The sequence below is a fragment of the Ictidomys tridecemlineatus genome, chromosome 11, assembly GCF_052094955.1.
Source record: "Ictidomys tridecemlineatus isolate mIctTri1 chromosome 11, mIctTri1.hap1, whole genome shotgun sequence".
Taxonomy (NCBI): domain Eukaryota; kingdom Metazoa; phylum Chordata; class Mammalia; order Rodentia; family Sciuridae; genus Ictidomys; species Ictidomys tridecemlineatus.
The window spans coordinates 112,255,153-112,399,331 of NC_135487.1; the positions used below are offsets into that span (position 1 = coordinate 112,255,153).

The 144,179-nt window shown below is 39.9% G+C and overlaps 3 protein-coding genes, 1 long non-coding RNA gene and 4 pseudogenes across 7 annotated transcripts in view; 6 read left to right on the forward strand and 2 right to left on the reverse strand.

Moving 5' to 3' along the window:
• The first annotated feature begins 1,229 nt into the window (after positions 1-1,229).
• Positions 1,230-26,295, forward strand: LOC144368299 (uncharacterized). 3 transcript variants are annotated; one of them, XR_013428102.1, is made up of 6 exons: positions 1,230-12,815; positions 18,072-18,255; positions 18,398-18,584; positions 21,964-22,143; positions 23,226-23,290; positions 25,887-26,295. It is a non-coding gene; the product is annotated as an uncharacterized LOC144368299 (long non-coding RNA). The 3 variants fall into 3 exon arrangements; XR_013428101.1 differs by having other exon boundaries at positions 18,401-18,584; XR_013428100.1 differs by lacking the exons at positions 18,072-18,255; positions 18,398-18,584 and having other exon boundaries at positions 25,887-26,293.
• A 2,074-nt stretch (positions 26,296-28,369) lies between these two features.
• LOC144367765 (uncharacterized) lies at positions 28,370-31,977 on the forward strand. 2 transcript variants are annotated; one of them, XM_078024926.1, is made up of 4 exons: positions 28,370-28,516; positions 30,280-30,509; positions 30,987-31,038; positions 31,756-31,977. In XM_078024926.1, the coding sequence occupies exons 1-4, from the start codon at positions 28,377-28,379 to the stop codon at positions 31,958-31,960; spliced, it is 627 nt and encodes a 208-aa protein (XP_077881052.1). In that variant the 5' UTR covers positions 28,370-28,376; the 3' UTR covers positions 31,961-31,977. The 2 variants fall into 2 exon arrangements, with proteins under 2 accessions (XP_077881052.1, XP_077881053.1); XM_078024927.1 differs by lacking the exon at positions 31,756-31,977 and having other exon boundaries at positions 30,987-31,297.
• A 5,264-nt stretch (positions 31,978-37,241) lies between these two features.
• On the forward strand, positions 37,242-62,102 carry LOC144368645 (uncharacterized). Its single transcript, XM_078027810.1, has 12 exons — positions 37,242-37,416; positions 39,972-40,178; positions 40,944-40,992; positions 41,832-41,998; positions 43,311-43,421; positions 50,443-50,669; positions 51,612-51,755; positions 52,753-52,891; positions 53,179-53,296; positions 54,905-55,227; positions 55,453-55,525; positions 60,913-62,102. The coding sequence occupies exons 1-10, from the start codon at positions 37,242-37,244 to the stop codon at positions 54,906-54,908; spliced, it is 1,341 nt and encodes a 446-aa protein (XP_077883936.1). The 3' UTR covers positions 54,909-55,227; positions 55,453-55,525; positions 60,913-62,102.
• Positions 62,103-63,864: 1,762 nt separating this feature from the next.
• LOC144368646 (autophagy-related protein 16-1-like) lies at positions 63,865-79,878 on the forward strand (annotated as a pseudogene).
• Positions 79,879-90,829: 10,951 nt separating this feature from the next.
• On the reverse strand, positions 90,830-98,914 carry LOC110599080 (ras-related protein Ral-A-like; annotated as a pseudogene).
• LOC120891006 (U6 spliceosomal RNA) lies at positions 93,025-93,117 on the forward strand (annotated as a pseudogene).
• Positions 98,915-99,891: 977 nt separating the features above from the next.
• Positions 99,892-100,757, reverse strand: LOC101962032 (cardiolipin synthase (CMP-forming) pseudogene; annotated as a pseudogene).
• A 37,009-nt stretch (positions 100,758-137,766) lies between these two features.
• The window catches only part of LOC144367766 (regenerating islet-derived protein 4), a 15,375-nt gene continuing 8,962 nt past the window's right edge, over positions 137,767-144,179 (forward strand). Inside the window, exons 1-2 of the mRNA XM_078024928.1 lie at positions 137,767-137,921; positions 143,583-143,680. Coding sequence (XP_077881054.1) covers positions 137,855-137,921; positions 143,583-143,680 — 165 coding nt within the window. The 5' untranslated portion in view covers positions 137,767-137,854. The remainder of the gene's footprint in view (positions 137,922-143,582; positions 143,681-144,179) is intronic.

Genomic DNA, 144,179 nt, shown 5'->3' on the forward strand with positions numbered 1-144,179 from the left:
GGTGAGCAGTCTGGACACTCTAAGTCCAACAATCAGCGTTTAATTCTAGGTGGAAACTATTGTCTAGTTGGGGTAAAGCCCATTTTCTCTCACTCCTTAAGTGAGACTTGGTTTCCCCTCCAAGTTCTACTTGAAGGGACAGGCAGGATTCAGGACAGGGAAAGAGGCTGCTCAAGACAGTGGCAGCTCCTGAGTCCTCCATGGTACCCTGCTGCTTGTCCATTCAGCCCTGTCCCCCAGTGATGTCCCCAGGCTCCTCATTAATTCAGGTGCCTGAGGCCACAACCACTGGAAAACTGGATACATCAAATCTGGTTGTCCAAGCTTGGGACATCCTGTCCCCGGTGACTCTGAGGGCTCCATGCTTGCTGGCACTGGAGGTCTCCACCCCGTGGCCAATGGGCCCCATGACCCTGCAAGACCCCCTCTGTCCTCAGGTGACCCTAAGCCGCTGACCACCAAATCCTTCACCAGGACACCTGCTTCTATTTAGACCTATTGTCCTATTTCCATTCAAGTAGAAAATACTTGAAATAGGAAAAGGTGTTCCTAGGCTCAGAGGTGGGATGATCAGACTCAGTTTCTAGTCCTGGGTTCAAGCGGTTGGGAGCAGTTCAGTCAGTTACTTAGATTCTTAACTGTCACCCACGTTTGAACTGAAGAACCGCGCGCTGCCGAGTGTCTATTGAGGCCAGTAGGGGGCGCAGGTGCCAGGGTCTTGCGCCTCAGTGTAGGGCATCCCAGCAGAGTTCGTCCTGGGAGAAGGCGAGAGGAGCCTGAGCAGCTCAGGGGCGCCCCCAGCATCGCAGGGTTGCTCCTTGCTTCTGCCAGGCTCTGCTCTGTGGAGGCGCCTTGGAGACCATGAAAAGTTATGGCGATTTCCTCCTCTTCACGGAGAAAGTTAGAAGAGGACTTGAAAGGAGCTTCCTGTCTAGTTAAAATGTTCCCCGCCTGGCGCTAGACAGGCTTTTCTTTGATTTTTTTTTTTTTTAAATTTCCGTGGAAAATGGTTGCTTTTTTGAGGGACCCACTTGGGAGCATCTGAAAAGAAAGAGTTGGGAGCCTTGGACAGTCGTGTAGGGAGGGGATAGCAACAGAAAGGAGAAAGAAGAGGGTCTACCAGCAAGGAGCCAAGAGGGTAGTTTTCAGTTGCTGGGTTTGGTTTTTCTTTTTGGGGGGGAGGGAGGGGTGGGTGTAGGGGGTGAGTATCAGGGATTGAATTCAGGGGCACTCGACCACCAAGCCATGTCCTCAGCCGCATTTTGTATTTTATTTAGAGACAGGGTCTCACTCAGTTGCTGAGGCTGGCTTTGAACTCCTGATCCTTCTGTCTCAGCCTCCCCAGTTGCTGGGATTATAGGCAGGAGCCACCACTCCTGGCAGTTGCAGATTTGCCCAATATATATGTTTATCTTGTTTATGGAACATCAAAAAGCTTAAACTGAGCCATAAATGGAAAATGTACCCCCTCACACAGCTGTGAAGGTAGGAAGCCTGGAGTGTCCTTTTCTGCCAACCCAGAGGGTCTCTCCTCTCCATATTGCATCTATTAGTATCCTGTGAAGACAGTGCCCTTTGGTTTCATTGTCCAGCTGCCTCCACTATCCACTACCAGCTGCAGTTCCAGGTTTGGAGATTGATCCACAGTTTTCCACCCAGTTGTCTTGCTTGGCTAGGCTAAGTGGACACCCTTCCTGGAATCACATATCGAGTGTCCTTTGGGAGTAGTGGGCCAACCTCAGGACTACTGATTGATCATGACTTTTATAAAATAACAGGCAGGAATTAGCAGGCTCTTAAGCTTTTTACAAGAGTGGGACGATGCTGGCAAAGTTGCAAGGAATCGCATCCTCAACAATTTCATTCAAACCCACCAAGGCATGACTTCCCCTGAATTGAAGCAGGAGTTTTCCCAAGGATCGAGCTTGTTCCTTGTAAGCTTGATCCTGCCTTAGAAGCAGGTAGCCTTTGCTGAGTGGTGGAAACAATAGAAAATTTCAAAAGAAAAAGAGAACAGTTTTAAGGGAGCTTTTCTCTTGATATTCTCTAATATTTTTGAACAGGACATTTGATGATTAAAAAAAAAAAGCCATGTCCTCAGCCCCATTTTGCATTTTATTTAGAGACAGGGTCTCACTCAGTTGTTGAGGCTGGCTTTGAACTCCTGATCCTTCTGCCTCAGCCTCCCCAGTTGCTGGGATTACAGGCATATCCCCAAAGTCAAGGATTCCATCGACTTCCATGTTCCCAACTTGTAAGTGTGTCCACAGTCTGACCTCTATCTCTTTTTTCTCCTATCAGAGTGGAAGTTGCTATTCTTTCTTAGGAATAATTCTCATTTGTTCAACATTTAAATCCCTTCCCATCTCCTCAAGGACTTTATTTTTTCTCTCCTGTAGTGTTCCCCTTTGCCTCATTACCAGCTTTTTTCATCAGTATTTTGTATGCTGGAATCTCTTTTGCCTTAAAAATAAAATTAAATCCATGCCTCAAACGTAAGTTGCACCCAGATCCTGCCCTTCATAGTGAAGCTTGTTGAAAAGGCTAGTTACTCTCCCTGTCTCCACATGCTCTCCTGGTTCCTCCTCTGCCTACTGCAGTCTAATCCCTTTTGCCCCAACTCCACTGATGCTGGTCTGGTCAAGATTACCAATGGTTTTCTAATTGTGGAGCCCAGTGACTACATCCTCATTCCTTATACATGACCTGTGTGGCATTTTTCAATCAAACTTTCCCACTTCTCAAAACACTCTTCCCTAGGTTTCTGTGATGCCAAGACTCTTTGTTTCTCCCTTTTTTTCTTCTTTAAGGGAATACTTTCCCTTAAATGTAGTTGTTCCTTGAGACTCCATCTATTTTACCTCTTCTCTGCTCACACTATCAAATTCTCCCTAAGTGGTCTCATGCGTTTTCATGATAATTTCCTTCCGAAAGCTGGGCTCCATATTTATATACCCAGCTATTCTCTCCACTCATGCCTCAGGATGACTCTCATATTTCTGGCTTGGGAAACGAGGTGAATGGGAAGATAACATAAAAAAGAAGCAAGTTTAGGTGTACTTAAGTTTGATTTGGGACATGCTGAGTTTGAGGTTCCTGTGTTCAGGAGCCCTGTAGGCAGAGCAGGACTGAAAGCAGATTTGGACATCTTTGAGGTGGTTTGTATTATGGAAAGATCTGGGGATATTCTTGGTCTGTCTGCCTGTGGATTCATCTCAGACCATTTCATTTATTTTGTTTTGTTTGGCAGGACAAAGGATTGAACCCAGGGTTACCGTACTACTGAGATATAACCCGAGTCCTTTGTATTTTTTGTTTTGAAAAAGGATCTCATTAAATTGCCAGAGCTTGCCCTTGGACTGTAATCCTCCTTTCTCAGTCTTTCTGGTAACTGGCTTATAGGTGTACACCACTACACCCAACTCAGACCCTTTTATTATAGGGTTTTCCCCTAGCCTGAACCCCCTTTTCTTCTGAAACCCCCCTCCTTATTTAACTAATTCATACTTCTATATTCAGACCTCAATTTAAATATCAGTTTTTAGAAAGCCCTTCACTGAGGCCCAGACTACTTGAGAACCTGAGGTTCCCATTACCTGTACTCACAGCCCTCCCTGTGTCCTGATAGTCATAACATTTGATTGTTACTACCTGGTCAATATCTCTTTCACCCCCACTGAGAGACCAGGAGTTGCATCTGTCTCCTTCATTGTTCAGCTCTGCATTTCTCTTATCTAGGAGGGCTGGCACTTGTTTGCTGAATAAAGGAAAGAATGAACCAAAGAGTCTGCAGCTGGGCAGGACTAAAGATTTAATTAAACAGAGCTGTTTTTTCCTTCCATTTAAGTTACTGATAAAATTATTAAACAGCCTGGTGTGGCGGCACATGACTGTAAACCCAGCTATGGGTGTGCTGGGGTGGAAAGATCACAAATTCTGGGCCACCTGGGTGGCTTGGTGTGACCTTTTCTCAAAAGGGAAAGTAGGGGCTGCTGGAGATGTGGGGATGGAGCTCCGTGGTAGAATGCTTGCCTGGCATGCATGAGGCCCTGGATTTGATACCACCAAAATAAACTTTTTAAAAAGTAAAAAGGGCTGAGGATATAACTCAGTGAGAAAGGGCACCTACTTTTTTTTTTTTTTTTAATTATTGATCAGATTCAGACCTAGAACACAGACCAAAGGGAATATCATAATATGTCTCTAGGTTCACCCTAATGTCGTCCTTTGGTGTACATAAAAGAGTTGCCACAGTCTGGCTGGGCACAAAATCACAAGCCACTCAAGTAGGAACAAACTTTATTTCCAAAACTCCTTTGAACACCACACATGCAGCCTTCTCCTGGGACACACCACACCAACAGGAAAATCCCTCCTCTGGAAATCCCTCCTACCACACTTCCCCAAACAATGGGAACTCTCCAGGAGTCCCACAAGAGCTCCAAAATAACAGGCCTAGGAGGACAGCAGGGGTCCAATGTCCAATTTAATGCACATCTTAACATAATCATTATCTCAATGGCTTGCTGGCATCACCTTTCAACCAAAAATGCCATGCATCATTCCTACTTGGCTATGGCTCTTTGCAAAGAGGTTTAAAATAAAAGTTAAGGCTGGGGACATAGCTCCATGGTAGAGTGCTTACCTAACATCACAAAACCCTGGGTTTTAATCCAGCTCAGCAAAAAATTAAAAATAACATGTACAAATTACTAGTCTACCTCCCTACGCCCACCCCACCCCTAGGGTTCTGATTTAACAGATTAAGTATAGGGCCCTGACCTTTTTTTCTAACAAGTGCTCCCAATAACTCTGATGCTATGGTTCACAGATCATGCTTTGAGAAATGTCAGTACCTGTAATCTGGCTTCTAAACCCTCAAGTCATGAAACTAAGCTCACCGTGGTTACCAGCAACCTCTCTGCAGCCAAATTTAGATTTCCAGTTTTCTTTCCTTGTCTTACTTAACATTTTCCACTTGAACACAGGGTGAGGAAAGTGAGGCAGGATCTCAGGTGCAGAGTCAGATCCTGTTTTTATGTAAAATGTTGATATTTGATTCATCATGAATTTTATATTAATTACATTATTTTAAATATTGCACTGAAATATGATTTTATTGCTGAGGTGTTTTTTTTATTTTTATTTTGGTGCCCTTTACAGAGATGATTTACCACTGAGCTATATCCCCACCCCTTTTTGGGGGCGGGGGTGTCTTGCTGTGTTGCAAGGACAAGCCTCAGGTTTACAGTTCTCCTGTCTCAACTGCCCAAGTCACTGGGATCATAGGTGACTGCCATTGCACACAACTTTGGTGCCCCTTTAAATTCGAGATCCAAGGCAAGTGCTGTGCCTCCTTCACCTCATCTAGTCCAGCCTGATGGCCTCTGCCCCTTCTCAGGTCTCTTCTTCTTGTCCTTCTTCTATTGCTATTTCTCTGTCTCAGCTGCAGAATTTCCTCCCACTCCTAAATGTTAGTGTTTCCAAGGATTCTATGTCCAGCCCACTTCCTTTCTTACTCAGTCAATGCACTTGTGCTAGGCATCCTCATTCTTCCCCATACCTCAGGTGCTAGTAATAGTGCCTTACATTTAGTGGACATTCAGCTAATGCTTATGCAATGACTGGATGAACCAGGCCTTAAAGGTACAGCTGTATATTCACTTTCTATAGCCACAATTATGTATTATTTCCTAACTTTGGGAGGTGGGGGGAGTACTGAGGACTGACATTTATTATAGGTAAGAAAAAATGAACTTGGAAAGATTGAATAATTTACTAGTAAATAGGAATGGATCTGTCTGACCCAAAGCCCACAGGCCATCTATTGTACTCCAGGATCTCCCACTAGGTAGGCAGTGCAAACCCACAACTCCACCTGCAACACCATACAGGGAGACCACCCACATCAGCAGCCTCGCCCACTCCCTATGTCTACAGGTAGAAAGGCCTGGCAGGAAGAACCTGGGCTAGCCTGCTCAGGTTCAAACCCAGATCCACCAGTTACCTTTGGTAACTTCATGTTATACTCATGGAGTAAATGGAAATACTGACAGTGAGCACCGGAGAGCTGCGGTGAGGATTATATGAGACAATTCAAGCAAAGCAGTTAGCACACTGCCTAGTACTTGTTATCTACTGCTGATACTATGGCAACCTTCTAGAACTAAATAATGAAAATAATAGACCCAAAATATGTATAGCAAGTGACTATGAAAAGAAAACCAGTCTAGTACAGAGAGAAAAGATGGTGACAAAAGTTGGTTGGCCTAGCTGGTCACTGTAGAAAAGGAGAATGTACTGAGTCAGGAACAGGGCAGAGGATGGGGGAACAGGGAAGGGATAAGGTAGGGATAAAGAGACTTCCATGTGGCTGATAACCTGGCCCCCAGCTATGGTGGCAACATGCAGGGGAGCCTAGCTCTAGAGCAAATGATGTTTTTGCAGTAAAGAGCCTTTCCTAATGAACCAATCTGTATTTACTTCTATTGGCATCCTGGGAACCAGGGTGCAGCAGAGACAATTTGACTCATTCCCCCACCCTTCCCCCAACAAAGCATTATTACATCCAACCCATTACATTAGCTCTTATCAGTCTTGGAAGCTCTCAGTCATTCTCCAGGAGCTGTAATAATTTCAGCTAATATCTTAAAGTGTTCAAAGAGCCTGTGATATGTTATGAGCCTTGTAATTGTTGACTGGTTCCCTTTCTATTGTGGCTTGATTTTATACCTTGTATCCAAGCTGACACATGCTCTGGGTGCTATATTATGATGAGACTTTTTGCAAAGGCTGATTTTTAAAAATAAACATTAAATATTGAGGCTGTTTTAAATCAAAGTTTAATTTTTCTACCATCTCTTGTTATTCTTATTAGGAAGCCATACAATTCTTCATAAGGACAGTAACCTCTAGTGTAAAACTTTGAGCAAGTACACAATTGAGAATTAATTAGGAAGTTAAAATCTAGGATTGGGCCCAAAATAATGAACTATACTGAGATGAAAGAGTAAAATGATCATGGCTTAGAGAGACTTGAGAAATTGACCCTCAGCTTTTTCCATGCAAGCATCCTTGCTCCCTAGGGAACCTGTCAGAGCCAAGTGGCTAAACTATCATGGAGGAACTTCCTGGACAACAAGGAATGACCCAGCACCTATCCTCTGTGTGTTGCCCCTTCCCCTTTAGCTCCTCTCAGAGTAAAGGGTGCACTCCAGCTGCTTTGTTATCCTGGACCTGAAGGGTTACCCAGAATCAGGCACAGGATCTATTTCTCTAGGGAAAACTACCCTGAAAAGCATTCTTTGACTTGTGGTTCAGCTATATCACTTTACCTATGTTTAGAAAAGCTTTTCAGGTCAATTGGCATCTTATCAGCTGTGGGCAGGTAAGATCCACTCTAGAGAAATTCCAGTCTCTCGTGGTATCCTGGGCATTCATACCACATGGGATTCTAGGTATCTGTAGGTGCCCCCTAACCTTCAAGATGGGCCCAGATGTAGTGTCCCCCGGAAGTCTGCTCCAATTACTCCTCCATCCCATGTTCCTCATTGGCCCTTTACTAGTTAGTATCCTTTTGATTGAGAATTACAGAAAAGTAATTCCTGCTACACTCAGGAAGAAGAGATTTATTGGCTTGCTTAACTGAACCACCCAGAGGTGGAAATACATATTTCAGACCTGACTAGACCCAGGGGTTCAAACAATATCATCAGTATTTGGTCCCACCCTCCCTCTTTCCCCTTAAGGTCTCCATCTGTCCTCTATATTCAGAAGGCTCTGTGAGCTGAGGTTCCCAGGAGCTCCAGACACGCACCTTATAACCCAGCTATGCTGAAAAGAAACCAATCTTTCACATGGGTCCCAAGAACATTCTGGCTTTTGAGCCTCATTGGATCAGCTTAGGTCGCATGCCTGACCCCAGACCAATTTCTACAGCCAGAAGGATGACATACCTGTCACCTGTTTACCCCACTAAAATCACATGACCAAGAATGGAGGAAGCATGAGTCCCCAAGGGACAATCAAGGTGCTATTACCAGCAGAAGGGAAACAGAGGCTGGAAAGCCCCAAATAAAGAGATGTCCACTTCCTGCTAGAAGGAAGAATATCCAAAGTATCATACCACTTTACCTATGGACATTTCTGGGATAGGAGGCAAAATATGTGAGGAAAGGAACTTAGACTCCCTTAGGAGGTCAGTGTCAAGGAATTTGTCAAATGTTTTGTTTCAACTCTTCTACTCCCTGGACAGTAATTGGTTAGAATTTCTTGTGGTCAGAGGTGTCCTAAAATTCTTAGAAATACTTGGACCAGAGAAAATTAAGGAAAAGGGCAAGAAGGAATCCACCAGCTTCTTCAGCTTTTTTCAAACTCAGGAAGTTTGGAAAGTTATGGTGGGTACTGTGTGTGACGAGGTGTCCAGGGCTCCCTAGGAGCCTGGGTGGAATGGTGGCAGTACCTGCCACTCTATTTTGTGATTTCCAGCCTCTGTTTCCCCTTCTGCTGATAATAGCACCTTGATTGTCCCTTGGGGATTCATGCTTCCTCCACTCTTGGTCATGTGAATTTAGTGGGGTAAACAGGTGACAGGTTCATCATAGGACTGATGCACAAGCAAGCATTTCATACATGGCTCAATTAGCTTCTGTCCATATCACCACCAGAAGACCAGACAAGATTTTTTTTCTAGCTGGGCACAGTGGTGCACATCTGCAATCCCAGCAGCTCAGGAGGCTAAGACAGGAGGATCACAAGTTCAAAGTCAACCTCACCAACTAAGCAAAACCCTGTCTCTAAATAAAAATACAAAAAAGGAAAACAGAAAGAAAATGTATGTAACCACCAAAAACTATTTGTGTTTTTAGAGTTCTGGTTTTGAGAAACATAATAGGCAAATGATCACTGATGATGTTGGCAAATTATTATTAATGGTAGCATTTTTAGTATGAAATTAGTTTTTATGTTTAGCTCAAAATAAATGCATCACACATTGCCAGAATTAAAACTAAAGATGAACACTTAGAGAAAAGGGTGGAAACACATTGTTTTCATCTCTTGGGAAACCAATAAGGCAAGTGCTGTAATTTGGCTTTTTTTTTTTTTTTTTTAAAGGACTAGTCTAAGCAAACAAAACAAACCAAAAACCTCTCCTCCACTTTCCCTCTACTGTTAGATGTATCTGTCAGGACTGTGCCTGGCTAGATAGAACCCTCAAACCCTCCAATGCAAAATTAAACATAAAAAGGATTTGAAAATTTGAGAAAAACCTTTTAACCTGTTTATGTAAAAACCCTTTCCAAGAAGATTTAGTAAAGGTAACATCCATTGGCAGCTTATTTGAGGTTTCTGCTGGGTGTGTTGGTGCATGAGCACACAGTTAATTTAAATGAGAATCACCAGGGTGCAACTCATATTTCTGTTTACCACAGAGATGTGTTAAAGTTGAATTTCAGTTTCAGCAGATACTTCAGATTTACCTGAGCAATATCAAAAACAATGTATTCATTGTATAGTAGGCAGGTGTGGATAACACCTTATGAGATCCCAGTCCTTTATACTCTCCCGAGTAATACTAGTCGAAGAATCAGGGATAGTTTTGCCCAAATCTTTTGACACTGTGCTTGCCCTTGGGTAATTGGTTGATATGTGAAGCATGCTTCAGTTCATACATGTTCCCCAGGACAACTTCTCCCAACAGGATTTAGCCTATCTGGTCTCCCTGAGATGTGTGGAAGTAGTAGGTACTCTTTGAGACCATATCAGCAAAAAATATGCCTTTGCCAAACATGTAGCCTGTCACAGGTGCTTCAGGCAGGGCTATGCCTAGAAGGGGACCAGGATCCCAGCAAAGTTGGTGGTCCTGCACCTGTGCCACGCAACCTTCCATTGTGAAGCTACTTAAAGGGTTTGTAGTGTTGGCTCTCCCCTTTGCACTCTACCTTAGAGATATCCAAACTTCCAGGTCATAGGCATTGTGCGTGTGTGTTCCTAACATACTTCCTGATGATCTCTGCTTCTTCAGAGTCTTTGTCAACTACCTTAATGTCACTTTTGAGCTTCTTGTAGTTGACATCAATGGGGTCCTTGCTACTGTCATCAGATCCACCCCTAAGCCAACTGCAGGCCATCCCAATGTCCAGGAAGTTGTCCGGCATTTTTACTTTGGCCTGCACACTGTCTGCATTGTTCAGGAGCACGACTTTCTCATCCCATAGTCAAGGGACATCAGGGTGTAGAAGCAATTTGGTGGGGGGTCAGGAGGTGTATCTGGGATTGAATTCAGGGGCATTTGACCACTAAGCCACATCTTCAGCCCTATTTTGTATTTTATTTAGAGACAGGGTCTCACTGAGTTGCTTAGCACCTTGCCCTTGCTGAGGCTGGCTGGAACTCCCCATCCTCCTGCTTCAGCCTCTTGCACTGCTGGGACTACAGACATGTACCACCACATCCAGCCTGCACATATAAGCCAAAGAGTTTTAAATTTTCTTTTAAGTAGAGTCCTGTTTGGTGACAAGTTAACACTCCCACTAAATGCAATGAATAGATTTTAAATGGATATTAAAGAAAAGGCTATCCTGTCTTCAAGAAAGTATATAAACTTCTCCAAAAAACATACAATTTAAGACATGTCAAGTACAACCCACTGACAGTAAAATCTGATACTTTGTACACCTGCAGATTTACACATCTGAATGACAATAAGCCTCCAAAATTAAAAGGCTGATGCTTGCTGAGTATCCAAGAAGCCTTCCAACAACACAAAACAATTCCCACTAATACTGCACAGCAGTGCTTGTGAGCTGGGGCAGGATGTGGAGCCAGGTGCTGCAGGCCTGATGCCAAGACTGGCATGCCCAGGAGGCACAGGCACTTGCTGGAGAGACATCACTGATCATCTGGAGTGCAAGAGAGTGTCAAACAGAAGTGAGCACAGGAGAGGAAAGCACATACTTTTTTTGCATGAATCCCTCTGCTTGGTCATAGCTCTGAGTATCTAGTCCCCCAAGTTCACACTATCAGATTTCACTGATTTTTTTTTCATGTTTTACATGAACAATAGCAATCTTTTAATAAAAATTAGTAACATTTCCATAGGAAAGGTCTCTAATTGAATACAAACTATACAGATGATAAAACTGTCATAGATTGCATCATACACAAGTATTTCTACATACCCACATTTTGGCAAAGAAGATCAAGGACATAGATAGAAAACCCAAGAAGGCAAGTTCTATTTGTGCCTAATTCATGCAAAATAGGGGTACCATCTTGTGGGCTTTGCAAAAGACCAGGAAAGTGATTCCTATGACATCCATCCCAATCAATCTTTAAGAGGTTAGGGAGAGGCCTGTGTAATCATGTAATGTTCCTTATTTTTCTAAAAAGTGAAAAAGATAATCCATGAAACATAAAAATATCTGATTTTGTGTTCTTTGTTTTTCTAAGATAAGTATATATCCTTGAGTACCTTCAGGGAAGTCTCATCATGTTTGACATGACATATAAAAACACTGTTTTTCTCCCATATAAAAGAAGTGAATTTTGTAATCTTGACACTACACTGAGATAAAATAGTTTGGACATGACTTACATGTCCATTTAGTATCTATTTAATAAAATTGCAAACTTTTCAGTAGAAAGTTTTCTGACTATATGATTGGCACTTCAATTTTGTCTTTTTTGTATAAATACTCAGTTTACCCTGATTTGGTTAATTTCTCTTATACTGCTAAGCTGCTAGCCAAAAATTCTTGTCACTTGAAAAAAGAACTCTCTTAATACTTCATTTACCTTCCATTCTTTTATTATTTATTTAGAACTTACTATATCCCTGGCTACATATATGTAAATATGTATAAGGTATGTTTTCTCTTGCAAGAGATAAACCAGCAGTGGTGGTGGTGTGTGCAAAAGTTGAGTGAGTGAGAGAGAGAGAGAGAGAGAGAGAGAGAGAGAGAGAGAGAGAGAGAGAGAGAACAGATGCAAACCCCAGCTGTCATCCCCATGACAGCTCTGATTCTCCTTTCTGTGACAACCGGTGGTCCTTAGGCCTCAGAGGAAACATTATAAGTGAGAAATAGAAAAAGAAATTACTTTGCACCGAGCGGCCAGTGGAACCAAAGCAGAAGAGTGGAGCGCCCTTTTCATCTGCCTGAGGTGCAGGACGTGGGAACCTGCAGAGCTCTGGAGCCTTGGTCAGTAAGGACGTCTGGGCATGTGTCTTCCAAGGCACAGAGTTGGCATGGCATACCCCCTTCTCCTAGCTGACTCTCACTGGCCTTCACCGCCCAGAGCTCCAGAGAGCTGAGTGCAGACAGTGAACTGCATTCAACCAGCGCAAAGCGAGGCTGGACTCCCCAGATGCCCCCACCTGCGCTGGGTCCCTAAGGCGGGGGAAGGCGTAGGCAAAGCGAGGCTGGACTCCCCAGATGCCCCCACCTGCGCTGGGTCCCTAAGGCGGGGGAAGGCGTAGGCGGGGCGCCAGCTGCGCTCTTGGACTAGGGCGGAGCGCACAGCGTGGTCTCCTCCGGGATTCCGCTTTCCCCACTTTCGCTTCTGGACCCGCAGGGGGCGGGACTCCTTGTTAGACTCCCTTGCCACCTCCTCCCCTTCGCGCTGTCGGTCCCCCTTCCCTCCCACCTCTTCCCCAGTGAACCGCTCCTCCGCCGGCGGCAGCAGGCGGGCAGGCGGGCAGCACAGCGGCGGTGGAGAGGCTGGTGTGCGAGATGGACGGCTGCAGCAGCGAGACCAAGCTCCAGCGTCCCACGTGCATCAAGCTGGGCGTCCAGGTCACGGACTTCTGCTCGCAGGTAGATCTCGCTCCCCAGGAGCGCTGCCGCCTCTGCGGACCCTTCCTCCTCTTCATTGCGATATTTATACCTGCGCATAACACAATTTGGTCAATTTCATTCCCCAGTACTTGCACTTTCTCTCCCATCCTCCCGCCCCTTGACCCCATCCTTTACACTACTGTTCTCTCTTCTGTCTTTATGAGATGTTGCATTCCCCCCTCCTCCCTTTTCTCTCTACCTTCCACATATAATGGAGTCAGATGACCCTCACTCTCTGAGTCTGGCTTATTTCACGTTACACCATATTCTCTAGATTCATTTTCCTACTAATGACATAATTTTGTTTTGTTTTCCAGGGCTCAGTAAAACTCTGTTGTGTCTGTATGTATCACATTTTCTTTTGTCTTTTCATCTGGTGACAGACACCTAGGCTGCTTGTAGGACTTGGCTATAGTTAATTGTTTTACTATAAACATGAATTGTGCATGTTCTGCATGTTTATAAACATGATTATGTTTGCTTTATATGTGCTAACTAAGAGTTCTTCTGGATAAATACTGTGGAGTGGTGTAGCTGGGGCATATGGTGGTAATATGACTACACCATTGAAGAACCTTCATATTGATTTCCATAGTGGTTGATCAATTTAGGATTCCACTGAGGGTCCCTGTTCCAGTTTCCCTGCATCCTTGTCAGCATTTCTTACTATTTGTACTCTTGATGGTTGGCATTCAAACTGGAGCGAGATAAAACTCAGCGTAGTTTTGATAAATTATGTTTTAAAAGGAGAAAAAATCCTGAAAATTAAGAAAGGAACTTTCGGCCAGGCATGGGGGCGCCCTCCTGTAATCCCAGTGGCTCTGGAGGTGGAGGCAGGAGGGTCTCGAATTCAAAGCCAGCCTCAGCAATTTAGAGAGGCGCTAAGCAACTCAGTGAGACCCTGTGTCTAGTAAAATACAAAATAGGGCTGTGGATGTGGTTCACTGGTTGAGTGCCCCTGAGTTAAGTCCATTGGACGCCCCCCTCCCTCCCCACCAAAAAAAAAAAAAAAAGAAAGGCACTTTTGCATGACCATGTGATCCTAATATCATTCTGCATTGTTTTATGCAAATTTATGTCAAGAAATTGTTATTCCATAGTGAATTTTTCTTCAATTAATAAGCTTATGCTTTACATTAGTACTTAAGCAAACCAGAAAAAGTTTAAAATAATAATCTTTGTGATAGAACCACATTATTGAGAACAAAGCAATAACAGTTTTTTTTCCCCTTGTTTTAATTTGTCAAATGATGTTAAGTTTGGAATCTCATGATAGGTATTTCTATTGAAAAAGTGTCCTGTGTAACAAGGTTATTTTCATATTAATCATATGAGTCTGTAGTAAATGATCTTTGCTTGTATAGTTATATTGAATATTGAACATCAATTTCATTTTTGATATTTTTTGTGCTGATTTATGCTTAAATAATCTTTGTGTTCTTTTAGCTGTTAAATAATCACACCCTTTATCTATGCTCTTCTGCAGCCAAGCAGCCACTGAAATTCCATTCAACATTTAGCAACCTTAAAAATCTCTAACTAGACACACACAAGCTGCACAAAATGGTCATGAAGCAAGACCCACAGAAAATAGACACACACAATAAGGAACTGTGTATCTTGGAGCACATTTTCTTAAAAATAGTGATTCACTGTTTTGGGTTTTGTTTTTAAATTGCTACAGGGACCAATGTATCTAATCTTGTTCTTATAGGTATAAAATGATCTCCACTAATATAATCATCCTTGAAAGAATTACAAACTAACAAAATAATTTATTGTACTATAGCATAAATATAATAGTTTGTGTACTGTAATAAGACTGGTGACACTCTTATAGGTAACTGATTCACTGTTGACTAATTGTTGCCCTTATTAGCCACACAGTGAAAATAGCATATTGATTTTGTGCCTAGAATTGGAGGATAATTAATATGAGCTATATTATTCTATATTGTGTCTAAATGAACATCTTACTGTTAAAGATAATGATTTTGTGATTCCTTATAGTATACTTTGAACATATTTTCAAGATCTAAAAATTGGAGAATTAGAATTTCATCAAAATGAAATTAAGTATGTGTGAACATTTAGCATTTAAAATAAATATAAAATTATTTCAATTTCTAGTTTGTTACCATTAAATGTAATTTTACTTTTTTCCTAATTTACATGGCTATGGTATGAAGCTAATACTCTAAAAACAGTAGATCTTAAATTACTTTTTTCCTCTGCAGATTAGACATAAATTTTCAAACACAAGACTAGGTACATACTTTCCTCCTTCACCCTCTAGAGACATAGAGTGTTAGTTGTTGCAGCAGTGTAGACCTTGTGACATAATTGAAGGCTTCTGAGTTCTTATGGTCCATCAGGCCATTGTGATGTAGCTGATTAATAACTTCCACAGGATGGTAGTAATCCAGAAATTCCAACTTCACCTTAACAGTCTTTTGCTCTCCATTTAATAATAACATAAATGATTGCAATTCACTTAAATAATGTGCTTTTATCCTTAATCTTAATTCTACCTATAGGCAAGCAAGCAAAGGCATCATTAACCGAAAGGTGGGAAATGTAATAATTGATGAAAAGATGAGATAATTACTTGGGAGTGAAGTAATTATCAAGAAAGAAGGGAGAAATGGAAGCAGTTGTATTTTTGCAAAAAAACTGCTTAGAGAGAAAACATACTGGGTTAGAACTAAAAGCTTTTTCTGAACAAAAGCAACATTTTCCATGCAGTACTATGTTCTAAAACAGAAGATGCAGTTTTATTTTGGAATATTTTGTTTTCCATTAATTTGTTTTGTGCACATGCTTTATTTTAATATATTTAGTCTGTTTTGTAGACATTATTGGATTACATCAATTCAGATATGTAAATAGTTTTCCATTTTCATATTCCCTAAATTAAGGTGCATTTTTAAATTGGTAAATGTTTAATGTAGTTTTTCTTTTTTGAAAAACTTTTGTCGACTTGAAAGACAGTATTACAATAGATAGCGCCTTAGAAATGAAGATAGATAGACCTTTCAATAAACTCATTCATTTAACAAGTATTTACTGATGTTTCTCTTCTGTGAGAGATAAGAGTAGGCTGTAGGAAATCCAGTGCGAGGAGACAAGGTCTTAATCATTTTAAGAGTTCATGAAAGTAAAATAAATATGTAAAACCAAAACCTTAGTCTATAATCTAATAAATTATCACTGCAGAATAATGCGGATACTTTTAAAATGCTGTAGGGTGGGCTGGGGTTGTGGCTTATCTGGGTTTGATACTCAGTACCATATACAAATAAAATAAAGGTATTATGTCCAACTACAACTAAAACAAAATATTTGAAAGAGAAAGTACTATGGGGTATCCAAAGAGAGTGAGAATAATTCTGAATGTGGTTTTCAGAGGAGAAAGAGCTCATCAAGTGGAAGGACACCTGGCAGGGGAAGAACCTATGCAAAGGCAGGGAGGTGTGACATGTCAGGGTGAACTGGAATGAGGAGTGCTCTAGCAGAACACTAGTAAAGGGCAGGTTCTCTGAAACATGAATAATAAACAGAACGTTTTAAAAAGAAAAATCAATTTGAAAGATACATAAAAAGTTTATTTCAAAATAAATTCCAGAAAATATTAAAAAAACTCAAGTTGTTACATTGAAATACAGAAATGAGGTAACTCAAATTTGTTTCTTCCTGTTTATAATAATATAATGTCTGTGCTTATATTTAATCTATTGTGACTTTTCAATTTTACTTTATTGTGGTAAGAACACTTAACATAAGATGTATCCCCTAACAAACATTTAGGTATAGAAGACAGTGTGGTTAAGAAGAACAAATTTGTACAGCAGATGTCAAGAATTTATTCAGCTTGCATTATTGACACTGTATTCCCAGTGAGGAATAGCTCATGTAATCTGTAGTTTTATTGCAGGGATAGGTAGTATCACAGGGTCTGTGGATATGAACTCTGCCTGAAGTGAGTGCAGAGGATATCAAAACTTCATGACCACACTCTTGACTGTGTAATGAAGGTGGCTCAATTAACACCCATATTCCATACAGTTTTTTTTCCTCATCAATTTAAGGATCACTAGTGAAAACATGATAATCTGAAAATTGCAAGTATACTATTAAAATTGAACAATAGCCAAAGCAATTGTTTAGAGCTTTGACAAAGAATTTTTTAAAAGAGAAAGAGAGAGAGAGAGAGAGAGAGAGAGAGAGAGAGAGAGAGAGAGAGAGAGAATTTTTTAATATTTATTTTTTAGTTTTAGGTGGACACAACATATTTATTTTATTTTTATGTGGTGCTGAGGATCAAACCCAGTGCCCTGTGCATGCCAGGTGAGTGCGCTACCACTTGAGCCACATCCCCAGCCCCAACAAAGAATTTTTGAGAGGCAATATGATTTTCACTGACCTAGGTTAGAATTACCTGCATGCTGGTAGAGTATTTCCATTATTCAACCATTTGTAGGCCACTTAATTATGAGATAATAATAACAAATCTGAGGTAAATATACTTTATGTCCTAGAAATTTTTTGTAGTTACTTGTATTAGTCATGGTTTGCTTTACTGCACGTTCTTTTATGTATTATTTCCCAGTTTTTTAATACATGACAGGGATAAAAAAAGTGGGCCCACAGTTCAAATCTGACCTGTTATGAGTGTTTTGTAAATAAACTTTTGTTAGAATAACCATGATCATTCATGTACATATTGCCTGCTTTTAGGCTTCAAAGTAAGAATGTAGTAATTAATACAGATTAAGTGGACTGAAAAAACTAAAATTTAAGCTACTTTTTCCCTCAAAAACAAGTTTACAAATACTGTATCTGTTACGTGTACAAAATTTTGGATATGTTAAAGTTTACTTCATATTGAATTAATTTATTGTACTGTGTTAAAGAGAAACAGGAAAGCAGATAAAATTAATCTAGCTTGGCTAGGATGTACGTGCTGTCTGAGAAAAGCATTGCTAAGGCAGCAGTTGTTTTAACATGACTGAGAGGTCAACAGAGGAAATAGGTTTATATTTATTAATATTGGAACCAAAATAGCATTTGTAGAAGAAAAATGATTGATGCTTTAGCATCCATACAAGGTAGAGTAACAGGAAATAATTTTTCCCCAGATGATTTATAACTTTGTTATGCAGAGACAGATGTCTTTGTAGTAAAAATATTTCACATCTGGAAATGAGTGTTACAAATGCTATTTTTCCCCTTCAGCACAAGCTGCATGAACTGCTTCACAAGTTTGGTGGTACAAATACCGTTGAATATTGTACTTGCCCAATTAATGGCATGAGTTCTCTCCTTTTTGCCAAGAAGTCTAATATCAACTGTTTTGGACCTCACAAATTCCAGAATTCTATTAGTTTGGAGGTTTTTCCATTCTAAAGAATACACAAATGTAAGTTGATGAGCTCAAAGTATGCTGCACACAAGTTTCCATGTTCAAATGCTTCTGGGCCCTATTGCTGGAAGTAGCTCTGAAATTTAGTCTCTGTGGGCTCTGGATGTTGACTCCTGAACTCTGTTCCTTTTCTTCCCAGCAGGCTCCTTGTCCTTTTTCTACAATCATTTCTACACAGAAAGGGACTAGTGGTCAGGGAAGCTTCAGTCAGAACACTGAAGGTCAAGTATCTCTGTCCCCATTCACAGAAGCATGATTTTTCGTCACACTGTTGCATAATTGGGAGGACCACTCAGTTGACTTCCTAAAATAATACAATTTCTAAGGTAAAACTGGGCCCAGCTAGAGAAAGATGTGGGCGACAACTTTTTGTTTCTAATATAATACGTACTAACAACTTTACAAGTCATACATTTAAGTGTGGAATTAGTAAGAATTATAAGTAGTGTATGCTTTTAACTGTTTAATATCTTCCAAAGTGTTTTAAAGTTATTTTGAGTAATTTGAAGGGAAATACTGACATTGAGCTAAATTACCAAAATAAAGGAAACCATGTAAAGCTGAATAAGATGTATTTAATAATTTAGTCACAAATACCTTGTGTAGTCATGATTTTAAATTGCTTCTTCCGGGCTGGGAATGCGGCTCAAGCGGTAGCGCGCTCGCCTGGCATGCGTGCGGCCCGGGTTCGATTCTCAGGACCACATACCAACAAAGATGTTGTGTCCGCCAATAACTAAAAAATAAATATTACAATTCTCTCTCTCTCCCTCTCTCACTCTCTCTTTAAAAAAAAAATTTAAATAGCTTCTTCTGTCTGTTATGCTTGATACTCTATTTAATCTCTCATCCTTACGCTATATAAACTATAGTATTTTCATATCATAAATGAGCATAAAGACTATTTTGTCTCCATCTTTTCATCATAATATTAGATGTCACTCACTACTATTGGCTATTCGTCCTTTTCTCTTCCCCTTGACTTCTGTGTTTTGTTGAAGTGATATTCTTTTGGACATTCCTTTTTTAAAGTTTCTCAACATCCAGAATTGCTATGGATTTGGGAGCTTTGTTTGATCTATAGAACACAGAGATGTATTCTGGAAGTCCAGTAGGTAGAGAAAAGTTCCTGTATTAAGTGTCCCTGGCTTTTGTTGTTGCCTCATGTTCCAAGAGCTCTGATATCCAGTTTAGAATCCAGTTAGTCAAATAGAAAGACTCTCAAAGGGAAACTATGTCCTAACATCAATATTCATATTTTCAAATTTAAGTTTGAAATTCCATATATGAAATTTTTAATATTTTAGTATCTGGAGTTTATGGCACGCAATTGGCAAACATTTTTTGTGCTTTTCCTGTGACAAAGTGCTTGGAATTCAAACATACAAGATATAAGACCCTCAGGTGGTGTGTGGTATAGTTGCATAAAGTGGCAAGCAGAAAAAGAATTTGTGCACGTTCTGTATCTGTTGGATGGGAATTGACAGAGTGCCATAGAATCACCTAGAAAGAGCAACTGAGCGAACTGTAAGCACCAGTTCTCAGAACATCCCACTGATAGACTCACTTTAGAAAGCTAGGTAGGAATCAGTCAGGCAATGACATGGTATGAGGCAGGAATTATAAGTCATTGGAAATGCCATATTAAGGAGTAAGGGACTGAAGGTGCACAGAAATACTCAAGCTTGACCATCTAGAGAACCCAAAGTGGTTTGCAACACTAGAATTAGCATTTTTGTTTTAAAGTGCAAAGAAGCAGGTCCAATTAGTGAAAAGGATCCAAGTCATGAAACACCAATCCCCCCAAATAGAATTTTTCTAAAAACAAAGAGTGATATTGAATGATTTTAATGACAATAATGCAATCGGGTATACTTTCTGTGAAAATTGCATTGATAGAGTTATTAGAGTCCTTTATTGTATGTGTGTATATGTAGTTAAGTGAATTGAGGAGGAAATGAATAATAATTATACTATTATAATAATTGTTGAAGATCTGAGCTCTGGAAAGACAAATATGAATATAAAGGAAGAATACTATTTCAGAATTGTGATTAGAAGAATTTATTAATTTATGAGGGTTCTAAGCCTTTCATCTCTTCCTCACCATGAAAAAGGTTTTGAATTTGCCTTTACACAGTCCTCTGTGATTACTGGGGTAGTTTTTAGCTCCCATCTGGGTAGAAGCTGATTCAAAGCCAGTGAAGTCTCTAAGATGTCAAAAGAAATGAGGAAGACTGCTCATGGTCAATGGGAGATGAACTGAAAAAGAATGGACAGAAGATAAAGGTTGTTGCCTAGAGTAATTTCTGGAGCCAAGCATTTTGTTATTTTAGTGCTTCCTTTTGGCACTGAAGGCTGGGGGATGTTAAATGAGAATAGAAAGTCAATAAGAATGGACAAATCTGTGAATATATTTCGTGGGAAAGTCTGTTAATATATTTAATCTGTTAATGTATTTAAAGAAAGGTAGAAAGCAGAAGGGAATGCAGAAAGTGAATCAGTTTTATTAAATGAAGGAAAAGATCAATTTCAGTATCTTCTAAGAAATTCCTATTATCAGAGTTAGTCTTCAATTTTTTTTTTAACAATGAGCTGTCATTGATGTCATAAAATCAGTTTCTGAACTGAGAAATAAGTAGTCTTGCAGCACTTGTAGATTTGTTTACATTTTTTTGGTCTTTATTAGAACATTTGAACATTTTATCCAACATTATGCTCTTAACCCCCATCCTCACTATTTGTGAAAGTTTGAAATACAGTAAGCAAATAGCAATTTGTGTCTTCCCACTTTTAAAGAAAAAAAAAGGCCTTTTTACAAACAAAACACTTGTAGAAGTCACTCAACAATTAGGCAATAGTATTTAACTTAGAGATATACACAATCAACTCCTTTTCAGTCTAACGTTGACACTTGCCAAACACTACATTATTGGATAATATCAAGTCTGTCTTTTCATATTCAATATCATTTTCTAGGGTTGAATTGCATAACAACCATTATTCATAATTCTATTAATTACTCCCTTTGACTAAAACAACCTCATTGTAGTTACTAATGGATCTCTTCAGTGCTGATTAACACACTACCTTAAATACAACTCTCATGTCTGTTAGCACAATGCACTTTGACCTTCCTAGTACCTGATGTGCTCCTCAATAGTACCTTTAGCTAAAAAGTAAGAGGTGCTTGAACTGCTGTCTGTTTAATCATCAAAGTTTCCATAGAGCTCAATAATTTTTGTTCTTGTCCTTATCTCAATGAAACTGTCCTTTCCCAATATGTTTTTTAAGAGAAATATACCAAGTATTAAAGAATCAAAATGATGGGCTATATTGAAAATCAGTAGTAAGATATGAGAATTATTTTTAATCTTAAATTATATTGACAAATATGATTACATTTTAACCAATTAATCAGTCATATTTTGCAGGTGTTCAACTATTGAATCTCAGTACTGTGTTATATGTACTTCATTGTGATTTCGGAGCTCTGAAGGAAGGCAAAGACAGCCACAAGACATGTTCAGGGTCTAACTTTGTACTCCTGTGAATTGAGAGATTGCAAAACACATGCTCACTTATCAAAAGGAAAAAACAAAACAAAACTACTTTTCTCGATTTGAGATTTGAGGTGATTTTTTTTTAAAAAAAAAGAGAGAGGAGAGAATCTTTTTAATATTTATTTATTTATTTATTTTTTAGTTTTTTGGCGAACACAACATCTTGCTTGTATGTGGTGCTGAGGATCGAACCCGGGCCGCACACATGCCAGGCGAGCATGCTACCACTTGAGCCACATTCCCAGTCCTTGATGTGATTTTGAAGTAGTTTCTTTTGTACCAAATTCAGGACTACATGAGACAAGTATAAATTTATCATCATGTATGTAATACTTAAAACTACTTCTTATAAAACTGAAATATGAAAGCAGATTTTCAAAATGTTGCAAACGGCTGCTTTTCAGTGTCTTTTCCAGTGGCAGTGTTTATTCTAGAATCTTTTTTCGGATCTTTTACTTCATGACATCTAGCAAACTTTACTGATAATCAGGGGTGAATAACTTATAAATATCTACAATAAGTATGTAATCAAATCTGATGAAAAAACATTTATGCATGCTTATTACATTTCTCTATATATTTTTAAATGAACAATTTTAAGGATTGCTATTTAAAACTTTATTCTGAAGATGTTAAACTAGAAATGTTCTTTTTGTAATTAATACTCCAGTACAAATAGGAATAGTCAAAATTAATCTGGTATTAGTAGTGGCATTTAAAATCCAGTCTTTATATTTGATTTTGTTTTGTCCTTGTCTTCAGTCTGGTGCTAATTTCTATGTTAGTATGAACATTTTCAGGAAATAACTTTGTTCTTCAGAGTCACTTCTAAATACTTGGCATCTAAAATGTTATTAGATGAAAATTGATTGCATTTCATAAAAAAGGACATTTTACAAGACTGTATAATCATAATAAAATAATGACTGGACTACTAATGGGAATTAAATGTGATGCTGGGTGTTCTGACCTGTGACCTGGAAGCTAGATCTGCATATAAAAATGTTTCTATCCCTGCCTGTGAATGTTGAAACTCAAAATAATTAATTCCGTCAAATAATTAATTTTGTTGATAGGACTAAGTTCAGAATATACAACCTCACACGCATATATTACAATTATTCAGAATAACAAGATGATATAAGACAATAATCTTCGATTCTGGCTGTCAAACTTGCTCAGATCATTTCTTTTAGTACTTTTGTGTTTCATGTTACTAACTTTGAATGTAGCATATAAATCATTATCACTACTGCCATTCACGTAGAGTATATTTATTGTCATTGAAGGTTGCTTTTTGTGTGTAAGTATAGGAAAAACTAGTGTTTGTACAAAACACTGCAGTGATATACTCTTCTGAAACTAAGAAAATGCAGCCATGTAATTGTTTTGTATATCATACAGGTCTCTGCATGGAGCTGCAAGTGGAGGAGGATATGAATGAAGTGCTGATGGACTCAATGAAAGAGGTGCTTTTGGCTCATTCCAGCTGTCATGACTTGTCTCACTTTTGTGGCCTCCCAAGCAAGAGTCCAGCCTCCCTCTCTGAGGAACATGTGGTTTACTCTACTCTGGATGGGGCCAGTGAATACACTGCTTCCATGAAAAAGGTGGTGGAATGGGGCTGTAGCTTGGTGGCAGAGTGCTTGGCTATGTGTGTGAGGCACTGAGTTTGATCCTTAGCACTGCATAAAAAACTAAAGAGATTAGAGCATAAAAACAAAACAAATAAAACTGTCCATCTACAATTATTAAAAAAAATTAAAAAGAAAAAGGTGGCTCCTGGTGGGTTCCCAGGTAGCCTCCCTATTCTTCAATTTCAACCCTCTATGTGGGTAGAGAGATCTCCCTGCAGGCAGGTCCCATAATTACTCATTGGTATGAGTCAAACACTAGCACCAGGTCTGAAGTACAGGCATTGGGTGGGTCAGGTAGCTTGCACTCTTCCAACTTTTAGCCCCACCTGTCCCTCCTGGCACTCACTGGCAAATGCAAGTTATGGAACATTGCAGGCAGGGATGAGGAGAGTGAATGTATTCAAAGAATCTCATTTAGTTCTTTAGCATGCAGATGCCTAATCATCTATCCAAAAGACTCTTTTGCAGTGGGTCCTCTTATCTCTCCTCTACTTGTCCTGTTAAATATCAATTCTCCGCAGTGTTTTTTGAACATTTGTGGCTATCCAAGGAGGACAGCAAAATCGCTTATATGTTTAAAGATGGTACCATGTTTGCTTGGCTCTAAGCTCCAGTCCCAAATTCTCATTGCCTATGTATGGCATTTTCCCTGAAGATAAGGCTTTACCCTGTCACCTGCAAAATCCATTAATAGCCAAGGATACTGTGTCAATGGCACACCAATAAATGTTTCCTTTGTGAGAGTTTGCATATTCCATCTAAATCTATTTTCAGTGTCTTTTCTAATCTGAACCAACATGAAACAAAGTGTCTGCTGAGGGAACTTACCCATGTGTTTTAGAAGGCAGCTAGGCACTTTTACCAGAATCTCTTGGGGGGAAAAAGTGCATGCTTGACTTTTTTCCAGAGTTCAGAGACAGGATCTGGGTCAATAATTTATCAGAACAGGACTGCCTACTCACCTGGTCTCCAAAACAAGGCCAGTTTTTATGGTAAGTGCAGGGTACCTTCTTTTAAGTTCTCCTTCAGTATTCTTCTCAGGACATCCCAGTGTACCCAGAGAACATTTATATGCTCGTGTTTGCAATGTGTAAAGCAGGAGTAGTTTAATGTGGCTGGTCCAGTCTGGTTTTATTGGCAGGAAATAAATGACATGGTAAGGATGAAGGACAGGAGCCAAATGCCCCCAGGTAATTCTGATCATCCAGGGGTGCTGAGCTAACCAATGTGATATGTTGATTGTATATATTCTTCCCTCCAGATCCAGGGAAAAATTGGTCTTCTGTATGTTTGTACGTATTGCACAGAGTTTCAAAGTGTGTTTTTAAAGGATATTGCTTGCTTTCTTCAATATTTCCTGTAATAAATGTCAAATCTTATTATTTCTGAACTTACTGAAATAGAGTTCAAGTAAACTATGAATGCTCATGGGCTTCTGGCATTAAATGAGTCAGAATTGCACTGAAGGACTCCTCATGATACCTTCAGAAACACCTCTCTCAAATCCTTATCCCTTCTCAATACTGCATCCATTCTTATGCATTCCTTTCTACCTGCATCAGGAAATTCTTTGTTATAAGTCATGCTCAGGCTTGAGAGCTGTCACCCAGTTACCCCAGCAGTCCCCAGAAGGGAGAGATGCCTAATTGTTCCTCAGTCAGCATCTCAAGGACTTCCTCACATGGAAGACTCTGACAGTCCCCTGGGGAAGGTCCTCTGAGAGCAAATTGCTGATAGGAACAGGCTGGCACAGCACTTTGTCTCCAAGCTCAACCCAGGTGGAAGGACAGAGAGAAACACGACCCTGTACACACAAGCTGCTGATTACTACCAATTCCATTCACCCAAACAGCAATGTCATTCCCCACATAAGTTTGTTTTCCTTTTGGTACTTGTAGAGTCACTCTGAATGAATCAGTCTCGGGATTTCCTGTACCCAGGTCCCATCCACCTTCTCATGTAGAGTCTAAATGCAGGGTTAAATTCAGACTTCCTTCCACATACTTCATCTTTTGTAGTAGGGCTCTCAAAGCACGGAATGCAGTTAGATATATATCTGTACTTATGTATGTTTTTATCTATACATATGTATGTGTACATGTGTATACATATACATTTATATGCCTAAATGTATAAATATATACACATGTACAAATGTATTTTTTAATAGTATCAAAAGAAAAGTACCAAGTAAGTACATGAATTACCAGCATTGGGTGTGTAGTAGTCTGCAGGAGGTAAACTGGCAAGTGCAAGAATGTGTGAACAATTGCTCAAAATTACCAGAATATTGGTTTGAAGGCTTCAAAGGGATATTGTCATAGAAATCTGTGTCCAAATCCTACTATCCCATCATTCTTTGAGTTCTAGTTATAAATTTCCCCTTGTATCCTACCTTAGGGATTTTAATTTCCTGATTGAATTTCAGGCACCAGAATTGGCCCCCTGAAGCTGCAGGAAGATGAAGATGCTTCTTTCTTCCTCAGTAGGCATATCAAGGACCTCCTCATCCAGCATGACCCTGAGGGCCATCGAGAGGAACTGGCTGAAGAGCACAAGTTGGCAGAGCATTTTGTAAGGTGCCCAGAGGCCCTGCTCACAGAAAGATGTTCCAAGGTGCCCAGCTCATGAGAGATTCCATTAGGCAAGTGATATTTGTACCTGCTCTCCTGGTATCTGCATCTTGTGTGTGGTCTTGAATGATGGAGACTGCCTAAGTGGGAGGACAGTAGATTCACCCACTAGGCAGAGGTCATACTATCCCAAATGTTCCTTCCTGAACCAGGCATGTGCCTTTAAGATGGCAGGCAGCAAATACCTAGCATACTTTCAGGAAGGAGAGTGTGACAGGTGCAAGTTTGTGAAATTGAAAAGAGCATGGCCTAAGAAAGAAAACTTTTAAGGAATTTGCAGGCTGATTTAATTGTGGGCCAAGGGAGATTTATCTTTTCTGGTTATGTTTTCTCTTCTCAAAAATATCGCTTAAAATGCACATGGCATGATAGCTGTAGCATCTAAACAGGGAATGTTTATGAGTGTACTTTCTAAAGTCACTCTCAGGGTTTGTTTTAGGGAGTTGAAGTAGTAAAATCTGAGGGTGGGATGTAGGGTACACTTTAATACTTAAGAAGTGACATGGAGAGAATTTTCCCTGGTTAAGTGATAGGAGCAGGCATGGAGGGTCCTGTGTAGTTCCTAGATGTATGGAGTGTCATGGGACAGGGTTGTCTTTCTTCCCTGAAGAGGAATGAATATGTTTTCTATGAAAGGCGTATTGGGAAGTAAATCACTGTGCCTGGGAAGCAGCCATGTAATGGGAGGTAGGTATAGCTGAAATTTACCAGCATTCACCAGTTGTTTCCAGTTTCTGTTCATGTGGGGAAAAAAGGACATTTTCCCCTCTGCCCAGTTAAACAACTAGCATGCTGCTCGTGAGATCTACTTTATGGGGGCCACTTTGTTTCATGGATAAGAATACCTGGGCAGGCCATTTCTTTAAAGAAATGCATGAGATCTTTCTAAATTCATACCGATATTTTCTCTGTGCCATGAAAGGCTACAGTTTGTAATGGATGAGATAGAACTGCCTAATATCTAAAGGGAGTTTAATAAATTCAGTTGTAGGAAATAGTGAAGAGCATCATGATGAAGAAAAGCATCACTTGAATCACTGGCCCCCAGGGAATCATCATGGGAGGGTAATTATCAGACAAAAAGAGCACATAAACAGGCCAAAATAGCTGCAAAGGTAAAAACCATCTGCTGGTGTCACTGGTTTCCCTTGCTAAACCACTCTGAATTGCCTGTTTTCTGTTGAGCATTTTTATCATCTGTCTGAGGAGACTTGGGGACTTTCTCCGTTAAAAGAGTCACTTGTTCCTTTGAAAGAATTAAAATGAGAATGACATGAGTAACTTCTTTCTGAAGTGTTATTCCAAGATCCTGGACAGTTCTGCTATAGCAAAAACAGCAGCTACACACAAAGCAACAACATAGCAAAATATTGTGTAGGTAGAAGGCACAAGTTCTCTGGGACCTTCCACATGCAGGAAGCTATATTCACTTGATAGGAGAGTGTAAAATTCAACTTTGGTTATGCATAAGGTTGACTCACTCCTGTGGTTTTCACTCTGAACACTTTTCTGTATCCAAAGCTGCTGTCCTGCTCTTCTCTGTAACTGCCACACTGACGCAGAGTCAACTCAGTGTCCAAATACTATAAAAATTGTCCTTTAAACACATGGAGCTGTCCCTGAAATAACACTTTGTAGGCTGTTTTGCCTTCTCTTCCCAGCTCCCTCAGCTCCACTGCCTCTTTTTCCTGGAAGGCATGGTCTTCCTAAATCACTGGCACATGGATTCTTTTCTAACACCTATCTTTTAGAATAAGAGTAAGTCAACTGTAAGCCTTTTCTTCAGTCAACCTTTAACTTTCATACAAATTAAAAATTTAATAAAAAAATTTAAAACTGGCAAGAGCCCCAATTACAAACCCGAGTGCAATGTGGATTATAGGTGGGAAAGAAAGTGTTTTTAGGGTAGTTTTCTCTTCTTCACATGCAGAGTTATGTGCAAGACTCTGTATGTGGCACTTGTGGAATCATTGAAGGGGACACTAACTAGAAGGCTTTAGATGACACTGTAAAGGGACTTCATTGTAAAGACAGTGGTAGGCAACCACTTTTATGCACTCATTTAGTGTATCCTGCCAGGTGCCTCAGTGCTTGGTCTTCACTGGAAACTGTGAACACAGAGATGGGTAGAACATTATCTTAGCTTTAAAGAACTGTCAGTCTGGTGAACAGCAAGTGAAAGAATTGATAGTGGGCTAATTGATGAGTGTAGCCAGAGCTGTATCAAAAAATGTTGGTAGTCAGGTTGATCCCCCTACTGGTTGTTTCCAACAGGTCCCAGCATAATGATGTATGACTTCTCAGACCAACACCTGCTCTCCAGTTTGGCTCATAGAAATCCATATTCTCAAGATCTGAAGATGATTTTGATGACATCAACAGATACTGAGTATGTTCTGGCCAGCTGGAGAAAGAGGCAGGATAAGTAAGACACATAAGTTCTTCCTTGCGAAGATTATTGTGATGTTTTCTCTAGACCTCAGCATTTTCTATCCACTTCAAAACAAACTAATATTGTCATTCCTCAAAGTTCAACTCTTGTTTTTACTCAAACTTCATTTCAAATGCAGGTAAATAATTGAAGTAATTTTCAGGTTTGCAGTCCAAAGGGAGGAAGGTGGGGCTAAAAGCCAGGCTTTCTGACATTCAAGTGGATGAGAGTCCATGACTCTTGTGTTCATAGAAGCAGAATAAACTAACTCCCCTGCTTTGCTCCTCAGTTTACCCTGTGACGTGTGTAAAATGTAAAATCTCCATGTATCTAGAGAACTTACATTATAAGTGGGTTAAAGCAAATGAATGCATTTGCTGAGGTCCTACAGATAAAGCACAGGGCTCATTTCCCTGCAGCATGCTAGGAAGGGTATCCAATCCTTACTGAAAAGAGCTTAACGTATCTGCTTCAGATTCAGCCATGGTTCTCAGTAGGTGAGAACATTGATTGCAGACACCAGTAGCCTGACCTAGTGAAGGGAAGATTGCCATGAAGAGCAGAGTCAGCACTGGACATTATCTGCTTTGGACTTAGTAAGAGGGATCTGTAAATTTTCTTTCCAATGAGTGTCCCACAGTTGAGGGTTCACAAAGACTTAGCATGACTCCCCTCCATGTTTCTATTCTCCTTTCCATGTTCCTATTGCCTGAGCCAATTGGAACTTTTGTAATAAGTGAGGAATTCCTTCAGAGTCCTATATGCCAACAGATGTCCCAGTGAGAGAAAAGAGGCCACAATAAAAATAGAGTATAACAAAATAATATTAAGAGAGTGCAGAACACAATTTCAAACACTCATGGTTTACTCTTTGTTCTGTATTTTTAGTGGATTTTGAAATAATGGCTGCATATTCAGAGAAGAACATTATGACTATGTTACATTGACAGTTTTGCATTGTTCCCTTTAGGAAAAGCCTTATGATCCACTTTATTATTAAGGAAATAATGAGGTGACCACTGGGTAGTCCTGTAGATAATTTTAACTTGTTGGGAAACCATTTTTACTTCGAGGATTCTCAAGATATACCTGTAGGAGTAATGTGAAATATGGTGTTTGGAGAAGGGAACAAAGAAAAGTTGGTAATGTTGCCATGAGGGTACACAAGTACTGAGACTGCCCAATGAGTGGTGGTCTACATCTGTAGTGACCTTCTGAGGAAACCAGTGGGTCAGCCATCATGAGGCCATTGGAAGGCAGAGGCTGCCACATTCCGTGACATCTCCCACCTTCTGATTCTGTTAGACTGTTACCTAGCGCACTCAGCCCTACCTCCTCATTTCTGTCTTGAGTCCATGCTATAGACTCAGGTGTGTTAATCCTTGTTTGAAAGGTGAAGGAGTTTGAAGTGTTGTGGACTGCTGAGTACTTAGTTCTCAACAGTAAGTGAATCGTGACAGCTGCTGTCTTCCCTTAATCCCAATGAATTCTACTTGGGTTATTTTATTTTTTTTTTAAATATTTGGGTCAGAAGCACTCAAACACTGAGCCACATATGCAGCCCTTTTTTGTATTTTATTAAGAGACAGGGTCTCACTGAGTGGCTTAGCACCTTGTCATTGCTCAAGCTGACTTCTAACTCTAGATCCTTCTGTCTCACCTTCTGAGCCTCTGAGATTATAGGCGTTTGCCACTGCATCCAGCTCTTGGATTCACTTGTTTTTAACCCATAACATGTTTGGGTTTCCTCTTTGCAGGGCCTGGCTGTACATTTACTGTACAAACATGGCAGTATTCTTCAGCCCTTCCCTTGATGGAGGGGCTGAAATGAACCTTGACGGAGAACCTCAGATGAAATTGAAAGAAATCATACGGGGACTACAAGCCGAATTACAAGAACACAAACTGAATTTCCGTGATCTGGAAGAAAAATTCATCTTATGTCAATCTACCGTGTATACCCTGGCCAACGAGTTCCAGAAATATCGTAAGTTGCAGATAGGTTTATGGTCACTAAAGTGAGGTATGATTGTCTGTTTCCCCTCTGAGAAAAAGATTTTCTCCAAAACTTTTTCTCCTCTTTTCTTTCATCAAAAGGAAATCCATCATTTCTAGAAGTAAAGATATTGTTATTTTGCCTTCAGTTTACTAACAGTGGAATAATGAAACACAAAGACTATAGCAACTTCTAGTTTACAGGGAAGTGTAGGGTGGGCATAGGTTAATTCCCAGTTACTGATTTCTACTGGAGACATGAAAATGCCTTTTCATCCTCAAGAATAGCTCAAATCTTTTATATTAGGATCCAGTCTGTACCATATCAGTTCCACAGACATATAACGGTCATGTTGGTAAAGGTCTGGGACTAATGATTCTCCATTGAGTTCAGGCTTCCCCTGTGTTTGCAGTGAGTGATGTAGAAACTACTCATTGACTGACTGGACATTTCTGAATTTGATTTCAGGGAGTGGTGCAGAGGAGGAGAGTGGAAAAGTACAGGAATTACTGGTTCCCAGGTAACAATGAGTGTTAAGAGCCTGGAAGAGGATGGTTAAATATGAGGAGGGTCCCCAGATGAGCAAACCAAGAGGTACAAAGTGTCCACACTATTCACATGCAAAGGCAAACACAAGCTGCTGGTATGACTGCATTCCTCAACCATGGAAGAAGTCCATCTTTTAAGGAGGTGTTTTTCTTTTCTCTGTGGTTCTTGTCTGTCTGTATCCAACTAGAAATAATCAAACTAACTAAATGTTTTTTTTTTTTTTTTTTTTTTACCTCACAGAATCTACATCTCCTGTCTTGTATGGGTCCATTGAGTATGAGATATAAATCTATTTCTTTCTGGTTGATAAGACTTTTTGGCAGGGATGTCATAACCTTGGGTGGGGGGAATACACATACACACACACACACACACACACATATACAAATGTGCTCACAAACACACACATAAAGTTCATTTTCTGTGTATGCTGTGGCTCATGGTTGTATCACACAGGGAGAGTGGAGTGTCTGTCCTCAGCTCTTTTCTAGTCAGTAGATTGAGCCCCTCTTCCTATCTCCTGTCATAAAGACATGTGCACCCTGCCCACATCCTAGGAGGATCATTTTCTTTCTCTTTGAAAGGAGTACCCTCTTGCCCTTCTGTGACCACTCCCTTAGGCCTCTATTTAGACCAACTGGGACTCATATTTAATCCTCTCGTTTAATTGTACTCTTTATCCCTCCAGTCTGAGACAAGCCCCACAGGAGGAGAAAGAAATCCTGCAGGACGTATTGAATGAGGGCTGTAACACTTGCCCCAGTCACTCTGAATCATCAGATAGCCACCAGCCCACCTGCTTCAGTGCTGATCTCTTGGGTGAGCATGAAGTTTCCCTTTGTCTAGCTGCAGCTCATGACTACCCCATTAAAACACAAATGCACTTCTATTAATTATACTTCTGAGGGTCCAGTGACAAATTCAGGATGGTAAACCTAGAACTAAAAAGATCAGGGAAGTTGTAGAGACTGTAACCTACTCACAGGTACCATTTATGTGTGTGCATATCAGGGCTCTGCATGACCTTATTCTTACAACCTAGGACAACTTATGTCTCCTAAGTGTTCTTGCTCATGTTTAATTCTTTGATTACAAGCACAAGGCTATAATCCCAGCTGCTCAGGAGGTTGAGGGAGGAGGATCTTGAGTTTAAAGCCAACTCAGAGGGCATGGGATGTGGCTCAAGTGGTAGGACAATCACCTATCATGCATGAAGCACTGAGTTCAACTCTCGGCAACATAAAAAAATAAAAAATAAAGATATTATATGTCTACCTAAAACTAAAAAAAAAATTTAAAAATTTAAAAAGCCAGCCTCAGGAAAAAGCAAGGCAGTAAACAACTCAGACCCATCACTAAATAAAATACAAAATAGGCCCGGGGATGTAGTGCAGTGGTCATGTGCCGCTAAGTTCAATCGCCGGTACCAAAAACATAAAAGAGAGAGAACATTGAAATGGTTAATTTTGCTTCCATTAAAATGCTAGAATCAGGTGGTAATAATATTGATTTATACCAGAACAGTTCTGAAAGAGGAATTTCCTTCTAGTACACTGCCAAAGTTAACTTTTCGATCTTCAAAAAAAAAAAAAAAAAATCCCTAGTATTGAGAAAAATGAGGCTCAGGGCTTTTAATCCTCTTTATAGAGAATGAAACTGGTTCTATTTGAGAATTGTGAGGGGGCCCAGAGCCACTAAGTGTTGGAATGAGCTTTGTGGAAGGAAGGAAGCTGCAGTTAGTGAAATCCAGAAGAACCTGGATGAGTATCCAGGGATCAGGAGACCAAAATGCATTTTGACTTTGTCCAATTACATGAAGAGCATTCCATAATGATCCCCCCAGTCAGAGACGTTGTGCATGATGGATCAGCATAGCATTTCAGACCATTTCTTTAAACTCAATATATGAGTTCTCCCAGGTTAAGTCCCTTAGTTGCTCCCTGAATTATATATACATAAATTATGTCTTCTTCTGAGGGAGGTGTCTGTATTGGAATGAGTGAAGGGGAGTTATTTAATGACCTCTACATTTCTGAATATGTTTACAGAACACCATGACAATGAGGACAATGATAAAGAAGAGTCACTTTATTTCAGGTAACAATGAATGACCAGGGGCTAGAAAAAAATGGATAAAATAAAAGGGGTGCAGGAATCCTAAAAGTACAGAGCATGAGGTCAAATGTAGTCAAAGTTTCTTAAAGGCACAGTAGGAGTGCTGATTGCAGTGAAGTTGTTGATTCAACCCAAGATGATGGAACCCATCAGCAAAATTCTTTGTCTTCTTTATAGTATTGTAAGCGTAAGTCTTCTCAAGAATAACTGAGCAGCCTTGGGCACTTCTAGATCTTAAATAAATCATATGTTCCCTTTGTAAATGTCAAACTCAGGATGAGACTCAAAAATCATTTCTGTACTGTTAGCCTGAGCTCATCAACAGGTATTCCATAGCAAGAAAAAAATAGATAGAATACAAATGATATCATATCATAATATGGATGTGCAAAGAAGGCAAAATGTCTCTGAGACTCTTGAATTCAGGAGACTATTGATCAGACACTTGTGTCTAAAATTCACCATGCTTTATGCACAAAGTTGGCCCCTGCTTTGCTTCTCATTGTGTGATTTTTCTGTGACTGTGTCTTATAGGTGAGTTAAGCCTCCTTCCTCATTAGCTTGTTATCTTGTTATCACTACACTGAGCACTGGTGGCCCTTGGTCTCTCTCATACCGTGGCACCTAAACTATGTCCTTGAGATGAAAATGGTTTTCTGGATCATTTTTGAAGGGAGGCACCTGTTTTGGACTCCACCCTTCAGCTTTGAATCGGGACCAGCTGGGAGACTGTAACTTCTAAATCACCATGATTTCATCTTTTGTTCTTCCCTGCCTCAGCTGTCTCAGCAGTGTCAACAGTGAATTTCAGGAAGAGGAAGAGAATGACCTCCAGCTGGATGAAAAATATTTTCAGTACTCTGGTCATCCTAATTCATGTGACACACAAGAACTTGTCATAAGCTCTGTGTTCCCATCACATGAGCCTAAAGTCAGCTCTACTGTGGATGGAACCAGTGAGTACTCTTATCCTAATTCAGATGAATGCAACTTGTCTCCCTGGTAAATCACAAATTCTCTGCACTCAACTCCACTATCTAGGCTGAGACATATGCCTGAAGAGCCAGGAGACCATTTTGTTTCTCAGCAGGTGTAGAGGTCAGGTGGATCTGAAGCTTTGTTATTTTTCCTGCTAGGTCAGTTTTTTTTAATCCTGGTCTGCAATGTGCCAGCCATAGTTACAGGTAGACTGGAGTTAGGAGGAGGGGATTAGAAGCATCTCACAGACATCACTACAACTTTTTCCAGGAAGGATTGGTCAGACCTCAGTCTTTAAAGGGGTTAATTCATTCCTTCTGCAGTGTCCTTGGAAATTGCATTTATTTTCTTATGATTTCTTCTCTTCTTTTCATGAGATAGAATATTCAAAAATCATTGTGGAGGTCTTTTATGGTTCTTGAGTGTTCATGCACTTTCTCAACTTCCTCTGAGAAGGCTATCCTTCAATTAATCATTCCTGTTTCTGTTTCACCATACATTGTTGTAGTTTTCAACCCAAAGGAGCACAAATGATTCTTTCCTCCATAGATTACATGTTGAATCATCTGTTCCATCTCAGAGTTATGTTATCATGTAAATTGTCAATGGCCAGTGTACATGATGGGGAACTGACCCAGTTATTCAGACAGCAGAGAGCATTTCTCTCCACAATTCCCAGGAATGTCACTCTTGTTGAACACGAGCCATGAGTGGTAGAAGCTTTATAGAGTATGTAGAGAAAAAAATATATTCTTCTTGCCTCTCACTCAAGGTAGAGTTCAACTTTTCCTCAAATAAACTTTTGAAATTCTTGGGAGTCTTTACTCATTAAATCAGTTTTTAGGAAGAGCAGAAGTCTGATGTCTCACTGTATCAGAATGTTTTATAGTAAAATTAACTGACTAAATTTATTTTCCAACCCTTGCTTTAGTCCGTGCCTTTTCAGGTGTGACCATCTTTTTCTTTTTCCCATTTCCACTGAGGTTCAGTGATGCAAAAGTTTAATCTCAGTGTCACAAAATTTCAGAAACAAAAATAAAATACATGTGTGAACTGTAACCACTACCAAGGGATCTCTGTATACAGACTACTCCACTAAATCCTCAAGAGACACTATTCACAGTTGGTGGTGTCTCTACAGTAGTGCTGAGGACACTGAGATTCAGCATGGTCACTGCCCCCCAATCTCCACTAGTGTGTGGTGGGAACACAGGGCCCATGTCTGCCTGACTCCTCAGCCAACATATTTTTACTGCTGTGCAGCCTGATCTTTCAAAGAGGAGGCTGGGTTGGGTGTTCACCCATTTCTAATTCTGTATGTTACAAATGTTTTTGAGACAATTTCAAAGAGAAACAGACATTGCTTCTCTGGAACAAAGAATTCACAAGGCCTCTCACATGGGTTTTTGAGCTATTAATCAGTATACTTTATCCCTGGGAAGAGCCAGTGCCTCATCCATTCCCTCCAAATAGAGATGGACACATTCACCTTTATACATGAATCTGAAATGAAGAAAAAGAACATTCTAATTATACTAATATTCATCCTGTGTGGGTTCACTGACCCTAATGTGTATATTGTGAACAGGACACAGCTGTAAGTACAGTAGTGGTGCTGACCTCTCTGCTCGGACCTATCCTCTGTGTACATAGAAAGCCCTGCAGAAACAACATGAATATAACTAAGCGACAACTTGATATTTTGTTGAGGACTTTTGCATCTTGCCCACTAATGGCATGCAACAATACTTTGAGAGTTTGATAAATGGCTCCAATAGGTGCAGAGGATCTTCTACTGTGAGCCTTGAAAAATGTCAGCAAGGTTCCTCCCTGGTAAAAGCAGGCAACCGAAAACAGGAGAAAATTCTAACCCAATTTAAAATATTTATTGCAGATGACCTAGAGGGTAGCAGTAGCTCTGTAGTCATTCAAGGAAGTGGTAGAGAGAGTGAGTCTACATTGAATTACAGCCACTTTGAGACCAAAATACCCCAAAGCCCTTCAGTCTGAGTTCAAGGTAGTTTAAATGTAATATTCTTGTGGGAGAGTGAGACTTTCCCAAGGGACTTCACAGATTTGGCCACTTTTCATAATAGATACTATATGTAGGAGGGGCTGGAGGTTTAGACACAGTGGAAATAAATATTGTACCCAATGATTGAGGGATCCAGCCTCAAGGAACTGAAAGAAGTAGATTGAAGGGGAGGAAATTTGATTTGATATAATGATACTAAATAGGTTTTCATGAAAAGGAATGGGCCAGGATTTCAGGGGTTGGACATATAAAAGGAGTTCTCCTTCCCACCAAAATTATGTAACGACAGAGTGGCTGGTAGAAAGCATGCTCTACAAGACCTTTGTGAAGAAACTGTCCACGTTGCCAAGAGTCCATGAAGAGATTCTTGTGTCAGTGGCCATTTTCAATCCTTCAGGGTCTAATCTCCTTTTTTTCTCTGTTTCACCATTGCTTTCACAAACAGGTATATTGGTTTAAGATACTTTCTCCTTCAGGTCAAGAGGATCTCTCATGCATGTTACCGAGTGTCTTCAATGACAGATGATTAATAATGGATAAACTGAGACTTGGGGACACACAGTACATGACAGGCAGGGAGCAGCACCTGTAGACAAAGACATGAATGCTGGAAGACAGAGAAGCAGAGTGAGAGTCAGGGAGGAGTCAGCCTGACAAGGAAGGATGGTGTATTGGAGTGCTGGGATGTGATGTTGGATAACCTTGTGGGGCCAGGAATGAGGACTTCAAATGCAGGATAGGGAGTTGGAATTATTCAGGGGGATGTAGGAATACAGTTTTCCCAAGCAGAGTGGGAACATGGTAAGAGCAGGACATTGAGTTAGAGGTTAGTGAGGCTGGGCTCAGTGGTCCCAGCAGGAGGTTCTCTCATGGCCAGGAGCATGAGGCCACCATGGGTAACACTGTGCAGCTGTATCTTAACAAACGTTAACCTGATGAGACAGTTGATCTTTGGGGAAGTTCACAGGAAGAGAAGGTAGTGAGGAGGAGAGTGGAAGAATCTAGACACCAGTGATGAGAGTATGATGAGGTGTGCTCTCAGGGTGATGGAGCCAAACAGTCAGATTGAAGAAATTTTGAGAAAACTGAAGCAGATCATGGTGAGAATGAGGGATTTTCAAGGAGAGTGTGTGGAGAACACAGTAGTGGGCAGCAGGCCCTATTGTACCCAGTTCTTCCTGAGTCTGACCTGGATAGACATGAGGCTTCTGGAAACCTCCAGTCAGCTCAATTTCTGAGGACATCTATTCATTTCCCTAGGGACATAGAACTCAATTATATCAGGAGGAATGTCCAATTTGCCTCTGTAGTATGTGGAAAATATAAGGATTACGAACCCGATGTCTCTTCACAGTTTCATACAGTTGATTTACAATAAGGAGCCAGCTCCTCTGCTGCATTGCTTATAATTGCTAACAGCCTCCAGGTGGCAACAGACTGTATATGTGTATGGATTGTAGGTGGTATATAGGCCAGAAGGAGTCATAGGCTTCTGAAATGCAGAGAGGGTCCCATAACTAGGAATGTTATACAACCACTGGACACCCCTCTCCATGGTATCCTAGATTCTTTCCATGATCTTTCCTCCCTGGGGAGAGAGATCAATAAACCTTTTAATTTCAATCACGTCACTGAGTCTCAATAGAATGTCCTCTCTACAAACAGTGATGGAGTTTAATAATCCTGGGAAAATAGCCTTAAACTCATTTTTTTCTTCAAAGCCATCTTAAGTGGATGATTTTTCTTCAGGGACACTCTTTTCTGGACACCTGCCTTTGTTGTTGTTGTTCTTGTTTAGTAACATATGACAGTAGAATGTATTTTGCAAATTACACATTAGTAGAGTATAACTTATCCTGTCGATGATCCCGCTCTTTTTGTTTATGATGTGAATTTACCCTGGTTATGTACTCAAATACAAGGCTAGTTAAGTCCAGTTAATTCTATTGTCTTTCCTGTTTCTCCCTCTCCTCCCATCCTTTTATTTTCCTTTGTCCAATACAGTAGATTTCTATTATTCCCTTCCCCAACCTCCCTTGTTTCTGGTTAGCATCTAGAAGTCAGAACATATAGCCTTTGGTGTTTGGGATTGGCTTATTTCACTTAGCATGATATCTCCAGGTCCATCCATTTCCTGCAAATGCCATTGTTTTATTTTTCTTTATGGCTGAGTAATATTCCATTCTCTATATACATTATATTTTCTTTATCCATTCATCTGTTGATGATGTCAAATGGTGGTTTCATTCCAAGTTTTCTAAGGAATCTTCATAGTGCTTTCCATAGTGGCTTCTCTGATTTTCAGTCCTACCCAAAATGTATGAGAGTACCTTTCTCACCCCATTCCCCACCAACATTTGTTTTTACTTGAGTTCTTTATAATTGCCATTCTAATTCAAGTGAGATGGAATCTCTGTGTAGTTTTAATTTGCATTTCTCTAATTGCTAGAGATGATAAAGAGTTGTTCTTGTATCTTTTGGCCATTAGTATTTTTTCGGCTGTGAGGTGCATGTTCAGTGCTTTGCTCATTTATTTATTGGGTTATTTAATGTCTTTTTTTTTTCTTTTGGGTTTTTAGTTTTTTGAGTTCTTAATACATCCTGAGGATTGAATTCTCTTGTCTGAGATGCATGTGGTAAAAATCTTTTCCCATTCTCTAGGCTCTCTCATCACATTATTGTTTCCTTTACTCTAAAGACGCTTTGCAGTTTACCATCCCATTTATTGATTCTGGCCTTCTTAGCATCCAGGCACAGAAACCAAAGGTGACATATTTATCACACTCATGATCTCTGTCACTGTACCTGAGATACAAGCTGGTTTCCCCAACAAGACCGGGACATAAGAAATGGGCATTCTGGGTGGAGGTACTAAAGAAAGAAAGAACTGGGATAGTTACCCTCTTCTCCTTTTAGGTGTCACTAAGAAGGCCTGCCTCCAATGGCCTTTGAGTGGGCATGTGAGCCCCAGTGTGTCAGAGATGCAAGCCTCAGATGCACACATGGATGTAAATGCCCAAATGAGTAGTTGTCAGGGGACAATGTTGGATCACCAGTTAATCTGTGGTGATGGTGGAGCCAGGCTGAGCCTTTCCTCTGCTATCGATAGCTGTGTAGCCAACACTGACCCTGGAATATAGTGGATGCTCTTCCTAGATAGGAAAGGAAAGGGAATTGGTAAGCTCTGATCCACATGTTCCTTGTCAGAATATTGTGGGTGGCAGAGATGGTGGGCCTCTCCATGTTCTCTCAGTCAGACTTAAAGCTGTGATTCTCTGACATAGTGATGTGAGCTGGATCCTGGGGTCTAGGGTTAAATACACTCTCAGGTCCTGGGCTGGCCTTTACCAAGTGCATATCTTAGGTGCTTTCATCTCTTTCATGGTCTATTAGTTAAAATAATTTCCATAGTGCCAATTCAGTAAAAATAAAATAGGTGTCTATAACTTCCATATTTCTTGAATATTTTCAAGAATTGGAAGCACACTTGCCTCCTGTCAAGTTTATCATACTGGATATGCCAGAATCATCAACAAAATGAAAGTATCAGTCTCAATGTCTTTATTTTTATGTGGTACTGAGGATAGAACCCAGGGCCTCATGCATTTGAGGCAAGTACTCTAACTCCAAGCTACAACCCCAGCCCTGAAAGTATCAGTCTCTATAAGCTACACATCAATCCTTAGACTTTCTTGTGCAAGGCTGCTTTCTTGATTAGGTGAGTCTTCGGGGTTAATAGTTGTGTCACAGGATAATAGTTCCTGTTTTATTTTCAGAACTGAATTTGGATACTTGCATTGAACTGCAGAACCCTCCCAAGCTTGAGGGTGATGCCCTTGGAGGCTTGGCTGTCAAAACACCTGGATGTGAGCTGCATGTCCTCACTGATACCATGAGTGTCATGAAACAGAAGATCATGAAAAGGAAACAACTCTTCTGCAAGTGGAGAATGGCATGCAGATTCCCAGGACTTCAAGCTTCGGGTAGAGTGGTGATGGCTTCTGTGGCTCTGGGATGCACTTACCTCTTTTAGCTCTCTCTATGAGGAGGTAGCTCCTTCTGCTGTGATTTCTCTTCACCATTGGTTCTTTCCAACAGCAGATGGAGACTGTCTGGTCTTATGTCTCTATTTTATGGTCTCCCACCCTGAGAGGCCGTTCCATCTCCACATCCTGTTTGCATTCAGAAATCTGCTCTGTTCCTACATCTGCTGTCCTGATATTCCCTATAACTGACACAGGAAAGCCCAGCTTAATTGGGGGTCCTAATCCCATGAAGAGCATCTTTCAGACACATGCCACCTTCCCTATAATCACGCACTGTCTAGGCTTTTGATCTACCCTGCTTCCTTGACTCTGCTGCCTCTTTCTTCTGGGAACATGGCCTTCATACGTCACTGGCACATGGCTCCTTCTTGGACCCTCCTTGGCAAACAGGACTAAGTCAACACACAAAGAAAAATTGTGAAAACTGATGGGAAAGATTATGACAACTGAACTTTATTTGGGCTGTAGGTGACAGACCCAAACAGGTCTGGAGTCATTTTGTCTTCACCCCTTAGCCCACTCCATTTTCCATGACCCTTTTTTCTGCTCATTCCTGATCTGAATTGTAATAACTTTCAAGATTTCCTGCAGATTCTTTTTCCTGTCTAGCCAAGGTGACTGAAGAACCCACATGGGCTCTGTGTTGAAATGGGTGAAATAGCACTATGTAATGACTCCTGGATGTTTTTGAATTGATTGTAGAAAACCATGAGAATGATGATGAAAAAGAACAAAATTCACTGAATTCCAGGTAACAACAAATAATCTGGAGATTGTAAGAAAGGGTAAAATAAGGGGTTAAGGATAACCTGAAAGAATAGACCATGAGGTCAAAACTAGACACATTTGATGTCCAAATGTAAAAAAGACTACTGTTGGCAGGGGTGATGTTGACTAAGCCCAGTGTGATGGAGCCCTTTATCAAGGTTATCTTTTATCTTCCTGGTGCTGGTACAGTGGGGGTGACTGAGAAGAACTGCACAGTCAGTCTTGGGCATTTCTTCCTTTTAACAAAATCACTTGTTTATTTTAAGTTGAATAATTAGAAGTAGAGGCATACTATCTTTCTATACTATGGCCTGATAATCACAGACAGGTATGTCATAGCAAGAAAAACAGAAATACGCTCCCTTTCTACCCCTTTCCCCCCCCTCCAAAAAAAGTATTATGTCAAAAAAATGGATAGAAAAAGTTCTAGAAGGCACATATTCATTGGGCACTCTATCATGTACCAGGCTGTATTTGCTGGCCATCTATATGCAAGTGTCAATATCAGTCATGCCCTAGGTTCAACTACAGCTTTGCTTCTCATTGTATGATCCTTCTGTAGTTGTACTTTATAGATGAAGTTGAGCCTCCTTTCTCATCAGCTTGTTATCTGGCCAGTACACTGGACACTGGTGGCTCTCCCTCTCTCTCTCATACCATGGCACCTGAACTATGTCCATGAGTTGAAAATCACTTTATGGATCACTTTTGAGGGGTGGAATGTGTTTGGGGACTCCACCCTTTATTTTTAAATCAGAACCAGCTAGGAGGCTGTAGCTTCTAAACCACCTTAATTTTATCTGTTATTCTTCCTTGTCTCAGCATTCCCAATGGTGAGCTGCAAGAGAAGAAAGAGGATGACTTTTTGCTGGGGAAAACTTATTTTCTACCCTCGGATCATCCTAATTCATCTAACACACAAGAACTTGTCAGAAACTCTGTCTTCCCATCAGCTGAGCCTACAGTCAGTTCTGCTGTGGATGAAGCCAGTGAGTATTCCTATCATAATTCAGATGAATTGAACTTGTCTCTCTGGGAAAGCAAAAATTCTCTACACTCAACTCTGCTGTGTAGGCTGAGATATATGCATGCAGAGGCAGGAGACCCATCTTGTTTCAGAGTAGGTACAGAGGTCAGGTGGATCTTAAGCTTTGCTGTTTTCCCATGGCCTGGTCAGGTTTATTTCATTGTTGCCTTTGCTATGTCAGCTATATATTTGCATGTAGGTTGCAATTAAGAGGGAGCACTTCAGAGACTCTGACTGATTCTGTCTTTAAAGTATGTCCACTGTGCTTGCCATGGGGGCTCAAGCCTATAATCCCAGGGGTTTAGGAGGCTGAGTCGGGAGAATAATGAATTCAAAGCCAGCCTCAGCAACAGTGGGGTGCTAAGAAACTCAGTGAAACCCAATTTGTAAATTAAACACAAATTAGGGCTGGGATGTAGCTCAGTGATCAAGTCCCCTGAGTTAAATCCCTGCTGCCCCCCCCCAAAGAAAAATATGATGTCCACCATTTCTATTCATGATCTTTTCTGCCTGTGGATCAAGATGAATAAATTCCTTTTTTTGTCCCATGCCCTGGTGTCTCTGTAGAATGTTCTCTCCAGAAATAGTGACTAAGATTAATTTTATTTGGATACAAAACATGAAGTCATTGTTACTTCAAAGCCCTCTTTGTCAATTGGATTACTTTATTTTAGGAACTTTTGCATGGGCACCACCCACCCAAGAATACCTAGGCACATGTACAAAAGATGACATGTCCATTGGACACATGATTTCTGTCACTGGGCCTGGGTTGCTAGGTTGGGTCAATTGGCTGGGACATAAGAAATGGGTTTTCCAGGAGTGGTTAGCAAAGGGAGAATTGGGATTGTTACTGAACCCTCTTCTTCTTTCAACTTCCTCAGAGAAGGCCCAAGGGCTTTGAGTGGACATGTGAGCCCATACATATCATAGATGCAAGTTTCCCATGCACAGGTGGAGTCAAGAGCCCAAAGGAGCAGTTATCCATCAGATAAATAGATCCCTCTTGTGTTTATTACACATTGTTTATATATGTGCTTTATCATATATAATGGGTATACATGCAGTGTATTATTATTATGCATATTTTCAAATTTTTTAGGATGAGTTTTCCTTTCTTTAATAATGTGTTTCTCCTTTGATTTTGCTTGATTTTTATTATCTCTTCCTTCCCCAAAGCACAACCTACCTCCACTCTGATTTTCTAGTGTTTTCAAATATATCTGGGTGTTATTGGATTTTACAAATCCTGTCTTATTTGCACATACTTACAGAGCATGTCCTCAATGATGCCACAGGTGTCAGCAAAGAGAAGATAATTACAAGAAAAATTCTGATGAGCAAGAGGAAACTAGCATGCAGATTCCCTGGCCTTCAGGCTTCAGGTATATTGGCTCTGGGATGCACTTGACTCATTTTAACTCTGTAAGATTGTAGCTCCTCCTTCTGCAGTGATTTCTCTTAACCTGTGCTTGTCTCCAACAGGAGATGGAGCCTCTATTTGGTCTTATCTGTATTTCCCATGGCCTTGTAGCCCTGACCTGCCCTTCCATCTACATTCCCTGTTTACATTCTGAAATCTGCTCTGTTCTCATGCCTGCTCTCCTAATATTCTTGATAACTGCTGCAGGGAAGCCCAGTCCCAACCCTATGAAGAGCATCTTTCAGACACATGCTACCTTCTCTTAAATTCTATACTTTCTACACTTTTTTTGCCTTCTGTGCCTGACTTCCTTGACTTCATTACCTCTTTCTGCTGGGAATGAGTTTTTCCTAAGTTACTAGCACATGGATCTCTCTCTGGGGGTTTTCATAGGGAACAAGTCTAACTCAAACCTGGGTTGTTATCTTTTTTTAATATTTATTTTTTAGTTGTAGTTGGACATAATGCCTCTATTTCACTTATTTATTTTTATGTGGTGCTGAGGATCAAACCCAGGGTTTTGTACATTCGAGGCAAGTGCTCTACCACTGAGCCACAAACCCAGCCCCCTGGATTGTTAATTTAGACATGCAAATTAAAGTGTCATTTTTTATTATGTTTTTTTATTACTTCTTTTTAGTTATTCATGAGAGTAGAGCCCATTTTGAGATCATATAGAAGCATGGAATATATCTTAATCTAATTAGGACCCAAGGCTTTTGATGTACATAAAGGTGACATTCTCTGCATTGTGTACCTATATGTACATAGCAAAATTATGTCAGCTTCATTCTTTTTCTTACCATTCATTTCCTTTCCTTACGGTACTCTTTTTCCTTCATTTCCCTTTATCTAATACCTGGAACTTGTATTCTTCCCCTCTTCCCTCATTAGTGTAGATTAACTTCCAAATGTCAGAGAAAACATTTGATATTTGTATTTGGGGAGACTGACTTAATTTACTTAGCATAGTACTCTCCGCATTCATCCATATACTGGCAAATATCATAAAGTTATTCTTCTTTATGGCTGAGTAATACATGTATGTGTGTGTGTGTGTGTGTGTGTGTGTGTGTGTGTGTATATCAAAACCTAGGTTGACTCCATATCTTACCTATTGTGACTTGTGCTGCTAAAAACATTGATGTGATTATATCACTATAGTGTGCTGAGGATAGCCTCTTCAACAAATGGTGCTGGAAAAACTGGAAATCCATATGTAGTCAAATGAAATTTAGCCCCTCTCTCTTAAAACTGAACTGAAAACATATCAAAGACCTTAAAAGTAGACCAGAAACCTTGCATCTACCAGAAGAACATGTAGGCCTAACACTCTAACATTGAGGCTCAGGAACTGAATTTCTTAAGTAGACTCCTAAAGTTCAAGAAATAAAATGAAACATCCACAAATGGGATGGCATCAACCTGAAAAGTGTTAAAATTGATGAGCAATCATCCTGGATAAAAAGCTGTATTGCAAGACCAGAAGATGGTGAGATAGTGGAAAGCTGCATTACATTGTCTCATGAGCACAGCAGCAGGAATATAGACACTTACTGAGGTTGATAAAATAGTAATTTCACAAAATATAATACTGTACATTCTGTTGGACTAGGGAATCAGAAATTTGAGTGCAAAAAGAAAGAATAAGAATATGTAGAAGCCAACTCACCTGCCACATGGGTACTGAAAGCAGCAAAGATTCCCCACAAAGGGAGGGGAGAACACAGAGAAACACAGATTGAGTACAGAAAAGCCTGAAATCAGAGAAGGTGCCTGAACTCGGTTGATTTAGAGATTGCAATATTTAAAATCTTAACAATTAGAGAAATGTAAATCAAAACTACACTGAGAATTTACTCACCCCACTCAGAATGGTAAATATTAAAAATAAAAGCAATTGTAAATGATGACAAGGATGTGGGGAAAGAGATTCACTTAATACATTGCTGGTGGAATTGCAAATTGGTGCAACCATTCTGGAAAGCAGTGTGGAGCTTTTTCACAAAACTTGGAATGGAACCGCTATTTGACCCCATTATCCCCCTCACTTTATATCCAAACAACTTAAAATCAGCACACTGCAGTGACATACCACTTCAATATTTAATATCAGCTCAATTCACAATAGTCAAGCTATGGAATCAACTTAGGTGCCCCACATCAGATGAATAGATAAAGAATTTGGTATACATACAAAATGGAATACTACTCAGCCATAAGGAAGAATGAAATTATATCATTCACCAGTAAATGGATGGAACTGGAGACTATCATGCTTTGTGAAATAAGGCAGTCCCAAAACCCAAAGGCAGAATGTGGATGCTAACTCACAACTAGAGAGTGAAAGATTAGAGGTTCATTGGACTAGACAAAGGGGAATGAAGAGAAGGGGGGAACATGTAATAGGAAAGACAGGAAAATGAATAAGACACATCTTTCCTATCTTCATGTATGAATATACAAACAATGAAGTTCTTCGTCATGTACAACCACAATAATGGGGGATCCTATTTTCAACAAGTTATACTTATTCTATGTATGTATAATATGCCAAAATATGCTATCATGTAAAAATAATAATATTTTTAAAAAGAATTTTCAATAAAAATACTGTATTCCTAGATTTGGGGTTGTAGCTCAGTGGCGGAGCACTTGCCTAGCATGTGTGAGGCACTGATTGGATCCTCAGCACCATGTAAAAGTAAATAAAGTAAAAGTATTAAACAAAAATAGCTCTGCCAAAAGAAAAATACTGTATTCCTAAATATATATATATTGCAATTCCCACCACTTCAAGTTGGGATGTTAATATATTAGCCTACATAGTTGTCTCCTACTATCTAATTCTTGAAGTAGTTTTCTATTTCAGTTTGTTTTTTATTATTGGTACCACTGTTAAATACAAAACACCAGACAATAAGTAATGCTGCAGAGCTCTAGTATCAAAACAGCATGATATTGTCACAAAAATAGACCCAAAGACCAATAGGACAGAGTAGAAGACAGAGACAAATCCAATACTTAGAGCCCTCTGGTACTTAATAAAGGTGCAAAAATATACATTGGAGAAATGAGCCTTTTTAATAAATGGTTCTGGGACAGCAGGATAATAACTATGTAGAAAAATAACACTAAAACCTTATTTCTCACCCTGCACAAAACTCAAATGAAAATGGATCAAACACTTAGGAATTAGACCAGAAACTTTACAACTGTTAGAAAAGAATGTAGTGCCAACATTCTACATATAATTGTTGGCATCAGCTTCCTCAAAAGTACATGAACTGAAACTATGAATAAATAAGTGGGACACCATCAAACTACAAAACTTCTTCCCAGCAAAGGAAAGAAAGAAGAGTGTGAAGAGAGAGCCTACAGAATGGGAAAAAATATCTTGGCCAGCTACTCATCTGATAAGGGATTAATACTCCAAATATATAAGTAACTGAAAGCACTTCATACAAAAATATCCCAAATAACCCAATCAATAAATGGGTAATAGAAAAAATGAAATAGAAACTTCTTAACCAAAAAAAATTACAAATAGCCAAATAGATGAGAAAAGGTTCAATATCACTAGCAATTAGGGAAAGCAAATGAAAACAATACTAAAATTTTATCTGACTCCAGAATTGCAATGTTCAAGAATATACATAAAAAAATTGCAGGCAATGTTGTGGGGAAAATGTAAACTTGTATATTGTTAATGGGACTGCAGACTAGTACAAGTCCAGATACCACTATAGAGATTCATCAAAAAACTAGAGATGTAAACATCCTATGAGGATCTGCCCACTCCTTGGTATTTTACCAAAACTTCTAAAATCAGCATACTACAATGATAGCTACCTCAATGTTTATAGCAGCACATTTCAGAATAGCTAAATTATGGAATCACCTTAATAGATAAATAAATTTTATAATTCTGACACATATATATGATATGTGTGTAAACACACACACACACACACACACACACACACACACACACACACACACACTGGGGTTCTTCAAAGGCATAAAAGAAAATGAAATAATGACATTTCAGGTAAATGGATAGCAATGAGAATATCATGCTACGTGAAATAAGCCAAACACAAAAACTCAAAAGTTGAATGCTTACTCTCATGCAGAAACTAGAGTAGAACAAAGGAAATGGGGAGGGCAGGATAGGATATCATACAGATAAAGGAAAGAGCAGTAATGGAGAAGATTGAGAGGCAGAGTGCAGAGATGGTAAGGGTAGTCAATACAGATGATTGTTTTGTTGTTTTATAGATGAACACAATATATTTATATATATTTTTAATCTGGTGCTTAGGGTTGATCAAAGGGACTCAGGCATTTGAGGCAAGTTTTCTCGACTAAGCCACAACCCCAGCCCCAGAATGAATTCTTAAAAAGTTGTTATGTGGACATATAAATATACCACAGAGACTCCACCTTTATGCATAGGTAGAAAGAAGCAATCAAATATAAATTAATAGATGAGCAAAAAAGAAGTCTAGTAGAGTAGATGAAAGAGATTTGGGAAATGTTAGGGGGAATAGGAGAAAAAAAAGAGAGGGAAGGGGGCAATCATGAACTGAAGTCAAATTGCATGTGTGTATGATTTTGTCCGAATGAACCCACTACTATGTATAACTACACAGTTCTAATTTTAAAAAAGAAATATAGGTAAGAAAATCATTATGAAACCTAAGCAAAAACAAATTTCTATGGAAGTTTGGCTATAGGTGGGAGACACATACTGGCCTGGAGCCTGTGTTTCCCAATGTCATTTATAGTAGGACAGGTTTTACTATATTTTTATATTTTACATGATCCAACTGGCAAAGAGGGGCACTGAGACATTAATAGACAAGCTGGGTTTACAGGGCTTAGAGACCTAATCAGGTGCTTGGCTTTTTAGTTGGCCTTCCTTCCACCTCACTAGGCTCCGTCTCAGTATCACAGACCTTCCACACTCTCTAGAATGGCTTCCTTTTCTTCACCTAGGGGGGGACCTCAGTATGTGGCACAATGCTCCTGTCCCTAAGGAAACCAGGACTGTGGAAAAGTCCTGGGTGGCAGGCACATTTATTCTACGTGGTACACATCCACTTGTGCCCCAGTCTCTTGCCTGCCTGTTCAGATAAGCATGTTCACCAGATTTCTCTGGCTCTCTTCAATATCCAGCCTCTATCTTCCCTCCCTAGTTTTAATTTGAGTGTTAACAGAGGCCCCTCTCCCCAGCCTCTTGACACAACATTCCACTCTGTGTCTTCTGTTTGTCTTTTGGGGGGCACCAATTAATTCACCCTCTCCAATAACCTGCATGGCCATATCCTCAATCACTTGTGCTCAGATTCCTCTAAGTCTGAGCCTTGAAATTGTCATGCCAGATATTCTTGGGTCAAGTTAATCCTTATTTTCTCTGGTTGCACTGAATACTCATTTTTCAGATAATTACCTCAAGTGTCAGATAAAAGTGGACAATTTCATGGACTTTTTATTGTGGCCTATAAGTAAGATATATCTGTAAACTGCTAAGCACAGTACCCAGCTGGCAAGAACTGCTCAGCATATATTAGGTTGCTGCCTTGCCCTTTTTGAGCTGCCATCATGGGTGTGGTGTTGAGTCTCCACTTCACTTTCTCCTGACAGGGCTTCCCTGTCACTGCTTTCCCATGTACCAGCTGAGATGCAGCAGCATGGCTCAGTCCCTGCTCTTCTCTTGTTACCAGCTTCCAGAGGCCTGAACTGGAACCTGGCTGTGACTCACTCTCCTTTTACCAGGAACTCCTTTTATTGTTAGCTTACATTTTGATAAAATTTTGTAATACAGAGAATTTGAACCCAAGTTCTTCTGTGTGTGCCAGACCTGCCACACTCTATAGAGTAGTTTCTTTTTCTTCATTCTACCACTGAACTCTGCACCCTAGCCCTTGATAAATATTTTAACATATACATGTTTCACATATATGCATATGTATGTGTATTTTATATATGTATGTGATTTTGTGCATATTTAAGTTTCACTACAAGGCATTGTACTAGAAAAGAAAATTATACTCAAAGTTGGTTAATGAAATTGTACCTAACAAGTTTTTACTGGAAGTTACATTCATGTGGAATATCCAGACATCAAACATTTTTTTTCCAAATAATAGAAACATATCAATCTGCTGACTTTTGCTTTTCTATGTGACATATATAGGCTAATGATATGAGAGGGAAATCCTGGCACCTTAGATCTTGTGTGGTGAAGGCTAGACTGTGCATGATTTGGGGTGCAGGCTGTTTGTGATGTCCTTGACACTGGTTGTTTTTACTCCCTAGATTCATGTGTTTCCTCTGTATTTGGGGTGTTGGCATGGATTTTTTAACTCTGGTCCTCCACAGCTCTTCTTTCTCTTCTCCTGGTTCAGATAACTGTCATTGTCACCAGGACAAATGGTATAAATATGACAAGTAAAGGGCTTGGACACAATGAAGGAAAATTATTAATGCAAATAACTGTTGGTCCTCTGTAAGTGTGTCATGTGAATTTAGAAAATTTTCTGTGTGCGACATCTTTTTTCCTGACAGAGAAAGCATCATTCATGTTCCTTGAGTCTTCTGTGGCTGCCTTTCTTCTCATTCTTCTTCTTGCCACAGTTGTCCTATTGCTCTGTTTGGGTCATTGCCCTGTACACATTCTTATTCAATTGTCTGTGCCTTTTCTATACAGAAAACTTTCATGTTTATAATATTTTCCTGAATAGCCCACTTGTCAATGAAATCAAAATTTTTTTTCTGAAAGTTTATCATCATGTAATGATGTAAGAAAGATTATAAAAATAAAGAAACCAAAAGGTGTCTATGGGCTTGAGCCACCCTGCATTTCTGAAGGCTGCCTTTCTTGAGCCTGGGCTCTTTCACTGTCTCTGCAATGGTGAGAACCTAGGATATTATCATGAATAACAGCAGATCTTTATTACTGTGGTTTTCTTTTTCAGAGCTGGATTCAAATGATCCTTCAGGAATGAAGAACTCTCTGAAGCTAGAGGGTGATACTAAGGATGGCTCCTTCGCCAACAAGCATGGCCGCCACATCATAGGCCACATTGATGACTATACTGCTCTCAGAGAGCAGATTGCAGAGGGGAAAAAGCTGGTTGAAAAGATCCAGTCTCTCCTGACACCCACATGCAACTTCCTGGGCCTTGAAGCTCAGGGCTCAGAGGTAGTCACACCTGCAGCTCCTGCCTTCACTCTTTCTTTGTGCCCTTTGTCCTTAATTCTAGTTACTTCTCCCCTATTTATTTTTGTGGCCTGCATCTCCCAATGACAGAGAAAGCATCTTCCAATTATTCTAGCCAAGCCCTTGTTTCCCTATCTCCTGATTCATTCTATGTTCTACTCTGTGGTATAGGAAACCAACTAGATATTCTGCCTCAGAGCCACAGAGATGTCTGTGCAGTGTTGCCACCATCCTCAGTAAAGTATTTGTTAAGAGTTGATGCCCATATGATGTTGAAATCAGCATGGTCTCATGGCTCATTATCTGTTATACTCATGCTGACCCCTGTGGATTAAAATCAATCAGATGGACAGGTACTGAGGGATTTGCATCCATAAAGGCCTTGTGTGTAAAAAGAGTAAGAACCTGGAAATGGGAGGAGGCAATCTGCAAATGCTTCTCAGAGTACATCTCTGTTGAGAGACAACAAGGGCCAATGACTGTGCTGTCTGAGCCACCAGAGACCCTTGGATGTATAGACAGAGCCTTGTATCCAGGTAACCTTCACTTCAGGGCAAGATACACACCAACTAATGGGCCACAGGCCCAATGTGAGAAGTCACCTCTTGTGCCTCGAGTTCACTGGTGCAGAGGGGTCTTTTATTGTATGCGAGGAAGGTAAAAGGTCTGTAGAGGACATGACATGGGAATGAGCTATGACAGCCTTATATAGGGTGTCCAGGTGAGGAGTCATTCCAGGTAAAAGGAGCCACACTGCAGTCCTGGGACCTCAAAGGGATGAGCCAGGGTTTCCAGGTTCAAGCAGCCCATGCTTTGTGCCTCATCAACAAAGGAAGCTTGAGTCTTGTGCAGGGCTGCAATGTCGTGAACCCTGAGATGTCTCAACTTCAGTGATGTCCATGGCTCCCTCCCACCTTTCCACAGGCACCAGGCAGCAAATGTTTCCATGAGCTAAGAAGCAGTGCTCATGCCCTGCAGCACACCCTAGATGAGTCAGCCTCACTCCTGACCATGTTCTGGAGAGCAGCTTTACCAAGCTTCCAGGACCCTGGGCTGCCTGGCGAAGTGGTAAGAGGCCAGTGTTGTCTTCTGGTATAAGCCATGCTCTTCTGCCCCATGAGATTCTGTATTCTCAGTTCCAGGGCTTTCTGAGGGTCAGGAGCTACACAGGTTGTTAGAATGTGCTGGATCTTAATGTAGCATCCTGGAGGGAGACCCCTGGTGGATGTTTTCATTGAAGCTCTGATTACCTTACTTTGTCCTCACACCCCAAACCCCAAGATAATAATTCAAAGAGAAGAAAAGGAAATGGAGAAGTACAGACATAGATGCCCTGGTAATCTATAAATATCTGCTTCCAATAAATCTGGAGTTTGAACTAAAATTCAGGGGCCTTTGAAGCTTCTCCATTCCTCAGGGCTTCTTAGTCAAAAGATCAAAGGTAGTCACTGTGATCCTGCAGCTTTTTTCAGTCATGCTCCTAGAATCCCAACACACCTTTTGTCTGTGTTCCAATCTGGGGAAAAGGTAGAGCCCCTAAAGAATTTTCCTGCTTTGGGTGAGCTAGTCTCTGGATCCCCTCACTAGTTTTTATTTCCATATTAATGTAACTGGTATGTTTGGGGAAAAAAACTATGCTAATTACAAGGAAGCACTTTACCATCTTTAGGTTCGTACAGACATTTTGAAATGTGAACACTGTCATCAGGTAGCCCTGTGTCCCAGACATAGTATGTCTGAAATTCCAAGTCCTGCATGGATGGGAGAAGGGTGAGACAAAACTACTTCAAGGACTGATTTGGAGGTCTTGTTCACAGTTGGGAGTTGCTGTGGGTCTGGAGTCACAGTCTCCTTGATCCTTGATTGGGGGCTTTCAGGTTCTCAACATTCCTACCTGTGGTCTTTTTCTCAACTGTTCTGAACTGAGGGATTGAGAAGTTATAATGAAGGCAACTCAGTCTGCTGAGAAGATTATAGAGTTCTGCTTCTGATTGGTAGGAACCACAAAGAACTGGATACATTCGGTCTCCAAACTGTTGTCTGAGAGCTTGTCCTTCTTTCCCAGGATGAATCAATGGAAAGGGAGCTCCTGGATCTGCGAGCCCAAGTATCTAAACAGGAGAAGCTCCTTGAGAGCACAGCTGAGCGTCTGAAGACTGCTAACCAGCAGAAGGAGAACATGGAGCAGTTCATTGTCAGCCAGCGTAGGTGCCCCTGAGCTGTGGAGCAGCAGAGGAAAGGGCTGGTCTTGCAGATGTCCCACTTGTGCTGCAGATAAACAGTGACCACAGAGGCACTGGGAATGTTGGGAAGGGAGAGTCTGATGCACTGGGCCCAACCCTCCTGTGACATGAGCAGTTGTGGTTGCAGAAGGAGGTGGGACAAAGGGGTCAGCAAGAGGCCATGATTGAGGGGTGAGAAGAAAATTCATGCCCAGCAAGTAGGGCCCAGTTGGAAATTCCTTCTTTCTGGGGCTCTTTTCTTCTTTCAGTGACCAGGACACATGATGTTTTGAAGAAGGCAAGGACTAACTTGGAGCAAAAGCAACGATTGCATCTTACACAGTCACAGAGCCTGCTTCAAATACATCACCATCTGACATCAGCTCTGTAAGTAACCCTGACCTCCTTTACCTTCTAGGAGATATCAGGTTCACCACACAGGTCTTAGCTCCTGGATAGCCTCCTCTTAAGATTCCATCCCTTCACCCTCCTGCCCGCTCAGCTTTCTACCCTGTTATTATTCTCCTCTCCTCACCATCTCTCCCCTTTAGCCCAATTTTCTCTCCTTGATGTCAGTCAAGCAAGGAGCCAAAGAAATGCAGTTCAGTTGGTCCCTGAGGGAAGAAACTTTCAAAGTCTCTCTGTGAATTAGTTGTCTACCAAGAGATCTTGAGGCCATATGTGCATTCTGGACTTTCCTGAACTACTTTATGAAAAACCAAATAAGGCATAACCTTATGAATTGACTTTAGTGCACAAAATTAGGTTAAGAACCGCATTTTATTTTAACACCTCATTTTCTTTAAAAAATATGAAGGAAGATCCATTTGGTCTCCTGGATATAAAAGAAAAAACTAATAATGAAAAAAAGATGTATGAAAGATGATATGTCATGAGCTTTGTAATGTTTTGAACAACCAAAAAAAAAAATAAAAGAAAAAAATACTCTTTAAGGGAAAAGTTTTTATATATATATATATATATATATATATATATATATATATATATATATGATATTCTCTACATTCACTTAAATGCTGTGCTAATAATTCCCTAGCAATCCTATTAAGAGAAACTTGATGTGTAACTGATTGTTTTAAATATGAGAAATTAAACCTTTAAACTTATATGGTAAACATCAGAGCAGTTGAGCATTCTAGGAATGTTCCTAAGTTGTACCCTGAGAGCCTTGACACACATAGTGTGATCAAGCATGGGATGTATATTAACTAGCTCTTGTTTTCTAATTCCCTTTGGTTCTTCTCCAAGAATTGCTTTCTTTCCTGAGCCTCTTAATACAACACTTAGAGGATTTGCTCTGTATAGCCTCTTCCTATCCCTGCCAAGTTAATCCACAGCCTCCAGTTCCTGCTGGCTCCCTCCAGTGTGCAGGCCACCCTCTTTTGTTCCAAATTTCTGGTCTCTAACTCCAGGCTTAATGTTAACTGGTTGTATGCCATTGGGTGGCCCCTTTGCCTCTGTGAGCTACTACCCTTCATCTGTTAAAGGTGGACCTAGACTTAGATCATCTCTGAGGCCTCTGCCAAATTTGACTTCTCCTTATGAAAAATGAGACACACACTTAACAAAGGTACTTGCCCCAATATGTCCTCTTCAGTACAGGCTGTTTCTACATGTGTGTGTATCATGCTTCATCCTTCTTTTCCTGGAATATGACAAGGCCTTTATTTTTCTTCAGACCACATAACATGTAGTATGAACTGGGTAATAAAAGGACAGTAGTAGGATCTGACCATATGACATGCAGTAGGGCTATGGCTGGGGCACCAGGGATTTGGGTGCACAGGGAAGCTTATCCTCTAAGCTGGAACCTGGAATCTCCTCCAGACCCAGTGCATCCCCTTGACTCATTCTTTTTACTACCTCCCACCATGTTTATGCCTTTCTGTATGCTTTGCCCTAATTCCAGTGTCTGGGCATCATAAGTGGGGTCTAACAGTTCCATCTGAACAGAATTCTTTTGTTTACTTGCAGGTGAAATTGTTAAGGGTCCTTCTGTGTGCTCCAGCATTGAGACCCTTGCCTTCCAGGAGCCACAAAAGAAGCAAAGCCACCACAGGTTCCTGCATTGACAGGTCACATCATTAGTGTATGCTCATCTTCATAAGCAGCCACCAAACTGTTTTTCAAAGTGATAGTAACATGTATCCTTCTCAACAACAGAGGATGGAGCTGCAGTTGTTCTAAATCCCTGCCAACACTTGGCATTGTCATTTTAATTTTAGACATTATGATGTATGTGAGTTGGTCTTCATTTTTGTTTTCCTGATGACTCGTGCACTTGAGCAAATTTTCAGGTATTCATTGATGTTTACATTCCTTTTTTTGTGTAATATCTGTTGAAATATTTGATCCTTCCTTAAGTTGCTTGTCTTACTATTATCCAAATTTGAAGATTTCCAATGACCATAAATCTTGTCAGATACCTGAATACTATTAAAATTGTAAATATTATATGTGGCTTATCTTATCATTTTCTTTATTTTTTTTTTTAATTTTAACATTTATTTATTTTTTCTTAGTTCTCGGCGGACACAACATCTTTGTTGGTATGTGGTGCTGCTGAGGATCGAACCCCGGCCGCACGCATGCTAGGTGAGCGCGCTACCGCTTGAGCCACATCCCCAGCTCTCATTTTCTTTTTCTTGATGGAAAATTTCAAACAGCAGAAATTTAAGATTCAAATAATGTTTAATTTAACTCTTTTTTACATTAAGAATTTGTCCTCTTTATCTCAAATATAAGAAATCATTGCCAATGTAGAAATTCAAGACCAGAAATTTTTTTCACCTTAGTTTTCTTCTCCAAGGTTAGAGTAGCTTTTATTTCTAATGCAAAAACAATGAATTAGCACACTGAGAGACCAAGCTGAAGTCTGTCTCTAAATAGAGCACCAGGTGTAACAGCATCTATAACAAGAAGATAAAGAAGAATAAAAGGGAAGCTAAGGTAAATGAGTCCCAATCTGACTTCTAAAACAAAAAATAAAAAGACACATTGGGCGAGCACAGATAAGAAAAAATAACATAAACATAAGAAAAATATCCTGGCTTGTCTTCAGATACAAAGACATATAAAGTATTAAAGAAAAGTTTAAATCACACATACATATGTGTACACACACACATACACACACACACACACACACACAGGCATACCCCAATGGAAATTTATCATTTTAAATTGTTCCATAACCAGAGTAAAAAGAGAAAGTACAGATTCTTCACAAAAGTACAGAGGAATTCACAATAGTAGTACATAATGAAAAATACAAAGTAAGATCTTATTATAAAATTACTAATAATATAACTGTGGACTTGATAGCAAATTTTTAAAAGAGGTGCAGAAAATAGAAGCATGAGGTAAAGCATGTTATTACTAATCTCTTAAATAAGTTTCATATAATGCCAACAAAATTGCAAGATGTTGGAGAAAATGGTAACAAATTATTGTGTAGGAAAACTGTGTTACCCAAGGCAATTTTCACTACCCCAGAAAGCATTTCAAACCCATGTAAAAGGGAAATATGAACTGGCCAAGACTCCAACTGTTCTTTTCACCATGTGTCAAAATGAGAAATCACCAACTGGCACATTTCACTGTTGATGTTTATTTATGTTACTATTTTCATGGCTAGTCCCTAAGATCTGAGTTGGCAGAGGCAGAAGCTATATTTTTACAAACCAACATCCCTAAATTATAGAAAAAAAGTACATTTTCTCTTTTCTTATACTTAATGCAGAATGACTTTTTTTTCACCAAAATGTGTGTGGATATTTGATCCTCTAACAGTCAGTCAGTTCTCTAGTGGATCCCCTCTGGGAGCCCTGTAATTCAATTCTATGCTGACACTTCTTAGAGAATAGGGTTAGATCCCACAGTTTGAGGGTGATTCTTATGAGGCTGTGCTCCACTTTGGATTCCAAAAGCAAGCATAGACTGTGGTGTGTGTGTGTGTGTGTGTGTGTGTGCGTGTGTGTGTGTGTGTATTTATATTTTATCATATAAACATTTCATAAATCTATTATATGTATAGATGGTAGGCTATAAATTGGGGTTCCTAATCCCCTGCTCACTTTTGGTTAATTTGCTAGAGCAGCTCACAGAACTCAGGGAAACACTGTGTTTGCAAATTTATTGGTCTATCAACAAAAGATATTACAGAATAGATTGACAGATGAAAAGAGAGAACAGGTAAGGGAGAAGAGGAGCAGAGCTTCCGTGCCCTCTCCAGGAATGCCACTCTCCAGGAACCTTTCCATGTTCTGCTACCTGAAAGTTCATTCAAACCATGCCAATTGCATTTTTAAGAATAAAACTGAAAATACTTTAGGTGAAAGTATGTAGTGTGTCAATGTCTAGGTCAATCCTGACATGCCTGGTCATATTACTGGAAAGAAGTAAACTGTTCTGTGCTGGGGCAGAGTATCACGAGTCCTTGACAGCCTGTGGATTTCCAGATTTGGGCAGGTGGGGAGTGTTGCTTCTTGTAGTAGACTTGATATGTGTTGGGGGTGAGTTAAAGTCAGAGCTCTAAATTAACAGTCAGCCTGAGAAGGGCACCTGCCAAGGCATTTGCAATAAGAAAAAAAACTGCCAGTATTCTATTGACTGTGTCCTCCTTTCTCTGGGGAGCAGGCATTTTAGGAAGTGTCCACAGTGGGCCTGCAGGAGAGATGAGAGGACCTGTCCAAGAAAGAGCAGTGCCCTTCATTCTTTTATTGGTTTCTTTCTCTTGCTGTTGTCTGCAATCTTCCATTTTTCAGGGTAAGAATGGGAAAATATCTTCAATAAAGAAAGATCAGAAAACCAAAAAAGATGTCCCATGCTGAAATTAAAAAAGACACCCAAGGTGAAAGTAAAACCAAATCAAAGAGATATAAAAATATAAAAGCTACCCCTATGTATTCTGTAACATCAGGTTCTACTCTAAACAGTGCATCTTTAGGATACTTCTCTTTGCTCTACTCAACGTCTTGACAATATCAGTGACTGCTCTTTTCTTTAGGCAAAGAATAGTGTAATCTACATAGAAATTATATATATATATATATATATATATATAATTATTATATATATATAATAGTATTCTAAATAAACCATTTGTGACAGTCACTATCAAGAGTATCACTCTATACTGACTAGACTAAAAATAATTGTCCTTTGGGGCTGGGTCATGACTCTGTGGTGGAGAGGTTACCTGACATGTGTGAGGCCCTAGTTTGATCCTCAGCAACACATAAAAATAAATAAATAAAATAAAGTTATTGTGTCCATCAACAACTAAAAGGCTGTTTAAAAAGAGGAAGAAACACAATTGTCTCTCATGAAACCTTATTTTAGGGGGTACTCCTATAAATTGGTAGTCCACCAAAAGTTTTGATTGTGTGCTTTTCATTCTCATTCACTTTTGTATAACAATTCTCTTAAATATGATTTTCTCTTACATTTTCATTAGTATGTAAATTTGCTTTTCCTTAGAATCTTTGTCAATCCGATTTTTAAAAATCAGCTTTCTTGGGGCTGGGGTTGTGGCTCAGCAGTAGAGCACTTGCCTAGCATGTGTGAGGCCCTGGGTTCAATCCTCAGCACCACATATAAATAAATAAATAAATTTAACAGTATTGTTTTCAACTATATCTAAAAAATAGATATTAAAAATTTTTTAAAATCAGCTTGTATTGTTCTAAAATTGAAAAAAATCATATTGATATTCCTTTTGATATTATAGTTTTTTATGAATCTTTTAGGCAGAAGAAAAAATTTAATTATATTGAGTCTAAGAAAAATCAATTCAAGTCTCTTTTTGTGCATAACTTAGTATGTTAAATTATCCTTCCAATTGATTTTGCACATCTCTCTTATATTGTTTCTGTAATTATTTGGTTTGTTGTTGCTATTATGAATGGATCCTTTCTTCCTTCACATCTTGTGGTAGTTGCTGTATATGTAGCTGTAGTGATAATAATAGAAAAATGTACTGAATATTAACCATGTGCCAGTCAATTGTTGTAGTATGGACATAGAAGTGTCCCCTAAAGAACTCAAGTATTAAACAAAGCAACCATGTTCAGAGGTGAAACAGTTGGATTACAAGAGCTGGATTGATCCATTTGATGAATTAAAAATTTGAATCAACTATTGTTTGGTAACTGTAAGCAGATAAGTCATAATGGGAAGAAGAAGGTCAGAGAGAGCATGACCTTGGGCTATATATGTCCTGGTCCCATCCTCTCTCTCTCTCTCCCTGCTTCTTAGCTCCCATGTGCTGAGCAGATTTCCTCCATCATATCCTTCCCCCATAATATTTCTGCCTTGGAGCCAGCCAGTGGTAGTCTAAACACTCTGAAATTGGGAAACAAAGTAAGTCTCTCCTCTAAAAGTTGTTCTTGTATTTTTCATCAAAGCTCATTAACATAACAATGGCATGTTTTTAGGTCAATCAACTCAATCTTTACAAATAAGGCATCAGCCAGGTCTTATATGCAGAGAGTAGAGTTCCCTCCAGTAATTATATTATATAATTAATTACATATAATTATATAATTAATTATATAATATAGTGCAGTTATATTACATTAAGGGATATATTCAAGATATTTCCATAATTTATAAATTTTCCACGAAGGACAGAGACCTCTAGTTGGATTCTGCACAGCTAGAAAAAAATGGAGCCAGGAGGAAGGTGCAAATACAGCACAGAAGTATTCCAGTGGACACTGCCCCCACACTTGTGCCACTTAACACCTTGCTGTCAGGAACCCAACTTCAAGGGACCCTACCGCCTGGATGCGCAGAGCACTTCCACTGGACATGTACTGACTTCAAAAGAACACAAATTACCTACATGCCTCTCCTACCCCGAATTGCCCATATGCACATGTAGGTTTGTCTCACATGAATTCATCTCATTGAAGAATCAATGCCTATTGGAATTCTTACTTCAGATGAGACTGGGAAACTGCACTTTAAGGGAAAAGTTTTAAAATATATATATATAGCAGATATTCTCTACATTCACTTAAATGCTGTGCTAATAATTCCCTAGAAATCCTATTAAGAGAAACTTGATGTGTAACTGATTGTTTTAAATATGAGAAATTAAACCTTTAAACTTATATGGTAAACATCGAGCAGTTGAGCATTCTAGGAATGTTCCTAAGTTGTACCCTGAGAGCCTTGACACACATAGTGTGATCAAGCATGGGATGTATATTAACCAGCTCTTGTTTTCTAATTCCCTTTGATTCTTCGAGGATTGCTTTCTTTCCTGAGCCTCATAACACAACACTTTGAGGATTGGCTCTGTACAGCCTCTTCCTATCCCTGCCAAGTTAACCCACAGCCTCCAGTTCCTGCTGGCTCCCTCCAGTGTGCAGGCCATCCTCTTTTGTTCCAAATTTCTGGTCTCTAACTCCAGGCTTAATGTTAACTGGTTGTATGCCATTGGCTGGCCCCTTTGCCTCTGTGAGCTACTACCCTTCATCTGTTAAAGGTGGACCTAGACTTAGATCATCTCTGAGGTCTCTGCCAAATTTGACTTCTCCTTATGAAAAATGAGACACACACTTAACAGGGGAACTTGCCCCAATATGTCCTCTTCAGTACAGGCTGTTTCTACATGTGTGTGTTTCATGCTTCATCCTTCTTTTGCTGGAATATGACAAGGCCTTTATTTTTCTTCAGACCACATAACATGTAGTATGAACTGGGTAATAAAAGGACAGTAGTAGGATCTGACCATATGACATGCAGTAGGGCTATGGCTGGGGCACCAGGGATTTGGGTGCACAGGGAAGCTTATCCTCTAAGCTGGAACCTGGAATCTCCTCCAGACCCAGTGCATCCCCTTGACTCATTCTTTTTACTACCTCCCACCATGTTTATGCCTTCCTGCATGCTTTGCCCTAATTCCAGTGTCTGGGCATCCTAAGTGGGGTCTAACAGTTCCATCTGAACAGAATTTTTTTGTTTACTTGCAGGTGAAATCGTTAAGGGTCCTTCTGTGTGTTCCAGCATTGAGACCCTTGCCTTCCAGGAGCCACAAAAGAAGCAAAGCCACTACAGGTCCCTTAAACAGGAGGAAGCCTAGACCTAACCCCCTCACCACATCTGAACAACTGTCTATCTGTTAAGGAGCCACCTGGGCCCTATTCCTTCAAATCTGGTGCAGGTCTGAAGAGGTGATCAGAAATGTCTACTACTAGGGTAGGCAGAAAGACAGAATGACTTCCTGGCAGTGATGGAACACCAATAGTCAAATACCACCAGGCCTCTCAATAGACAAAGTGCACCTAAGAGTGCATGCTAAACCTTGAGACACTGCTTCTGAACAGCCTCAGTGACACAGCACCTGTCACAACACAGTTCTCACCTCAGCAGCTCTCCTCAGAAAATCAACTCTGGGGAAATGGTTGCCTCTTACACAAGGGTCATGTGGTTCCAATATAGAGCTCCTTGGCAGTTCTAGAAGCACCCTAGTTAGCAGCAGGGCCCTGCTGGACAGTGTCAGTGAGACTCAGCTGGCACCTTTCACAGATCCACACCTGACTAGGTAGCTCCTCTAGGCCAAGCCAGGCTGGACTTTGCACTGCACCATCAGGTCTGACCTCTTTGAGTCCATGTGAGGAAGGAAATTGATGACTTGCTAAGAAGCCCTCTCATTTATAGCCTAGAACAATCTGCTTCCTTTATTCACTCATTATCCAAATTTTACTGCCCCCACTCCTCCACATTAAGTATGTTGCACCATTTTGCTAATCTAACTTCCCTCGGGGGAATATGAGACTGATGTCCACACCAAGCCTATGCAAAGTCTTGCATATGGCAGCCTCTACTTGTTTCCTAGTGGTGTGGGCCAGGCCCCAATTATACTGAAGCCTCCTTTGTGTCTTCAGAGTGCTCCTAGGACCTGAGTAGATATGCGTAAATGTAAGATAGAGGTTTATTTATGTTGCTGTAGCCATTGTGATGTTGGTTGAAGACCAACATCAATCATAGCAGGCAGGGTGAAACTGTAATGGTCTTTCAGTGGCTTTTTTTTTTCTTTTAAAGCAAAGTTTGTATAAATAGTTTCTTTATTTTTTTTTGTCTTTGTTTCCCATTTCTACACCAGTCCCTAGAATAAGTGTTAAGAATAGAAAATAAAATAAGCCAAACCCAAAAAACCAAAGACTGAATGTTTTCTCTGATAAGCAGATGCTGATCTATAAAGCGGGTTGGGGGGAATGAAGGAACTTTGGATTGGACAGAGGGGAGGGAGGTAAAGGGAGGGGTGTGGAGGTGTGAAGGATTGTGGAATGAGAGGGACTTTAATACCCTATATACATTTGTGACTACACTACTGGTGTTGACTCCACCATGTTCAGCCAGAGGAAGTGATCCATTTGTGTACAATACTGTCATGTATAATTAATTAGAATAAATTTAAAAATTAAAATTAAAAACGATAAAAATCTTTAAAAGAATAGAAAATGAAACTGTCATGAAGAAATTTATTGGCTAATTCTGAGGTCTAAGTTTTAAAAAGTGACAATTTTTCCTCTTTGCCATTTTTCAAGAATTTCTAAGATAAACAAGTGATTCTTAAACTTGATGTGCCTTTGCAGTTTCACAGGGAAGGACATATTTTGCTGTTTGTTCTGCAGCATTAAAACTCAGGAGTCAGTATGGCAGTGGAGAATTGGTTTCTTTCCATCCTGGGTTTGAGCAAGATAGAGAAGAACATTTTCTTTGACAAGTCTTCATCTTTGATGACTGTGAGGCATGGAAAGCTTTTATAAAAACAGGACACAGTGTGAGGGAAAGGCAGGAAATGCCCAAGTGTGTATTTAGCTAGACTGTGTTAATCAGGAACCTGTCTCAAAGTGTATGTTCCCCTTTGCAGTGCCCAAGAGGGCCAGGCAGTCTATCAACCTCCATCATCAGTTTAAAGATCAAAATTAAAAAATAATTTGAAGATTTTCATTTCAAAGGGGGTCTGTTTCACAGTCGGCTATGGGGATTGTGGGGTTTTTTTTATTAAAAGATTGCTATTGTTCATGTAAAACATGAAAAAAAATTCAGTGTATCTGATAGTGTGAACTCGGGGGACTAGATACTCAGAGCTATGACCAAGCAGAAGGATTCATGCAAAAAAAGTGTGGTGCTTTCCTCTCCTGGGCTCAGTTCTGTTTCACACTCTCTTGCACTCCAGATGATCAGTGATGTCTCTCCAGCAAATGCCTGATGAGATCATGGGCATGCCAATCTTGGCATCTGGCCTGCAGCACCTGGCTCCACATCCTGCCCCAGCTGTGCAGAATTAGTGGGAATTGTTTTGTGTTGTTGGAAGGCTTCTTGGATACTCAGCAAACATCAGCCTTTTAATTTTGGAGCCTTATTGTCATTCAGATGTGTACCTCTGCAGGTGTACAAAGTATCAGATTTTACTGCCAGTGAGTTGTACTTGAGAGACATGTCTTAAATTGTATGATTTTTGGAGAAGTTTATATACTTTCTCAAAGACAGGATAGCCTTTTCTTTAATATCCATTTAAAATCTATTCATTTCATTTAATGGGAGTGTCAACTTGTCACCAAACAGGACTCTACTTAAAAGAAAATTTAAAACTCTTTGGCTTATATGTGTAGGCTGGGTATGGTGGTACATGTCTGTAATCCCAGCAGTGCAAGAGGCTGAAGCAGGAGGATGGTGAGTTCCAGCCAGTCTCAGCAAGGGCAAGGTACTAAGCAACTCAGTGAGACCCTGTCTCTAAATAAAATACAACATAGGGCTGAAGATGTGACTTAGTGGTCAAATGCTCCTGAATTCAATCCCAGATACACCCCCCCCCACTCCCCACCAAATTGCTTCTACACCCTGATGCCCCTTGACTATGGGATGAGAAAGTCTTGCTTCTGAACAATGCAGACAGTGTGCAGGCCAAAGTACAAATGCTGGACAAATTCCTGGACATTGGGATGGCCTGCAGTTGGCTTAGGGGTGGATCTGATGACAGTAGCAAGGACCCCATTGATGTCAACTATAAGAAGCTCAAAAGTGACATTAAGGTAGTTGACAAAGACTGTGAAGAAGCAGAGTATGTTAGGACACAGGCAAACATGCACAATGCCTATGACCTGGAAGTTTGGATATCTCTAAGGTAGAGTGCAAAGGGGAGAGCCAACAGTACAAACCCTTTAAGAAGCTTCACAATCAAAGGTTGCTGTGGCACAGGTGCAGGACCACTAACTTTGCTGGGATTCTGTTTCCCTGTCTAGGCATAGCCCTGCCTGAAGCACCTGTGACAGGCTACATGTTTGGCAAAGGGATATTTTTTGCTGATATGGTCTCAAAGAGTACCTACTATTTCCGCACATCTCAGGGAGACCAGATAGGCTAAATCCTGTTGGGAGAAGTTGTCCTGGGGAACATGTATGAACTGAAGCATGCTTCACATATCAACCAATTACCTAAGGGCAAGCAGAGTGTCAAAAGATTTGGGCAAAACTATCCCTGATCCTTTGGCTAGAATTACTCTGGAGAGTATAAATTACTGGGATCTCATCAGGTGTTATCGACACCTGCCTGCTATACAATGAATACATTGTCTTTGATATTGCTTAGATAAATAAGAAGTATCTACTGAAACTGAAATTCAACTTTAAGACATCTCTGTGGTAAACAGAGATGTGAGTTTCACCGTGTGACTCTAATTTGAATTAACTGTGTGCTCATGCACCAACACACCCAGCAGAAACCTCAACTAAGCTGCCAATGGATGTTACCCTTACTAAATCTCCTTAGAAAGGGTTTTTACATGAACAGGTTAAAAGGTTTTTCTCAATTTTTCAAATCCCTTTTATGTTTAATGTTGCATTGGAGGGTTTGAGGGTTCTATCTAGCCAGGCACAGTCCTGACAGATACATCTGACAGTAGAGGGTAAGTGGGGGAGAGGTTTTTGGTTTGTTTTGTTTGCTTAGACTAGTCCTTTTAAAAAAAAAAGCCAAATTACAGCACTTGCCTTATTGGTTTCCCAAGAGATGGAAACAATATATTTCCACCCTTTTCTCTAAGTGTTCAACTTTAGTTTTAATTCTGGCAATGTGTGATGCATTTATTTTGAGCTAAACATAAAAACTAATTTCATACTAGAAATGTTACAATTAAAAATATTTGTTAATATCATCAGTGATCATTTACCTATTAAGTTTCTCAAACCAGAACTCTTAAAAACACAAATAGTTTTTGGAAGTTACATACATTTTCTTTCAGTTTCCCTTTTTTGTATTTTTATTTAGAGACAGAGTGTTGCTTAGTTGCTGAGGCCGACTTTGAACTAGTGATCACTCCTGTCTTAACCTCCTGAGCTGCTGGGATTGCAGATGTGCACCACTGTGCCCAGCTAGAAAACAAATCTTGTCTGGTCTTCTGGTGGTGATATGGACAGAAGCTAATTGAGCCATGTAAGAAATGCTTGCTTGTGCATCAGTCCTATGATGAACCTGTCACCTGCTTACCCCACTAAATTCACATGACCAAGAGTGGAGGAAGCATGAGTCCCCAAGGGACAATCAAGGTGCTATTACCAGAAGAAGGGGAAACAGAGGCTGGAAATCACAAAATAGAGTGGCAGGTATTGCCACCATTCCACCCAGGCTCCTTGGGAGCCTGGACACCTCATCACACACAGTAGCCACCATAGCTTTCCAAACTTCCTGAGTTTGAAATAAGCTGAAGAAGCTGGTGGGTTCCTTCTTGCCCTCTTCCTTGATTTTCTCCAGTACAAGTATTTCTAACAATTTTAGGACACCTCTGACCTCAAGAAATTCTCTCAGGTACCAATTACTGTCCAGGGAGTAGAAGAGTTGAAATAAAACATTTGACAAATTCCTTGACACTGACCTCCTAAGGGAGTCTAAGTTCCTTTCCTCACATATTTTGCCTCCTATCCTGGAAACGTCCATAGGTAAAGTGGTATGATACTTTGGATATTCTTCCTTCTAGCAGGAAGTGGACATCTCTTTATTTGGGGCTTTCCAGCCTCTGTTTCCCCTTCTGCTGGTAATAGCACCTTGATTGTCCCTTGGGGACTCATGCTTCCTCCATTCTTGGGTCATGTGATTTTAGTGGGGTAAACAGGTGACAGGTATGTCATCCTTCTGGCTATAGAAATTGGTCTGGGGTCAGGCATGTGACCTAAGCTGATCCAATGAGGCTCAAAAGCCAGAATGTTCTTGGGACCCATGTAAAAGATTGGTTTCTTTTCAGCATAGCCGGGTTATAAGGTGCGTGTCTGGAGCTCCTGGGAACCCCAGCTCACAGAGTCTTCTTAATATAGAGGACAGATGGAGACCTTAAGGGGAAAGAGGGAGGGTGGGACCAAATACACTAATGATATTGTTTGAACCCCTGGGTCTAGTCAGGTCTGAAATATGTATTTCCACCTCTGGGTGGTTCAGTCAGGCAAGCCAATAAATCTCTTCTTCCTGAGTGTAGCAGGAATTACTTTTCTGTAATTCTCAATCAAAAGGATACTAACTAGTAAAGGGCCAATGAGGAACATGGGATGGAGGAGCAATTGGAGCAGACTTCCGGGGGACACTACATCTGGGCCCATCTTGAAGATTAGGGGGCACCTACAGATACCTAGAATCCCATGTGGTATGAATGCCCGGGATACCATGAGAGACTGGAATTTTTGTCCACAGCTTATAAGAAGATGCCAATGGACCTGAAAAACTTTTCTAAACATAGGTAAAGTGATACAGCTGAACCACAAGTCAAATAATGCTTTTCAGGGTGGTTTTTCCTAGAGAAATAGATCCTGTGCCTGATTATGGGTAACCCCTCAGGCCCAGGATATCAAAGCAGCTGGAGTGCACCCTTTACTCTGAGAGGAGCCACCAGCTAAAGGGGAAGGGGCAATACACAGAGGATAGGTGCTGGGTCATTCCTTGTTGTCCAGGAAGTTCCTCCAGGGTAGTTTAGCCACCATGGTTCTCCCAGGTTCGCTAGGGAGCAAGGATGCTTGCATCAATCAAAGGTGCATGGAAAAAGCTGAGGGTCAATTTCTCAAGTCTCTCTAAGCCATGATCATTTCATTCTTGCATCTCAGTATAGTTCATTATTTTGGGCCCCATTCCTAGACTTCAACGTCATCATTAATTCTCAATTGTGTACTGCTCAAAGTTTTACACTGGAGGTTACTGTCCTTATGAAGAACTGCATGGCTTCCTAATAAGAATAACAGGAGATGGTAGAAAAATTAAACCTGATTTAAAACAACCTTAATATTTAATGTTTATTTTTAAAAATCAGCCTTTGCAAAAAGTCTCATCATAAGATAGCACCCAGAGAATGTGTCAGCTTGAATAAAAGGTATGAAATAAAGCCACAATAGAAAGGGAACCAGTCAAAATTACTAGGCTCATAACTTATCACAGGCTCTTTGAACACTTTAAGAAATTAGCTGAAATGATTACAGCTCATGGAGGATGACTGAGAGCTTCCAAGACTGATAAAAGCTCATGTAATGAGTTGGAGGTAATGATGCTTTCTTGGGGGATGGGTGGGGGAATGAGTGGAATTATCTCTGCTGCACCCTGGTTCCCAGGATGCCAATAGAAGTAAATACAGATTGGTTCATTAGGAAAGGCTCTTTACTGCAAAAACAGCATTTGCTCTAGAGCTAGGCTCCCCTGCATGTTGCCACCATAGCTGGCAAACGGGTTATCGGCCACATGGCAGTCTCTTTATCCCTACCTTATCCCCTCCCTGTTCCCCCACCCTCTGCCCTGTTCCTGACTCAGTGCATTCTCCTTTTCTTCAGTGACCAGCCAGGCCAACCAACATTTGTCACCATCTTTTCTCTCTGTACTAGACTGGTCTTCTTTTCATAGTTACTTGCTATACATATTTTGGGTCTATTATTTCCATCATTTAGTTCTAGAAGGTTGCCGCAGTATCAGCAGTAGATAATAAGTACCAGGCACTGTGCTAACTGCATTGCTCACATTGTCTCATATAATCCTCACTATAGCTCTTCAGTGTGCACTGTCAATATTTCCATTTACTCCGTGAGTAGTAACATGAAGTTACCAAAGGGAACTAGTGTAACTGGGATTTGAACCTGAGCAGGCTAGCCCAGGTTCTTCCTGCCAGGCCTTTCTCCCTGTAGACACAGGAAGTAGGCGAGGCTGCTGATGTGGGTGGTCTCCCTGTATGGTGTTGCAGGTGGAGTTGTGGGTTTGCACTGCCTACCTAGTGGGAGATCCTGGAGTACAATAGATGGCCTCTGGGCTTTGGGTCAGACAGACCCATTCCAAGCCTTATCTCTGCTATTTACTAGTAAATTACTCAATCTTTCCAAGGTTAATTTTTTATTACCTATAATAAATGTCACCTACCAGGATGATGTTATGCTCAAATGAGATAAATATTTGTATCAGTGCCTAGAAAAATGAAAAACAACTCAATAAATGGTAACTTTTAATAATGGTAATTTTTCATTTTTACTGATTTTGGCAGTACTGAGGAGGATTGACCTCAGGGGTTCTCCATCACTGAGAAACACCCCCAGCCCTTTCTAATATCCATTTATTTATTTATGTCCCTAATTTGCTGAGGGTCCCACCAAGCCACTGAGCTGGCTCTGAATTTTCGATCCTCCTGCCTGAGCCTCCTGAGCCACCAGGACCACCCTATTAATTTTGTTTTTATAATATATAAATCCTTAGTTGTCACTGATCTATCTTGGAAGTTCAAGATTAACAAAAAAAGGTTTAGGCTCATTTGGTAGTCAGTTTTGCAAAAGTTAATGATGCTATATTGATTTGTTTCCCTCCAAAATTCACTATAACTGCAGGGCTGGGGAGGAGACATGGGATCTTTAATTCAAAACACTATCAATTCAGCTGGTCTGTTTTTTCTGTTATATGACAGGATCACAAATGTTAGGAAATTATGAGTTGGGCATGGTGGTGCATGCTACAATACCACCGCCTAGGAGGCTGAGGCTGGAGGACCACAAGTTCAAAGCCAGCTTCAGCAACCTAGGAGGCCCCTGCAACCCAAGGAGACCTGTCCCAAACCACAAAATAAATAAGCAAAGGGCTGGAAATGTGGCCCTCCTGGACTCAATCCTCAGTACTCCCCCCACCTCCCAAAGTTAGAAAATAAAATTCTGGCTATAGAAATGGAATCTACAACAGTACATTCAAGGCCTGGTTCATCCAGTCATTGCATAAGCATTAGCTGAATGTCCACTAAATGTAAGGCACTATTACTAGTGCCTGAGGTGTGGGGAAGAATGGTGATGCCTAGCACAAGTGCAATGACTGAGTAAGAAAGGAAGTGGGCTGAACACAGAATCCTTGGAAACACTAACATTTAATGAGTGGGAGGAAGTTCTGCAGCTGAGGCAGAGAAATAGCAATAGAAGAAGGACAAGAAGAAGAGAGCTGAGAAGGGGCAGAGGCCATCAGGCTGGACTAGATGAGGTGAGGGAGGCCCAGCACTTGCCTTGGATCTAAAATTTAAAGGGGAACAAAAGTTGTGTACAATGGCACATACCTATAATCCCAGTGACTTGGGCAGTTGAGGTAGGAGAACTGTAAGCCTGAGGCTTATCCTTGTAACCCAGCAAGACCCCCCCCCCCAAAAGGGGTGGAGATATAGCTCAGTGATAAATCATCCTTGTAAAGGGCACCAAAAAAAACCCTCAGCAATAAAATCATATTTCAATGCAACATTTAAAATAATCAAATTAATATAAAATTCATGATGAACCAAATATCAACATTTTACATAAAAACAGGATCTGAATCTGCACCTGAGATCCTTCCTCACATATCTCACCCTGTGTTCAAATGGAAAATGTTAATTAAGACAAGAAAAGAAAACTGGAAGTCTAGATTTGGCTGCACAGAGGTTGCTGGTAACCACGGTGAGCTTAAGTGTCATGACTTGAGGGTTGAGAAGCCAGATGACAGGTACTGACATTTCTCAAAGCATGGTCTGTGAATCATAGCATCAGAGTTATTGGGAGCACTTGTTAGAAATAAAGGTCAGGGCCCTATACTTAATCTGTTAAATCAGAACCCTAGGGGTGGGGTGGGTGTAGGGAGGTAGACTAGTAATTTGTACTTGTAATTTTTAATTTTTTGCTGGGCCGGATTAAAACCCAGGGTTTCGTGATGTTAGGTAAGCACTCTACCATGGAGCTATGTCCCCAACCTCAACCTTTATTTTAAACCTCTTTTATGCACACCAAAGGACAACATTAGGGTGAACCTAGAGACATATTCCCTTTGGTCTGTGTTCTAGGTCTGAATCTGATTAATAATTTTTTTAAAAAGTAGGTGCCCTTTCTCACTGAGTTATATCTTCAGCCCTTTTTATTTTTAAAAAAGTTTATTTTGGTGGAGCCGGGTATCAAATCCAGGGCCTCATGCTTGCCAAGCAAGCATTCTACCACAGAGCTCCATCCCCACATCTCCAGCAGCCCCTACTTTCCATTTTAAGACAAGGTCCTGCCAAGCTGCCCAGGTGGCCCAGAACTTGTGATCTTACCACCCCAGCACACCCACAGCTGGGATTACAGTTATGTGCCACCACACCAGGCTGTTTAATAATTTTATCAGTGACTTAAATGGAAGAAAAAAACCAGCTCTGTTTAATTAAGCCTTCAGTCCTGCCCAGCTGCAGACTCTCTGGTTCATTCACTCCTTTATTCAGCAAACCAGTGCCAGCGCTCCTAGATAAGAGAAATGCAGAGCTGAACAATGAAGGAGACAGATGCAGCTCCTGGTCTCTCAGTGGGGGTGAAAGAGATATTGACCAGGTAGTAACAATGAAATGTTATGACTATCAGGACACAGGGAGGGCTGTGAGTACAGGTAATGGGAACCTCAGGTTCTCAAGTAGTCTGGGCCTCAGTGAAGGGCTTTCTAAAAACTGATGTTTAAATTGAGGTCTGAATATGGGAGTAGGACTTAGTCAAATAAGGAGGGAGTTTTCAGAAGGGGAGGGGGTTCAGGCAAGGAGAAAACTCTATAATAAAAGGGTCTGACTTGGGTGTAGTGGTGTACACCTATAAGTCAGTTATTAGAAAGACTGAGGCAGGAGGATTAAAAGTCTGAGGGCAAGCTCTGGCAATTTAATGAGACCTTTTCTCAAAACAAAAAAATACAAAGGACTTGGGTTATATCTCAGTGGTACGGTGACCCTGGGTTCAATCCTTTGTCCTGCCAAACAAAACAAAACAAATGAAATGATCTGAGATGAATCCACAGGCAGACCAAGAATATCCCCAGATCTTTCCATAATACAAACCACCTCAAAGATGTCCAAATCTGCTTTCAGTCCTGCTCTGCCTACAGGGCTCCTGAACACAGGAACCTCAAACTCAGCATGTCCCAAATCAAACTTAACTACACCTAAACTTGCTTCTTTTTTATGTTCTCTTCCCATTCACCTCGTTTCCCAAGCCAGAAATATGAGAGTCATCCTGAGGCATGAGTGGAGAGAGCAGCTGGATATAAAAATATCGAGCCCAGATTCCAGAGACTTATCATGAAAATGGATGAGACCACTTAGGGAGAATTTGATAGTGTGAGCAGAGAAGAGGGAAAATAGATGGAGTCTCAAGGAAAAACAACATTTAAGGGAAAGTATTCCCTTAAAGAAGAAAAAAAATGAGGAACAAAGAGACATGGCATCACAGAAACACAGGGAAGAGTGCTTTCAGAAGTGGGAAAGTTTGATTGACAAATGCCACTCGGGTCATATATAAGGAATGAGGATGTAGTCACTGGGCTCCGCAATTAGAAAACCATTGGTAATCTTGACAAGACCAGCATCAGTGGAGTTGGGGCAATGGGAATTAGACTGCAGTCGGCAGAGGAAGAACCAGGAGAGGATGTGGAGACAGGGAGAGTAATAGCCTTTTCAACAAGCTTCACTATGAAGGGAAGGGTCTGGTGCAACTTACATTTGAGGCATGGGTTTAATTTTAATTTTAATGTAAAGGCAAAAGAGATTCCAGCATACAAAATACTGATGAAAAAAGCTGGTAATGAGGCAAAAGGGAAAACTACAGGAGAGAAAAAATAAAGTCCTTGAGGAGATGGGAAGGGATTCAAATGTTGAACAAATGAAAATTGGTCCTAAGAAAGAATACCAACTTCAACTCTGATAGGAGAAGAGACAGAGGTCAGACTGGGGACACCTTACAGGTTGGGAAGATAGGAAGTCAGTGGAGTTCTTGACTTTGGGGATATACATATTTTTTTAATCATCAAATGTCCTGTTGTAAAATATTAGAGAATATCAAGAGAAAAGCTCCCTTAAAAATGTTCTCTTGTTTTTTTTTTTTTCTTTTGAAATTTCCTATTGTTTCCACCATGCAGCAAAGGCTACCTGCTTCTTAGGCAGGATCAAGCTTACAAGGAACAAGCTGGATCCTTGGGAAAACTCCTGCTTCAATTCAGGGAAAGTCTTGCCTTGGTCTGTTTGAATGAAATTGTTGAGGATGTGATTCCTTGCGACTTTGCCAGCATTGTCCCACTCTTGTAGAAAGCTTAAGAGCCTGCTAATTACTGCCTGTTCTTTGATAGAAGTCATGATTAATCAGTAGTCCTGAGGTTGGCTCACTACCCCCAAAGGAGTACACTTCATATGTGATTCCAGGAAGGGTGTCCACTTAGCCTAGCCAAGCAAGACAACTGGGTGGACAACTGTGGATCAATCTCCAGCCCTGGAACTGCAGCTGGTAGTGGATAGTGGAGGCAGCTGGACAATGAAACCTAAGGGCACTGTCTTCACAGGATACTAATAGATGCAATATGGAGAGGAGAGACCCTCTGGGTTGGCAGAATAGGACACTCCAGGCTTCCTACCTTCACAGCTGTGTGAGGGGGTACATTTTCTATTTTTGGCTCAGTTTAAGTTTTTTGATGTTCCATAAACAAGACAAACATATATATTGGGCAAATCTGGTGTTTCAAACCCAGCAACTGCCAGGAGTGGTGGCTCCTGCCTATAATCCCAGCAACTGGGGAGGCTGAGGCCGAAGGATCAGGAGTTCAAAGCCAGCCTCAGCAACTGAGAGAGACCTTGTCTCTAAATAAAATACAAAATGGGGCTGAGGACATGGCTTAGTGGTCGAGTGTCCCTGAGTTCAATCCCTGATACTCACCCCCTACACCCACCCCCCCAAAAAAAGAAAAACCAAACCCAGCAACTGAAAACTACTCTCTTGGCTCCTTGCTGGTAGACCCTCTTCTTTCTCCTTTCTGTTGCCATCCCCTCCCTACACGACCGTCCAAGGCTCCCAACTCTTTCTTTTCAGATGCTCCCAAGTGCGTCTCTCAAAAAAGCAACCATTTCCCACGGAAATTTAAAAAAAAAAAAAATCAAAGAAAAGCCTGTCAAGCGCCAGGTGGGGAACATTTTAACTAGACAGGAAGCTCCTTTCAAATCCTCTCCTAACTTTCTCCGTGAAGAGGAGGAAATCGCCATAACTTTTCATGGTCTCCAAGGCGCCTCCACAGAGCAGAGCCTGGCAGAAGCGAGGAGCAACCCTGCGATGCTGGGGGCGCCCCTGAGCTGCTCAGGCTCCTCTCGCCTTCTCCCAGGACGAACTCCGCTGGGATGCCCTACACTGAGGCGCAAGACCCTGGCACCTGCGCCCCCTACTGGCCTCAATAGACACTCGGCAGCGCGCGGTTCTTCAGGTCAAACGTGGGTGACAGGGAGTTCATAACCCGCTTGAATCAAACTGTGAAATATTATGTATTAAGAACTGTGTAAGGTTTTGAACGACCAACAATAAAAAAATAAAATTAAAAAAAAAAGAATCAATACTGTGGACAGGTATACATGTCTTCATAATAAAAAAAATCAGAACACAGCAAAAAAAAAAAAAAAAAAAAAGAATCTAAGTAGGGGGCTGGAGGTGTGGCTCAAGCGGTAGCGCGCTCGCCTGGCATGCGTGCGGCCCGGGTTCGATCCTCAGCACCACATACCAACAAAGATGTTGTGTCTGCCGAGAACTAAAAAATAAATATTAAAAAAATTCTCTCTCTCTCTCTAAAAAAAATAAAAAGAGAGAGAGGAAAAAAAAAAAATCTAAGTAACTGAACTGCTCCCAACCGCTTGAACCCAGGACTGGAAACTGAGTCTGATCATCCCACCTCTGAGCCTAGGAACACCTTTTCCTATTTCTAGTATTTTCTACTTGTACGGAAATAGGACAATAGGTCTAAATAGAAGCAGGTGTCCTGGCGAAGGATTTGGTGGTCAGCGGCTTAGGGTCACCTGAGGACAGAGGGGGTCTTGCAGGGTCATGGGGCTCACTGGCCACGGGGTGGAGACCTCCAGTGCCAGCAAGCATGGAGCCCTCAGAGTCACTGGGGACAGGATGTCCCAAGCTTGCACACCCAGATTCAAAGTTAGTTATTAGAATTAGTTATTCCCCCCATCTTGATTATTATTGCTGTTATTATCCTTTGCAGTATTGGAGATTGCCCCCAGAGCCTTCTACATACTAGGCAAGCAATCTGCCACCGAGGTACATTGCAGCCATTTTTATTTTATTTTGTGACAGGGTCTCACTGAGTTTTCCAGGCTGGCCTTGAACTTGAGATCCTTTTGCCTCAGCCTCTCAAGAATTGGGAGTACAGGTGTGAGCCATCATGCTCAGCCCTCTATCTTTATTTTTATGGGACCATGAATGAATTGAATAATGTGTGCCCACAACAGTGAAGATGGATCTTCTTTTCCAGTCCTGAGTCAAATACTAATCTTTACACAGGCAGAAAAAAAAAATGTCTCATCAGTTATTGGTGTGTACCTTAATGCAGTTGAATTCACATTAGAAAAAAAATCACACCCACTTTATGGTATTGCTCATTTTGTATATTGCTGGAATTTATTGTTAACACTTTATTACAACCTTGCATGTATATTCATAATGGTTATTGATCAATAGGTTTTGGGGTTCTTTGATTTTGTTTAGAAGGCAGGGATCTCTTTTGTATTAAGGTCATGCTGGCTTCACAAAATGAATCATGAAGTATTTCCTCCTTTTCTATCTTTTTAAAAAAATTCTGTAGCTTTTGTAATTTTTTTTCTTTAATTGTTAACAGAATTACCCAGTTAATCAATATGGACCTAGAGATTACTTTTTATTTTTAATATTGTTTTAATAATAGAGCACTATTCAGGTTTTTTGTTTAATTTTCAGTTAGTTTAGTAGCTTGGGGTTTTCCAGAAATGAATCCACATTTGAATTCATATGTATAGGGTAGTTCATAATGTTACAATATTCCCATATTATGCTCTTGATATTTTTAGGATCTTTAATGATATCCCATTGCCATTCCTGATAATACTGCCATTCCTGATAATACTAATGTGTGTTTTCCTTCTTTTTCCATAAATACCAGTTATAATTTAACATTGTTTACTTTCTCAGAGAATAAAATTTTCAAAAATTAGAGGAAGAATTGTGGGAAAGAGAATCTGAACAGTGGAGTTGGAGAGTCAGAAGAACCACTGAGAAGGTAATGAAGGTAATGCATAGAGCTGATATGTTAACTGAAGGGTGACCTCAAAGAAAGAAGTGCTGGACTCACATAGGGACTTGTTCCTTGTGGTTCTGCATCCAGATATCTGGGTATGGGTCTCCTGCCACTGCAGGTCTATGCTGGCAGCAGTCACGAAGAAGAGCTCCATGCAAATGGAGGAGAGCAAGGGAAAGCTGTCACCCACCAGTTCCTCTCCATCTCTTCATCACCACATTAAGCCAGAAGAGTTCTAAAATTATAATGTAGACTTACTCTCATACACATTTATTTTATAATTAATTAATTAGGTATATATGACATCAGAATGTACTTTGATTCATTGTACACAGTTGCATCACAACTTTTCATTTCTCTGGTTGTACATTTCTCTTTTAACTAATTTCTTTTTGGGCCAATTCTGAGAAGTGTACAACAAAGGAAATTCTGTGGAACTTAGTTCCAATTAAGCTGAGTTGACAGGGCACAAAATACAAGATCCTTTAAAATAGATTTCCAGACAAGGAATATTACCAGAAAAAAGGTGATCTTTCATAATTATAAATAAAGTGATATTGTTAAAAAAATTTTCTTTAATTGTTGATAGACATTTATTTTATTTATTTATTTTTATGTGGTGCTGAGGAGTGGACCCAGTGACTCACACATGCTAGTCATACAGCTACCACTGAGCCACAACCCCAGCCCAGGAGTTGATATTTTAAGAAAACATGAAATTCATAAATGTGCATGAAATTCATAAATGTGCATGCATAAGAGCTTCAAAAATGGAGAAAAAATGACAAGAACTAAAGGAAATCTACCATCACTATATAGAGTTATAAACATTTGTTGTCTGTAAATGGTAGAACAAGTACAAGAAAAGAAAAAAAAAGTGTATGGCTATAAATGATTTAAATACCACAAAGATTTAAAGAGTATTATATCCAGCAGATATTAAAGACTTATTCATTTCAGGATTACATGGAACATTCACCAAAGTAAACTGTAAGGTACATCGTGGTTATAGTTTTAATCTTGTATTTTCCACACATACTTAAGTGCTGAATGTTGGGTTCCTCACTGATGGCACTATTAGGAGTGGTGGAAACTTTGGGAACTGGTACCTATTTTGAGGAAGTAGAGTCATTGGAGGCATGTCCTGGAAGGGAGCAATAAGGACTTGGACCTCTTCTGCTCTCTCACTTTTCACACACCATGATGTGAACACCTTTGCTCCACCACATGACCCCAACCAAAGTGTTTGGCTACACTACAGGTCAAAGGAAAGGGGCTAAGAATCCATTTCAAAACATTTTGCTTAAACACATCTTTTCTTCTTTTAAGTTGTTTATCTTAGGTATTTTGTCACAGTGTTGGCAAGTTAATTCATACAATCATAAAGTGAGTCTCAATATTTTCTTAAGAATTTTTTTCAGAGTATATTATTTGACAACAGAATTATGTGTCAACAATGTAAATATCTGAAAGATAACCAAACCTTTTGGAATTGAGTAATGTATTTCTTTTAAAAATACATGTGGGTTAAAGAAAATAATTACAAGGGAAATTGGAAATTATTTTGAGCTGATGGATAGCTTGAGATTCAACCAAGCGACAGCAATAGCAGGTAGTTGAAGAAGTTCTTAAAAGAGCATTTCTACGTCCACCTGCTTACATTAGAAAAAGACACAGGGATAAAATCAATGAAGCTCCCACCTTGAGAAGCTACAATAAAGAAAGGAAATAAGCCAAAGTAAATGAATGAAGAGAAATAATAAAGATAGGAGGAAAAATAAAATAGAAAATGATGACACCATAAAGAAAAACAAGAAAACAGAAAATTATTCTTCAAAAAGCTGAGAGCAAGACCAAGCAAGAGAGAGAAGTGCAATAAGCAATATCAAATACAACAGGCATCTCAACAGATCCTAACATACTACAATAACGTAGTATTGTGTATCTTTCTGTAAGGATCTATTGTATAAAAAACAAAGACAACATAGATTAAAACAATGACAACACAGATTTTTAAAAGAACTTGAAAAACAAATAATCAAAATTCATACCAGCAAAAAGTGAAAAATCTGAACAGCTATATACGTATGATAGTAACTAAATTCTTAAAAACGTATCAAATGTACTCTAAAAATATTACTTCATTGGTGATTATGTAAAATATTTAAGAAATAATACTAATCTTATACAAAGTTTTTCTGATAGCATTCCCTGGATATACAATACAGCCAAACCCATCTTATGAGGTCAGAAGGATCCTGGTCACAAAATACCCAAACAACACTTAAATGTTTTATTAAAACTTATATATAAACTAGTATTACTTCTTCAGTGCTGGTGATTAAACCCAGGGCCTGTGAACCCTAATCAAGGATTCTACTGCTGAGCAAGGACCTCAATCATCACAAGGACATTTTGAGATAATAAAATGACAAAACTAATATCCTTCATGAACAGAGACATAATAAACACCACCAAATATTAGGAAAGTAAATCTCAAAATATAACAAAATGGACATGGTATTGGGGGAGCGCCTGTGTGTGGAGCTGATCTCTGGGGCTACTGTCCTTCCCGCGTCCTTTGGTCACCTTATGCCACAGACTGTGGTTGCGGACTTCCACTGGGCTAGGAGTCCCTGAGGCACTGTGGCAGCATGCCACTTTTTCAGGCCTCAGTGTTGCCTGTATTTCCAGCTGATGCGCCACCTTGTGGAGGAGCTGAGGCGCTGGGACCAGCTGCAGAGAGAGTCTTTGGGGAGATAATCCTGCAGTGGCACATGGAATGTTGACATGTCCAACCAGACCCTGAAGGACAAATATGATGCCCTGCAGGGCACTTCTACTGCCATGGAGGAGAAACTGAAGACAACTACTGCAGAGAACCAGGAGCCAGTCACTAGGCAGATGGCCAACAAGGCCCAGGAAGCCAGCTGCCTCAATGCAGAGAAGGAAAAGGACTCCAGGATACAGCAAGCCTGGCTGCAGAAAGAGCTTGCTGAAGCCACAAAGGAACCGCTGCCCATTGAACAGGATGATGACACTGAAGTCATTGTGGATGGGACAGAGCACACAGAGGAGATCTTCCCTGTGCAAGCTATCAGTAGAACAGCTGCTAAGTGATTCTCACAGCCTGCTGGAGGCCTTCTGGATTCTATCACTAAGATCTTTGGGAGATGCTCTGTCTCTCCCTTTCCAATCCCCCAAGACAATGTGGGCCCTCATCTTGGTTCTGGTAAACATATGAGGGTACCAACTATTGCCTTATGTGTCTTTGATGCACACGATGGGGAAGTTAATGCTGTGCAGTTCAGCCCAGGTTCAGGGTTACTGACCATGGGATGGAAGTGTTAAGTTATGGGAAGGATTTAGAGACAAATGTGAGTTCAAAGCCTACCTATCTGGTAATAATGGTGGAATTACAAGCATTGACTACCTATCTGTTAATAATGGTGGAATTACAAGCATTGAATTTTTAATTTTTTGCTTTTTTTTTTTTTTTTACTTTTTACTGCTTCTTTTTAGTTATACATAACATTTGATAGTGCTGGGGCTTACAACTTCAAATTATTTTGCAAGCTGAATCTGGACTGTGGATTATTATTGATTATGGCACATGCTCACAGGACATAGTGGGGAAGTGCTCTCTGCTCATTTCCTGCTGGACAATGCATGGATATCTCAGGAAGTCATGACCTGACTCTCAAACTCTGGGAACTATGCAAGAAAGCATAAAGACAGCATTTGCAGGATTCAGTTGCAATGATGTTGTTTGCACAGAGCAATGTGTGATGAGTGGGCATTTTGACAAGAAAAGTCATTTCTGGGACATTCCATCAGAGAGCGTGGCTTGAGAAATGGAGCTGTTGGGGAAAATCTTTGCCTTGGATCTAGACCCAGAAAGGACTGAACTTCTGAGCTCTTCCCATGATGACCTGCTGAAAATCATTGATTCTCAGACAAATGCCCTCAAGCAGAGGTTCAGTGCGCCTGGATTCAAGTGCAGGTCTGACTATAGATGGCAGTTATGTGGCAGCAGGCTTGGCCAAGGGCTCTCTCTACTCTCTGTATGTCTGGATTGTGCTCACGGGGGAAAGAGATTCTTTCAAAAACAGCACAGCTGCTCCCTTAGGCTGGATTCAGTGAGGCCCGACTGCTAAGGGAGCTAGACTTATAGTGCATGGAGAAGTTCTCCAGAATTCTTTTGCTGTCAAGTAGTCCCTGCTTGGGTGGGTGCAGCTGGACTTGGAATGCACTGGGTCTGGTTTGCAGTCTTGACTCCAGTGCTCTTCTGGAGCTCCTCCATCAACACTGTGGTGTGGTCTCCCTCCAATGTGCATATTGTCAGTGTGGACAAAAGCGACAAAGCTGTGCTGAGGGCATAGACTTGATGACCTTTAGGAGAGGTGCAGGGATTCGCACAAGTCCTTCCAGAGAAGAGCCCAAGTCATGCAACATGGTGGCCTTCCTTTGGACAGGATTTCTGAGAATTTTGACTAAGCTCTCTAAGGGCCTGGAGGAAAAAATACTGAAACAGCCTGACCCTGCAAGTCACCTGGCCAAGGTTCAGGCTCTTGCCTCAGTTGGTGTGGGAAACACTAGTAGTTCTGATCTTCCATACCTCATTGGGGAGCACAGGGTCTCCTCTGGGTCTTCTCAATGGATGACAGTGCCAGTGACACCCACAGGTCTGGGTAGGTCCCCAGCTGTGCTGCTCCCATCCTGTTCTGATGGATGCACAGCCCCTCATCTGAAGGTTCTTGGCCCAGTGGACTTGCTGTAAGCATTAGATTAGAGGAAACTCCAAACACAGGTCCTGGCGTGGTCACAGGGCTCTCATGATCTCATTATTGCTGAAACTTGAGGTCTCTTGAGTGGTCTTCAGAACTTTGACTCCCTCCAGATCTTCTACATATCTGCTTCTTGGTGAAGAAATGAATATCAATTTGGTTAAAAATCTTTTTGAGACATGCAAGGACATGTGTCAACCTTTTCCAGTGAGGTGGGTTGTGGCAGAGTTGAAAATAGCTCCTGTATCACTTTTCAAATGCCTGGAAGGTGGGTACTTGCCACATTCTTACTGGTGATAAAGGATTTGAGGCCTCTGATGTATTTTCTCCAGAGCTGGTGGTGGTGATTCCAGCCACTGACTCTCTCCAGTCCTGCATGCACTGACCTTGGAGTTCAGTGCAAGAAGCCCAGTCAAGGAGCATAGTGGTGTTGTGATCCCCTGTTGGGCTGTGATGAAGGCTGGGGAAACATGTATCCTTATCAGTTGACCTGTGTAAGACTTTAATTCTGTGTCTGGGTGTCCAGAACACTGTTTTTATCACATTTTCATTTGCACTTTTTTCTTCCACACTTGTTCTCTGGACATGAGGGTCATGAGTGCCAGAAAAGGAGAAAGGGATGAGGCATCTTTACTCTGGCAGGGACATTATCTCCATTTTTCATCTTTTCCCTGCTTGCATCTTCTTTTTTGGTCTGCCATTTAAAGAACTTGTATTGAAGGGAGTGGAAATTCATAGCCAGGGCACATCTTTTATTTATTTAATCCGCGTTGAGGCCCAATAGAACTTGATGTAACTTAAAAAAAAATTCTGTTATATACTTTTCAAAAAAATTAAAAGAATAATACCTTGTGACCAAGTAGGTGATATCTCAGGAATACTATATTACTACTAACAATTGAATATTAAATATCGCTGTTAATCACATTCACAAAATTATTCACCCTCTAAATAGATGCAAAACTAGAACTTCACAAAATTCAATACCATTCATGTTCTAAGTGATAAACAAATGATGACTAGAAGGATAACACCTCAATCTGATAAAAAGTCCTATAAACAGCCTACAGGTGATTTTATACCTAATAGAAAAAGCCTGAAGTGCCAGAATCAATAAGTGAATTTAACAAGTGGCTAGAAGTGCCCATAACTGGGGACAGAAGAGGAACTATTGGACAATGGGAGTCTGTCCAAAAGGAAGATGGAGGGTAGGGTGAGGCTGGTGAGGGGGCTTGCTTTTGTTTCAGCTAGAGCAGATTTGATGGGGAAAAAAGAGAAGGATATCTTCCAGGTAAGGAAAAGAAGAAACTCCAGATTCCAGGTAGAGGTCAGTCCTGAATGACTCCAAATAGGGAGATATTGTCCTCAGCCTTTGTTTAAATACTTAAACACTCAGGTGTTTAAGTATTTGCAAGAATGCCTTTGGCTTTGAAATACAGAGGAACTCACTGGCAGAATTAGCTGAAGAAAAGTCAGTGGAGTCGTTATCATTTAAAGACAAAGTAATAAATGGTGAGGGGCTCTAGCCATGGGACAATTGTAGCAACCTGCAATTTTTTTTTATCTCTATGCTATCAGGTTGGAAACTTGATAATAGTGATTTCTGGACAACTCAAATATCAATCCTTAGAAAGTAATTTTTCTAACCAGGAGCACAGATGAATTAGGTGATGTTTAGTCTGAGATCCAGTAGATCCAGCCACAAATGCCTTTTGAGGAAAGTTTTAAAAGCTATTGTCATTTTATCTTTATGTTGAAAATGAGCTCTATGCCTTAATAGGTGACAGGAAAATATGTTTTCAGTGTTTAATTTTTGTAAATTGTAGTCTTTCCCTGTGTATTAGCAGATATAGATCTCATTATTTAAGAAAAGAGATAAAAGCAAGCAAGCAAGCAATCAAGCTGCTTAACATTGGAACCATTTCCCCTCCTCCTGGGTGTTCTGGTGCTCATTGTAGATCTCTCACTATCCCCTCCTCCTCCATCCTTCCTAGCTGCTTGGACCTCTTTACTTCTAGAATCAACTTTTAAAATAACCAGTATTTATCTCTCAGATCCTGGTTTATTTAACTAAAAGTCCTCCAGTTCATCAACATTGCTGCAAATGATACAATTTTATTCCTCATTTATTGTTAAATCATGATGCAAAGAAAAGACAGCACTGATTCCAATTTTAAACCAAATTAAAGCAAGCTTATATTGTCTACGCAAAGAGAGCTGGCCAGTGGCTGTCTCACCCAAAGCCAGGCTACAGAACAGCCTAGCTCTCAGAGAAGCAAAGGTTTATATTGCACAAAAAGTTACAAAGGGGGATGTTTTGGGGACTTAACAGCTAACAGTGTTGTGGAAAACGTAATACAAGGGCAGATAGAAGATTAATGATCTACATGGCATGATATTTCAAGGTAGGGAGTAAATTCAGATCCCAACATCAGAATTTATGAGGCATCACTTAGGTTTCAGAGAGGGTAGTTATCTGGTCATGGGGAGCCAGAATTTGTGAGGTGCCACTAAGGTTTTAGAGAGCATTATTATTTAACGGTCAAGGAGAGCCAGGTATGGTTGAGTTCAGAGCATGGGCAGGAACTCCAAACAAGTTTAGAAATGTCAGTAATTTACAGTAGAACAGAAATGAACTTCTCATGACTTGGTGATGAAAGAGATCCTAATCTTAAGATGGAATTTGGCTGGGTTCATCCTTTATGGCTGCATGTGATTTTCTTGAGTATATTTACAATATTTTTATCTTAATTCATTGATGGATGAGCACCTAAGTTGATACCATCTTTTGTCTCGTGTGATTACTCCCACAGTAAACATGAGTGTTCTGCTATCTCTTTTTTTTTTTAGTTTTTTTTATTGGTTGTTCAAAACATTACAAAGCTCATGACATATCATCTTCCATACATTTGATTCAAGTAGGTTATGAACTCCCATTTTTTACCCCAAATACAAGTTGCAGAATCACATGGGTTACACATCCACATTTTTACATAATACCATATTAATGACTGTTGTATTCTGCTACCTTTCCTATCCCCTACTATCCCCCCTCCCTCTGCTATCTCTTTGATATAATAAATTCCTATTTTTTTTTCCTGAGGTTTGAACCCAGGGGCACTTAACCACTGAGCCATGTCCCCAATCCTTTTTATTTTTTATTTTGAGACTCAATCTCGCTAAGTTGCTTAGGGCCTTTGTAGGTTGCTGAGGTTGGTTGTGAACTCAAGGACCTCCTGACTGAGCCTCAGGTGCTGCTGGGATTTCATCTGTACTCCACCATACCTGGCTTCATTTCCTTTTGATTTATACAACTTAGTGAGATTGCTGGATCATATAGTAGTCTCCATAATGACTCTAATAATTTTTGTTCCCACCAACACTGTATATAAGATTCACATTCTTGACATTCTTGATACATCGGGTGATGAGAATCAATGAGGGCTGAATTGTTTCCTCAGATGTGAAAACTGAACACCTGAAAAACATGGAGGCAAGCTTAGAGAACAAGTTTTACTTAAAGGATAGAAGAGAAGCTGACTTCTCTGCAGAGATAGGGATCCAGAGCTGGTATCCAAAGAAGTGTGTGTGTGTGTGGGGGGGTGTATCCTGCCCGTTTTATACTTTTTAGATTGGCTTTGTTCTCATTTCCTCCTTCTCCCCTTATCTTGCCTACAGGACCAAAAGGTGGGTCAAAAAGGTGGTGTGATCCTGGGTGGTAAAGGAAGGGAATGGCCCAGGGGACATTCATTAAAAGCCCCTGGAAGGGAGGAATAGTCTGGGGGGGGCAGGTTACCTTAGCAACAGTTGAAGGAGGAAGGGGAAGGTATTAGAATTAATTTTCTGGAGGTATTAGAATTAATTTTCTTTCCTTTTGAAGGAGTCCTCATTGGACCCAATTATTTATTATCTACACTGACTGCCTTTTTGTTTCCCAGCCTCATTCTCACCAATATTTAATATATTTGGGCTTTTCTTTTTTCACAATAGCCATTCTAACTGGAGTAAAACTATGTAATTTTAATTTGCCTTTCCCTGATGATTAGTGATGCTAATTATTGCAAATATTTGGTGACAATTTGTATATCTTTATTTGAGAAATTTCGGATCTTTTGACCATTTTTAAAATCAGAATTTTTGTTTTATGCTCCATTGAAAATTTTCAGTTTTTTAAATGTATTCTGGATGTAAACACCTTTTCAGATGAGAAGTTTCAAAAATTTTCTCCATATCTGTAGAATATTTACTCTGTTGATTGTTTCCTCTGCTGGACAGAAGCTTCTTAGATTAATATGATTTTTATATTTTGTTCTTATTGCCTGTGCTTTTGCGGTCTCCGAAAGTGTCCCAGTGTGTTGAAATATTTCTTATTTTTTTATCTTTTAGTAATTTCACATTTTGGGGTCTTATATTTTCATCCTTGGTCCTGTTGATATTTTTTTTTCCTGCTTTGTGAATGGGATCCAGGGCCTCAAGAATTCTACCATTAGGCTATATCCCTAGACCTTCAATTTTTTTGTGTGTATGTTGTGAGAGTCAGAGATGGAGATTAATTCTTTTGCATATGTATGTCTATTTATCCCAGTTATGCTTATTGAACACACTGTCCTTTCTCCAATGTATGTTCTTAAAAACATTGTGAAAATTTCAAGTGGCTATAAATACTTGAATTAAGTTCTGAATTTTGTTGTCCCAGCTACCTGCCACCAGCCCCACAGACCCTTATAGCCCCAGCCAGCAGCAGGCAGGAACGGCAGCACCTTTGCTCAATATCTTTTCTTAATACAGTACATTTGTTATAATTAATTAACCAATATTGATAATGATAACCAATATTGATCTTTATTAACTAAAGTTTATAGTTTCAATTAGATTTTTTTTTGTGTTGTACAGTCCTATGGGTTTTGACAAATGTGGGATGCCACTAACCCCATTATAACATCATACAGAATAGTTTTACCACTGAACACATTCATTCCTGTGCTTCACCAGTTCATCCTCCAACTTGCCTCTCCTTAGCAACTGCTGATCTTTTTCCTCTTTCTATACTTTTGGCTTTTCCTGAATGTCCTCTAGTTGTTGATTTTCAGACTGGATTATTTGTTCTCAAATTATATATTTTAAGTTCCTCCATGTCTTTTCATGGCTCCATAGCTCACTTCATTTTATTAGTTAATACTCATTTATTCTAGGTATTAACCACAGTTTGATCATCCATCACATAGTGAAGGGCATCTTAGTACTTCTAGTTTTTGTCAGTTAAGAATAAATATGTGGCAAGCTGGGGGGTTGGTGCATGCCTGTATTTCCAGCAGTCTGGAGGCTGTGGCAGGAGGATTGTGGGTTCAAAGACAGCCTCAGTAACAATGAGGTGCTAAGCAACTCAGTGAGACCCTGTCCCTAAATAAACTACAAAATGGGGCTGAGGATGTGGCTCAGTGGTCAAGTGCCCCTGAGTTCAATCCTTGATACCAAAAATAAATAAATATGAGTTTTCACCTTAGTTTGATAAGTCTCTAGGGCTGCAATTACTGGATGATATGGTAAGACTACATTTAGTTTTGTGAAAAATTACTTAATTAACTTCCAAAGTGACAATCATTTTCATTTCTACCAGCAATGACTGACTGATCCAATGATCCACTTTTTTGACATATTTGGCATTGTCATTAATTTTCAATGCCAAAGTGAAACATAATTTTGAACATCCTTTAAATGCTTATTTGACATCATCTATATTATTTGGTGAGGTGACCAGATCTTTCACACATTTTAAATTGGATTGCTTGCATTAATATTTTTGAATTTTAGTAAGTTTTGTATATTTAAGATACCAGTCCTCCACCAAATCTGTATTTTGCCAACATTTTATCTACATCTGTGAATGGTTTGTTCATTTTCTTAACATTACTTTTCATAGACAAGAAGTATTTTTATTTCAATGAAGTTTAGCTTACCAATAATTTTCTCTTCTGGATTGTGTTTTGGTTTTGTATTTAAGTCAACACAAAACCAAAGGTTGCTAAGATTTTCTCATGTTACCTCTTGGGGGTGTAGTCCTTTAACAAATTACTTGAGTCTGGGTACTTTTAAGGAAAGAGTTTTATTTTGGTTCAGAGTTCTGGATGAGAGATGGGCAAGCACGTCTGACTAGAGGCTGTGCTGTATCACAACATGGCAGATGGCAGCACAGAGTGGAAGCATGTGCTAGAGATAACATAAAGTAAGAGAAGAAGCAGGAGACAGAAGAGGCGCCTCTCTTTATAACAAGCTAATCTCATAGGAACTGGGCTAGTCCTGTCATCCTTGGAGAAACTACAAAAATTCCTGCTGAGTGTGGTTCCCCTGATCTAATCATCTATTAAAGCCGCCCTCACCTCAGTACTGTTACAGTGGGGAGCAAGGAGCCACCACATGAATTTTTGGGGACATAGTCAAACCACATCCACACCATAGCTAAGAATTTTATAGCTCCACATCTCACATTTGCATCAGTCATCCATTATGAAAAATGTAAGATCTCTGTCAAGATTTTCTTTTTTCATGTGGATATCTATTGGTACCAGCACCATTTATTGAATACTATTATTTATCTTTTAAATTGCTTTTAAACTTTGTCAAAGATCAGTCAACTTATATGAGTGAGTCCTGTTTTCTGAACTCTGTATTCTTTTTCATTGTTCATTCTCTTGTTTTTTTCTTTATTCACCAATTTCACACTGTTTTGGTTAAATTAGCTGTATGGTAAGTTCTAAAGTTGGTAGTGTCAGTCTTCTTAGTGTTTTTCTGTTCTTCATTATGAGAACCTGGTTGGGTGATGTTATAGTTTCTATCTGGAATATTCCACAAAGCATCATACTCAATGTAGCAATATTCATAGGTGTGGCTTCTAAGATGGGATTGGATCATGAGTGCTCTGAGTGGAGAATTCATTGATGGCTGAATGGTGATCACTGGGAGGTGGTGGAAGATGTAATGCATAATTAGCTGACTAGGGGCCAGCCTGCAATAGTATTTCTTGTCCCCTGCACCTTTCTCTGTCTCTCCTTCCCAGCTGCCATGAATTGAGAAGTTTTCCTTCACCACACCTTTCCACCATGCTGTTGTGTCTCACCTGAGGATCAAAGCATTGGAGCCAGCTGACCATGGACTGAAACCTCTAATACCATGGTCCAGAAGAAATCTTTCCTTCCCTTAGTTTTTTTTCCCTTAGCTCATGGTCACTAACAAAAAGATGAATAAGAGTTTTTTGTAGGTAAATATACAAAGACCTGGGGTCCTCCCAAATATCAGCCCTGAGGATAATTAACTTCAAGGGAGGCAGTCCCAAAATCTAGCAATACGTGGATTACCAATTAAATATTCTACCAGTTGCTGGCTCCAGCAGCTTCTATTCCTGGTGTGCTGTGATTCCATGTGTTAGGTTTTTTTTTTAGTTTGGATATGACAAGCTGTCCTGGGACCTCAATTCAAGATAAGAACTAGAGATTTTTAGTTTGTTCAGGGTTTTAGACTTTTTTTATTGTGAGAATAAGTGATGTCATCCAAACTATTTCTATGTTGGAGGAAAAAAATCTGAAATTTCTTTTTAAAAATTATTTATATTAGGTGAATCAATGGAAATGTATAATTCATACATTATCAGATATAAGAATAATTAAATAAAAATTTTTAAAAAAAGAATTATGTAACTATCAGCAGCATCCAATTGGTCTCCTCCTCACAATCTCCTGAGTGCATTTGTCATTATTCCCTGTCTTTGGTCACCAATACTGGACCTAGCAAGAAAAATATTTGGATATCTAATATCATTGAATTCTTTTTTCTTTTTTTTTTTTTGACTTTATAGAATGGATCATTGCGTAATTCTCCAAATAGACAAAGGTTTGCACTGTAATTTTTAATGTGATAGAAGTTGGCAGTTTATTGTTGTCCTCAATTTTGTTTACCTACACTGGTTAAAGGAACTTGGTGTAAAACCTTTTCTGGTGATCTTAGATGAAGAAGATGCTAAAAATTTCTGCCATAAGAAGAGGAGGAAGATGATGAATTTGCAAATAAGATGATGTGGAGCTAAATATTTTATCCTCTTTATTCCTTCAGAAATTTGGCTGGTGACTTAAATGGCCATCAAGTCACTTCAAACCCCTTCGTTTCGTTTCTCTTTTGTTTTGCTAGAGTTCCAGAGCCATCACATGAAGGTGATTAGAAATTTTTACTGTAGTTATTTGATTTTATTTATGTTTTTTCTCTTACAATGATTAGCATGTGTATGTCTGGAAATAAAAGCTTAGGGGAAAGTAAAGATAGGAATCTATACTAGTTTTCCATTGGTATGTAGTGCTAAATTAGCAAAAAAAAAAAAAAGGTTTAATAATTGTGGAAATATGGAATGAAGTGTGTGGATTCTCTGATTAGTGTCTTCTGAGGCTGAAGCCCAGGTCTGATCTGGCTACAGTTCATGTAGAGTTCAGATTATTTTCCAAGTTTTCTACAGATATTGGCGGAATTCACTTCCTTGCGTTTGGAGGATTGAGGTTCCTCTATATGAACCACAGATACTGTGTGCCTCCCACAGCCCCCTGTGTTCTTTCTCAACTGGCATTTTCCATCAGAACTGAGAACTGTGTTAAATGTGGCCTAGGGACTTCAGCTCAGATGTTCCTTGGGCACTACTTCATGTGTCCCTCCCAGGATCCTGAGCGTCCACTCCCTGAGAATCCAGAACTGAGGGAGCAGGTGGAATAAAAATGTCAGCATATTTGGAAGTTGTGAATAATAAAAAATGGAGAAGGTAACAGAGAAGCAGGTGGAAATCAAAGAGTTTGGGAAAAGAATAAGTACAGTTCAGGAATGCCTAACATCACCCAACCTCTGAAGGAGCAGCCTGAGCTGAGCACTGGCAACTAGGAGAGAAACATCCTCTGCAGTGAATTTGTGCATCTGACTGAGGAGTAGAGCTGGGTAGACTCAGAGAGGATGATGTAACTTGGAAGTATCAATTCTAAGAGGGAGATGATACAAGTATGGGGGCCTGCCCTATATCTAGAGCCTTGAATTTGGAGCTGATCCACATAGTTGATGCCCACCAAGCAAACATGAGCTCAAAGGGAATTCAGAAGGCTTGCAGAAGTTGGAAGTATCCACTTGTACTTTAAACATTTCTGCTCTAATTTAAGCAGAACATAGTTAAAAAGATCTTGCATCAGAACTAGTGATGTTCATACTTTCCTGCACTTTCAGTAGAGGAAGGTTTTCACACAATATCGCTCACATATTTCTTAAGCGTATTATTATTCTTAACCTCTATTAAAGACTTGGAGTTAGGATTTCAGTATTTCCCTAAAGAAAGGAAAGTAGTGGGAGGGAGAATGTCAGCAGTTTTAACCATACATGGTAGTGCCCCCAATGGGGTTTTGTGTGACAGCACAGGGTGTGGGCAAGTGGATCAAGACATCTGTTCCTAATGAAGAGGTCACCCATAGCAGACATCTGTGAGAACAGTGGTTTCATAGTGGAAAGTCATGAGGTATAGATAGGTGGGAAAGGATTCTATCAGGAGGGGATGTTATTACATCCTGGGAAAAAAACAGAGCATCCCTGACAGGACATTTGGGCAGGAGTATAGGTGAGATGATAGGAGTTTACAACCATTTGTATGCATTCATTGAATAGACACTGATGAGAGCCTCCTCCTTCTTGGCCCTGAGTTTGGATCTAGGTCTAGAGAGACAAAACATTCTATCAGCCTTCATACTGCTGCCAACTTGTTGACAAGCAAGGCACAAGAAGTGACAGCTTTCTCATTGGAGGAAGTAGTCAATGCTATGTCAGAAAACATCAATGGCTGTGTCAATATACCTGGTAGTTTTCAACAGCTGGGTGACCTGGCTTGGGATAATGATTCCTGACCTCTTCGATTATCATGAATTCATGGGCTCCAGGTTGTTTCAAAACAATCTCCACTGCCAAGGTCTAAAGATGAAACTGATAACATCAGTGGCTACTGACTGTGTTCTGTTCAGCTGGAGGAAGGAAGGAGCAAGTTAAGCGAGATTTTTCAGTTTCTCTTTGCCAAATTATTTCTTCCTTAACTTAAGTATTATCTCTTTACATGAAAGCAAATGAAACACTGGTGATATTTGAATTGCAGTTCTTGTTCTTTTTTCTTTAATTTCACATCAAATGGGGGGCGGATAGGATTGAAACAATTTTTGTGTTTGCAGTAGAAATGTAGGGGCAATGTAGGGATAAATTCTGGGTTTCTGACATTCAAGTGGTTGATAAAGAAATAATTTTTGGCTCTTAGCACCCAAATAAGTGAACACACCTGCTTTGCTTCTCTGTTTACCATCATACATATAATACATAACATCTTTACATATTTGAAAACTTGCATTCTAAGTAAGTTAAGCTCAATGTATGCATTTGCTGATCCCCTGTAAGTAAAGCATAGTGCTGATTACACTGCGGCATGCAGAGGTAGAATATTGCAGTCCTTGTGGAAAGGAGGTTAAAATGTTTGCACCAGATTCATCCAGGGTTTTCAATAGGTGAGAACATGGATAGTGTACACCACTACACCAAACCTGGTGAGAGAGTCCACATTGGATTCTTGACCTATTGAGGATTCAGGACAAAAGGAGTCTGAAAATTTTCTGAGTGTCCCACAGTTGAGGTGCACAAACACTTGGCATGGGTCTCCTGCATGTTTTCCATTCACAGATCATATTCAGATAGTAGAAAAATCAAGAGAAATCTCACAGAGAGGGAGCGGATAAGCATGAAAAATATGAGTTTGTGCAGTGATTCTCCAACAAGATCAAGATCCTGCCCAGAAAGTGAAGCCAGAGGAATTCAATTCATGGGGTGGGGATAACTTTCCTGTGGTGAGAGAATATTCACTGCACTCAGAACTCCTCATGGCTTCAGGAAAAAAATACATTTCCATGTGATCCCATTGGTGGCCCTATACCCAGTGACAAAGACTTCCTCTGACCTCACAGAAATGTGAGGTCCCTCCTGCACTTAAACAAACAGGAAGAAAGGGTATGACTCTAGGGCCAAGAATGGGAACTCATCCCAGGTTAGGAGACACAGATGGAGGGACAGTTTGTACTATGGCTAGGTGATTTCACAATGTAAGATTATGTCTTCAAAAATGGAGTACAGCGCCACACTAAATATGTAGTCTATGATCTGCGACCATTGTCTACTAAATTTATCCTGAATTTTCCTGGGCCAAAAGAAACTTCTAATGGAAGTCAGGAATTTCTTTAAAGCCTTAGATAAATCTTAGCACCAGTATCATTACATAGACTAATGGAAAATGATGTGGGTTGAGAAAGGCCACACAGATTTTTTGAGCAATGTCTATAAAATGTTTCAGGTCCCTGCATTATTTGGCATGTGAGTGAAGTGACTGAAAACAAAAATAGCATCACATTTACAGCTTCCTCCCCATATGTGTGGCCTTTACATGCATTCAGGATTATATGAACTCTTTAATCACATTGATCTCATAAACATCTTGTGTGTGGCTTGAATAAAATCCACAGCTAACAAATATTAAATGTAGCCTTAATGATTTTAAGAAACAAAAGCAAAGCAATCCAACATAGAGGAGGAGGTAAAGAGGTAGGGATGTCAAACTTAGGTTTCACTGAAAACTGTGAGAGAAAGGAAACAAACATAAAAATGAAATGTGGTGATGATATATTGAAAAATAACAGAAAAATTTAAAGACCTAATAATGGACTTTCTTAGTGTTCTACAGTGGTCTTTATTATTCTATACTTCACAGAGTTAGAAATCATGGATGATTATTCAGAGAAGAATATCAGGACAGCTTTACATTGGCAAAGTTATGCATTTTTGACTTGAGGAAAAGCCTTACTATCCACTTTGTTCTTAAGGAAATGATGAGGTATCTTCTGCATAGCCCTGAAGAAAACATAACTTTTAGGGAGACTATTTCTGTGTGGATGGTTTCCCACATGCCCAAGAATGAAAAGTGAGAAGTAGAATTATTGTTAACTGCCTTATGAGTAAAAATTCCTCATTTGTGGTGAGCTTCTGAAGAGATCATGGGGCCTGTGTATCAGCCTGGAAGGCAAGGGCTCCCCACATTCCATGACATCTCCAAATTTCTATGTTAGTACGCTACCTGGCGCACTCAGCCCTACCTCTCCACTCCTGTCCTACCTCTACACTTCAGCTCTGAGGTCTGGAATCCAAAATCTTGTTGCAGTGTGGTGATCAATCTCTTTTGACAGTAAGTTAATGATTACAGTTACTGTCCTCCCTTAGTCCTGATGAATGCTACTTGATTTGTTTTTAGCCCATAACATGTTTGGGTTTCTTCTGTGCAGTCCCAGGCTCTACCTATAAGGCCTAAAATTATGATGGCTGTATTGGTCAGCCCTTCAGAAGAAATCATCCAGGAATTGCATTATCAACTGAAAGAGAGCAAACAAGAATTGGGAGACCTCAATGAAAAATTGCTTACAGACTACTCCCTAGCCAACCAGCTGCAAAAATATGGTAGGTTGTACATAGGATCCCAGTCACCAAATGAATAATCTCCTATTTCCTCTCTGAGATAGAAGATGCCTTCCAAAATGGATTCTGCTCTTCCTTTACTTAATGTAAATTTCATTCTTAGCATATTTTTAAAAGTCTAGGATTTAGTATATTACCCTCAGTATCATGGCAATGGAAAAAGGATACCTTTAAGAAGAAGGACAGCACATAAACTAAAATTGGAACTATACAGAGAAGATTAGCATGGCCCCTTTGCAAGAATGACACATTTGTGAAGCATTCCATATTTTTAGAGCACTAATCTCTAGGATATATAAATCACTCAAAAACACCAATAAATGGGCCAAAGAACTGAACAGACACTTCTCAGAAGATGATATACAATCAATCAACAAATATATTAAAAATTGTTCAATTATAGAAATGAAAATCAAAATAGTCTAGATTTCATCTCACTCCAGTCATAATGGCAGCTATTAAAAATACAAACAAGAGTTTGTGAGGATGTGGAGGAAAATGCATACTCATGCATTGCTAACGGGCCTGCAAATTGGTGCAGCCAAAATGGAAAGTAGTATAGAGAATCCTTAAAAAACTGGGAATGGAACCACTATTTGACCCAGCTATCTCACTCCTCTGTCGATACCCAAAAGACTTAAAAACAGCATACTACAGGGATACAGCCACATCGATGTTTATAGCAGCACAATTCTCAAGAGCAAAACTGTGGAACCAATCTAGATGCCCTTCAGTAGATGAATGGATAAGGAAATGTTTCATATATATATATATATATATATATATATATATATATATATATATATATATATATATACAGAATGAAATATTATTCCTCATTAAAACAGAATATAATCATGGCATTTGCAGGTAAATGGATGGAGTTAGAGAATAGAATGCTAACTGAAGTTAGCCAATCCCCCAAAACTAAATGCCGAATGTTTTCTCTGATATAAGGATGCTGATTCATAATGGGGTTGGGGGTAGGTAGCATGAGTAAATTAGATGAAATCTAGATAGGGCAGAGGTGTGGGAGGGGAAGATAGGGGACCTAGGGGTAGAAAAGATGGTAGAATGAGATAGACATCATTACCGTAAGTACAGATATAAAGACACAAATGGTGTGAGTATACTTTGTGTGCAACCAGAATATGAAAAATTGTATTCTATTTGTATAATATGAATTCTAATGCATTATTTTTTTAAATAAGGCTGAAAGTCACATGGAAGACATGATTACACATATTTATAAAACAATTTGGAACCACATAATATGATGAATGATGGACCAAAACTCATTTGTAGTTTTACAGCTAGCCAATTCCTTTTCCTGTCATTGTTGCTGTTAACCCCAGCTGGACGAATCAGGACACATTCTTGTGTGTGGCTCACATACTATCCAGGCACAATGCACTATGTTTACATCCACATATAAATGTCTTTGGCCAAATGAGGAAGTGAAGGGGCATCTTTATAAAGGAGATTCAGGAAGATGCTTGACTTTGAATAGGGAAGAGTAGATGAGGCGGATGTCTAAGAACCTTACAGAACACTTTCTGATACAGAGGAGGCCTTTGTTTGGCCTTATTATTATTTTCTTTCTCTATTGCCTAAGGGAATTGTGCTAAGATGGTTTCATGGGCATGTTCTTATTAAAATCTCAAAGGCCATGTAATCTATTGTGTAATTCTGCAGGCTTCAAGTTCCTTCTATTTCACCCCAGATAATCCAATATTAAAATCCAGAGCAAGCCTGGGAGCTTTCCCACTTACATCTTTTATCAATGATTTTCTGAAAGACCTCATTACTCACGAAGGCTCTGACTGCCATAAGTAATACCACCTTCAAGAGCTATTGGCGGAAGGGTGTAGACTGGCTGAGTGTCTTGTCTTCAAGCTAAGCCCAGGTAATGTGGCCATAATTACACTGAGCTGGTCCAAGGTCCCTGGATCAAGGGATGCTCCACTCCCAAAGTGATTTTTGATCAGGTCTTTTGCTATCCATGTCAAAATTAGAGCATGGAAATGTCAGTTTCCATGTTATATAGGAACACACAAGCTGCCTGTGTAGGAACACAAAAGCAAGTATACAAGTGAATATCATAGTGCAACTATATCTTTCTCCTTGGAAGAATGTGGTCTCTGGATGAGGAGACAGAATTCATCTAATGTTAAAGAAGAGGACAAAGAAGCGACCTCATGTTAGACTGATATCATTCTTGATTAGAAGTGAGAGGGTTCCATTCTCAGCCTGAATTCTTACTATCTATAGCCTTTGATCATTTAATCTCTCCTAAATTCCTGTCTCCAGATTTCCAAAAATCAATCTAGTAGTAGTTGGAGCTATCATGTGTGGAAAAGGAATGTTTATGAATGCATTTTTTTAAAAAAGTTATAGACCTTCAGTCTTTGGAGCTTGTTTTGGGCCTTGGTAGTACCACCTGATGATAGAAACATTGCTTTATACCTCCTGCAACTTCCATAGAGGGAATTTCTCCTCATAACAGCCCAGGCTGAATTTTTATGTTTGTCATGATTGATGAGAAAAGAGTCATAAATTATTATTAACTAAAGAAAATACATTACATTGGGACTTACTCTGGTTTGTAGAGTCTGTGAACTTTGGAAAATGTGTAATGGCATTTATAACTTCTGTGGGCTGTGCCACACAGCTAGTTTAGTAAGAGTCCACTGTCATCCACCTGCTCATCTCTCCTTCACTGAGAACCTCAAAGCATCATGTCTGCGTATCATCAGCTGCGTACCTGGCAAAACTTTTCTCCCCATATGTGGCTCATCTTTTAACTTCGTTAACAGTGTCTTTCACAGAGCAGAGGTAGATTCTAACAAAGTGCAACTTCTCGGCTCTTTCTCTCATGAAATATGCCTTGGTGTTGTGCCTGAGAAGACATGTACAAACTCAAGGACTCTTAGGTTGAATATTTTTCTTCATCATCTTTAGGAGGCTTATTAAACATTTTATGTTTTATATTTTAGGTCTGTGATTTCTATTTAATTTTTGTGAAAAGTGTAAGGTCTGTGTCCAGTTTCATTTTTGAGGGATGTGAGTGTCCACTTGTTACAGCACCAGTTGATAAAAAGTCTCCTTTCTCCTGTGGATGGTCTTAAACTCCTGATCTAATAACTTTAAAATATCTGTTTGGTCTCTCTCCTAAAATAATGTTTACTCCAAAGTTTATTCCCAATATTTCCTTAATTTATACCTTAGGTGCCACAGTTGGTCAGGTGAGTGACATGAATGGAAGTAAATTCAAATTTCAGTAAGTTTCCCTTTTCAGTTTACCTACCTAGTGAGTAGACTGTGTAATTTTTTTTTTCATTTAAAGAAAGTTAATTGGCCTTTAAGTGGCTCAACTTGCCAATAAATGAATCAGGTAGTGGCATCAGCCTAAGAAACTAGATGCATCCTTGTCATTTGGCTTCATAGTTCCTTAGTACTCAGGAGAGGAAAGGTCTCAAGACAAAACCACAGTGTTTGTGGTTAGCATTCCTGGTTTAATGGCTGCAGTGAACACACCTGGAGTCTGCTGGGCCTGCTGGCCAGTGTGACATTGGTCACTTTAATTCCATGCATGACATTGCTTGTGAGTAGTAAGAAATGAAAGATGTACATCATAAACCCCTAAGCAAAAATATTTGACATGACAAACTAGATGTAATATCTAAAGACATGAATTCCTAAAAAGCCTCTTTTATCAACTTTATCTATGCACCTGTTACCCCAAATGCCTGTACACCTTTGACATTATCAACATTAGCTCATATTTTAGCAGAAGTTTCCACATACTTATCCTTCCACTGGCCAGCTCTCTTTTTTGCCTTTTCTATAGAAACCTGCCTTTTTATCTTTCAAATTTAATCTGTTACCAACCAGTAGAAATGAAAGATTCTCATCTTTTTTTCCTCTTAAAATATCCTCCTTGAAGCCAGCTGTGGTTGCCAACAATTGCATTTCTGCAGTCAAGAAGGTACAGAGGAACTCCTCCTCCATATGGAAGCAGTTGTCTCCAATTGCAGCTTGGTCTTCCTGTTTAGCTGCTCTGAGTTGTGGAGATGTACACTTCCTCCCCATCCAGCACACCTTCTTCCTATAGCTCTCTGCTTTGCTAGGTTCAGAGTCCTCCACAAACTCCTCGTACATGAACTGTAGAGTCCCAACAGATTTGCCCGTATCACCACTGCTCTTCATGATGACTTTGTGTAGGGTTAAGAAATTCTGATATTTGTGAGGATATGCAGCTATCTAGTGTTGTGGAGTTTTCACCATAGTATCCAGAATGATCTGCACAGCAAGCTGTCTGCCACCCAGTAGGTCCCAGAAGCCTCAGCTGGATTGGCTGTGGAGGAGGGTGCTCTGCCTTTGTTGTCTGGGAGACTCCTTTTAAGGGGAGTCAGAAGGAGGAGGCTGCAGGGTAGCAGCAGAGTGTGGGCCAATGAAGGAGAAGGCAGGGGATCCAGGCTAGTCTATGAGGGGATCCACCCTCTTCCCTGCAGCTTCCAGGCTATGTTATGTGCATGCTGTAACTATAGATGCCACTGACCAAAATCTCCTCTACTGCTTTTACTTTTTCTATTTCAGTGTCTCAATTTCTCCTGATTGTTCTGTTTAAATCTAAGACTGTATTTCTTTCAGATTAATTCTCCTGTTATTATTTGAGTCCTGTTGCTATGTAGGTGAGTTGTGGAAGGACAGGACTCTTTCAACAGTCCTGCAATTTATTCTTAGGTTTTAGTCAGCCTGTGACTTGGGTTGTGACCTTCCCAACTACTCTTGTGTTTCTTGTACCTCTGCAATCTGGTTAGTCCTATGTACACAATCATGATTTGCAGTGGACCCCCACTTTGTGATTGGTACAACTGAAGTTCTTTCAATGGAGTCCTCACGAGCTGCATCTAGAGGAGAACTTTATGTCCATACAAAGGTCACACATTGATACCATGGCTCCATGCTCCGAGGCTCCCATGTGTCTGTAATGAGTGATGTGGAACTACTCACTACCTACTGGACATTTCTGAATTTGATTTCAGAAAATTGTGAAGATGGAAAAGAGTAGGAATCACAGGCTTCCAGGTAACAATGAATACCAAGGGCATAGGAAAGGATGGTAAAATATGACAAGGGTCCCCCATAATGAAACCAAGAGGTTCAAAGTAGCCACATATTTCACATGCAAAGGGAAACAAAAACTGCTGGTATGACTATATTCCTCAACCAATGAAGAAGTCCATCTTTTAACAAGGTGCCCATTGTACTGGTTCTGGTCTACATCCAGGTAGACGTAATCAATCTCACTAAAGTTCTTATTTTTAACTCACAGAATATACATATGGACCAATTGAGGATGAGACTAATATATAGGGTATTGATCAATTGAGGATGAGATGTATATCTGTTTTGTTGTGGTTGACCTTAATTTGTTGGCAGGCCTTTCATAGCCATGAAATTGGATAATGGAGATTTATATCTCCATATACTGGATTGCATTAGATGTCTTGGACTCTACAATGTCTCTGAAGCATTAACTGTTGTATGTTAACACATATAGAAAAGTTTGAACTTGTGTATGTTCTCTGTGTGCTGTGGGTCATGGTGGTAGCATACAAAGAGAGTTGAGACACCTACTCCCTCAGCTAATTGTCCAGCCAGTAAAATGAACCTCTTCTCGGGTCTCATGTCACGAAGGCAGCTATACTCTGCCTTCACCCTTTTCTTCCTTTTTAAAGGGAGTACCCCTGACCTTCTGTGACCACTCCCTTAGGCCTCTATCATCAACTCCTGGGACTCTTGCATCCAGTCCTTCTTGTTTAATCATACTCTTTATCCCACCAGGCTGAGAAAAGAGGAACAGGAGGAAGAGGAAGAAGTAAAAGAACCCTTGCCAGACTCATTGGATGAGGACCATAAAACTTCCTGCAGTCAGTGTGAACTGCCTGTTGTCCACCATCCTCCCCAAAATAGTGCTGACCTGTTGGGTGAACGTGAAGTCACTTCTTCTCTGGTTGCAACTCGTGAGTATGCCATTAAAAAGAGAACTGAATTCAATAGCCATATTTCTGGGTGTTCAGTGAGAAATTCAGGGTGACGAACACAGGACTAACCAGAAAGGGGAGGTTGCAGAGATTATACCAAACTGACAGGCACTACTGACACATGTGTATAGCAGGGGTCTACATGAGTCCTGTCTGCTAAACTAGGCCAGCTGATCTTTCCTAAAAGTTCTTGCTAATTTTTTTCTTGCGAATTTTTTTTCCAAGTTGAAGGTACAATTTTATTTTTTTCCAGCTTTTATTCCTTTAACATCTTAACAAAAGAAATTTTCCCAAAGTTTAAAAAATCTTTGAAAAATATACAATTTCATATTATTTACACAATAAGTACAGGTTCCAATATCATACAAATATTGTAATGTTAGAAACACAGTTGGAAGGCATGATGTAACTCACTGCTTTTAGATGAAAGACTAATGGACAAGTTCTCATATTTCAACTATCTTTGTTACTTGTTATCCTGATATATGAACTGTTAGGCACCTGAGAGGCTGGAAGACTCCTGAACATGAGATGAGCTTCAATACCTTCTATTTTGTTTGATCTTATTTATTTTTAAAACTTACCACACTTATCTCTTTACAACTTTGCTTTATTCACAGCTAACTTTATTCTCACTACCCTAAATGACCAAATAATAACCACATGAGCTGTTAATGTATACATGAATCTAAAAATCAAACATAAAAATGAATAGCCAAGTTATATAAGATATATATTTAATCCCAGGCAAGTCCCTATGGCTTCATGAGCAACTTAGATTCTAGAGACAGGTGTCAACACTTCGGTTTCCATGCTCTGAACTATATTTTTAAAAAACATAAAAAAGGACTGACAATAATTGGAATAGTTCATCTCTTTATATTCAAGAAACCTACGATTAAAAATTCTAAATTATAGTTTTATTTATACTTAAAAATACATTGGAAATTCTGCATATGCCCATGATCAAGCTTATTTCCAATGCACATTACTTCAATTTTGATGACATGGTTTGTTCTGACAAGTCCTTTTACAAGCTGAACACCAAAATAGGGAAACTCCTGTAGATTTTCGCTGGCATTGCCACAGACGATGTGTATTGCTTCCTTGCTAATGGTGATGGGTGACTCTCATCTGCCTTTTATCACCTGAACAGTTTTCCGACCATAATGATAATAACTGTAAGCTGATGCAGCTGTGGTGAAAGCTGTAAAATACCAAAGCATCTGAAGGTAAATGCTATCACCATAATTGAAAACTGGAGCTGCCAAAGAAGCTGCCACCAAGATTAACTGAACTGCTGTGTTTACCTTGCTGATGAACGTTGGTTTTAATCTAGCAGTAGCATAACAAGGATTGAAATACTTAGCTAGTGTTCGCGGTGTTGGAAGAGTTCGATATCTGACATAAAAAACAGCAGCAATCAACATTACATCTCTTGAAATTATCATATAAGTAAGTGGAACTGGAATAAGATCTGCATAGGTCAAGCTAACATATAAGATACTGATAAGTATTTTATCAGCAAGTGGATCAAGAGCACTTCCCAAAGCTGACTTTTGATTGGCCCAGTTTCGAGCCATAAATCCATCCAACAAATCATCGGTTAGCCCAGCTAAAGCAAAAACTCCTAGTGCAACATTAAAATCTTCTTCAATAATCAAATATCCCAAAATTGGAGCCAAGCCAATTCTTGTCATCGACAACATATTTGGGATTGTCCATGGATTTTCATACGGACTGGGGGCGCTCGCCAGGACCCACTCGCCGCCCAGGGCCTCCGCGGCGGCGTCCCCTCCTGCCGCAGGCCCCGGGGCCGCTTTGCCCGCGTCTGAGCAGTGGCTCCGTGGGCCGGCTCTGGGCAGCCGCAGGGCAAGCGCGGCCGGGCACAGCGACCAGCGCTCGGCCTGGCAGCTCAGGCAGCAGGGCGAGAGGCAGCAAGGCCCCGCGGGAGCGCCCCTTACCCTACTGCACCCCTAGCACCCAGGCGGCCGCACTCAGGGCCCCCCAGGAGCCGCGCACCAAGCCAGCATGGCCCTGCGGCCATGCCGCGAGGGCCGAGGTGGGGAAAGCTCAGCAGCTTGGGTCCCTGCGGGAGCCACTTCTCCATAGAGACCCCGAAGCGCCAGGGAAGCATGGCCTCTGGTGCCTCCATACTCTCTTGAGAATTTTTGATCCTGAACACTCAGTGCACTTCAAGTGTTAGTGACTGTTCAGATAGGTTACTACTCTTTACTGTGTCTTTGGAGATACCATTTGCATGGACCCTCACGCATGTGCCTGAAATTATTCCTGAAGGCATGACTTAGATCCTGGACACCTGTGCCTCCTTTAATAAAAAGTATCCTATTCCCTTCTTATGACAAAAGCTCTTTTCACTTGGACAATGTATAGATTTCATGTATATATTTGTTCTCACCATCTAATCTCAAATCTATCAAGAAGCACCATCACATCTGATGGAGTTAGTTCTGAGTCTTGAAAAGTATTCTAGAAGCCAGTCTTCAAGTTATTCCTGATCACTGGGATAAAAAATAGTTTTAATTGGGAGAAGGTACCATTATTATTTTATGGAATGGGACAATATGTCCATTTCTGAAGTCACAGCTTAAACTTCAGCAGAACCAGTTGGCCTCTGGGACCAACCGTCAGAGAGCTGCAGCCTGGCAGAGAGGCTTCTCTGCAGACTCAACTATGGTGAGGTGGCACAGACCTTGATTACACTGAAATGCTCCAAAGTCCCTGGTTCATAGGACACTCCACACCTTCACCAGTAACATTTCACCAACTGTCTTGTATTCCACATATCAATTGAGGCCATTACAATATGAGCACAGTAGTAACTGGAACACTAAGGAGAAATGTACTGTATTGGAGGTCACAGTATTTCTGCTGTTTTTGTGCTCTCTGGTGGTGCACCAACTCTGGAGCAAGAGGCAACATTTATCAGTGCTGCAGTACAGGAGTCAGAGAGCCTGGGCTAGAAATGACAGTCTCCCAAGATCTTCCTGAGCATTGGCTTTTATTACCTGTAGGGATGTGGCTCACTTATACCTTCCTGATTTTTGCTTCATCATCTATAAAATAAACCAAATAGGGAATTCCTTTTAGCTCTACTTAGTGAAAGATTATTCATAAACTCACTTTATGAATGAATATAATCCATAAGTTTTTGGTGATGGTTCAGTTAAAAGAGTAGAATCCAAAAACAATGAGTAGAATCAGAAGGTAGAAATTCGGCTCATACAGATTCCAAAGAAAAATTGGCTCTAGTACATCATCAAAGCTAATATGGAAATCAGTGCAAAAGTCACAATATGGAAAGGAATAAGAAATAGAGAATAGGTTCTATTTGAAGATTGTGAGGGGACACAGAACCACCATGCCTGGGAATGAGTTTTGTAGAAAGAAGAGAGATGTAACTAGAGATATCTAGAAGAACCTGGCTGAGTATCTAGTGTTCAGAAGACCAAAATGCATTTTAACTTTACACATTTAACTCAGAGCATGTCATAATAAATGATCCAAGCAACTAGTGACATTTTGAATGAAGGATTAGCACATTAACACAGACCATTCATTTCTTTGAAGTCACTATATGAGATCATTCAGTACAATCCTGTATGTGCATCCTAAATTCATGCCACACATTATAGAATGTTCCCATGCTCAGGTGGCCACTGTATTGAAATGTGTAAAATATAGCTATTTAACAACTTCTATATATTTCTGAATTTGTTTGCAGAATATAATGATGATGAGAATGATGAAGAAGAATGACAGTCACTGGATTCCAGGTAACAATGAATGATCAGGGATAATAAGCAAAGGCAATATAATGGGGTTTGAGTGTCCTGAAATATACACCAAGTCAAAATTAGCTGCAGATTCCATAATCAAAGGTGAAAAAATCTTCTGATTGCTGTGATGTTGTTCACTCACCCAAAGATGATATAGTCATTTAGCCAGATAATTGGTTTTCTTTATGTTAATTTTGGAGTGGGTCTGTCCAAGGGGACCTAAGGAGTCTTGTGGAATTTTTTCCCATTAAAAAGTCACTTGTTCATTTGTAAGGACTAAAATAAGAATAAGATGAGTTAGTTCCTTATGAACTATTGCCCAAGGTTTTATATATATATATATATATATATATATATATATATATATATGTGTGTGTGTGTGTGTGTGTGTGTGTGTGTGTGTGTGTGTGTGTCACAGCAAGCATAGCAGATAGAAAAGAAACTTGTCATAATATTGATAGAAAAAGAGATATAAGTTACAAGGTCTCTAGCACTCTACAATGCTGAGGCTGATTCACTGGGTAGGTGAGTGTTGAATTTGGTTATGCCCAAGGTTGACCCCGCCTATGCTTCTCATTGCGTGCTCCCTCTTGTGACTGTACCGTAGAGGTGAACTTAAGTCTCCTTCCTCATCAGCTTGTGATCTGCCCAGCTCACTGGGTACTCATGCCTATTTCTTTATTTCTCATCTCTGTTCTTATGGCATCCAAGCTATGGGCATCAGTGCAGCATGCTTTCTTCTTCCTTTTTGAAGAGAGGAGTCCATGTTCTTCTGACCATGAACAGATGGGATTCTATGATTCTAATCCATCTTGATTTCATCTGTTGTTTTTTCCTGATCTCACTAGTCTCAACAGTGCACTGCAGGAGAAGAAAGTGAATAAAGTCCTGCCAAATGAACAGTATTATGTACCCTCTGGTCATCCTGATTCTTCTGACTCACAAGAAGGTCTCAGAAGTACAGACTTCCCATTAGATGAGCCTAGAGTCAGCCCTGCTGGAAGCAGTGAGTATTCTAATCATAATGCACATGAATCCAACAGGTCTCCCAAGTAACCTCCAAATTCTCTGTAGTATAAGCTGATTGATGTGCCTGTAGGTCCAAAAGACCCATTTTGTTTTAGAGAAGATTCAGAAGACTGGAAATCCCCCAGCTTTGCCTTCTTCCTACTATCTGCCTAGATCTTATTGAGCCTGGTCCTCACTGTGCAGGCCATAGATTTACAGGTAGGATGAAGTTAGGAGGGAGGGGGTCATGAGATTCTCACAGTCACCACTACAGCCTGTCTGTCAGCCTGTCTTCCCAGCAGGGGTCTGTCAACATCTGTCTTCAAAGGGTTTTCTCATCTCTCCCACAGTGTTCTAGTGAATTGCATTTAATGACCCTACCCTCCACTCTTCTCTAGACAGCTACATATGCTAACAAAACATTTGCTCAATTACTTGGAGGTCTTATGATTCCTGAGTTCCAACTCAGATTCTCTGTTTCCTCTAAGGTGTCTTTCCTTCAATTAAACAATCTAGTTCACTTTCCTCCATACTTTCACTGGGCAACACCAGTGGTTTTTCCCCATCAGGGTTCATGGTTCCAAATATGCATTTAGTCTCAAGAATTCTATTTTCATGTAAAATGTCAACAACCAGTGTAGTTGATGAAGCCCTTACCTAATATATGGGCCATCAGAACACTTCTCTTCATAAATTCCAGAAATGTCTGCTTGTTGAGCAAGGACCTCATGGAATGGCAGCTTCATGGAGAAAAAAATCAGTTCTCCTGTCTACCAATTCAAGATAGTGTTGAAATTTTCCTAAGAGAGAAACCTTTGGAATTCTGAAGATTTCTTTTCTCAGTAAATCAACTTGGAGGAAAAGCAAAACTCTGATGTCTTTAATTATACCTAAATTTATTATTGTGAAATTGGCCATGAGAAATTTTTTCCCCCAGTCCTTTGTTTGGTACCATTTTGTAATGTGACCATGATGTTTCCTGATCCCAGTTCTGCATAGGTGCACTGATGTTACAGCAATTCACCAGGCTATAATGAAATCCATGTTTACTTGCATCTGTTGTGCACAATGACCAGTGAGTACCAAGCGAGTTCTCTCTCCACCGTAGTCCAGTAAATCCTCCACAGACCCTTTCATGTATCTGGTTAGTATCTTTTTGTAGGAGCTGAGACACTGAGACTCAGCAAGGTCACTAAACCTGCCCAAGAATCCCCAACTGGTGTGTGGTGAGAACATGGGCCCCATGTCTGCCTACTCCGAAGTTAATGTGGGCCTACTGTTCTGAATCCTGACCTGTTAAAAACTAACAACATTTCTTCCTTATTTTTTCAAAGAATTATTAAGAGATAATTTGAAACTTATGCATTAACTTTATCTGCCAGATACAAAGCGGTCCTATGACCCATGATACAGATGTCAAAACATTAAAGTATGAGTGCACTTTGTCTATGAGCAGAGCCAGCACCTTATCAAATGCTTTCAGGAGGAAATGCAGATTAGTGAGGATCTCTATGGAAAATGAATCTTGTGCTGAAAGGGCTTTGACTCAACATTTGCATCCAGGCTTTCTGCTCTATCTCAGGGTCCCAGTGAGGCCTTGAGTTTGACTGTCTTGGAGCCTTTTTAAAATTGGGGACTGTGTCTCATAAAAAACCCACAGGGAGGACTGAATCCAATGAGGAGGATTAGAAGTGTGAAGACATGTCTCAGAAGATGTGTATGATATGAGAATTTCTTGCCAGAACATTGATAGAAAACCAGAATAGGATACACTTGCTATTAATGATAAAAAGATCATCTTAGTTGAATGAGGATTGACCCCATGCATGTCCACCAACACTCACATGTAAATAGTATGTACAGACAGACCACAGCTGCAACCGGCAGCAGTCCTGCCACACAGTCTGCTCAAGCCCATCCTCCCTGTGCACAAAAAAAAAAAAAGCAGGAGAAACAGCATAAATATAACCCAAGCTCTCACGTGAACTTTTATTGAGAGCATTCCTCTTGCTCAATTAGTACCTTGTCAGTAGTTCGGGAGTTTGACACACATCTTCTGTGTCTCCCAGGAAAGCAGAGTGTCTACTAAGGTTAGTCTTATGAAATATTTTCAGGGAGGAAGAGCAACAAAAAGCAAGCAACAGAAAATGTGACACAAGCCTCATCTTGATTTAAAATATCTATGGCAGAACACCTGAATAGCTTTGTTAGTCCTGCAAGGGAGGCCACAGAGAGTGATTCCACAGGGAATAGATGCCACCCTTGAGACAAAGCTGCCTGAAAGGCCTGTGGTCTTTTTATAAGGAATGTCCTTATGGGAGTACAAACTCCCCAGGATCTTGGTTCATTTGGACACTTTTATTAATAGACAGTGTATGATGGTGGGCCAGAAATTTGGCCAGAATTGAAGTCAACATTAATGATTGAGAAATCATAGAGAATTGAGATCCAGCTTCAAATATTTAAAGAAACTGGAGGAGAGGAGAACAGATTTGTTTTGTGGCATTATGGGTATATACAAGGAGAACATGTGAAGGAAGAGTTCAGGACATCATGGGATGGCCATATCCAAGGAGGTTTCCTGGCCTTGAGAGTTGTCGAGTGATGGGATGGATGACTGGTTGTGAATAACTTGCTTCACAGGACATTTGAGAAGAAACTGCCTGATGTGCCAAGAGTCCTTAAAGAGATTCTTGTGTTAGTAGCCCCTGTCAATTCTTGCAACACTTAAGATCCTTTTATCTGAGCTTGTCAAGTTTTTGCAAGAGTAAGAATATTGGTTCCAGATGTTGACCCTTCAGCCCAATAGGATTTATCTCAAAACCTTACTAAGCATCTTCAGTGATTGTTTTTCAGCTCTCTGTTGCTGCAACCCAAATACCTGAAAAGGAAAACTTACAGAGGAGCTAGTTTTATTTTAACTCATGGTTTCAGGGATTCAGACCATGAAGACACATGACACAACTCCATTACTCTGGGTTTAAAGTGAGGCAGAGTATCATGGTGGGAGGTTGTGGTGGAAGAATGCTGTTCACCTTATGGCAGCTGAAAGCAAAGAGAAAGAGGGAGAGGCCAACGGGAATATGAACCCTTTGGAGCAACCACCCCCTGCTGTGACCACTTCTTCCAGCCTGCCCACTTGCCTAAAGTCCCACTTAGCCCCTTCAAAATAGGATGGACTGTTTAGGTTGCAGCTCCCACAATCCAATTAGTTCTCCCTAATAAAAATGATTTGTATTTCCAGACAGAAAAGAATAGATGTCAGCACTTCTGCCAGCACTTCTACGTTAACATAGGAGATTTGGGGAAACTCCTCAGATCCCCCAAAATAGTTGTGACTGATGATTATTGATGTGTAAACTGAGACTTGAGGAAACCTGGAAGATATACCAGGCTGAGAGCATCACTTTGTAGACAAAACCTGGAGGCTGGAAGACATTTTTGTCTTTTCTTGAGTCAGAAAATGGTCATTCTGATTCTACGGGAGGATTTGAATAAAGAAGTGAAGGGAACTGAAAGGAAGTTAGCCAGTGGGAGCTAGTTATTGGGAATATAAAGTCAAGGTGAGGAGTTAGAATTATTTAGTGTGCAGTTGAAAAGGTTATCATAAGGAGAATAACAACATGATAAGAAGAAGACTTTGAACGAGAATAGTAATGGATGTGGGAAGTGGAACATGGCTGCCAAGCCAGCTAATTGGTAGGCTGAGGCAGGAGGGTGGCCTGAGCCCATGAGTTTGAAGCCAAAGTAGGCAAGTGAGTGAGAGCCCATCTAAAAACAAAACAATAAAACAAAACTGGCGAGACAACTGATGTTTTGGGGACCTCACAATTAAGAAAGAAAGTGAGGTGAGTGGATAAATCTAGGTACCAGTGATGAGAATTGGATGTGCTGTCATTTCAGGAAGATGAAGATCAGGTTTATGGAAGATAGTTTCAGAAAAGTGAGAATGAGGAAGAAAAGAGGAGAGGAAAGTGTTGGGCCCACAGCAATGTGCAGTAGACCTTGCTGGCCCAGTACCTTCCTGGGCTGTGAGCATTGACATAAGGCTGCTGGAAGCCTTTGCTTAGCCCATGGGGACATCTGAGGACATCTATTCTTTTCTGTCTGGAAATTCAAATCATTTTTATTAGGGAGAACTGAGAAGACCCTTCTAAACAGGTGGTGATAATATAAGGATTATGCACCTGTTAAATCTCTGAAGAACTCTACACTGAGAATCTGTAGCACATCTTATCCCTTAGTTACAATAAGGGACAGGCCCCTCTGCTACCTTTCTTAAAGCAGGTAACACCCTCCAGATGGCAACAGACTCCATGTGTGTATGTATGGGTGACCCATAGTCAACAGGGAATTCACAGGCTTTCAAAATCATGCAAAGTTCCCCTGAATAGGAATGTATTATGCAGTTACTCAATTCCCCACTTCATGGTATCCCCAAACCTGGAGGTTTTATTTCTTTGATCCCTGTGAGTAGACATCTTATTTCTTTCCATGCTCTGGAGCCTGAATAGCATGTTCTATCTAGGGATGTCAACTAAGGTTAACAATATAAAGATAATATTAATAGTTTGCTTCTTTAAACCCCTCTGTACTCAAGAGGATGACTTCAGAAAACATTTTTGTCTCAGCACTTGCCATCTAAGCATCCCTTGACATACACATCAGATACCTGATGTCTACCTTTGTGTCTGGGTCACCAGATGGTTTGACTGACATCAGAAATGGATGTTCTGAAAATGCTTAGATTGGAACCCTCTTCCTCTTTCAGTTTCTTCCCAGGAGGCCTGTCCCCAAAGACCTGTGAGTGTAGAGGTGAGCCCCAAAATGCCAGATGTGCAAGCATCACATGCACACATGGAATCAAGAATCCAAAGTTGGACATGTGTGGGGATGCAACTGGGTCCACACTTTGACTAAGGTGACAGCAAACAGGCTGAGCCTTTCCTATACCAACAACATCTTTTCAGCCAATACTGATTCTGTAAAACAATGGATAACCTTCCAACGTAGGGAAGGAAAGGGGAAGAGGAAGCCCAAATCCAATTAGAGGTTGTCAGGGTGTTGTGGGTGGAGGAGATAATGGGCCTCTCCATGTTCTCTCAGGGTGGACTGACATCTGAGATTCTCTGATATGATAAGGTAAGCAGGACTGGGTTTAGCATCAGGCCTGCTCTCAGGTCCTGGACTGTCCTTGGCCAGGTGTTCACATCTCAATTCCCTTTTCTCAGAGAACTGATAAATAATATCTACATTTATACATTTGTGGTATCATGAATTAAAATAATTTTCATAGTGACAATTTAATAAATAAAATTGTCCAGTACAAGCCTTGACTATGTAATATCAAGTCCTTAGGTCTTTCTGGCAATATAAAACAAAATAATTTCTAGGAAATTTTTCATCTGATACAGAGAGATTTTTCAGTAACAGTATAAATCCTGGGCCCACAACTCTGTGTTCTGACATATCCAGCTCATTTTTCTCCTTTCCCCTCTCTTTGAAATAAAGTTCAACCTTCACATAGAAAGTGCACAAATTGGTCTCCATGATGATTCTGCACTGAGTCCATCCTCTCCATCCATCTGTCTCCATGGCCATGTCCTCAGTGTCCTTCTCACAAGGATCCACTTTGCTCAGATGTGAAGATTGAGCTTTCAGCTCCTCAAGCCCACTTCATCTGGGTCATGTTCATCTTACTCTCTGTCACTCTCAATGTCACCTCCTGGAGCCTCTTGTGTTTACCTAAGGCGGTGCCCTCATCTGAGAGATGAGACCCTCTTTGCAGGAGGAGGCAAGGGTCACACCAGATAAGGAGCACCTGCCTTGCACCAGGACAGCTCCCTTGAAAGTGCTCAGCAAACCTCAGGGTGCACTGTTCCTGACACACACATGATAACATACAGTGGTGAACACCTTTTCTTGCCACATGGTTTCCCATAATCTCTGTCAAGATTCAGCCTGTGGCTGAGTTTTTGCTCCCCTGAACAACTTCCACAGATGCCGGAGCATGAAACCAGCTCCAGTCAAGATTTTGTGAAAAGGATAGTTTGAGCCCTCTGTTTAGTTCCATACCCTCACACTGATTTATTGCTGCTGTCTAATAGGGCATCTGCTTTTCATGACATCTCTCATATTTCTAAAGGTTTTCTCTTTTTGAGTGACCATAATAATTGTATAATGACTCTCCTTTATTCCTATATTATACTTGTTCAGACAAACATGAGTACCTACATGATGTCTACGCGGTGGGTAACATATACAATGGGTATGTATGAAATATATCATTCTTATGCAACTTTTGTGAAATTTATAGGTTTACTCTTCATTATACTTTGATTTTGCTTGATTATTTACTTTCTCCTTCCTTCCCATAGTGCAAACTATACCAAGTATGATTTCCTTATCTTTACCTTATAAACACATTTTAAAAAAAAAATATTTATTTTTTGGTTGTAGTTGGACACAATGCCTTTATTTTATTTATTTATATGTGGTGCTGAGGATCAAACCCAAGGCCTCGAATGTGCTAGTAGAGTGCTCTACTGCTGAGCCACAACCCCAGTCCCTAAACCTATTGTTTTTTAAACAATCCTATTTTACTTGAATATTTTTATAAAATGGGAGAATCTTTGCTTCCTGGCAAGCTTGATCATGTAAAAACAACAATAAAAATAGAAATATCCAAGTCTTTCTAGACTTTAACCCATTTCTGGACTTCCTTATCTAAGACTGCTTCCTTGATTTAATGAACATCTTGTGTGGAAGAGTTTATTACAGTAACATCATAGATAATAGATCCTGTTTCTGTGGTTTTCCTTTCAGAACTGAACTTGGATGCTTGCCTTGGGAAGAAGAACCCTCCCAAGCTGGAGTGTGATGCTCTTGAAGGCTCAACTGCTAACAAACATGGCTGTCGAGTGTCTGGCTTCATTGATGCCACAACTGTGCTGAGACAGATGATTCTACAAAGAAAGCTATGGTTTAGCATGTGGAAAATAGCATGCTGATTCCCTGGCCTTCAGCCTTCTGGTACAGCAGTGATTATATCTGTGGATCTGGGCGTCACTTACTCCATCTCATGCTGTGACTTTTCTACATTTTTTTTCTAAGAGCTGATGGAGCTTCTTTCTGTCTGGTTTTACCTCTATCTTCCTTGAGTTGCTGCCCTGCCATGCCCTTTAATCTGCATCTCTTGTTTGCACTTGGAGTCTCTGCTTTATGTCCTTTAGCACCCAGAGGGAAGCTCAGTCAGGTTAGGGTCGGATACCTCTGAGGAGCATCTTCTAAATACGTGCTGCCCTCCCTGAAATCACATACTTCCTGGGCTTTTTGGTCTTCTTTTCCAGCTTCCTTGACTCCACTGCCTCTTTCTTCTAGGAGCATGGCCTTCATAAGTCACTGCCACAAGGCTCCTTCTCTTGGGCTTGCCTTGAGAAACAAGATTGAGTCAACCTGGACTATTATCTTGGACATGCAAATGAAAAGTGTTAAAATTGATGAGAAAGACCCCTGATTACAAACACTAAATTACAAACTGGGCTCTAGGTGAGAGAAGCATGCTGGCCTGAGGCACAATTTGTCTTCAGAGTTTTCCAGGACTCAGTGTCTAAAGATCATGGGCTCATTTAAGCTGACATTAACTAGAGGACATTAGATGGCATTATAAAATGGATATCAGTTTAGTAACAGACCCCAGAGTGGTGCTTCAAACAGCTCAGATCCTGAGGCTCTGTGTTCTCCCTTTTTATTCCTGTTTCCACCTCTGCATGCCCAGTTAAGAGTTGAAAATGCAACTTTATTGAATCTTGAAGTCTTAGAATATCAGACTTTGTTATTGACAAAAGTAAGTTTGAGGACTGGCTCAAAACCCAATATTATTGTCAAGAACACAGGACACTTGTTGCCTCAGTCCTGTCCAAATGATAAAAGAGGGATTTATGTGCAATTTTCAGATAGAAGAGATCCACCTATAGTGCCAAGAGTGAAAGAGCCAACCATGAAAGTGATGGGGAGATGAAAGGACATGATGGGAGTCGGGGTCCATTCACTATATCTAAATGATGCTTCCATGCAATAGGTACCTTAAGCTGTTCCTTAAGATGAATGTGAGAGCACACCTGGGATTCTCAAGCAAGTGGTCTGGGATATAATTTGGGCATCAGCATTTTCAGAAGCTCTCAGATAATTTTAGCAATGAGAAGAGCATGGGGTATACAATGATCTCAGATTACCAACATGGAAATCCTCCACACATGTGGTTTACTGCATAGAAAAGGCCGAGCGTCCATCAGCCATTGAGAAAAGGAGGAGTTGCCTCTCATGAAGACTCGTTTTATATCACAGAAAAAAATTTCAAAAGAAAACATGCAGCTTCATGGCTTAGATCTGTATCCTCTCTGTTGAAGCACCCATGTGTAACTTGTTTCAAATACAAAATAAATAATAGTTACATTAAAACTCAGTGTGCAAAAAAACAATACCTCCTGCCATTACAAATTATCAAAACGAGTACTTTTTTTATTTTTTTAAACAAAAACTACAATTTACATCCTACCACATGACCTAACAACCTTTTAATGGGATCAGCACCACATCTGGGAGTTTTACATTAGGCCCATTATTTTCATTAGGTAAAAATCCCCCAATAAAAAATGGTAAATCACAATGGAAATGCAGAAAATGATGGTTATTAGACTTCAGTAAGTCATTCTTGAAATTGGTATGAAATACTATCAAGAAATCTTTCCCAAAGTAGAACTTGGGGAAGGAAAAAGATGAAGGGAGGAGAGTACAGTAATACACAATGCCATCCTTTAACTTCAGAGAGGTGCTGAACTGTCCAGACAGAATGTCCTCAAAATTATTCACCTGTAGACAAGGTGCAGAGTCACCTATGGGGAACTAGAGAAATGGATTTGGGCTGTGGTTAAGCTCACTGCTCTCCCTTGGGTCATGGCACTTTGACTCCTTTTTCTCTTCACTCCTGATCTGCTTTGGAAGAACTGTTTCCCATGGGTGATTCTGTCTAGCCAAAGTGACCCAACAGTCCATGGTGCCTGTGGAGGCCTTCAGATTGCAGCCTTCCTCTCCCCCAATATTTATGGAAAGGACCTGAGGCCTGGGTTTTGGATCCAGACTTAAGACAGGTCATGTGGCTTAAAGCTCAACCCCTGTGACACCACTTTTTTTCTCAGTAAAATGTGGTAGTGGCCTTGGATGTTGTCTGTGGTCCCTGCTGGCTTGCCTTCTAGAATTGTCCCTCCTACCCACCCATTGCCATTAGAACCTGGGTCACAGAGTTCTAAGAGCATGAACTTCTCTTCCTCCTGCACCAGTCTATTCTAAACCTGCAATAGTGGTACTAAGAGCCTCCTTCCCTGGTAGGTGGGTAAAGCCCTCAGTTGGGTCAAGACAAAGAGGAACAGGAGGAAGGTGTTTGGTATCAGTGCTGATGGGTGGAGCAGTGCAGGTGCCCAATATCCTGTAGCCCATGCTAAAGTGCACGTCCACATTTCCACCAGCCAGCTGCTGGCCCAGCCCTTTAGCTTATCTTTCCAGAGGAGCTTAGGGGACCCCTGACTGTTACTGCCTCTGAGCCATACCTCCTGGGTAACTGTCAGCTGGCCTGACCAAAGCTCTCATTTGATTTCTCTTTCCCTCAGAGGCAAAGTCCTGCTGCAACTAAGAAAAGATATTGCTGATTCGAACAAATGCCAAATGTAGTTTTCCACTTAATAAAAAAGAGCAAACCAAGTTAAAGGCCAAAGTAAACACTGGAGGGATCATTTATGATCAATGGATTTCTCAGATGTATTCAGCTTTTTTTTCCTCCAAATGTTCAGTTTTACAGTTATTCCACTCCCTTAGCCATTAATTGTGACAAGAATTCCAAAGCCTAGATCTTCAAATTCTGTTGACCAGTCTTAATTCTTGTTGTCTCCAATCTCAACCTGCATAAAACTAAAGACATGAGAAACTGGAAGGAGATCACAATTCTAGATGGACACTCTGCCTCCAGATAGGCACAGACATGAGTGTTTTGCTGAATGTTTACCCTGAATTATCAGACAACTGCAAAATGTAGACTACTGAAAAAGATAGCGGACATATCTTCAGTCAATGTCACTAGGAAAAGTAACCAGAAATAAAAAGAAAAGGCAATTAGAGTTAAAAAAATCTTTTTTAACACATATACACATATATATGTATATATGTATATATATATATATATATATATGTGTATTTATATAAAGTATATATATATATATATATACACGTGTGTATACTTTATATACACATAAACATACCCATATATTTATGTGTATGTATATACTTTGTGTGTGTGTATATATATATATATATATATATATATATATATATATATACACACATATATTTATGTGTGTGTATATTTTACGCACATATTGGAGGAAAGTTGAAAGCACTTCCTCTAAGAGCTGTAACAAAATATACACACATATTTTACATATATATGCATATATACACATATATATAAGTATATATACAGATACATATATATAAATATGTGGTCTTGAAAAGGCCTCTTCATCTTTTTTTCTCACAGTTTTTGGTGACTTTGACTTGTTTATAGAAGACAGATCAGTTATTATTTTGCCCTGTGCCTACATCCTACAGTTATATATGACAATATCCTTAGGATTAAATTCAGCCTGAACTTTTAGCTGAGAACACTTAGCAGTTAATGCTGTGAGCGTCCGATCACATCCAACCTGAAGGCAGAGTGTGCTGTGTCCTGTGTGTCCATCACTTGATGCTAGAACTGGTCATTTGGTAATGGAGGCATCCACTGGGTCAGTTTGTGGAGCAGATACACTGTTTGTCATTGTAAAGCAGTTTGGGGATTGGTACTTGGATAATATACAAATATTTTGTTCACCAATGATCTTTAAAAATTGTATCATTTATGATCCTTACTTGTGTTAATTATTATATTCCTATTTGAAACCTGGAAATATTCTAATTCAGTTCTTCCTATATTATTCCCTTAACTAGCCTTGTGTTGTTAAAAAATATGCAGTTATTTCTCGGAAGTCAATTTTCTTCCACAGTTAATGTTAACCCAAATAATTAAAATATTTTTATCACTATGAACTCATGGATTTGTTAATTTCAATGTTATAATCTTTTAATACTGTGATTAGTTTTGTGGTTAAGGATATAAACATACTTATTTTCCTATTTATATTCTGACCTTTCCCCATATCATTTAGGTCGTATTTACCATTTATAGTGGATTGTATTTAGAAGAGTTTTTTCTCCATATTTGTGTATGTATTCTTTGGTATTTAGGAAGAATCGTATAGCTCATGTTTCACATTACCTTAAGAACATTTTGACATCTTTTTTCTCCTCTACTTGAAAAATGTCTTAATATTTGTTTTATGTATTTTACATCACATCATTCAATTTCAACTGTAATGGTCAGTATAACATTATTCATTTATTTCATGTCTATGTACAGAACCTGTCTCTTGTATTGTTATTCCAACCTGGTCATCTATATCCCAGTTACATTTATTTCTCCCACATTCTACACATTGGTTTTGCTTTAGATAAAAACTGAATATGTTAATGCTCACCAGGTATTTAAAATTGAGTGGCTTCATTCATCACTTTTTCCCTGGAATTTATTCTTAACATATTCTCATGATGGGATCGTGATACTCTGAGTTTGGCATAGTTCTACTTGTCTATGGCCTTGATATATGAATATGTCAGAGTATATTTAGTATTTGTTGAAAATGATTTTTCTTTAGTATTTAGAAAATACTGTTTTGGTTTTGGGGATGGGAATGTGACATGTTTGAATTCTGAGTTTCTACTTTTTTCTTCTGGGATCTGAAATTTACATGAGCTGCAATGAAGCATGCTATAAAATTCAATTTCCCCACATGATTATCAAAAAAATAAACTCAACCAATTAAGTAATGTGGGAATATATCTTAACAGAACACAGGCTATACGTGACAAACCCATTGTCAAAATCATGCTACTGAAATGGAGGAAAGTTGAAAGCACTTCCTCTAAGAGCTGTAAGAAAACAAGGATGTCCACTTTCACCACTCCTATTCTCCACAGTACTGGGAAACAGAACAATAGGCCAAAGAAAGGAATAGGAGACATCCAAATAGGAAAAGAGGAAGTCAAATGATGTCTCTTGGTGGATCATATATTATATGTAGAATAAAACCTGAAGACATTAGCAAGTAGCTCTTGAACCTGATAAACACACTGGGTAAAGTTGCAGAATGCATAATTAATATAAAAAACCAGCATTCTTTATACACCAATAACAGACTGACTGAAAAAGATACTTTAAAAAATATCCTATTTGCAATATCTCCAAAGAGTGCTTGGGAATAAATTTTACCAAGAAGATTGAAGATCCCTAATAATTAAAATTATCAAACTCTTATGAAAGAAAGTATAAAGAACATGTGCGCTCGCGCGTGCACACACACACGTTTGAAAGGTATCCCATGGCATGGATTGGAATCACTGATATTGTATTATGTCAATGCAGATTCAATCAACTATCTAGCAACAAATAATGGACATTGATCACAAAACTAGAACACATAATCACAAAATTTATAGGAACCCCCAAAATCCAGAATTGCCTTAAGAACCCTTAGGAGGTGGTGAAAGGGACAAAGCAGGAAGCATTAAAGTATGTGACTCCAAAATAGACTACAAATCGGTAATAATAGAGACAGCATGGTACTACCACAAAATAAGACACACATGCCTTTAAAAACTGAGAATTTAGTTGAGAATTAAAATTTTTATGTGGAATTAAAAATTGAGATAACAATTTATCTTTTAGCCACTTGAAATTTTTGAAGATTCCAAGAACATACCTTGGAGAAATTACAGTGTTCTTTATAAACGGTGCTTAGAAACAAACATATACATACACAAAATAATTAATCTCTCTACCTCTCACCACATTAAAAAAAATCAACTAAAATCTCAGGATGTAGCTGAATGGTAGAGTTCTTACCCAATCTATGTGCAGGCCTGGGTTCTATTCCCAGCACTAAAAAAGAAATCAACTAAAACTGTACCACAAAGCAAAAGAGAAGAATGCAGAGTTTGAAATGACTGAAAGAACACAAAAGGGAAACAGTTCAGGACACTGGGACGCTTTTGGAAAGACCCCCAAAGCACAGACAACAAAAGCAAAAACAGACCAATGATATTATATTAAATTAAAAAGCTTCTGCACAGTAGAGGAAAGAACAGAGTAAACATCCTACAGATGTAGAGGCATTTATCTATTTATCTACTCAGAATATATAAAGAATTCAAAAATCTCAACAGAAAATAAATACTCTGATTTAAAATTGGTAAAAAGTCTGATATTTCTCAAAAAAAAGATATACTATTCTTTTTGGTGACTAATGGTCACCAACTATATGCCAAAATGTTCAGCATCACTAATATCAGGGAAATGGAAATCAAAATTACAATGAGGTACAGTCTATTCAACTATAGTGGGGCCCACAAAAATCCAGAATTTGAGCTGGGTGTGGTGGTGCATGCCTGTAATCTCAGCGGCTTGGGAGGCTGAGGCATGAGGATCACGAGTTCAAAGCCAGCCTCTGCAAAAGCGAGGTGCTAAGCAACTCAGTGAGACCTTGTCTGTAAATAAAATACAAAATAGGGCTGGGGATGTGGGTCGATGGTCGAGTGCCCCTGAGTTCAATCCCCTGAGTTTAATCCCTGGTACCAAAAAACAAATGAACAAACAACAATAACAATAACAAACCCAGAATTTGTGCTCTAAGTAGAAAGAACATGGTATTGGAAGATAAAAAAAAAAGTGCTGGTGAGGATGTAGATAAAAAGTAACTTTATACAGTGTTATGGGAATATACATCAGTACAGTCATTATGAAGAATAATATGGAATATTTTTAAAACCTGAAAATAGCACTATCATATAATCCATTCATCTCAGTATTTTGTATATATCAAAGGAAATGAAATCATTATATCAAAGAGATATTAGCACACCCATATTTATTGTGGAAGTAGTCACAGAAGTCAAAATATGCAATCCACTTATGTGCCCATCTATCAATGAATGGATTCTGAACAATAAGGTGTATACATACAAGATACATTATTCAGCCATAAAAAGAGAATATTTCATGAAATAAGATCAGAAAGACAAATACTGGTTATTCTCACACATGTGTAAGTTAAAAAAAAAACTGATCATCTAGAAGAAGAGAGCAGATACTGGTCATAGCATCTAGGATGATTAGAGAGGATAGAGAGTGAGTAATGAGCACCAGAACCCAGTAGGAGGAGTTGAAGTGGTTCTCATGTTACCTAGCACATTACAGAGACTATCCCTTACAGTAAGGCTTATATATTTGAAAACGGCTAGAGAACTATTGCAGGTGTCCAACACAGAAATGCTCATACATCCTTTATATTTCTTTGACGTCTCATTTATTTGATGTTCTATCTTAATGAATGCTCTATGTGTATTTGAAAAGGGGTGCATAGTCCTTAGTGGCACTACTTATTTCTCTGTGGTTGTCAATCTAGCTAACCTGATTGATTTGCTCCAGGGGATGGTTAACTTACTGTCTGATCACTCTGGACTTGTGAAGACTTGGTTTATGCTCCATTAGGGGGAAACTTTGGAAATCCCACAGTATTTCCTAAGGCCCTTTAATTTGGCAGACCTCAACCAAAAAATCCATCTCCCTCGTGGGATATATCATAGTTTGGTTCTAAGCTCTAGGAGGGCTAGTCTAGAATAGGTCTTATTCTAAGGCCTGGCCCAAATATGAGTATCCAGGATCGATCCTGTGGAACAGGGGTTTGCATGCTCTAGAATTAACAAACCAACAAGCCAAAGAGTCTTTGTATGATGCTATGGGGTTCACTAAAAGGCAGATTCATGGGAGTTTAGAGATTTATTATTGTCTTTTGTATAAAACAAATTAATATGCAAAAATGAAATAGACTGTGGAGAAAGAAACATCTGAGTTTCGTCAGGAAAATAGCTTCTACATCCTCGTGATTCATCTTGGGTTTTCTATTGGAAGGGAAAGGTATTCCTCATGGGATAGTACAGAGCCTGGGATCATGCCAGTAGGTCCTGCATTTAGAGCATAGCAGCTGGGGTTTCTGGCCAGCTAAGCTTCTTGAAACTGTCAACTGTCAACCGTGCATTTTAATGGCCACCACAGATGTCCTGATTTGAGCATCTCTCAGAGACACAAACTTAAGAGCTTGAGAAGCTCCTTTTCCCATCATCATAGCAAATGCCTCTGAGTCCCTACAGGGAAGACCTGGAAGAAGATTGACAGCATATACCTCTGACAGTAATGCAGGGCTCATTCTTCCTCAAAGGAATCCAACCTCCTCTCAGACAAGGAGCTCCAGGTCTATGAACGGAATAAGAGGTCACAAGTCCTACCGTGGTGACTCAATCAGGTTTCTGTTCTCAGAACTGGAGTTTTCCCCAGGATTGCATAAATTGATTTCTTAGTGGGTTTCCCATCTATTTAATTCCTAGGGATTCCATAATGATTAATCACCATCATATATCCTTGCCTCTCAAGGTAATTACTCTCATTGTGTATAAATGGTTAAGTGCCACCACGTGTCTTCTCCTCCTTCAGGGAAGGCAAGTCCATAGGAGCATTTCTCATTATTACCTCCAGCCTACAGAGGGCAGCTATCACAAGGCCCTTGCATGAATGCCACTGTTCCCCTCACTTGTGCATTTCTTAATGCCACAGTGAAGAAAATGTCCTGGACCTTCCTAGGTGGGAGCCAAAGAAACTAGAGAAAGAGTGCTGTGGGGATCCACTGAGAACTGGGACTGTAGAAAAGGGCCCACTGAAGTAATGGGAGCATGTAGCTACTGCTGGATACTCTGTGCTGGACGAGGAAGGAGACGGAAGAAGTGCCAACCTCACCCTTCTCTCACCTTCCAGGCTTCACCAGGCATCCCCTTTTCACCAAACCTAGCCAGGGGTGTGCAAGCAAGGGATCCAAGGGGGTGCAACCTAGAGAGAGTGATCCAGGAGTGGCACAAACCAGGGCAGAGATGAGTGGAGAGTGGAGATAGAGGAGGTGGGGGAGATTTTTGAGGAGGGAGAGAGAGGAGATTACTAGCTAATGACATCAGCGAACACTAATACCATACCAGACAGGCATTGTTCTACTCACTTTGTATGCACTAAATGGATTTTATCCTCAAAGAAACACCTCGGGGTAGAACTATCACTATCCCTGCCTTCCTGGGAAGAAACTCAGGTTAAACTCTCTCAAACACTGTGCTCGTGTTCAGCAAAGTTCTGCATAAAGCACTAAACCAGGAGTCACAACACTAGATTTTCAACCATTATTTCTACAGAAATAATATAAAGGGCCAGCTTATATGCCCATGGCCTTTTAATTTGTCCTAAAGTGTCAGGTGGTACTGGGGCCAGAGCAGCTGTGTTCAAGTGTGTGCTAAATTCTGAGAATGCAAGAAAGAGAACAGAGTAGATGCCCAAAGAGTGCAACAGACCGTGTGGCCCCAGAGTCAGTGGCTGGGTCAGGCACAAATATTTCCACGAGATGCCTCGTCCATCTCTCAAATCACTCACTTGAATTTGAGCTTTCTGGGGTGTGTTTCTCCTTCATCATAACAAAAGTCTTAACAGCCTGCAAGGAACTGAGAGTACAGCAGTCAGATCCCTGCTTTGGTTTCACCATGTCCCTGGTAAGATGAGGTGGAGGTTCTGGGTCACTTCCAAATTCTCCTGGCTCTATAATTCTGGCTTCTTTTCACAGACTTCACTTTTGGAAGCACATATTCCAAAGTAATCATTTTGACAACCTTTGTCTACTGTGTCCAGGCATTCCTAGGGCTATTTCAGATAAAAGCCTCCCAGGTGGCTGGACTCACAAACTACTCTGAGGCCATCTGTTTCCTGAACAAACATTTGCTCATTGGGTATGTACATAAAGGGAGGAGACAGACAGATAGCAAACACGCGTAGCATGAAATATGGCATCTTAAAAAGGACATGAAGGCAAAACTTTGCAAGAGTGCTGTAAGATTTATTAATTTTAAGCCTAACCCAGTGAAGGATGTCCATAAAATGCTTATCTAAATAATGTTTCAGAAATTGTTGAATGAGGGACTACGCCATTCAAAGACTGTATTCCCAACTATTAAATCTTACCAAGACCTGAGTTTCTCTGGATATATTATTTTGTTTGACCCTTCTTATCTTCAAGGGCTACCCAGAGAATTTACTTATTTGCCCCCCTGGGCACAGATATCATGATTCACCAGTGAGGCCCTTTTCTACCTGTGACCCTATGCCTTGATTACTTGCATACCCTGTGTGGCCAGACATCAGCTCATCCTGGCCCCAGGTTTCCAGGCCCAAGGTTATAAGGCTAGGGAGTTGCCCCTTGAATTCATCAGCTGTATTTCCAGTTTAGGAAAAAAAAATAACCCACTTATGTAGAATCCCCCCCCCTCTTATACATAGTGAGAATGTACAATGGTATAAACATTTGGGGGGGGGTAAATAAAAAGCCTGGCAGATTCTTATTCAACTAAACTACTACCTACTTTATGTTTCAGGAATTCCAAGATTTGTATCCAAGAGAAATTAAAACATAGTCCACAAAACAATTTACACAACAATGCTCATAGCAGCCTCATTCATAATGGCAAAACTGGCAATACTCAAGTATCTGTCAATATAAAAAAAGAATAATAAGCTTTGCTTTGGTATATTTATTCAAGGGGATAGTAAAATGAAGCAAACTTCTGATGTACACAGCAATATTTTCATTTGTTTTGGATAAATCTCAAAAATATTTCATTGTGTGGAAAGAGCCATAAATGAAGAGTACACACTCTTGAGTCCCACTGATACAAGTTCTGTAAAACACAAATTTAAGCCAGTGGAAAAACATCAGAATAGAAGCTATTATATATAGGGCAGAAATTGCCTGGAAAGGGCATAAGGAATTTTTAGGGTGATGGAAATGGTTGATATCTTCAAAAGGGATCAGTTTACATGTATTTATGCATTTGTCAAATCTCAACTAATTATAATGATTTGTTCATTTCATTGTGTGTAAATTTTACCTCCAAAGAAGCCTAAATATAAAAATTTAGCAAAAAACAGAAATGCTGGAATACTTATAGGCAAGTATAGTAATGTCTGTAATTTACTTGAAAATGCAACAAAATCTAAGGTGGATTTATGGATGAAATGGGAGATGGTTAGAGGTATAGACTGTGATAAAGCAAGGGCAGTAAATGTTAATGACAGAATCTGGGTGATGGGCATATAGGTGAAAGAATCCCAAATTTGTGAAAGTCTTTCAATTTTGCTTTATGTTGGAAAATGTTTGTAATAGAGACCCCACAAGGAGGAATATTCCCATCAACATCACCTGTTAGCCACACCAAGGGCTGACCATGTTCATTAGAACAACAATCTATCCAGAATAAAACCATCCTTTGTGATCAGTTTGAAACAAACCTGCTAACGCTGTTCAAGGAGTAACCAACTCTATTGCTACAGAGACGCCCACTGGGCTTGGTCTTTGTACATCGTAATACATCTGGGGAGCATCATCAGTTGCTGCTCCTCTTCTGAGTGCTACTTTCACATGAAATTGCTCTGGCCCAAATAGCCCACTACCTGAGAAGGTGGCTTCCAATTGGAAGACTTAGATTCACCTGTATGACCCAGGTTGACCACTGTTGGATCAACCATTTCTCCAAATATCTGGATAGGGAGAAAGCCCCAAGGAGCATTGCATTCCAGGTAGTTAGTTTATAATAAGCACATGGATCCTCAAAACAATCCCCTAGTGTATTCAGTAAACATATATTAAGCTTTTACCACATTCCAGGCAGTGTGTAAGGTGCTGGAAAAAAGCAATGAGCTTCTACGGTCACCCAGCTCAAGATGTCAGCAGCCCATAGTTGATCCTTACTACTACATGTTCACATGATAATTTTATAGGCTTTCACTTTCTGGTTCTGGGGATCTTCCAGGATGGCTTCCCAAAGTTAGCTAGGGCTAAGATTGCTGAAACAGCTGATGGGTACTCTGGTATTCATCAGCAAAAGTTCATGCTCTTGAAACTTCAGGTAGCAGACCAAGTTCATTGCTGTCATTTGAAACCATGTACCACAAACCCTACCTTTCAGTACACAAGACTGAAATGATATGAAATCTAATTCCCTACCACTTTGTCGAATACCTGCAAGAAACTTGGCTTACTCCTTCCCTTCTTATCAGGACTAGGGCTTCAAGTCTCCCTCAATCAAAAAGCATGGAGTCAACTAACTTGTTGATGTTTTAAAAATTTTTAACCAATGATTGATATATACAAAAAAATTTATATAAATCCAACCTTTAAGATAAGCTGACGATATTCACTTCCACCTTTTAGAAGAAAACTTAATCATTTATGCAAGATTAGACATCTTTTGAAAGCATTGAAGGATATGAATAACTTTCAAACTTGAAAGTAAATGATAATTTCTTTCCTATTTTTCTTGAAGAGATTAGAAAGCAGAATAAACAATACTTACATAGGAACTTTGGGGGAAGGGCTTGCTTATAAATTAAGGGAGGCTGAAGGTAGTGGAGGCTTGCCATTCGCCACAGTCTTGGTTTAGTCACATCTGAACAAACTCTGTGTATGGAAGTGTACTTCGTGTTCCACTTAGAGCAAGAGCTTTGGATAGACCACTGGGAGTGCATGATATTCCATGCTTCCTTCCCAACTTGTATGTGTCACATGAACAACTGGGGCACTTTGGAAAGTGTCCATCTTTAAAAATCTAACATTTGTTAAGCTCTGACTATGTACCAAGCACTGTGCTAATCATGTTTCATTCATTGTCTCATTCAGTAGTCGCAATTTCCCCATGGAAGGTGTACAATTAATATCTGATTTTATTAGATAAAAAAATAGTGGACCCCTGAAGTTCAGTATCTACTTCAAAATGCCCCAACTAACAAGTGGCAGCCCCCAGTGAAAATCTGACTGTTGTCAAAGTCCAGACACCAAACACCATGCTCCTCTGCTTCCTTCCAATCTAACATCTGAGTAGAAGATGACTTTAGAAATAATCCACTCAAATACTCTTCTTTTGAAGATGAGGAAACTGAGGCCCAGAAAGGAATATTGATTTTCCCACATAGGAACTATCTTCTTGAGAAGGGCTGGGACATTTTCTTTAAACAGGTCTCCCGCACCCTCAAGTTTTTAAAAATATGTATAACAATTTACATCTTCATCATCTCAAGTGGTACTAAGTACATGTATAATGTTGTGCAAAACTACCACCATATATAACTCTTTTTGTCATATAAAACAGAAACTATCTTTAAAACAATAACTTCCCTCCCCCACTCTCCTCAACTTTTTGGAAGCTGCCATCCTACTTTCTGTAAAAAAAAAATTTTGACTAATTTAAGCACCTCAAACAAATGGAATCATAAAGTATTTGTCTTTTGTGGCTATCTTATTTCACTTAGCATACTGTTCTCAAGATTCATCCTTGTAGTGCGTTACCAAATGTCTTTTTTAATTTTGAATAATATCCCATTGTATGGATTTACCAGAGTTAGCCTATCCATTCATCTCTTGATGGACACTTGGCTTACTTTCATATTTTAGCTATTGTGAATAATACTGTTATGAACCTGAGTGTACAAAAATCTTTTTAAGATCCTGCTTTCCATTCTTTGGGGCATACACTCAGAAGTGGAATTGCTGGATCATATGGTGTTATGATTTGGAGCTTAACTGTACCCTAAAGGTCCACATGTTAAAGGCTGTTCACAATCTATGGCACTAGTAGAAGGTGGTAAAACCTTTAGGAGGTGGGGACTAATGGGAGGAAGTTAGGTCATGGGGGACATGCCCTTGAAGGGGATCTTGAAACTCTATCCCCTTTCTCTCTTTTTGCTTCCTGGAATCCACAAGGTGAACCCACTTCTAGTATGTGCTCCTGTACTGTGACATACTATGCTGCCACAGGCCCAAAGCAATACAGTGGAGTGACCATGGACTGTATCCTCTGAAACTGTGACTTAAAATAAATCTTTCTACCTTTCAGTTGTTCATCTCAGCTATTTTGTCCCAGCAATGGATGACCATTCTGTTTTTAACCTTTTAAGGAGCTGTCATACTGTTTTCCACAGTGACTGTACTATTTTACATTCCTCCCAACAAGGCACAAGTGTCCGTGAGGTTCTGGAACCAAATCTCCAACACAAACAACTATATTTCACTGTGTAAATACCATATATTCTTTACGTATTTATTCATTGATGGATGCCTAGGTTGATTCCGTATCTTATCTATTGTGAATAGAGCTGCAATAAACATGTGGACGCAGATATCTCTTCAACAGGAGTCTTTTGGTGTTTTCTTGTTGAGTTTTATTAGTTCTCTCTATAAATGGATATCAATCTCTTATGAGATATGATTTACAGATACTTTTCCCCATCCTGTGGGTTGCCTTTGATAGGTAGACGGTCTCTAATTCTTAACTTCAAGATTAGTTATAGTACGTGAAATATGTATCTTATTTTTAAAACTAGAACAAAAAGTATTAAAAGACTGACAATGCCAAGTGTTACTCAGGATAGGGAGCACTGCTAACTCTCAGGCATTGCTGGTGTGTATTTACAATGGTTAAAATGCTCTGGAAAACAGTCTGTCAGTCTCTAACAGATTTTAAAATGAACATATTCCACAACACAAAAAAACTCATTCTTTTCTTAAAGATATTTTTTAGTTGTAGATGCACGCAGTACCTCTGTTTCACTAATTTATATTTATGTGGTGCTGAGGATCAAACCCAGTGCCTCACATATGCTAGTCAAGTGCTCTACCACTGAACCACAACCCCAGCCAAGAAAACTCATTTTTACATGTGAAATAAAAACATATGTGCACCAAAAAACAAATGAAAATAAAACCCCAAAACCAAACACACACACACACACACAAAAATATTCACACACAAAAAGAAGTACTGAAATAGACAAAATGTCAACTGAGAATCAATCAATCAATTTTGCTGTATTCATGGAAGGAAATGCTACTTAGCAATATAAAAGAGCAACTATTATATCCATGCAAGCAACAAAGTGTATGGCTCACAAATACATTATGTTGAGTGAAATAATCCAAACATGGGAGAGTACATAATATAGGATTTCGTTAATATAAAATTCAGAAAGTGGCAAAATGAATCCATAGTGATAGAGATCAGCATAGTTGTAGCCTTGGTGAGAGTACCTGCTGAGAAGAGGCAGAAGGAGCTGTCCCAAGGAAATGGAAATGGTCTCTATCAGGATCCATGTCATTGTTACACAGACGTATGACATGTCAAAAGTAACATCATCATAAAAAAACTTTTAAAATGCAAAACAAAATTAAACAAGAAATCTGGCAATTAGGGAAACCACATTTTCAGCTAGTTATTTTGAGGAGGTAATGTGGCAAGACCCAACAGATAAGAAACAACGGGGTACATATGCAATAAAAAATAACTTAGAGGGCAAGGGGAGAAGGAAGAAGGGGGAGAAGGAAGAAAGGGGGAGAAGGAGAAGAGGAAGGAGGGAGAAAATTTAAAGTCATCAGAATCCAAAAGTGAGAAAGGAAGTAACTAAATCACATGCTAGAACTTCTGGTTAAAAGCTTTCTTCAAGAAAGACCAGGTATTGACAAGTTATCAGATAATCCTAGTCATTAAAGATGTTTGCAGACATCTAATCCAGCCTTATGGCAACCCAGTGAGGTCAGCACACAGGAAAAACATCCTGTACATTTAGTGCTGGAGAGCAGCCCCCCTTGAACCCAGTATAAACAATCTCCAGTTATTCACAAAGCCCAGGGCAGAGGGACAGCTGAGCTACGGAGGGCATGCCACAGAAGCCCATGAGGAAGAAGGATGAAATTTAAAGAGCCATATGATTGAAAATCAGGAGAAGAGGCAAGACCCAAAGAATCTGAATTTAGCAGGAGCTAGAGAAACCGTCTAGTCCAATTCCCTCATTTGAATGATAGATGAAAAGCCAAAGTCATGGGTGTTTTGCTCAATGTTATTAGTAATTCCTTATGTGCATATACAGCAGTTCTGAGTTTTTTGGGCATTTTGCAGTATAAATTGTCTTTCACTTTGATCATACTTATTGGTTTTCCCAGCAGACTGGTGAGGTAAAGAGGAAAGTTTATTTTCATTTATTTGTTGTTTTGACTACTTACAGAAATAAAATATACTGGTGACTATTTTCAAAGAAAACATAATTACATAAAAAGTGAATGTTGTGGGCTGGGGTTGTGGCTCAGCAGGAGAGCGCTCGCCTAGCACAGGCGAGGCCCTGGGTTCGATCCCCAACACCACATAAAAATAAAAAAATAAAGATAAAAGGTGAAAGTCATTCCCTTTTATATTCTATTTCATTCTCCAGATGGATAATCACAGATAAACATGATTTGCATGGTGTTCTATGAACATAGATTAATACCCACCTAAAAATCTAGCTGGGTGCCGTGATGCAAGCCTTAATCCCAGTGACTCGGGAAGCCAAGGCAGGAGGAACACAATTTCCAGTCCAGCCTCAGCAGCTTATGGAGACCCTCTCTCAAAATAGAAAATAAAAAGGGCTCTGGATGTAGCTCAGTGGTAAAGCACACCCTGGGTTCCATCCTTAGTACTACACACGTAAAAAAAAAAATTATATAGCTTATTTTATAAAAATGGTATAAAATCTACATACATTACTGAAATTTCTAATCATTATACCATGAAATCTTAATATGAAATAAAATAAAAGCAAACCAAAACCCCCATTCTCAGAAGGCCTTTATGAGTATGATGAAATTTGTTGAACTCTTAGGGAAATGTAAAGAAGTTCACCAAATAGCCAGATGTAGTGCTGCACACCTGTAATCCTAGTGCCTGGGGAGAGAGGATCCCAAGTTTTGAGGCCAGCTTCAGCAACTTAGTGAGACTCTCTCAAAATATGCTATTTGGAAAGGGCTGAGGATGCAATCCAGTGATAGAGAACCCCTCAGTTCAGTCCACAGTACTAAAAATGAATAAATTGGGCTGGGTTTGTAGCTCAGCGGTAGAGCTCTCATCTAGCATGTGTGAGGCCCTGGGTTCGATCCTCAGCACCACATAAAAATAAATAAGTAATATAAAGGTACTGTGTCCAACTATAACTAAAAAATAAATTTTAAAATAAATAAATAAAAATGAATAAATTTATCAGTTAATTTAAAAATTACAAAAATAGTGAAAACAATTAGTTTGATATTTGACAATAGACAAACATGTCTAAATGTCCCTTACCCACACCATGCTTTCCACCTTCCCCTCATTCTCCCTCTGCTCACCTCTTTTCTGATCACCTCTTCCTATATCAATTCTATTGCCTAAAATATGGATGTTTTACTGCCTTGTATTCTCCTGATCAGTGTTCTTGGGGTCTTCCCACTCCAATTTTCTTATCAAGATATATTCCTTATCAAGATAATTTCCTCAAAAATAAATTATGGTTCCTGCTACTATAACAATGTTTCACACCTCTACATATGTATATGTAAAGTATATATATATACAATATTAAGACAAAAACCCAATCTAATCTGTAAAAAGCTTTAGAAGAAAATAGAATCTGGCAGCTAATGGGTTTTGTGGGTCTTTTATGTGTCCAGACTCTGCCAGGAATTTCACTGCGTTGAAATTGTATATGAGACTGGTACAACAAATACATTTTTCCAGGTCATCACAATAACACTTCATTTATTTTTAAATTATTGGTTCATTATAATCATACATAATAGTGGGATTTGCACAATAGAACAATATAATTTGGTCCATTTCATCCCCCAGTATTTCCCTTTTACTGCCCCACCTCCCTTCCCCTGGTCCCCTTCCTGTGTTCTCTGGCCTTCCTTCTATTTTCATGAGAGTGCCCACAACCTTTCTTTTCCTTTTTCCTCTCTAGCTTCTACATATAAGAGAAAACATGTAACCCTTGACTTTCTGAGTTTAGCTTATTTTACTTAACATAATGTACTCAAATTCCATCCATTTTCTTACAAATAATATAATTTCATTCCTTATGGCTGGATAAAACTCCATTGTGTATACATACCACATTATCCATTCATCCATTGATAGATACCTAGACTGGTTCCATAATTTGGATATTGTGAATTGTGCTTCTATGAACATGGGAATGCATGTATTGCTATATTGTGTTGACTTTGATTCTTTGGTATAAATACCAAGGAGTGGTATAGCTGGGTCACATGGTGATTCCACTAAGTTTCTGAGGAACCTCTGCCCTGATTTCAATAGGGTTGTGCTAATCGACAATCCCACCATCAGTATGAAGTTGTTCCTTTTCCCCCACCACCTGTTCAACATTTATTTTTCTTGATGGCTGCCATTCTAACTGGAATGAGATGAAATCTCAGCATAGTTTTGATTTGCATTTTCTCTTATTGCTAAAGATGTTGAATATACTTTTTGGCCATTTGTATTTCATTCAAATATTTGTCACATACTTGTTGGCCATTGTATTTCATCTTTTGAGAAGTGCCTGTTTAGTTCACTTACCCATTTGTTTCTTTAGGCTATATTTTTGGTGTTAAGTTATGCAAGTTCTCTCTTCATGCTCTTAACTGTTTTATTTGCTGTGCAGGAACTTTTTAATTTGATGTCATCCATTCATTAATTCTTCATATTATTTCTCAAGCTTTAGGAACCCTATTGAGGAAGTTATTGCCTGGGCCAATATGCTGGATGATTGGTTCTACATTTTCTTTTAGCAGAAGCAAATTTGTTAGTCTAATTCCTAGGTCTTTGATCCATTGAGACTTGACTTGTACAGGGTAAGAGCTAGAGATGTAGCTTCATTTTTCTACCTATGGATATCCAGTTTTCTCAGGACCATTTGTTTAAAGGCTAACTTTTCTCCAACAAATACATTTTGAACACCACCGAGGTGTTAGACATACAGGTAAAGATGGAAAATCACATCCCTGCTCTTGAAAAATGACACTTTGTTGGAAGCAAAAGGCCCATAAACACTGCTTTCCATAAACTCTGGGAGATGATGTTACAGAGAAAGGGGATGGTTTAGGGCAGCCTTCTGGAAGAGATTAAGGCTTGAGTTAAAAATCTAGAAGTGTGAAGAATTTTCTATTTACATTTTGGCAGTGGACTTTCTGCTGAGCCTCTTGAGTGAATCAACTGATGATTTCCAGCAGGAAAGTTTTTCATGAATCTAGATAATAAATTGTTCATGGAATGAAGGGGAAGGGGGCTCACTGCCACCTGTATCCCACTCTGGAGATCGGTGGGCTCAATGAATCCTTTCTTCAGACTGGCTGTAAAAGTTAATGAACACCTCCACAGTGACTCATTTCCTCTCTCCTGCTGGTAGTATTTGCTTCACTATCAAGGGATGTTGTGGGGCACGCTTGCATTGGTGCCCATGGTTCATATCTCTGTCAAATATGAAATGCAAAGTTTAAGACCATAAAAATTTGTACCCTCTAGGGACAGTAAAGAGCTCTTGATAGTTGTTTTTTTTAATAATGAGTAGTTCATGTTGTTTTCTTAGGGCTTAGAACTGGGGGAAAAAAGTTAAGACTCACTTCCTGATCATATAGCCTCGTCACATCTTTCACAAATCCTTCTAAAAGACTTCATTTGGAAAATATTCTCTTAAAATGCATTCTTTGATCTCTTTTTCATGTTTACCATTCCATTCAGTGCTTTCCACGGCACTACCAGTGATTGAGGCTCTTCTTTCATGATAATCTAGTACTTAGATGTAAAATAATAATAATGATGATGATGATAATAGAAACTTTGAAAATACTTTGGACCAGAAGCAATAGTAAAATAGAAACTGTTCATTAGTTAAAATGGATACTACATGAGTTGCTGTCATAGCAAAGCTAGAAAAAATTATCCCTGAATTCAAATGAAGAAACAATGAAGGGTTTCACTATTTGACTCAAAAATGGAGCTTATCAATCATTTAAGGAGAAAGTCAAGGGGTCACTGTGATCCAAGCTTCATCCAAGGAAAGTAAAGCCAGAAAAAACATGGTAGACTTGATGAAAAATTCAGAACTCAGCTTATAACATCACACACAGTGACAAAGCTTTCTCATAAAAGTGTACTTTACTTGTCAGCAGAGACCCTAAAGCTTAGAGATATAATTAACTTTGGCTTAAATGCAAGTTTGACAGCTTCCTTCCATACTCCCCTCAGTTCCTTCAAGTTCTTAGGACTTACCTGTACAAGTTTTCCTCTGTCCCTAAACTTCCCTGCAAACAGAAACAATTTTTCTTTTGGTATTCATCAACTCATCTCCACAAGAAATTGGTTCCCATCTTGCTGGCCTGCATTATCCAATGTGGTAGCCTCAAGTCACACATTGGCATTTAACAATAAATTTTATTATTAAAATTAAATAAAATTTAAAATTCAATTCCTCATCATCACAAGTCACATTTAAAATACTTGATGAACATGTGCTTTCGGTGACTACCCCATAGATATCACAGATTGGAGCATGTCTATGAGCATAGAATATTCCACTGGTTAGTCATACTAGTATGTCATGAATTGATGAGAGCTCACTGAGTATTTGTGGACACACGAGAAGAGGTTCTGGGAGTGGATTCCAGAGCCTTGCACATGCTAGGTATGTGCTCTACTATTGAGCTATATCTCCAACCCAATGGAAGCATTATTTTTTAATATATATATTTAGTTGTCATTGGATCTTTATTTATATGCGGTGCTGAGAATTGAACCCTGTGCCTCTCACATGCTAGGCAAGTGCTCTATCACGAGCCATGATCTCAGTCCCTAATGGAAGCATTTTTAATCATGCATCTTTTTTTCTGGAATGTACTATCCATAGAGATATATCAATATGTATGTTCCCATTTGGAAGGGTCTTTTAGGAAGCCAAGTGGAGTCATTACATCACTTAAGGTATGAATCCTTCCAAGAGAGGAAAGAAAACATCTCTCCATGAAAAAGAAGTGAATGTCTTCTCCCACAAAAAGAAAAAAAATGTTAAGTAAAAGGGGAAAAAATGATCAAGATGAGCTGACTTGTTCTCTAGAATGTGTGGAAGGAAACACCTTGGAAGGAAAGGGGCAGGTTTGGAAGCAGCCGTCTTTCCTGAGTTCTGGGTCAGTTTAGACACTAAACTTTCTGAGCACAAGCTTAGAAAGTTGAAGGAGGTACGTTTCTTCTTTGGGAGTGGCTTAGAGATTTATTAACAAAGGCATAAAACTGAGACTTCAAATGCAAGGATGGGGCACATGAGCCGCAGGGGAGGCATCTCCACTGTCCAAGAATGGAATAAGGAAAAAACTTCCAAAAAGTTGTGGACCAAAGCAAGCTGCCATTGTTGAAAGCTCTCACATGACAGGGATAGGGTCAGTGTTCTGAAACTTTTCTTACTTCTTGTTCCCTTCTTCATGGTACCTACACCCATGCACCCAGATCCTTGCAATCACATTTGCTAATTATTGGATTAATTAAGAGATGAATAAACACCATCAAAGAAAGAGAAGAAGGCATTGCAAAAAGGGAATAGCATGAAAAAGGGCACAGAAGATGGCCCTGGGGGGAAATACTGACATGTGGTATTGGGGGAACAGAAACTCAAGTGTATGGGGGCAAGAGTGACAGGAGGGACTGGGATGTGGAAGGGGTTTCCTGCTGTTCTAAAAGTCTGGGTGAAGGTGGGGCTCAACTGCAGTTTTCCTTCATAACCACAACAACACAAGTTTGCATGTCAAGAGTACTCTGGTAATACATATACTCAGAGTTCTAATAAAGTCTAAATTTAATCCACATCTGATTTTAGAACATTTTAACTTTATTCCAAATTCTCTCTAATCTCAGTTGTTATTTTCTGGTATTTTAGTTCCTGTTCATATTAAAAATAAAGATACTACCAATCGTATTCTAAGCATAATTGTAATTCAGTCAACACTCATTTCTTTATTGATTCACATACTTTTCTTCTGGGGTCATTCTATGTTCTTGCCAAAGGACATACTGGTGCAATAATTTAAACAAAACAATAAATAAAAACCTTTTAAGTTCGTATGATTTCAACATGTCTTTATCCCATACTCACCCTTAGTGATTGGTTGGCTAGGTGTAGAATTCCAAAGTGCTTCTCTTCACGCTTTCAAGATAGCTCTCTCAAGCTGCCTGGATCCCATTTTATTTCTCCATTATGGAGTCATTCTGATCTTTCATACCTTATACGTAATTGTTGCTGATTTGTGGTTTCTAGGGTTCTTGCTTTCTAAATTTCACAGATAGTGTGTCTTCATGAAAATGGCACTTTCATTTTAAACTAATTTTACTCCACATTGGGTGGATCTTTTTGATCCAGATATTTTTCTAGTCCATCATAGTCTTGTCCCAAAATTTCAGGTATGGCCAGATGTGGTGACACATGCCTATAATCCCAGAAAATAGGGGGGCTGGGGCAGAAGTATTACAAGTTCAAGACCAGTCTCAGCAATTTAGCAAGGCCCTACGAAGGGGCGGGGGGAGTTTCAGTTGTATTCTGTGAATGCCCTCATTTGGAACTAATCAAGGGAGGATTCAGTGAGAGGCTTCTTAAGTTCTAGATAGAAATGGCTAATTTTATTAGCTGTTCTATTTCTCTCTCCTCTTTTGTTCACTATATGAAATCTTTATCCAGTGGCGTAGAATAGCAGAGCAAGGGACAGGGTGGAGTGGGAAGTGATCTACCTATTTTGTAAAATTACCTATTTTGTAATCACATATTTTGCAAAAGCTTGGTTTTTGTTTTATTTTTGTTTGTTTGGAATCTGAGGATTGAACCCAGAGGCACCTCACCACTAAGCTATATCCCCAGACTGTTTAATTTTTTTTTCTATTTGGAAACATGATCTGGTTAAGGTGATCCATCTGTCATCCTTCTGCTGGGATGGCAGGCACACACCACAATTCCTAACCTGTAAAAACTTTTCTGTATTACATCTGGACCTGGGTTTTGGAACTTACAAGGCTTGGAGTTACTCTCTTTGTTGTCCATTGTGCTGCAAAGGAGTGGTGATTCCCATCCAGCTGCCTAACAGAAAAAGGTTTGTGTTAAACAGGTAGTGCATACAATGAAATTCATCTGGTAATACCATCCTTCCACATACCGATGTGAAATCCAAGGCTCAGAGAGTTTCCATAGCATGTTCAGTGCTACCCAATGAAAGGGGGGCCAAGCTCCATGGGAAACCAGACCCCCAGAGCATCATCAGAGTAGAAGTTAAAACGTCCTTTGTAAACCATTAAAGCAGAGCCTTCTCAGGTCCTATCATGACTTCATGCACAGGTTGGAAAAATACAATCAAAAAAGGCTCAGTAGCATTTTTAAAAACAACACTGAGCTTGGAGCATGGAAGCTTAACTTCTGATGTCAGCTTCACCTACAACCAACTGTGGACTGAAGAGTTCAGGACCCTTCTCTGGGCCTCAACTCCTTTCCACGAGAGTAAGATTTGATAATTATCACGGTTCTTTCCAGGTTTAAGGTTTAAGTTTTCCAAACACACAGACCCTTTACATACTTCAAGGCTAATGACTTCTGGCAACTACAACATTGTTTAATACTTTGCCATCTACACTGGAAAGGAAACCTTGTTGCCCTTTCCAAATAGTTTATTTTTTCAACAAGACCATGCTTCTGCAAGCAGGGCCATATTTTGAGTCAGAGGTTCTAGTTCCACTACTGGCCAGCATTGAGAACCTGTGCCCGTTTCCTAATCTTTCTTGACATTGGGTTTCTTGAGGGTGTAATGGGGATGCCTTGTCCTACATTGATCATAGGGATTTTATTAGGATCTCATCTGATGATCTAAGAGAAACCGTTGTAAGATATTATATCCACAAAAGATATTTTGACATCATTGCCCTGCATAAGAACAAGATTTCAGTATCTTGTTCTACAGGAGGAAATCACATAGTAGAAATCTGAGAAACCCAATGCATGCTGGGAGAGAGGAGGTTGGGCTTCAGAGAGGGAATCCTGTAAGGCAAACCACATGGGTCATGACACATAGGTCCATCCCTGATGGCAAAACCTGTCTGCAAGGATAGAAACATGATTCTTTGGAGCTAAAGTGGGGCATCTTTCTAAAAAGGAAGGGGAGATACGGGCAATCTGCAACAAAAAATATATATATAAAGACAGAGAACAAAAAAAAATAATAAGTGAAGTAAGGGGAGAGAAAGATGGGCTATCAACAGACTGTAGGATACTGTTGATTTTTATAACATGGGATATAAAGGAGAGATTCTGTTTGCATACTGGGAGAGGTTCCTTTTCTGGCTGTTCAAAGCACAAGTTGCCTCTATCCTTAAGCCATCACTTGCATGGTTACATGGTTAATTTTCTTCTCTCTCATTTTTTTTTTACCCCAGATAAGGCTTATTGTTGGCAAATAACCTTATTGCCCCTATGATGAAAATAAAGGTTATTAAATCTTGAAGCCAGATGATATAAGAGCTCCAGAAATTTTGCCTGGGACCACTGGAGACGCTGAAGAAGGCAGGGTTCTCAAAGCCTCGGGGCCAACCAGGTAATGATCCTCATGGAAGCAGGGTCAGAGGGCTTTCTTTGGACTTCTGTTTTCCTCTGCTAGAAATTACAAATCATAGCTCTCATGAGGTCAGTGATGCTTTTTGTTGCTGTGCTGTCTGATTTGAATTGCTTATTTTCTTTCTCCCTCATTTTGAGGAGCATCTGCTTTGGTGTCTCTCAGTGTTGGGTTAAATCACAGCTCTGCTGCCTACCAGCTTTAAAACTTTCGAAATGTGACTTAATCTCAATGAACATCACTTTCCTCACCTGTAAAATAAGGTAATGACACCAGTAATGCAGCCTAATTGTGGGACTTAAATACCATGGCATAGGTATCCACTAGACATCAATGATTCATTTAGATTGATTTTTTTTAAAAAAGCTGCATCCTTCTTCCCCCAGACATCTTGATAGATAAATTTTAACAATTTGCATATAAAGGATTTTAGGACACTGATAATACTCCATTACTTGTGGGAGGATATAAGTGTGTATTCATGTAATTAATAAAAAAGGAGGGTATACAACAGTTCCACACTCTTCACCTTTTGTTTTCTCTTGTTAACACTCATCAAAGTGTTCATATGGACCCCAGATTAGATTTTCCAGGAAAGTCTCCAGTAGTTCAGATCTGTAATTCCACTATTCTCCCTAAGCCATCTATTCTTTGATAGCTCGACCATGTGTCCTGACTTTTTACCATAAATTATGGCCAAATAAAAACTGAATGGGTCATTCACTTAAATAATTATTTGACAAAGAAAATCTAGAACCCAGTTTCAGACTTACACTAACATAAAGCCTAGATAGATGAAAAAGAAGGGAATAAGGATGACTATTTTAAACTTATGCAACAGTGATGGTCAGATAGTCTGATATAAATTCCAAAAATTCTAAGGGAGATCATACATAGGACAATGTAATTTTTTGAAAATTTTAGAATGGTAAAAAAATATGAACCAGAGAAAAATAGAAACTGGGAAACACTGTTAATAGCATATAAAAGACATACAAAAAGGTCTCACAAATCATGATCAAAAAGAAGGATGAATGCAAAGTGGCGCACGCCTGTAAGCCCAGCAGCTCTGGAAGTTGAGGTAGGAGGATCGCGAGTTCAAAGCCAGCCTCGGCAAAATTAAGGTGCTAAGTAACTCAGTGAAACCCTGTCTCTAAACAAAATACAAAATAGGACTGGGATGTGGCTTGGTGGTCAAGTACCACCTCCAAAAAATAATGAAATAGAAAAATATTAAAAACTGTTCACTTAAAATTCACAAAAGAAAAACAAAAAGCTAATCATTATAAAAAAGATGATTTTATTAGCAACTTTAATATAGTGACAAAATACTGATGTTTTCTTTAATATACCTAAATTAGGGGGGAAAAAGTTGGTGGGGGTGTGGGATTTTGGTGTAGAGGTTGGAGAAACCAACATCCCTGAAAACTACTGGTGGAATACCTGGTAAAACCTTTCAGAAGGAATTTTAGCAGAGTTTCAAAACAAAAATGTGCACACTCTGTTAAGTTGCAACCTGGCATAAGTGAACTTATATGGGAATCAAAACTGCATGAGGAAATGCGACTACAAGAACACCATTAAAATCGATCTGTTTCTGAGAAACAAAACCATAATAATGAAATTTATATAAAATTGTACAAAGAGATTCATAGAAAAATGTCTGTAGGGCTATTCACTGAATAGTTTAGTTCTGAGCAATGGTATTTAATTTTTACTTTCTGGTTTTGCATTGATGTTTTCATAACATATACTCTTTGATAATGGAGGAAGATAACAAAGCTACTAAAAAAAAGTGATGTCAACAAACTATAAAAGAAAAAGTGCTGGGTTGAAGTCAGATCTAGCTCTAACTAGTAAAAATGAGACTTCATAGCTATAGACCTCAGGTTTTTTTACCTTTAAAATCTGAATGTTGGGCCTTATGTTTAGTTTGATTAACATTAGTGTTGGAACCATTTGATTTGCTTTTCTTGACTTTAGAAAGCCCATCACTATCTAGTTGAGAAAGCTCGTCCTCTGCTGGCTCTCCTGAAAATAACAGGAACCGGCTTTCCTGTAGTTATTAATTGCCTTCTCCATTTAGACTATTAAACTGTTCAGACTGCTGTAGTTAGGTCTCCGGCACTGGTTCAGAATGCCTTGCAGGAAAGAACAAAATCGTTTAAATTAAGTTTTCCTATCTCTACATTAACTTGATATTCTCTTCATTGCAAAATCTGGATTTCACCAGAAAAATATTATTTTCCTCCATTAAATTCCTAGGTCCTTTACATTGGTGCAAATGTGTTTCTGATTGCAGATCTAGGAAAATCTAGGAGTTGCAAAGAAAAATTAACAAGGACTCTGAGATTCTTGGAGTTGAAGTATCGAAAGTACTGTCCTTAGGGGAAGAGGAAGAATGGCATCCAGAAGTATGCGACTTCTCCTGCTGCTGAGCTGCGTGCTCAGCCCTGAAGTCCTAGGTGGTGAGTAAGGCCATTGAACGGGACCTGAGCCCATGGTTGATCCCACAATGCTCATGATACAGTCGTGGACTTTCCCTCTCCTGCCCCCACCTCCAAAGAAAGCCATTTGAGCACTGCAGGAAATACATATTAAAGGTGCAAATGAACAACAATGTGGTAAAAAGTTCAAGGGCTCTCGAATCAAACCAACCCTAGATGGTTGTAAGCCAGACTTAAATAGAATAAATTTTGAAAGTTTATTGTGAAGGATATAGAAACTGTTGAAAACACCATACACCTAGCAGACCTCCAATAAATGATAGCTATCGTCAGAACTTTGTAATATTTAGGCACTGTTTTCTTAGAGTTCCACTGAGCAGGAGCTCCAGTTTGCAAGAAATCTGCAACCTATTTGTAGAGATGACTCTTCCACACTTACAGGCCAGGAGTCTAGTACAAAGTAGCATGTCGACAAAATAGGAAGCAATGCTATAGGATCTACCAATGGAAAAAGTGGGGGATGGGGACCTGAGTGTGCTAAGAATAAATATCATGGAATATCTGAAATCTTCCATTTCCATAAAATGTGGGTTTATGTGATGTAACTCTTTTGTTCTACTTATGAGAAAAATGAGGCCCAGAGAAAGGTGGAGACTTGCCCAAGATCACACAACAAGATGATGTTTTCCTCTGGCTGGCTCCTGGCCCTAAGTGTCTGGTATAATCCCATGTGGCCTTCTGGGAGTTGTATGTGGGAGAGTGAAGAATCCTGACTTGAGCATCACTTCTGTTGAGAAGAAGGGCTTCTGAGGGACCCTTAACTTAGCACTGCTGTCCATAACTTAGCATTGTTCCCACTTACCCTTGGAAGGAAATCTGAAGGAAAGCAAGCATTCTTGGGTACCATGTTGGCACCCACAGTTGAAATCTGTGGGTGGACCTTGCTCTCTTCTACTCTTTATACGTCCTTGTACTATGTGGTTCTCTGTCCTCAACCTCACAACTATTTCTAGCTACTAATTCTTTCAACCATTTATGGGTGTTCAGATTCTGGGAACTCAGTCATCTTTTCTTTTCTTTCTTTCTTTCTTTCTTTCTTTCTTTCTTTCTTTCTTTCTTTCTTTCTTTCTTTCTTTCTTTTTTTTTAGAGAGAGAGAGAGAGAGAGAAAGAGAGAGAGAGAGTTCTTTAATATTTATTTTTTTAGTTTTCGGTGGACATATATCTTTATTTTATTTTTATGTGGTGTTGAGGATCGAACCCAGTGCCCCGTGCATGCTGAGCAAGCACGTTACTGCTTGAGCCACATCCCCAGCCCTTCCTAATATTTCTTATTGGTGCATTATAATTACACAGAATGGTGGAATTCATTGTTAAATATTTATATACGCACAGGATACATCAGTATAATTTGGCCAATAGCATTCCTTATTATTTTCCCTTTTCCTCCCCTCTTTCCTCCTCCTAATCCTTTTCCTCTACTCCACTGATATCCCTTTAATTTTCATGAGATCGTCCGCCCCCCACTACCTTTCCTTTCCTTTTTCCTCTGTGGCTTCCGTACATGACAGAAACATACAACCCTTAACTTTACAAGTCTGGCTTATTTCGCTTAATACAATGTTTTCAACTTCCATTCCTTTTCTTGCAAATGGCATAATTCTATTCTTCTTTATGGTTGAATAAAACCCCATTGTGTATACATTTTCTTTGTCCATTCATCCATTGATGGACATCAGCCACTTTTCTGAACTGGGCAAGAGTATGCAGGACTGCCCTGAACGCCCCTGCACGGTTACCTTTGTGGCCATTTCTACATGGACAGGTAGTTTCTTGCTGCTCTGGTGCTGGGTTGACCTCAGGCTGGGGCTTGGCATTTGTGTCTGCTATCTCCTGGGGAATAATAAGCAAACCCATATTTCAGATTTCACCAGCCTCTCTAGTTTCCCTCTTTAGGAGCATACGATGTAAATATGTCATATAGAGAATCTGTATGTTCTCTGTGCCATGGCTTACGGGAAAAGTCTGATCTTGCACTTAAAGGAAGTATGGAGAACTTAGAAATGAATTTTCTCTCTCAGCAGAACCTATGGTCATGATTGTAACTCTTATTGTTTCTGCAGTGATTTATTTGTTCTGGACTGTGTCTGTCCTTCACCTTGGAGCAATGCACAGGACCAATTCAATGGTTAGAGAGCCATAGAGCATCATGATTCAGAGACAACAAAAAAAGGCTTCATCTGGTTAATATTTTCAACAATATCACACTGACTACAGTAATAATGATGATTTTAATAGCAGTGATTCTATCAGCTAGTATTTATTGAACAATTACAATATACTAGATTCTGTATATTCGTTAATCTGTATAATCACCGTATATTCGTTAAACTAATTAATCCTCCCAGGAACTCTCTGAAGAAGATATATATTGTTAACCCCACTCTGCAGACAAGAAAACAAGACCAGAGGAGGTTAAACAATGTTCCTAACATTGCTCCTCTGGCAAGAGAAGCAGTGCCTCAGCATAACACTCCTGGTAAAGAAGTTGGTCTCTGGTGGAGAAAGTTCAGACCAGATGTCAACAGCTGAGACTTCTTGTCACTGCATGCATATAATGAGGAGCTCTAGCATCATGAGAGGTGGGATATGGGGTCTAGGGCTGCTGGAAAAACATTGATCCCTTCCTGAGGGTCCACTACACTTCCCATCTGGTGACCTCAGAGGGTCTTTCTGAGGAGGTCTCTTCATCTGTACAATGAGATACCCATCCCTATCTCAGGAAGGGTCTGGTACTTAGGGCATTCTGAAAAAATGTGATTGGTTTTAAAACAAATAGTTTCAGAATAGTGACTAAGATGGCAGGAGCTTCTCCTTGGAGTCAGACTCTCTGGGGTGAAATCTTGTCTCTGTCTTTGCTATGTGATCCTAGGACATGACCATTTCATTTTCTCATCTGGATCATGGGGATGAGTATCTAACTCATAGGGTTATTGTGGGGATGATTGGAATATGTGTATATCATCTGGAACAGTACCTGGTACACAGCAAATGCTCCATGAATGTGTGGAGCAGTAGGAGGCACAGCAGTGCCTCAGCAGAGCAGCAGTTGGTTGCATTTTCTAGGAGCTGAAATGTCTCCACCAGGGGGCACATGGCCAGAGCTGCACTCCTGCGGGGCCGGGGGGAGAGGAGGGGTAGATGGAGAAAGAACAGAAGGCGAATACAGAATTGCAGATAAAGAGAGACATACAAGCCCTTGCCATTAGGAGAGAAAGTAGCTAAGTCATCTTTAAAGAGTAAGAATGAAGAATCTTGCTTAAAAAAAAAAAAGAGTGTCACACAGAGCACAGAGACCAAAGAGAAAGAGAGAGAGAGACCTGGAGACAGAGAAAGAGAAACCAACACTTAGGAAGACCTGGAGGTGCACAGAGACAGAATGGGGAAAATAACCGAGATGGTCAGAGATGGAGAGCAACCCTCAAAGAAACAGACACAGAGGAAGGAATGAGGGGAGAAGAGATTACTGATTGTCTGGCCTGAAAGGTAACATTGGGTCTCCTTTTCCCGATGCCCCACCCACCCACTCTGGATCCTCTGCCTGCGCCCCTGGGATCTCTGCTGTCACTACCCAGCGTCAGGAGAAGGAAAAGGCCACCGCGGTGGAGGATCTGTCCTGACCCATTTGCCCACAGAACCCCAAGGATTCTGGCATTTCAGGATTAATGAGGAATTCCGATCCAACTGCACCAAGAATGTTGGGTGTGAGGTCAGGGCTCTTTGTCCTCAGACTTAGGGCAGAAGACTTGGGCTCTTCTTGACCCTTCTTTCAGGATATCCCCACCAATATTGAGACAGAAGCTTTGCGTCTGAATGTGTCTTCAGGCTGCCCCTTTCAGACATCGGAGCCCAGTTCATCAGCTCTGTCTTTACGGATGATGATCAATGGCCAGCCTCCCTCTTAAGAAGATCAGCTTTAACCTCAAGGGTCAAGGATCTTCTTTGCTTTCTTTCCTCCTGATGTCGTAAGCGAGGCATCCCAACCTGCTGATCATTTCTGTTGCCAAATTCCTAATTTCCAATTATTTCGTATTTATTGAAGGTTGCGAGAGTCAGTGGCGGGAACATGGAATTTTAAGTCTTAGAACTGAATCTGAAAAGCAGCTTTTCCATGTTACTGTGTGACCTTGAGCAGGTGACCACCTCCACCTGTTTCCTCATCTCCCTAAATTATTCTGGTAAAAACATAATATGGATAAGCCCCTTTGCCTAGTACCTGGCACCAAGTAAATGATTCCTATGTAGAACTTGGTGATAGTGGTGACAGCATTAGGAGCAGCAGTGGTATAAAGTTTTTCTTTTTCACGTAACATAAAGTTTTGTCCAATTTTCTAGAGGTAGTTGAACACAAGGCATTTAAATAAATGAATATCTTTGCTGCTTGGTCTCAGTGCATTTCTGGTACCCTTCAGCACTTTTCCTTCTTAGCTGGGTGATCATTACCCATCATTCATAGACACAACAGCACATGGGAAGGATCTAAATCTATCATGAGCATCTTGTTCCAAGCCACAGCTGGGACTTACAGTACAGGAAGATGTGGCTGGATACTAGATTGAGAAAGTCCTTAAATGCTAATGAACAAGAGCTTATGTGAAAGCAGTGGGGAGCACCTGGAGATGAAACAGATCAGAAGGGCAGGGCAAACCAATGACAACAGTGTCAACTGATTGGGAAGAGAAGAATGTTACTATGGTAACTAGTCCGTGGACAGCCACTGTGGGAGGAAAGACCCTTGTACCCATCCAGGGTGTCAGAGCGTGGCCACATTATCACAAAGCCCAGACTGCTAGCTTGACATTCCCTTTGTCACCTAGCCCCCTCTGTACTACCATCCACATCCCCTTCATAAACTTCCAAGTCAAGTGATGTGGCCCATTCACCAGTTGGTGAACAGAAAGAGTGTGAGTTGCCCTGAATCATGGCTTTCTTTGCCTCAAGGCCTCTTCTGCCCAACCCATCCCCTTTTCTTAACATGTCCCCTCCCCTTGCAACAGAAGCACAGCCCACCTGTGCCCTGCTTCCAGCCAAGTTGCCTTTGAACCTGTTCCATGTATCTCCACCTAAAGGATTCTTTCCTCTCACTGATACCTAAACCCACCACTTTATACCCCTCCTCCAGTCCTGTGTGGCCTGAATCATGGTTGTTTGGTCTCAGATACCAAGGTGGTTTTCTGCCAGATGCTGAGTATGTTTACCCAGTTATGCATTTTAGATCTGAGGAAATGACCACAGTTGGTTAGCGGACCCACTGTGAGACAGACCTGAGCCAAAATTCCATTGTTCACCTGACCTCTATAAGCCCCACTCTATCACAGGATCATTTTGGGTCTCCTAGAATTAGTGTCAGTTCAGAGTCAGGGTCCAGCAGTCCCAGAAAGCTCTGACTATTTCCTTTTCTCCACTGCACAGCTCTTCTGGTAAAAGGCCACCAGTCCCTTTGGGGAAGGCTGAGGGAAAGATCAACAGTGTACATTTTTAGCAATGCAGCAGCGTCCTTCTGAAGAAAGGGCTCTTCTATCTTCTCTTTCAAAGGGTTCTCATTCTATAAGCTGCATCAAGTCTGGGCTTGATTGTTTTTGCTGTCATGACTTTTGATTTTTCTTGCTTTTGTTAATGAACAGATATCATCATGAGACCCAGCTGTGCTACCGGATGGTTTTACTACAGGTCCAATTGCTATGGATACTTCCGGAAGCTGAGAAACTGGTCTGATGCTGAGGTAAGGGATTTGAGCATTTGGCTTCTCTCAAGCAAGGGGCCGTCCAGAGCCCCAGATCTCATTTGATTCAGAATGAGGAAGAGATCCCCCTTGGCATTTTGAGGAGAAGCCACCTGGATGGTGAAATAAAGAGAAGAGGGTTGCTGTGTTCAACTCATTCCATATTGTAAGCACTGATAAAGCAGATAGGATATGCTCAGGCCCTGGATGGGCTGCAAGGACACAAAAATGAATAGGAAACAGCCCCTGACCTCAACATAGAACAAAGGAGAATGAAAAGACCAGCAGCTTGCAGGAAAAATTAATTGAATTCTTGAGTGAAGTTTACCAGAAAGAGAGTAATATGTAGAAAGGCATGGAACAAAGGCCTAGGAACTTCCTAAAGAAATGGAAGTAATCCCAATAAATGGGAGGTTTCATTGCTCTACACAACCCCAAAATGTATTGATGTTGTTTCATTGAGACTTTGTGTGCAGCATCCCCAAATAACCAGTCCCAG

What these genes read in the sequence shown, in the direction of transcription:
- LOC144367765 (XM_078024926.1), top strand. Translation starts at nt 28,377, where the DNA reads ATGATGTATGACTTCTCAGACCAACACCTGCTCTCCAGTTTGGCTCAT. An exon ending in TGGAGAAAGAGGCAGGATAA is followed by an intron (nt 28,517 to 30,279) that starts GTAAGACACATA and finishes TCCTCTTTGCAG; the next exon opens with GGCCTGGCTGTACATTTACT. An exon ending in CAGGAATTACTGGTTCCCAG is followed by an intron (nt 31,039 to 31,755) that starts GTAACAATGAGT and finishes TTATCCCTCCAG; the next exon opens with TCTGAGACAAGCCCCACAGG.
- LOC144368645 (XM_078027810.1), top strand. Translation starts at nt 37,242, where the DNA reads ATGGAGCCAAACAGTCAGATTGAAGAAATTTTGAGAAAACTGAAGCAG. An exon ending in GAGGCTTCTGGAAACCTCCA is followed by an intron (nt 37,417 to 39,971) that starts GTCAGCTCAATT and finishes TTTTATTTTCAG; the next exon opens with AACTGAATTTGGATACTTGC. An exon ending in CCCAGGACTTCAAGCTTCGG is followed by an intron (nt 40,179 to 40,943) that starts GTAGAGTGGTGA and finishes AATTGATTGTAG; the next exon opens with AAAACCATGAGAATGATGAT.